Here is a 144,179-nt window from a genome sequence, read left to right on the forward strand (position 1 = left end):
TCTTACATTCATATAGAACATTTGTCACAATTAATGAACCAACATTGAGACATTATTAGCCAAAGTCCCTAGTTTATCCAGATTTCTTTAGTTTTTACCTAATGTCCTTTTTCTATTCCAGTCTTTCATTTAGTAGATCACATTACATTTAGTTGTCCCATCTCCTTAAGCTCTTCTTTGTGACAATTTCTAGACTTTCCTTGACTTTTTTGACCTTAACAATTTTGAGGAATTCTAGCCAGGCATTTTGTAGAATGCCCCTCAGTTGGGGTTTGTCTGTTTTTTCTCTTCATTAGACTGAGGTTATGGGGTTTGGAAGGAAAGTACCATAGAGATACTTTCATCATATCTAGCCCACAAACGATCAGCATGATTTATACCCTGTTCATGTTAACCTTGATCACCTAAGTGAGGTAGTGCTTGCCTTGTTTCTCCACTATACTCATTTTCCCTCTTTCCATACTGTACTCTCTAGAAGGAAGTCAGTAGCACAGCCCACATTTAAGGGGGTGGGAGTTATACTTCAGGGTAGATTATCTCAATAAATTATTCAGACTTCTTCTGCACCAGAGATTTGTCTCCTCATCCTTGTTTTATTACTTTATTCATGTCAGTATTCACATCATTAGTTTACTTACATCAATATAGACTCATGGGTATCAATTTTATACTTAAAGTTATAATCCAATAGAACTTTACTGGTTTTGTTGCTGAAGGAATGCGTATTTGTAAGACTCTGAGTAATTCACTACAAAGCTATCGCGCTAACCTAATGGTGGTACCAACTCTCACAGTTCACAATGAGGATCCATTTCCCTTTAATTTCACACACCCTTTTTAAAAGCAGGTCAGCAAACAAGGGCGAGGCCCAGGTCCCTCCCTGCCAATTCCCCGACGCCCCCGAAGACAGACTAGGCCAGCCTGAGGAGGCGTGTTCTTCCCCTAACGGGGACCTTATCCCTCACCCAGCCCACCCTTAACCACCAACACTACAGGCCCGTAACCCCTTCTCCGGGACTCCCCAAGGCCCCTCCCACCGCGGGGCGGAAGTGGGCGCGGCCACGGACAGGAAGCGTCTAGCCGGGGCGGGCCCTCTCAAGCAGCAGCCCCACCCACTCCGCTCCACCACCGCCCCACCCCTCCGGCCCAGACCGGAAATGAGGTCAGAAAGGGAAACCCCGGCGGGGAGACTCGGCCCCAAAAGCGGCGGCCATTGGAGGTGGCTGCTGCAGCTGGTGAGGGGGAGGAGTGGGTTGAGAGGGTCGGGGGCCAGGGGGCCGGCGCCAACGGGAATACCGGCTCCCAGCGGAGTCTGAGGGGCCGTGTGCGCCATGGGGCTGCGAAGGTTGGCGGGAGGGGCGAGGGTGGTTGGGCCTTGTTTTTCAGGGCCCATCGCCCCCATCCCGGGGAATAAGGTTCGGGCGTCTCCGGGGCGACACTCACCTCTTCTTTCTTCTTTCTGGCGCTTTCGGGCAGGCGACAGCTTGAGGGCTTGCTGTCCCGAGCCGTGTTCGCCCTAGTCCTCGGAGGCGGGCCGGGGGCTTGGAGGGAGAGTCCTTCGAAACCAGCTTTTTCTCACATATGTGGCCATGTTGCGACCCCTGATCACGGAGGGAGCTTAGTCACCAGGACTTGAATTTTGGCAGTTTCTGCCCGAGCGAGAAGGGCTGAACCCCTGCCCCGGTGAGCCCAAATGAGAAGTTGCTTCCTGCCTCCTGCCTTCCTCCCCCCTCCTCCCCCCAGCTCCTCGCAACCCGGTCTTTCGCTCAGACCATACGCCTGCCTCTTTTTACTTCTATCCATTTCCCGTGCTTTTCTTTGCGTGACTTAACCTTTCCTCTCCTCGAGTGCTTGCTGGACAAGGGGGTTCTCTCGGAGTATGCACCCGAGAGTGAAGGTGTGGGAAGCTCAAGGTTCTTCTGTCACCTGCTGTTGGACTTGCAGTCTTTTAGGAAAGGATTCTGCACGAACGACTGCAAGTTGTTCTGTCACTTTGTTTCACGTTAATTTGTACAGTTCTGCCTGAGTTTTTAAAGCAGTAATTCTTTATTAAGGAAGTAGGTTTAGACGTGCTGTCCTCACTTCTGTTTTGGTCTTACAGGCAATTGCCTCCGAAACCCCAGTCATGGCGTTTTAAACTATTTCGTATTGCTTAAAGGGACGTGGGCATTTTATATTGTGTGGCTTTTGACACTTTGAGACGTTTTGTTTGGTTGGTAGTTTTGGAACTAGGTGTCCCCATTACTCCCATCCATGTGGCAGATAAGCTAGACTACTGTTTTCTTCCCTTTGAAGTCGTTGGCATGGGGACAGCATGAAAATAGGTTTTAGAAAGTCCTTTGCAGAATGTAAACTGCATGAACGAAAATACCGTCTGAGAGTGGCGCCATACAGTTTTAAATTCTAATTACGGACTTGAAATACTTTGGGCTTAACAAGGGCTAGGGAAAAGTGCTAATTTAATATGTACTTAATAAGGTGTTGTACAAATTATATTAGAAATTTCCCTTTAAATTTTTTTTCAACGTTTATTTATTTTTGGGACAGAGAGAGACAGAGCATGAACAGGGGAGGGGCAGAGAGAGAGGGAGACACAGAATCGGAAACAGGCTCCAGGCTCTGAGCCATCAGCCCAGAGCCTGATGCGGGGCTCGAACTCACGGACCGCGAGATCGTGACCTGGCTGAAGCCGGACGTTTAACCGACTGCGCCACCCAGGCGCCCCAGACATTTCCCTTTAAAGGGGCATTCCAAAAATTGCTCCTACTGCTCTCATCCCTTGGAAGGTTTGCTTTTAAAGAGACTCCTGAAGTATGAGGGTTTGACAATAGGAAAGTTTAGAAAGCAGTTGGCTAGAAATCATAGAGACTCCTCCCGTGCGTTTCATTTCAACCTGTTATATCCTGCTGTCGTGTGATGGGTACTAAAGCACATAAGTAGGGTGATCACTTAATTTTTTGAAGGATGGGAGAAGAGCTTAAAAGTTGCTAGTTGGTGTGTGTGTGTGTGTGTGTATGACCTACTCAACAAATGGCCTTCCCTTCTAGCTTCCAGGTGGTAGTTGGGACCATAATGGGGGCAGACTTACTCTGTTTTCTCCATTCAGGGTACAAATGTGGGTCACTACAGTTTCTTGGATCACTAAAAGTACAAGCAGACTTCCTTAAAGTGTGTCAGTGTGTTGTCTTCTCCCTTCCACAAGCATTCTTATTAGTGACCCCAGACCATAGCACAGTTGTTTATCTATGGTTTTGAAGTTGTGTGTTGTTCTGCTCCTGTCTGGTGAGACATTGTCTAATCTTTTTGGATTTTATTATTATATAATTTAGTGATGAGTTTAATTGGGAAAAAAGGGGAAAGATTTATTTCCCTGGGTTTGTTGGTTTTTGCTAATATCCTGGTTGTGATCCCGTGAGTGTTGACTTCAGGCACTTAAGGGCCAAACACCTATTTTTAGTGGCTGAAAGGAGCATGGATGGTAGGAACAGAGTCTTAAGTGTAGCCAGATGAAAGGTGAGTTTATTTTCTGTAGATAGGGTGGGCTGTGCACTGCCATGATCTGGTTTATAAAATTATTCTAAAACAACAGATCCTGTTAAGGATTTTTCTTTTTTCTTTTTCTGGACTTTCTTTTGGCAGATGTGGCCTCATGGATGAGCTGGTACATGACTTAGCCTCAGCCTTGGAGCAGACATCTGAGCAGAATAAGCTTGGTGAGCTGTGGGAGGAGATGGCCCTGAGCCCTCGGCAGCAGAGGCGGCAGCTTCGCAAAAGGAGAGGCCGGAAGCGCCGCTCGGACTTCACTCACCTGGCCGAGCATACCTGCTGCTACAGTGAGGCCTCTGAGTCAAGTCTCGATGAGGCCATTAAGGATTGTCGAGAAATGGCCCCTGTTGCCAATTTTAGTGACTCCGATGACACGATGGTAGCCAAACGGCACCCGGCTCTCAATGCCATTGTTAAGAGTAAGCAACACTCTTGGCACGAATCTGACTCCTTTACTGAAAATGCGCCCTGTCGACCGCTCCGGCGCCGGCGGAAAGTGAAGCGAGTGACATCAGAGGTGGCTGCCAGCCTTCAGCAGAAGCTCAAGGTGTCAGATTGGAGCTACGAGAGAGGCTGCAGGTTCAAGTCTGCTAAGAAGCAGCGTCTGTCCCGCTGGAAGGAGAATACTCCCTGGACCTCATCAGGTCATGGGTTGTGTGAATCAGCAGAAAATAGGACTTTCCTAAGCAAAACAGGAAGGAAAGAAAGGATGGAGTGTGAAGCAGATGAACAAAAACAGGGCTCTGATGAGAACATGTCAGAATGGTGAGATCTCTCTTACTAAGTCAAATATTTGCCTGCTTATTTTTACCCCAGGTACAAATTTACAGTCGTGATGAGTTCAACTTTCAGAACTAGCCACTGCAATGTTGCCTTTGTAGCCCACCTTTAACCAGTCAGCTAGAGTTTATCTCTAGTTTTTTAAAGTACATTCATGATTCTATTTCCCTAGGTCAAGAAAGCTTTATGTAATGAAACACATTGTTTCTAAAAATTGTTTAAAATGTGTATCTCACATGCATAACCAAGAATTTTGTTTTAAAAACAGTTTACTGCTGTTTATACCATGTAGTTCATACATTGATATTGTTAGAACCAGGGTCTCAGCAGAGGCTGGTGTGTGTGTTTGTGTATGTGAGAAAATGCTGGTACTGGGCATGTGGAGTTTGTGTACGTTTCTGGTAAGCTTCCTTTACCCGTTAAGAGTCTCGACTTCAGATACCGGGCTATAATTCTGTTCTCTGCTACTTACGGTTTGACTCTGTTGAGTTTATTTTTTATGGCTGACATCCACGTCGTCTGAAAGACATGGTGGGGCTTTGAAAATAACAGTATTGAATCCCATTAGTTTTCAACCAAATGTCATTGAGCCATAAAAATTTGTGTCTATTGGATGCATCTTTAAAATGTCAGTGTAGATTTTGGTGACTTTGTTTTTTCCATCTCATATAGTCCTAGGAACATTGATAAGCCCCACCTCGATACTTTAATATTAATGTTTCTCAAGGAGGGTGCTCTTGGTGTTTTTTTGTTTGTTTGCTTTTAATGTTTATTTATTTTGAGAGAGAGAGAGAGAGAGAGAGAGAGAGTGAGAGTTGGGGAGGGGCAGAGAGAGAGGTTGAGGAGAGAGAGATTCCCAACCAGGCTCCACACTGTCAGCTCTGAGCCCATCTTGGGGCTCAGTCTCACGAACTGTGACATCATGACCTGAGCTGAAATCAAGAGTCAGGCTAATTTAACCTACTGAGGCATCGAGGTGGCCCTCTTGGTGTTTTGAGTGGGGGCAGTTCTTTGTGGTGAGGGACCGTCCCATGCTTCACAGGCTATTTGGCATCTCTACATTGTTCCCATCCCCTTCATTGTATCAAACCACATGCCTGTGTGGGTGCTGCCTAGTGGGTTGGTGGTCCCAGGGGAATGTTCAGGACTGCGCCGTCTGGCAGGCACTGCTATTCGTACTTTATAGAAGAAGAGATGGAGGTTAATAGCGTTTAGATAATTTGCCCATGGTCACCCAGTGGCAAAACTAGGAATCAATTCTGATTCCAGAGTTCATACTTAACCACCATGTTTTGCTGCCCTCCACTGCTCTTTCCGTCTCTTCTTACCTCTTACAACTGTAGAATATCTGGCCTTTCTTAGGACTTTGCTTCTGAGGTTTGTCTGAAAAACAAAGACACGAATCTTAGGAACTGTGTCGTGAGGCTGTGTCAGTAATCAGAAAGGCTGCGTAGGTCTTTATATAAGCCCATACCTTTTTCAGGGCGGTTTTTAGTCCAGCTTCAACAATTTTTCTCACTAACTTTATATTTGTGGGTTTGCACAACTGGTTAGGCTTACAATACGGCTTCTCTAATTTTCCTCTAATGTATATCCTAAGACCTATTTACCCAATATATATGTGTAATTTTGGGTTACAAAGGTTTTTTTTTTATCATGCTGTTTTTTTATTTTAAATATTTTTAATGTTTATTTTTGAGAGAGAGGGAGACACAGAGTGCAAGTCAGGGAGGGGCAGAGAGAGAGGGAGACACAGAATCCAAAGCAGGCTTCACGCTCTGAGCTGTCAGCTCAGAGCCTGACGTGGGGCTCAAACTCATGAAACCGTGAGATCATGACCTGAGCTGAATGAAGTCAGACACTTAACCAACTGAGGCATCCAGTTGCCCTTATCATGCTGTTTTTAATCAAACAAATGTTTAGTCAGTTTACAGCCGTACACAATATCAAAACCCTCAATTGAGGTGTTCAAGTTTGTGTCAATATCGAACATATATTCCAAATAATTTACTGTTGAAAATCACGATTTTTTTTTTAATTTGAGAGACAGAGTGAGAGCGTGTGTATGTGGAGGAGAGGAGCAGAGGGAAAGAGAATCTCAAGCAGGTTCCATGCCCAGCGTGGAGCCCGACACGGCTTGATCGCTGGGATCATGACCTGAGCCAAAATCGAAAGTTGATATCTTTACTGACTGAGCCACCCAGGTGCCTTGAGAATAGTGATTTTTAGAAATTGTTTTTTGCAGTGATAGCTTGTGTATATTTCTTCTCATGACATAATTGTTCACTCTTTCTGCTCTTAAGATAACAGCCTAAGTGTGGTTCCAGATGCAGTCTGTAATCTAGTAGCGAGGCACTTTTAGTTCCTTCCTACCTCAGACACAGCTATTGCACATATAGTCAGGTTGTGATAATAAACATTCTAGTTACCTGAGAGCCTGGATAAGTTGAAATAGGCAGAAATTCGTATGAAATTCTTATTCTTTTCGAATTTTTTTTTTTTATGTTTTTTTATTTTTGAGAGAGACAGAGACAGAATGTGAGTGGGTTAGGGGCAGAGAGAGAGGGAGACACAGAATCCGAAGCAGGCTCCAGGCTCCAGGCTCCAAGCTGTCAGCACAGAGCCCGACTCGGGGCTCGAACTCACGAGCTGTGAAACCATGACCTGAGCCGAAGTTGGATGCTCAACCGACTGAGCCACCCAGATGCCCCTATTCTTATTCTTTTCAAATTGAGAAGACCTTGTTACCCTGTTTGGGCTATCTGCCTGGTACATGACTTCAGAGTTCTTTTAACATTCTTCTTTTTTTTTTTTAATGTTTATTTTGAGAGAGAATATGAGTAGGGGAGAGGCAGGGTGAGAGGGAGAGAGAATCCCAAGCAGGCTCCTCGCTATCTGCACATAGCCCAATGTGGGACTCGATCTCATGAACCATGAGGTCATAACCTGAGCCAAAATCAAGAGTCGGATGCTTAATGGACTGAGCCACCCAGGCGTCCCATCACTCTTGAGTTCTTTTAGTAACATGGATGCCCACGTTCTTGTAGCTATGAGGGAAATTAGGGTGGAATAGTAGCAGACTTAAAATGAGAACAATTCTTCTTTAGAATCTATTTAGGGGTCTTAAATATGCCTTGACTTATATTGTTTCATCTGTAGTTACGAACAGAAGTGCCTTGTATTTTTTCCCCCTAAATCTACTCTGTGGAGAAAGAGGGGTGACTGACTTACTCTTTGACCACAAATTATGTTCAGCCTCTCACCAGTAAGATGGAACTAAAATCTTGCCTTGATTCTTAAGCATACCTTATGAATAGGACTAGCATTAGAGTATGTTTAAGTAGATTATAATTTATGATTTGGATATTATACTATTTTGGTGAATTGATTCTCTCAAAATTTCCCTACCTTTGTTCTACATTAACAAATATTTTTAAGAATCTCCTTGGTTGCTCTTTCATAAATCTGCTTGGACGTGCATCTTTGTTCTCATACAGATCAAGTGTAGAACCTTACATTTTATCAGTGATATTGAAAATTGTCAGTGTGTATGATCCAACTTGTAAAATTATTAGGATGAAGGTGATCATTAAACTTAACTTAGCCTTATCAGTGGATGGAATTCTTTTATCACCAAGCCATTTTTTTTTTTTTTATTTTTTTTTCAACGTTTTTTTATTTATTTTTGGGACAGAGAGAGAGAGACAGAGCATGAACGGGGGAGGGGCAGAGAGAGAGGGAGACACAGAATCGGAAACAGGCTCCAAGCCATCAGCCCAGAGCCTGACGCGGGGCTCAAACTCACGGACCGCGAGATCGTGACCTGGCTGAAGTCGGACGCTTAACCGACTGCGCCACTCAGGCGCCTGGAATTCTTTTAAAAAATACGTGTCAGGTGTTTTAGGTTTGAAAATGTCGGGGCGCCTGGGTGGCGCAGTCGGTTAAGCGTCCGACTTCAGCCAGGTCACGATCTCGCGGTCCGTGAGTTCGAGCCCCGCGTCAGGCTCTGGGCTGATGGCTCAGAGCCTGGAGCCTGTTTCCGATTCTGTGTCTCCCTCTCTCTGCCCCTTCCCCGTTCATGCTGTGTCTCTCTCTGTCCCAAAAATAAATAAAAGTTGAAAAAAAAAAAAAAAAATTAAAAAAAAAAAAAAAAAAAAGAAAATGTATGTCTCAGCCAGGGAGCTGTATTTCTAATTTCCTTAAATTCACTTTACTAATTAACCATGGAATAGTTTTAAGCTTAACCAATAATTCCTTTTCGTTTTATTTTTCTGTTCTTCCTTCAATTCTACGCCAACCAATCCCTCAAGAGTTTTGAGGAACTGGAAGTGGTTATGATACAATAGTTTTTTATACCTGCAAAAAGATCAGTTATTATTTTAGTAATTTTCCTGTGTATGTGTGTTCCATTCTAGAATGGAGAAATTCTTTTGTAAAATTCCTTTCTACTGTTTTTATTCATATTGTCTATATCGCAGGTATTAGGTGATTCATAGCCTAATTTTACTCTGTTCTTCACTAACTCATCCTTTGTTTGTTCCCCTTAAATATAGTTTAGCTTCTTTGGTTTTTCTAAGTGAATTGGTTTGGTGTTGGCCTGAAGTCTCAGTCAGGAGCTTTCCTAAGGTGATGTATTAGAGGCCGATCTCACAGGAAAGAAAATATTCCCTTCTCTTGGAAGGCAAGTGACAGAGATAGAGTGCTAACCCTCCCCCCTCCTTTTCCAGCCCATGCTGACCTTCTGCAGCCCCTTGGTGCCTCTTGTTTTCTTATTTTTATAGAAAATCAATATCCCTTCTGACACAAACAATAGCTCAGAAGCAAGAATAAATGGGAGAAAGCTGAGATCTCTGTCCATCACCTCTCACTTTACCTCCCCAAACTCTTTAATTATGTGCATGCTTTGCTCCAGGTGTTTGTGACAGTGAAATTGCTAAATGAGGACCATTTTAACCAAAGATTGGGTGATCAGTAACACTCTATAGCAGTACCTTGTTGGATCAATAGTATTCATTATTTCATGGTTAAGGTAAGTAGCCTCCTTTGCAAGTGGAGGTCATTAATCAGGGAATACTGGAAAGAATGTATGTGGTAGGTTGAGGTTGCCCTGTTTCCTATTCCATAACTGGAGGTGCTGACCAAGAGTATATTTACCATTGTTGCAAATGGTACTATTGCATTTGAGAGTTCTGAGTAGCTAGCATAGCGTGCGTCCATAGATTTATGCAGAGTTTTGCTAGTATATCCTTGGGAACAACGGAGAAAGACACCTTGGGAGATGGATTTGATACTACTTTATTTGAAAATCTGTCTCTTGAAAGAAGTGTGTTAGGATTATTCTGTGTGACTCCAGAGGATGGAGGTAGGGCTCATAAAAATGGAAAGCACAGAGAGTTAAGACGTTGCCTCGTTGTCAGATACAACATTCCAAAAATTCGACCTCTGTAAAAATGAAATGAATTGTTTCACTGGGTAATGAGTTCTAGGTGACTGAAGGGGTTCAAGCCTGGGCTTGGTGACCACTTACTGAGTTATTGTAGAGTTGGCGAGACTGTGCTGCGTGACCTCTAAGGTCCCTTGTAACACTGAGACTCTGGAACTCTTTCCAGTCACAGCCTCCTTCCAGTGCATCATTGTAACTTCGTAGTGTAAAAAACATTTGATAAGCAATATCAGCTGCCCATTAAAATGCTTAGGAAGACAGAAAACATTGTAAACTCACATCGCCAGGAACCAGGACTTAGAGTTGGCCTCTCGCCAAGATAGCGACAAACCACAAGGCTGATAGATGTGCAGTTGGAAGCCCACATCGGCAGTGCTGAGCCTACGCTGAAGGTATGTAGTGAGACCCTTCATCCTCTCTCTATAGTCAGGCCTTTGTTCAGAATCGCAGGTCCATTTTAGTCAGAAAATCAGGCAGCCGCAGTGTGAGCCAGAGTGTTGTTCCGTCCTCTACAGTAGTCCCCTCTTGCCCAGTTTCTTTCTGTGGTTTTAGTTAACCCTCAGTCAGATGTGGTCTGGAAGCAGGTGATGCACCTTCTGACATTCCGTCAGGAGGAGGAGGAGTAGCCTAACAGTACATCACAGTGCCTGCATGGTTCACCTCACTTCATCTCCTTTCCTAGGCATTTTATCCCCTCACATGATCATCAGAAGAAGGGTGAGTAGAAGATATTTTGAGAGAAAGACCCCACATTCACATAACTTTTATTATAGTATATTGTTATATTATTAGTTATTGCCTCTCTTTTACTGTGTCTAATTTATAAAATTAAACTTAATCATGGATACATATGTATAGGAAAAACACATGGTATATATATGGTTAGGTACTATCTACAGTTTCAGGCATCAGTGAGAGTCTTAGAACTTCTCTGCTGTGCGGAGAAGAGGGGATACTGTACTTCCCAATCTGTATCTTTGAGTTTCTGTTTGGAGGCTCTAACTCCCAGAATATACTTGGATAAGGAATTAGTGTTTTCTGTGTGTGTATTTGTGTTTGGAGTAGGAGGCAGTCACTGCAAATTCGGTCCTGGGAAATACATTCTCCAAGAATAAAGTTTACTGTTGGCATGAGGAGAGAAGAAAAAATCACTCTTAGTGGTGCATTCTAGAAATTGCAGTGTTTTATATATCTTTATATATTGTAGACTCTTGGAATGGGGTCAGAATAAGGCAGTGACAGAAGAAGATCCTGTCTTGGTCCCACATAACTATATGAGTAAAAGCCTACCAGTGACACTGGGTGTTAGGCCAGGAGCTCTACACATTGTCTTGGCCAGTTGTAGATGTGGGAAGCATGTTACCTATATCCAAGAGAATAGAGAATGGGACCAGGGGTCATTTACACACCCTTTCTGTTGGCAAGTAAAGAGATTCTAGGTAAACCAGTTTTCAGCAAGAGGCCTTTCAACAAGTTCTGTGGAATAAGGGAAAAGGAACATTATCCTGAAAGTTCAGAGGAAAAACACGTATCCAAAAATGATTGCCAGTGGAAACCAGAACATTTTAGAAAGTCTTCTTTAGGATGCGAAAAAGACATAGTCACTTTGGAATAGGAACAGTTAACTCATAAGGAAAGAAAGATGGCTATTTGAAAACCCAGTAGTATGGGAGGAAAAATGTAAGGAAATTGATGTAATTGCAGTGTTAAAACAAGACAATTCATTCTGTGGAAAATTGAGTTGATTTGGAAAACTTTGGAAGCCCTCCCAAAATGCAATGAGAGGAGGTGATAATGAGAGAGAAGTTGATAGATCTGGAGAACAGAAGATAGAGGCCCTGTCTATGAGTATGTAAATATTTCAAAGGAGGAAACTGAAGCATTGGAATAGAATAATGATTTAAAAAATAGAACTGAAGAGAAAAGGCATTCTTGGGTTGAAAAATTATAAAGATTAAAAGGGAAAATGAATGAACAGACACATACTACCTAGACCTATCCTGGCAGAAGTTTGCATTCTGCCTTGGTGCAGGGGTGGAACAGGTATAAAGAACAATTTTTTGTTTTTTTTTAATGTTTATTTTGGAGAGAGAGAGAGCGCGCATGAGCATGTGCAGGGGAGGGGCAGAGAGAGAGAGAGAGGGAGACAGAGGATCTGAATTGGGTTCTGTGCTGACAGGAGAGAGCCAGACGTGGGGCTTGAACTCATGAACTGTGAGATCATGACCTGAGCTGAAGTCAGACACTTAACCAACAGCCACCCAGGCTCCCTGGGTATAAAGAACAATTTTAAAAGGGATGAAAACAAGGCTGGTTTATTCCTACAGTACTAAGTGTGAAGGGCTGCAGTTGCCTGTAGAATTTTGGAGTGGGGGGTGGGGGGGGGAAGATTGCTCTCCTACTCCCCCCCTGAATTTTATATATAGCCAGGATAGATTTCATATGGAAAAGCAGCAGAAAGGCATTCTTAGACATTCAGGTCTCAGAATATATGTTCTTTAAAAATTTACTCTGCAAAGACATTTCTTCTAACTGAAGATGAATCACTATTAGCTCTAAGAAAAGGTAAGTCGTAGAAGGATGGGTGGGCTTCCGTAAGGCACACCCTCCTAGCTCAGTAGCAGAGTCCTGGGGAAAATCATTAAATCTTTACCCAGTATACCTGATTGCAGGGGCTGCACTAATAAGCCTGTGAAACCAGTGAGGCTGTTTCTTTTGTGGTATCCTCCGAGTGAAACCAGAAAACAAACTCCTTCATTATACATTCTTACAACTTATTAAGTTATTGTGGGAATAATTTTGCAGTTGGTGTGAGATATTTCTCTGAAAAACCTCTCCCTTGGTCATAGTTACTTTTAGATTCTGAAATCTGACTCTATACGGTTATAGATATACCACCTTGACCCAGGAAAAAAATTGAGCAAAGATGTCTTTGGGCTCTGGGTCTAGGAGTGACTTTTCCTTTCTGTTTTTCTGGATTCTAAGACGATTTAAAATTTTTGTTAAGTGCATTATTTAATAAAAAGTTAAAATGAAAACCCCTTATCTTTTAACATGATGGTGGAGGCCATTCTCTCTCTCCTGTTTGTTTCTTTTAAAATTAGATGTAAAAGGTCCATCTTATTCAAGGTACTTGGTTAATAATCCAGGTGTTAACTTACTGATACCGCTGTTTTAATTATAGGTAATAAACGAATTCCTTATTTTAGTTGAGACAGGTATAAACTACTTTTACTCAGTTCTAAATTTATAGTCCTTTGTGGTTAGGAATATGAAAGAACCAGCGAGCTGTCAGGTCAGAGGACAAAGTGTGTTTTTTCTCCCAATTATGAGAATTCAGAGATTTGTCTTATTCAAATTAGAAGCTTTTGTTAGGGCTAGAAAGTAGGGAATTATTTTCAAAAAAGAATTCACAAAAATACTGTATTATTTATTGTGTCAGGAAAAAAAAAAACTGCCCTGAAACTTAGTAGATTTAAGTAACATTTACAGTTTCTGAAGTCAAGAATCTGGGAGTAGCTTAGCTGGGTGGTTCTGGTTCCGAGTCTCATATTGTCACAGTCAAATTGTTGACTGGGGCTGTAGTTGTCTCAGGGCATAACTGTGACTGAAGGATCCACTTCCAAACTCACTCAGGGCTATTGGCAGATTTCAATTCCTTGTAGGCTGTTGGACTGTAAGTTCCTTTCCACAGGGGCCCCTCCACAGGGCTGTTCGTATTCTCAAGACATGGCACTTGACTTTCCCTAGGGGTAATGATTTGAGAGAGAGAAAGAGAGAGAGCATACCAGCCCTCACTGAGTGTCCAGGAGGGAAGCCACAGTCTTCTATAATCTAATCTCAGAAGTGACCTACCGTTACTTCTTCCTATGCCATTGGTCGTCACACAGACCAACCAGGCTGGGAAATACCAGGATGCTGGGATCATTGGGAGTCATCTGACAGTCTAGTTACCACAGATGGCTCTCCATCTTCTGGAATTTTTTCCTGACTTAGTGTGAAGCTAGATTCAGGAATGGTATTTTCAGAGTATCTGTCCCTAGAATTTGGGGGAATGTTTTTACTTTGATTTCAAAGGAAGGGCATTCAGGAACTCTAAGGACAAGCGAAGGTATAGATAACTGAGAGTATATTTTGTTGTAAGTATGTATACTGAAGGTGAATATTTATTTTTAAAATTCAAAATACGGCATTAAGATAGAGAGCTTTTTCCAAAGTGAGTCCCTAGTTTGTTTTCTTGGTGTTCAGCATGTTTGATGCATTTTTAGCTGATATAGTTAGAGTCAAAACATAGAGTTTCAGCTGTGTCTGAATGTTTTAACTAGCAAAAAGCAAAGGAACATTCTTTCCCAAGTTCAGTTAATCTGTTAGCATTTTCAGGAGAATGAAAATGAGAAGTGCTGAATTGAAAAGTAGCTCATGAAGAGAGAAACATGGAATTACTTGGTAAATGAATCTGTGCACCATCCATGTTTTGGCGGCCATTCAGCAAGCTCATGGACTTTGGAAATACACCGTACTGGCTCAGACGTTTATTTGCTGTGTAATGTTGGGCAACTTGCTTGCCCTCTCGAGGTTTCACTACTTCACTTGTAATACGAGGTTGACATAGTTACCTCGTAGAGTTTTGCAGTAGAAGAAATGTAACAATGAATGTAAAGCTCTTAGTACTTTGCCCGGCCTGTACTAGAACTCAGTAAATGATATTACTTGAATCAATAATGAATTTTGTATTAATAATTTCTATTAATGATTTGAACTATTATTATTAATAAACAACTATAAAATTATTGATTAAAATTATTAATATAGAATTGTTATCTAATACTTTTGTACTATCAATAATTTTCTTATTAATAATTCTTATTAATAATTTTCTGGAACTCCACTCAAGTACCAAACCCCTTCTTGAGACACTTCTGGTTTGGATATCTACTGAGAGCTATGTCTCCCTCTCTTGGATGAAGCCCCATATAGAGAACATATTAGATTTCATAAGCCACATTTATTTTTCCATTCAAAATGAGAACAGATTCAAGTCCCATAGAATGTTGTTTTTTCTTTACTGGAGTATAATTGAGAGTCCTATAGAATTTAGATTGCTATTTAATAAAAAGACTGTCAGGGAATTAACACTATCATCTGCTAAAATAATAATATTGGAGACATATGAGAATTAGCACCTTAGAGGTAGCTTCTGAATCTTTCATCCTTTGGTTCTGTATAAGATTCTAGAGTCTACAAAGTGGGTTCACATACCTCATATCATCACATCCTCAGAACAGCCTTGCAGGAAATAGTATTAGAGAAGTGAAGTGATACGGCATGAAGGCCATAGAAGGGGAAGCAGCAGCTGATCTGAAGGAGTTCATTCCATATGTAACATTTGCTGAATGCCTGCTGTGTGCCGGGTGCTGTGCTAGGCATTGGGGAGACTGAAATGAGCAAGATCTTTCCCAGCCTGGATCTCTCTCTCCTCTCTCTGCCTGGGCTGGGCAGGGAGGAGTGATCTGTACAACTCTTGAGTAGTTTCAGTTCTACCAGTTGGCCTGAAGGTCCAGCTACCTTCTCGTGATTCCTGGGATCCAGAGGCCTCAGGCTCTTTGAGGCCCTGGCAAGAGAATGGCATTGTTGCTACTATGGGATGTTGACCTCTGTCCTTGAAGGCCGGCTTTATCCAGCAAAAGTGCACAGCCTCCTCTCTGAAGTGGTTTTCCTTAACAAGATGCCCTGTCGGCTTCATCCTGTACTTTATCACTATAGACGAGGGTTCTCCCCTTTGGCACTACTGGCATTTTTGAGTCCAATGACTCCCTGTTGTGAGGGTTGTCCTGTGCATTGTAGGATGCAACGCTCTACCCAGTAGATGCCAGTAGGACACCAACTCCCCCTCCCCTGCTCCAAGTCCTGACAAAAATGTTTCCAGACATTGCCACATGACCCCGTGGGTGCAAGGTGGGAGTGGGGGTGAGGAGAAGGGGGTAAAATTGCTTTGAGTTGAGAGCTACTGCTGGTGTTTCTAGGTGCTGATCTGGGATTTTCACTTGATTGATTTTGCTTTCACCAACAAGCGTAAGTTTCAGATTTAGAGAACGTCGTAAGGCCAAAACATTGATCTCTTCTATAGAATAAAAGTACTGTAGTTTTTAAAACTTTGTAACTGAGAGTTTTTGCCAACTTGAAAAAATACCCTTTAGTTGCTCCTCAAAAGGGCAAACGGTTCATTTTCAGAACTTGGAAGGAAGAGCAATTCAGATGAAAGCATTTTAAAGTTCATACCAAGGTTTACAATATTGAGCTCAGAGTGTTTGCCCTGGAATCAATGATTCAAGTGGATGAGGGGTATCAATAGTGTTTTATTAGGCTTGATTCCTGTGATAATCTCCTTCTCTGAGAGTGGGTGCCAATCATCTGGTCTACCAAGAGTGTCTTGGATTACCAAGATGCCCAGCAGGGAAGGTTAGAGGGATAGATGTGTGATAAAACAGAGAAAGCAAAATGTTCATGGCAGTGTGGGGCGTGCGGTAGGTGATGTGATGGAGTGTGAGTGGTAACTGGAACTTCTTTCAACCTTTTCATATGTTTCAAAGTGTTCATAATACAATGTTGGAGGAGGGAAGCCTCTGGAACTGCAGGTTAGTGGGACTTTCTTTACACGTCTGTTTTTTCAGCTCGATGTGGTTTGGTTTCTTTTCTAACATATAATAATAATTAGGTAATACAATTGGTGGTCTAAAACCCAGGCTTTAATTTTATTTGTGTCTTATTTAAAATGGTGGCTATGCTGCTGAATTCAGTGTGGGAACATTTTTTAGGGACAACCACTGTAGAGAAGTGTGATGTATTATTACTGTTTTTACTCACATAGAAATACTTTTGAGGTGTTTTCTGATTTCTAAGATGGGGAGATTTCCTCAGTGTTACATGGTTAAATTGTAGGCTTGCACACCCCCTTATTTGCAGAGTATTATTCATTGGAAAGCATTCTTCCTTTTCACATCCTTCTCCCGTGGTTTAGACTAGGTTTCTTATAAAATGTACACCTTTATATTGTTATTGAGACGTTTCTTTGTTAGTTTTAGGACTGGGTAGAGTGGTTTCTGGTGTATGGTAAATAGTCAGTGCTTACTAAGTGAATGAGTAGAAGTTTAGGAGAAATGGGGGAGGGGGCTTTTCCTCCTTTTGCTGTGAGAAACTAATTGCCCTAATTTTTTGAATGATGTATAAATTATTTGTAGGGTTAATACATTTTTAGAAATTTTAGAAATATTCTAGGAGGATTTTATTTTTAATGCAAACTATTTATAGGTGAGAACCATGTGAGAACAGGGAGTCCAGAACAGCTCCCAAAGCAAAGACAGGAGGCATTGCTGCCTATAGGAGTGGCTGCCATTTTAGGAAAAGATGAGATTTCACACCTGCTATCTTTGTGGGTTTTGTCTAGTTTTTCTGAAGATTAACAAAGGCTGAGTTTTTGTCTTCCTGACTAAACTTCAGAGGACCACAAGTAGAGTGGACACTAAAGGTAGGATCACACTTTTTTCTTACAAAAATCAGGAGCAGAGCTTTTTCTCCTTGCCTAGTAAAAAGGCTCATGGCAAAAAAGTTATAAACAAATTTGAAGGTTTTGAGATAGGAAAAACATGTAGGATTCTGTCACCTTTTAACTTTTTGACCTTGTGAACTACAAAGGTGCTAAAAGAAACTTATGTTTATTGAAAGGTAGCTTAGTTTTAATAGACCATTAAACATTCTGTTTAGTTAGCTAAATTAACATTTTTTAAAAGCGTTTATTTTTATTTATTTTGAGAGAGAGAGAGAGAGAGAGAGCAAGTAGGGGAGGGATAGAGAGAGAGAGGGAGACAGAATCCCAAGCAGGCTCCGCACCATCAGCACAGATGTGGGGCTCGAACTCACGAACTGTGAGATCCTGACCTGAGCCGAAATGAAGAGTCGGATGCTTAACCGATTGGGCCACCCAGGCACCCCATAAATTAACATTTTGTAGTTGACTAAATCGCTATTAAATCTCACTAAGCTGATTTTTTTCGAAGCAGATCTCAGAGCCAGAAGTGAATGAAGTCTTCAGAACTGGACAACTTTGTCTTATAATTTGGAAGGGGAAATATTTGCTTCTACTTTCTAGCTAGCACTACATTTTTGCATGCTGTATCATAGTGTTTATGTGCAGATATGCCACGAAGTTCCCACTTTTGTCTTTTTTCTCATCAAATCATGCTAACAGCTTCTTACGTATGATTAGATTTCCACAGTGCAAGTTCTTCTGAAGGAATAAATAGAATTAGCAGATGCTATCCAAAGTACTAGTTACTTCCAGATACCAGTAGACTGGTGATACTTTTATGTCATAAGCATGCTGTAAGACACACTATTTTCTCTGTGAAGAAAATACTTCTCTCCCTTGATCATAGTCTTAAAATCCTGGTGATATTTCTGTAACATCATTGCCATTCCTCGAATTAACTATATACAGAAAGCTTATAGACATGTTTAATCCAGGCTCTTTCAGAAACCGTGAGTCCTCTTCAATGCTGTTGACAAAAATAGAAAAGGTACAGTGACACGAAGGCTTTAGGTTACCAGCACCTTTCTTGATCCAGCAGATTTCTTTGAGCTTACCCCCTTGGTTTAAAATTTTTTTTTTTTTTTCAACGTTTTTATTTTATTTTTGGGACAGAGAGAGACAGAGCATGAATGGGGGAGGGGCAGAGAGAGAGGGAGACACAGAACCGGAAACAGGCTCCAGGCTCCGAGCCATCAGCCCAGAGCCTGACGCGGGGCTCGAACTCACGGACTGCGAGATCGTGACCTGGCTGAAGTCGGACGCTTAACCGACTGCGCCACCCAGGCGCCCCACCCCCTTGGTTTAGAATACGAGGAGAGAACAGCATCCGTGCAAAAAAGGATCAAGGGAGCACTGTATTTTGTAGTACTTACAGGTGGCTGGAAATGAATGGGGAAAAGAATTGATAGATTTTGTAATAAAGCAAGCAGTTTAAATTTTATAATGGTAAATACTCAAGAGTAGAACTTGTACATGTAGAGTAGGGATCAGCAAACTTCCTCTGTAAAGAGCCAGATAGTAAATATTTTAGGGATTTGCTTGTGATATGTTCTATGTTGCTACCACTCAGCTTTGAAGTTGTGGTGTGAAAGCAGCCATCGATGATATGTAAATGAATAACTGTGGCTCTGTTCCAATAGAACTTTACTTATGGACACTGAAATTTGAATTTCATATCATTCCCATGTGTCACAAAATTCTTCTTTTGATTTCTTTTTTTGCTGTAAAAACCATTCTTAGCTCACAGGCTAAAATAGGTGCAGGCTGTCATGTGCTGACCCCTAAATCTCAGTTAGTGATACTGCAAACTAATAAAGTATATATAACGTGCTGATGGGATAGCGTATCTGTTCTATAGCTTAATGTGCTTTTTTTAAGGCCTGCTTACTGTGAAGAGGAGTTAAAATAATATCAAATTTGGTCTATCTTTGAGGCCAGATGAGGATAATAAAGTGGTAATATGAGAGACTGTGTAGTAGAACTCAAGGGAGTTAGACCACTGATGTTCTTAGGAATTTGCTAAAAATACAAAAGTAGCACCATTAAGTTCAGCAGGCACAGTTCCTCGAACTCAGAAGTAGGAAGGGTGCAGTGCTCAGGGAGGATGGCCTCTGGTTTTACCCGCAGAGCTCCTTGAAGATTCTAAATCCATCAGAATCCAGTAGTATAGTTTTGTGACACATTTCTTACGACAACACCCGAGAAAGTTCTCACTTATCAGTACAGAAGAAAAGAAAATGAAAGAATGTTTAAATAAATCGAGTTATGTTTTATTGGCTCTTGCTGCAGCAAATTTCTTGGATCTCTTCAGAGATAAACTTAAGCGAGGAAAGAGCACAGCTACTTAATTTAATCAGCAGTTTAAGGATTTCGTGTTGGCAAGATATTTGGACATGTTGCAAAAATACAAAATATTTTCACATTTTTGATCCAGAAATGTAGACTGGGATTTTGCCAAGCCTATTGCTTATGCAGTATGATAAGAATGTTTCTTCCTTGCTCTGGTTCCTTCCATCTTTTAGAGTAGGTGAAAAAAAATGGTGAGTTTGGAAGGAAACACTCCCAATCAAGGGAATGGCTAAAATTGTAAAGAATAGGGAAATTTTTCCTGAACCAGATCAAATTTAATGGAGATTAGGCCCAAGACATTGCAGCATCAGAAGAGGCAGAATCAATTGTTAGTAATAGCTCAGAAAATGAAGTAAATTGAACAGAAGTCTACAGAGCAAAAGTTGTATTTCATTGGCTTCAAATGGAGTTTGTTTATACCTTTTTATTTTTAACCTTCTGTTTTGAGAATGAATTTTGTTGTGTCCACTTCATATCGGGAAGACATTAAATTTAGAAAATGTAACTTTGGTCGTACTGACTTTTTTCCTGTTCATGGATTTTTGTTTGCCGCTTTGTAAATGGGAACAAAACTTGAGAGATGCTACATGTCTTAGAGTTGGACAGTTTCATTTGAAACCGAGAGTTAACAGTATTTAAAAAAAAAAAATCATTGGTAAATTTGTGTTGTTTAATACATCCAACCAAGTTGAGATTAGTTTTGTGAGCCTTAATAAATAAGTTTTTTTTTTAAGTTTGTTTATTTTGAGAGAGTGAGTGGGGGAAGGGCAGAGAAAGAGAGAGGAGAGAGAGTCCCAGGCAGGCTCCGTGCCGTCAGCACTGTCAGCACAAGGCCTGACGTGGGCTCTATCCCACGAACTGTGAGATCATGACCTGAGGCAAAATCAAGAGTTGGACATTTAACCGACCGAGCCACCCAGGTGCCCCACTAAATAACTCTCCAGTGCTAACCTAACAAGGTGACTTTTGGTATTTTTTAAGTATTTTGAAATAGAAGTATAAATTTTGGAAGTTTCCCTAGGTTTTGTTTTACAGGAAAATAAGCTTTCCTCTGTGGCTTAATTATGAAATTTAATTTCTGATTGGCTAATGAGCCGGAGTGAAATTAGGCAAACGGGATGTTCTGATTTGAAAACCTGAAGAATGGACGCTGCTTTGGTTTTGACGGGATCTGATGTGTTCTCTTGTGTTTGTCTCTTTTCAGTGAAACCAGCAGTGTGTGTAGCAGCAGTGACACAGGGCTCTTTACCAATGATGAAGGACGGCAAGGTAATCTTGATCCCAGCTTTGGGAAGTTGGTTGAGTATTTCTGGGAAGATTTGAATGATTATAGGAATACGTCCCTGAGAATATGGTGGTTGTCTGTGGCAGTGGTTCTGAAACTTTAAGGCATATAAGAGCCACCTGGTGAACTGTTAAAACTGCACATTCGGAGGTCCTACAAATCAAATAGATCTAGTTAGATTTGGCTTTTGGAATCTGAATTTTTCACAAGTACCTGCAGTGATTTTCATGCAGGTAGTTTAGACTTTGAGAATCATTGATTAGGGGGATAGCGGATTAGGGGGATAGTGTCAAGGATAGGACTTTTGGAAGTTGCTTTTAATTAGAACCAAAAAATATCCTTCTGTATTAGCTCCTTCATTGGATATTAAGACATTCTTATTTTTACATAGGAAGAGTTTATTTTTATAACCTTGCTTATAAATGATCATAGTGTTCTAGATGAATATATTCTAGAAAACATCTTCTTTCTAATGTTAAGACTTCTGAAATTCAGTATAGAACACTGTGGATAAGACTGGTATAATTTAATTACCAGTTCTTTATTTTTACAACTTAAACAGTCATTTGAGACTTTGTTTTTATCGGGTACACTTGCTTAGGACCATACTAACTATGTTCCAATAAGAGTTTCATATAGCTCCTTTGGACTGTAATTCTCTTCATCTAAGTAAGGGATTTGTAGCTCTCTAAAGTCCCTTCTAGCTCTGGGATCCAGTGATTTTTCTTCAAGGGTTAAGTGATCAAAGGACAAAAACACAATGGCTACATGTCTAGGCTGATCCAGAAGAGATCCTGGGACCGTGAGACTCCGGATCCGAGTTCTGATTTTGGAAAGAGATTGCGGGAGGTTATCTCCCCCATACCTCAGAGTTGTGGGCATGGATGGGGTTGCTGAGCTTCTTACTGTAATGGAGGTTATTGTGAATACATTTCTGTCCCTTTCGGATTCTGAGGGAGCTAGGTGTCATTAGAGGCTCTGTGTATATACTCCCAGATTGGGTGCAACTAGGGTCTTGATTCTTTTGTCTTTGCTTGAATGAGCTAGTGTATACAAATTTTGCTCTTTTTCTTTGCTTTTATACTGTTCTATGAAGTATCGTAATGTGTCTCTTAAAGATTATGATACATAATTATACAGAGGTGTAAGAAAGTGTGGACCTGTTATGACAGATTAAGTTTCAGGCCTTCAGAAAACCTTTTTACTAATAAGCATTCCTTGCTTTATCATGGAAGATTTTAGAATATTCTATAGCCCTAGCTTTCCTCTCTATCTCTGCTTCAACTTCATGCATTCTGGTGATATTTGGATACTTAGAGTTCTCAGCACAAAGCTATGTCATTTCCTGCTTCCATGTCTTTGTTTATGCTGGTGTCTCTGCCAGAAATCTCATCCCCACCTTTTCTTGACCGGTTGGTCATCCACCTAGACAGTTTTCGTTTTGCCCCTCCAGGACATATTTATGGACTGTGTCAGTGGGTTGTTTTTTTTCCCTCAGTTTCTTACTGGATTTGGCCAATAGGAGGCATTAGCAGAAGATTGGAGGGAGGAAGGTGAATGAGACTGAGTGTATTTGTTAAGTTTTTATTATGGTAATACTGTTGTTTTTTTTTTTTTTTTTTAATTTTTTTTTTTTCAACGTTTATTTATTTTTGGGACAGAGAGAGACAGAGCATGAACGGGGGAGGGGCAGAGACAGAGGGAGACATAGAATCGGAAACAGGCTCCAGGCTCTGAGCCATCAGCCCAGAGCCCGACGCGGGGCTCGAACTCACGGACCGTGAGATCGTGACCTGGCTGAAGTCGGACGCTTAACCGACTGCGCCACCCAGGCGCCCCTGGTAATACTGTTTAACAGCCCCAGAATTTCAGGGGTTTACCTCATTTATTTCTTGCTATGGGGCTGCCTGTTGGCTCAGGCTCAGCTGATCTAACCTGGGCTCAGCTGGTCTCCAGGCTTTAAGTTAGGTTTGTATCTATCTACTCCGTGTATCCTGTCCTGGGACCTCTGCTGGAAGAGCAATGACTGTTCTTGGCAGGGACTTTTCCTGGTGGAAGACGTGAATGCTAAGTGACCAAACCAGAGCTTGGCGACCAAGCCATATTTAAAAAAGCTTTTGCTTGGATCACGTCTGCTAATGTTCTACTACCCCAAGTGAGTTGTATGACAAGCCTTATGTCAGTGGGAGGAGGAAGTATGCTCTGCCTGAAGGGGAAGGCTCTGGAATTCTGTGGGTAAAGGCAGAAGGCATGGATGTGTGTTATCACAGGGAGGTAGCGAAGAGTTGGAGACAGTAATACAGTCTGCGACTTTGGATTGTAGCTTTCTCGGGCTCCCTTTCTGTTGGACTGCTGGTTGGCAGTGGTGGTGTTCCTCTGCCAAAGGCCACCACCCCTGTTGGCAGTCTTCTGTAACCTAAGCTTTCTCTCTGGTCTCTAGTAACCATTCTCTCTCCTTGCTGCTTCAGGTCTAGGAAAGGTAAAGACTTCAGGGTGCTTCACCATCCCTTATTGGTTCCTCTTAATACTATCTACTCCTCTGTAAATAGTCACCTTATTGAAGTCTCCATTACTACATTTAAGTGTGTGCACATTTCCTGGAGAGAATCTGGCTGGATGTCACAGTCCATGCAGGCATCATCTCCTAGAACCAACCCTTGCTCTTTCTTTCCCTGTACTTTTTTACCGCTTACCATAGGACATTATTCATAGATGTGTGCCTTTTCCATTGAAGCTTTCTCAAGGTACGAATTTTTTTTATTATTTGCAACTATAGTAGGTAACACATTGCCTGGCATATAGTAAGCTCTTAATAAATGGTTATTGTGAAACTCAGAAAAGGGGAAAATTCTCCTCTTTCTCCCTCAAACAGAATTATACATAGAACCTCAGATTATGAAACAGATAACCTGTTTTGTTAAAGCGTGATTCTAGAGGAGCAGGAATTCTGGAACCTGACCCATCAGCCTCTTCCTTATTCTCCGGCAGTACTCTTCTGGGGAGCTGCTGCATCATGCATCCACAGGAGCCCAGGGTAGGGGACTGCTGGTCTAAATGATTTCACAAGGTTTCCTTTGGTTCAGTGAAGCCCTTTTTGTATTGTCAAAAATCTTGAGTGAATGCTTGAGTATCAAAAAAAAAAAATGCCATTATGGGATGCCATTTGTCGTCATAAAATATTATCTTAGCTAAATATACTGTTTTAATAAATGGCTTAAGGAGTGTCTATGAATAAGAAAGGAATTAGTATATTGACATGCAGAGAAACTAATCATTGTTAATTCTAATGCCTATCTTTAATCCATCTATGCACCTGGTTTAGTAAGATGCTTTTAGAGCAGTAGTTCTCAAAATGTCCTGAAGTCAGCGCAGCATCACTAGGGAACTTGTTAGAAATGCAAGTTTTTGATCCTGCTTGGACCGGAATCAGAAACTTTGGGGATAGGACCCAGCAGTCTGTGTTCTAACAACCGTTTTTGGTAGTTCTGATGTACATTGAAGGTTGAGAGCCACTGTTCTGGAGAAACAGCCATTGATGGTATGTTTTTATAAGGGAACACTTACTTTTATAAGGGAACACTTACTGTTTTTATAAGGGAACAGTAACTTCTTTATGAGCATTTTCATTTTCCCTTTTAGAGATCTCCACAATGAGTTAAGAGTTATCATTACCATGGATGTGAGTGGCCCGTGAATCTGATACTTCATGTGCTTAACATGGCCTGAGCAGTTTCCCTAGGATCTGACACACATTAGAGAATGAAGGCATTATGAATACTTTAGATGTTCTTGTCATGAATCCCTTCATCCTTGGTATTTTGAAAGGAGTATGGGATGGCAGACATGAAGTTATCAGTCTTACTACTCTTTGTGGGTGGGAACAAGGTCTCTTGCAAACTGAGATGCTGTCATTGTAGCCAGTAGAAAGAGGTTTGAACCAAGAGTCTGGCTATATGGGTCTAGTCTTGACTTTGTCACTAATGATGAGTTTGGCTTTGGTTGAATGGTATAACTTCTTGACAGATCTTGGGAGGTTATATTGCTGGTCTCTGTGGTTAGTTTTTTCCTGGTTACTTGGATTGCTAGTGTCAAGATGATTTTCTGTTCCATTAATGTCAGGGTACCAAGGAATAAATGAGGTATGGGTATACATTTTTTGTTAACCTACTATGAGAAATGCAAATGTAATACCTCAGGAATAGCTAGTTTTGAATTAAGAAACATTTGTGGACTTTGAACTCCCAAGTTCATTTACACCACAGAATGGTACATAGGAGGCAATTTATTTTTGTGTTAAAGGCTTTGGAGTTAGTCACGCTTTGGGTTCAGATCTTGGCTTCATCATTTACTAACTTGACTTTGCCTTCTCTCACTTTAGTTGCCTTATAAGTTGGAATTCGTGTAGGGTTTAGAAGAGATAACATGCTTGCAGATTTTTAGCATGGACCCTCATAGGGTGGTAAGGGTTTAGTAAATGGTAGCTTTATTAGTTTTTTACTATCAAAAGTAGTCCAGTGTAACACAGTATTTCATTTACGTGAAACTAGTTTGGTACTCTAGTTTCCATCATAATATGGATCAAGAAGAAGGTTCAAAACAGTTTTTTTGTACTTTGACATTATTTAAAAGGTATCATCAAATCTATAGTTCTGAGAAATCATCCTTGCATTTGGTTTTCCATAGAGCATGTTACAATTCCAACTTATGATCTCTTTACTTTAGGGGATGATGAGCAAAGTGATTGGTTCTATGAGGGAGAATGTGTCCCAGGATTCACTGTCCCTAATCTTCTGCCCAAGTGGACTCCTGATCGTTGCTCTGAAGTAGAAAGAATGGATTCTGGACTGGATAAACTTTCCGATTCCACATTCCTTTTACCTTCTCGACCAGCTCAAAGAGGTAAGTTCTGAGGAGACCAAACTATACTTCACACTTTTATGGTTCTCTTTGGGGAGAATCATCCCATGGCAAGCATATTCATGCCTCTAAGCATGTATTAACTATCTGAGTTTTGGAGCTAGTCCAGGGATTTTTCTAGAAGATTCAAGGGTGAGTCTTAAAACTTGAGGTTCTCCATTCATACATAAATCCAACCCGTGGAGACTCTTGGGATATCTATTAGCAGGGCATTCCTTCAGCTTGCTATTGCCATTTGTGCCAGATTTAGGAAGCCTAGCAGCGTGTCACTGCTGCTTACCTGCTGTGAAACCGATGAGCTATGGAGTGCTCAGTGGGAGCCTGAAGTATTGCATCTTGGAAGAGAACAGATTTCAGTAAGAACATTCACAGACAAGGCATAATGACATTTTTTAATTGGATGATTTAAAAATATTTCCTTAAATTATTTTTTTATTGTGGGCTTTCACACAAATACATCCTTTCTCTTTGCTTTTCCTTTACTTCTGATGCAGCAAGGTAGAGTGGGAAGGGAGAAGGAACTGTGGTGATAATACTGTCTGGTACTGTCTTCCTAGCTTGGTTACTATGACAGAATCACTTCATTTCTTTGGGACTTCAGGGTCATTACTTAAAACACTGTGATATTGAACAGACTGTTTCAGAGGTTTCTTTTAGTTCTATAAATTTATGATTCTGAGATTCCCAGGAATCCGTTATCAGGTAATAGTTGGGCATCTGTTGGTGATCAGAATTATGCTCAGAGCTATAAACCCCTATAGCAATTTGTTAAGATGAATTTGGGTGATTGAAAGTCCTTCTCAAAATAGTGGGCTCTTGGTAAAGATTACTGCCGGGCTTAGGCACACATTTGCTACCTTAACAACTTCCATCAAACATTTCAGTGACAATTTCTGAAAGTTCTTTACGGACCACTTAAAATACACACAAAGAGGAATAGGGAGAACAACTTAAGATGGCCTGTAATTCCATACCCAGAGACAGTGTCAAGATAACATTTTGGTGTGGACTCTTCCAGTTGTGTTTTTTGGGTGTGGAACGCATGCAGTAATTAGAAAAATGAGATTTTACTATACAGGCTATTTTTACTGTTATTTTATGGCATAAAGTGTTTTTGAGATAATAACTGGCATTTAATTTATAATTAGAAATTATTGATAATGTCTTCTATTTGTGTAGTGTTTTTGGTTTATAAAGTACCTTCCATGTGCTGTTTCATGGAGTCTTCAAATGAGCTCTGTGAGACAGGATTGAGCCAGGGATTATCCCTCCTTTACAGGTGAGGATGCCTAAGTCAGAGGTAAATGACACGCCTAAGATCATACCACAAACACATGGGAATAATAAATCCTTGGAGGATAGCCTAGTGATACAAGCTTTAGGGTCAGTCTAGTAAGATCCTGGGAGGAAGGCCTGTAGTGTGCTAGAAGCACATCATTGCTAATGAATCTTCTGCATTCGGTTTCTGAGGGCTTTCTTCTGTTTTTTAGGATATCATGCTCGCTTGAATCGTTTGCCTGGAGCTGCAGCTCGATGCCTCAGAAAGGGCCGAAGAAGGCTTGTTGGGAAGGTGACAGCTCTCACTGTCTACTGGGCTCACTGGGAGGATAGTATTCCCTACAGGATTTGTGTACCCTGTTGCTAGTCAGAGGTGCTGCGGTACTCCCTGGAGTAAATTAAGCCAACTGGAATCTTTTGCAAGTTCACGAGAGAGAACCTTATGTAGGATGTGAATGGATACACACATAAGAGATGAAGCTTAATTCATACAGAAATTTTGACAGAGCAAACACTGTCATGACAGTTTGTTTATCTGTAAATCTATAGGCCTGATCTTGTCTCTTCTCCTCTTTTGATTAATCTTATATTATTATATTATGGAAGTTAAAATAGTCTTGGCTTCTTTATAACTCCTCCTGAATTCATGAATGCTTCTTCTATCCTAACTTTGGTCTTTTATTCTAGAATTCATTAAAAAAAAACCCCAAAACCTGAAAGAAAACCTGTTCTCAATTTTTAAAAGCTCCTTGGCCACAAGGAAGGGATATCTACCTTTATTCAGTTCTGCCCTTGCCAGGGACTATACTGGGCACTGGGCACCGAGAAGGTATTGCCTTCTACCTGATACTACCTAGACAGAAGTGGCAGAATAGAGAATTGAACCCAGCTGTACTTTTGTTTTCTCTTTTAAAATTCAAATTTAAAATTTTTTTTTAATTCATTTTTTTACTCTAGCTTTGAGATTGAAAGTAGGTTAAGACTGGGGCTCATACCCTGTTAGAGAAGATGGTGGTGGGCTAAGAGCGAGCAAGTGAGAGGCATTTCAGAGCATTACTGCATTCACTGCACATGCAATTAGAATGCCTACTATGTGTCAGGCTCTGTGCCAGGCCAGGTATATAGTGATCACAGCCATAGCCTGGCTACCCTTAGGGAGCTACTTTTGTAGTGGAAATAGGGAGTTGTTTTCTGAGATTTTAGCTATGTAAAAGGAATGAAGCTATTTATTTCCAGATGAACTCAGATTTTTTATCTTTAAATTTAATTTCAGATCTCTCATTAGAAAGACATTTGATTATTGGAAGAATTACACCTTCTTCTTTTGGCTCATTTATTTTACAGAAAATAAAACGCTGCTTTTGCTATCCTGGGAGCTTATTCTTACTTAATGGGCCAGCTAACAGGGTAGGAGTACATGAGGTAGAGGGAGGCAGGAGGTTAGGAGTAGGGAACAGAGAGATGGTTTTACTTTTTATTAGTTAGTCTGGAAGGGTAATGTTCTCCTTACTGTCTGCCTTATTTTGTCTCATCTCCTGTAAAATAAGAGCCTTCCTCTTTTGTGGAAGTAAATCATTTCGTCTTGAAGGCTCCCTTTAGTTTGCCTGGAAGGAAACTCTAGGGCCTGTTGGACGTGCCTCCAAGAATTTCAGATGAATAGGATAATATTTACTTGTTTCATTCATCTTCATCACCTTAAAGGGATATTTGTCATTTCTAGCAGAGGTCACTGTTCTGCCCCCCTCCCCCTCCCCCACCTCTCTTCTCTTTTTCTAAATTATAATCATAAATAATGAGTTTCATTCACCGCTCCCTGCCAGCGAGCTGCTAATTACGCAAAGTACTGCTTGTAATTTACACAGTAATAAACTGTAAATTTAAACATTACGGCACTTTAAGTTAATAATTTTTCTGCAGTAACAAATAGCTCATTTTTCACCCATCTTTTCTGTTGGCCCCACTACTATGGCTGTGTCTGTGACCAGGAGGCACGTGCCTAAGGGAGGAAAAATGTGAAGAATACACTATGTGAAACCTTTTCATTTAGCTCCACTCCCACCCAGAATCTGACCTCAAATTAATTTTTCTGGAGTCAGTTCTGCTAAAATGCGTACCCTAATATTTTAGGCTAGTCCACACAAATGAACTAGCGATCCACATAAATGAAAAGCGATCATAATGTTTTCCCAGAAACAAATGTGTTTGAATAACAGGCTTCACATTCTTGACAGTCATGCCCATGACTTATGCGTTCTCATCTTCACACTTACTCATATGTGGGTACCTCTTATTTGTGTATCATTGGTACCCTTCCCCAGGTACTGTGGTGACATTCATTGTAAATATACTCAAGTTAAATGAAGGGTGAGTGCCTTCTGCCATTTTCCAGTTTTTTGGAGATGATTAGTTTCTGAATTGCTTTTGATGTTATGGGTAAGCTTTCATATTACAGTCTTGAGAAACCTAAATTTAAGAACCAATTTATACAAACTATTTTACTTTAAGAGATGATGCTTAACAGACAAAAGGCAGGGTAGCAATTTTTGTAAGTTCTAAAATTCCTTTAACATGTATGCATTAGTCACCAGATTGTAGGTGTTACCAGTGAGGCCTGGGTAGATTTCCCATTATGAAGGCTATTGGGGCTGTAATCATACTTGCCTAGAAGCTTGGTGTGCTAGCCTATTAAAAATTGGCTGCTTGGGGCGCCTGGGTGGCGCAGTCGGTTAAGCGTCCGACTTCAGCCAGGTCACGATCTCGCGGTCCGTGAGTTCGAGCCCCGTGTCGGGCTCTGGCCTGATGGCTCAGAACCTGGAGCCTGTTTCCGATTCTGTGTCTCCCTCTCTCTCTGCCCTTCCCCCGTTCATGCTCTGTCTCTCTCTGTCCCAAAAATAAATAAACGTTGAAAAAAAAAATTAAAAAAAAAAAAATTGGCTGCTGTTGGACTTTTTTTTTTTAAGTGTTCTATTTCCATATACTTTAATAACTTGCTGTATTAAAACATATAGTAAACAAGGTTTATAATGACTTTTTTGGAACACTGGGAAAAATAAGGCTAGGATCACATGTAACACTTTTTAAGATAGATTCCCGTAAAAAGAAATAAACTTGCTGTTAGATTTTAAGATTGACATTTGACATGTGCCTTTGAGGTTGCTGGCACAGTTGTGGGAAAGTGTGAGCCTGATGACAGATCATACTTTATTTCTATGGTTAGATGACACTCTTGTCTTCCTTGCCTTTTCAGGAGACCAGCATAAGTACGTTGGGTACTGAGAGGATAGGCCACATTATTAGTGACCCTCGGCAGAAAGAGTAAGTGCTGCTTATATATTTACTTATTATCCCAGCCTGTTCCTTGGAGGAGGTAGAGGGAAGTTTTATGGAGGAACCTAGAAATTGGGCTTTAAAGCTGAACGAGAAGATCTTAAAGATTTGTGCTTTACCACGGTAACATGGCTAACACCCCAAACCCATGAGAGTGATTGTTTTCCTTCCGAGACTAGTTTTTCTTTCTTTGCTGTTTGTATGTACAGGTGCTGCATTATAAAAGTAGCCTCCAGTTAGGATGTTGTTTTTTTTAACTAATGAATGAATTAATTTACATTGAGGTAAAGTTGGTATATAGCGTTACATAAGTTTCAGGTGTACACCATCATAATTCAGTATTTGTATCTGCTACAAAGTGATCATCACCATAAATCTAGGTACCATTCATCAGCATAAAATAGAGCCCTTTCACCCACCCCTCAACCCCCTTCCCCTTGGTAACTACCAATCCATTCCCTATATCTATGAATTTGTTTTGTTTCGTTTTATTCATTCATTTTGTCTTTAGATTCCACATAAAAGTGATATCATACAGTGTTTGTCTTTCTCTGATTTACTCATTTAACCTAATCCCTCAAGGTTCGTCCATGTTGTCACAAATGGCAAGATTTCCTTCCTTTTTATGGCTGAGTAGTACTCCATTATTATGTATGTGTGTATTTATGTATACACCACATGTTCTTTATCTGTTCATCCATTGATGAACACTTAGGTTGTTTCCATACCTTGGGCTTTGTAAATAATGCTGCAGTGAACATAGAGGTGTATATATCTTTTCAAGTTAGTGTTCTCATATTCTTTGGATATATACCCAGAAGTGGAATAGCTGGATCATATGGTAGTTCTATTTTTAGTTTTTTGAGGAATCTCCATACTGTTTTCCACAGTGTCTGTGCCAGTTGACTTCCCACAAACAGTGTACAAGGATTCCCTTTTTTCTACATCCTTTCCAGCACTTGTTATTTGTTTTGTTGATAATAGCCATTCTGACAGGCGAGGTGATACCTCATTGTGGTCTTGATTTTCATTTCTTTGATAATGAGTGATATTGAGCATCTTTTCATGTGCCTATTGGCCTGTATGTCTTTGGAGAAATGTCTGTTCACATCCTCTGCCCGTTTTTTTTTTCTTCTTATTTATTTTTATTTTTTATTTAATTTTATTTATTTTGAGAAAAAGAGGGCATGCATGAGTGGGGGAGGGGCAGAGAGAGAGAGGGAGAGAGAGAAAGAGAGTATCCCAAGCAGGCTCCATGCTGTCAGTCCAGAGCCCAATGTGGAGCTTAATCCCGTGAACCGTGAGACCATGACCTGAGCCAAAACCAAGAGTTGGACACTCTCCTCTGCCCATTTTTTAATGGGATTGTTTGGGGTTTTTTTGTTGTTGAGTTATATGAGTTCTTTATATATTTTGGATATTCTTTATTGGATATATGGTTTTCAGTATCTTCTCCCATTCAGTAGGTTGTCTTTTGGTTTTATTGATGGTTTCCTTTGCTGCACAAAAGCTTTTTAGTTTGATGTCGCATTTGTTTATTTTTATTTTTGTTTTCCTTGCCTTTGGACTCAGATCCAAAAAATAAAAAAATAATAATCAGAAGAGACCCATGTCAAGGAGCTTACCACCTATGTTTACTTCTAGGAATTTTATGCTTTCAAGTCCTACATTAAATTCTTAATCCATGTTAAATTAATTTTTGTGTATTGTGTAAGATAGCGGTCTAGTTTTCTTCCTTTGTATGTCGTGGCCAGTTTTCCCAACATCGTTTATTGAGGAGACTGTCTTTTCCCCACTGTATATTCTTGCCTCCTTTGTCATAAATGAATTGACCATCTATATGTGAGTTTATTTCAGGGCTGTTTATTCTGTTCCATTAGTCTATATGTCTGTTTTTATGCCCATACCATACTATTTTGGTCATTATAGCTTTGTAGTATAGTTTGAAATGAAGAAGTGTGATGCCTCCAGTTTCGTTCTTTTTTCTTAAGATTGCTGTGGGTATTCGGGGTCTTTTGTGGTTCCATACAAACTTTGGAATTATTTGTTCTAGTTCAATGAAGTATGCCATTGGAATTTGTATGTTGCTTTAGGTAGTATGGACATTTTAAAATGTTAATCCTTCCAGTCCATGAGCACAGAGTATCTTTCCATTTAGTTGTCTTCAGTTTCTTTCCTCAGTGTCTTAGAGTTTTCAGTGTACACGGCTTTCACCTCCTTGATTAAATTTAGTCCTGGGTATTTTATTCTTTCTGATGTAATTGTAAATGAGACTGTTGGCTCATTTCTCTTTCTGATAGTTCATTATTAGTGTAGAGAAACACAACAGATTTCTGCATATTGATTTTGTATCCTGCAGCTTCTTTGGATTCATTTATTAGTTCTAACAGTTTTTTGGTGGAGTCCTTAGGGTTTTCTGTGTATGGTGTCATGTCATCTGCAAACGGTGATAGTTTTACTTCTTTCTTTCCAGGATGTTATTTTTTTTTTTTAATCTATTTTTTAAATGTTTATTTATTTAGTTTTGAGAGGGGGAGAGAAGGAGAAAGCAGGGGAGGGGCAGAGAGAGAGGGAGACCGAGAATCCCAGACTCCGTACTATCAGCATAGAGCCTGATGAGGAGCTCAAACTCATGAACGGTGAGATCATGACTTGAGCCGAAACCAAGAGTCAGACGCTCAACTAACTGAGCCACCCAAGCACCCCTCCAAGATGTTACGTTTTAAGCTCATTTTTCTGTCTCTTAAAATTCTTTTGTTCAAAATGGGTGATTGCCTGTATACTCTCCTATGCTTTTCCCATGTTTAGACCTCTGTCTAGAGAAATAGAAATCTCTTTTGTCTTAACTGCTGTGGGAAGTGCAGCTGGAAAGCCTGTGTGCAGCTATAGGAAAATGATTCCTCCCTTTCTTATGACAACCTTGTCCCCTAACGTGATTGGCTGTTTGTCTCCTACACACTTGAAAGTCAGTGTCTAGTTATGATCCTACACTCATTAGCCTGGTCGAATTCGTAATTAACAAAATAGGCAAGATATGGGTATGGTTTGCGTTCTTGTTGAATTTGGGGATCCTCTTATCACCACACAGCTGAGATTATGGTGTCACACCATAATCTTGAGTTTGTTTTTAGAGGGTCCAGGATTTCACATTTCGTTACAAGACTTTTTCCTTTGAAGAGTTATTTTTCACAAGAAGTTTGTGCACGTCTACCATGTCTTTTCTTTTCTACAGTTCCTTCTTTTCCCCAGTTCTTTCTGTGTCTTCACTTTGTTATGCCAGAGTCCTTTTTTCTTCTCCTCCTCTATAATTTCCAACCACTTCTTTTATTTTCTTTCCTGTTCTCTCCCTCTCTTTAGTTTCTGGTTACCGTCAGCTGGGAAAAGAGAACGAAACCAGGTAAGATTGCTTTTCTTTGTCATCTTTAGTTTATCATTTGATTTCCTTTTCTTTAGAAAGAATAAAGCATTGGCTTCTGATTTTCCTCACATTTCTGCTTGTGCGCATGAGGTAAGGTTCCCGTTCCCTGCGTTATTCTGATTTCTTATAGAGGACTGTTTTCTAAAATTTTCTGATATTCACTGATAAGAACTATAGCTAATTCCCCTTTTTAGGTTCAACTGTGCTTTTCAGTTTATTACTTACAATGTATATTTCATAGGAATCCTGTTTTTATTTTAGTTTTGAACTTTGCAGTAAGAAATCAGAATGAACCTCATTTGCGTATGGTTTAGTTCAGCACCAGCATCCTACGCTGAGAAGTACAATGGTGAAGCCTGAACATAGGAGACAGAAGAAGGTAGAGCTGCTGTGAGTGAAGTAGTGGGGTCAAGGCCTTAGAGCCGTGCCCTCGTAGTCACTTAGTCTTTTCCCCAGCTACCCCTGCGGAGGGCCCTTGGCAAATCTAGGCCTTTGGAAGGGTCATAATTTAAAAATTACTGCCAGTGACTATCGATGCATTCCTTTCACGTTTGAAGCTTTTGATTTTTGGGGGGAAGAGAGGTTGCTTTATCTTGATTAGTTATAAAGTAGATAAAGGCTGGTAGGTAAAAATCTCAGGCTTACTGTTGCTCAGTATTTTTTGTTTTGTGTTTTGACCACTTAGGACTTATTAAATTGCTGTGCAGTTTAGACTTGAAACCTTCCTCTTGAGGACACTCTTTCAAAATGAACCAGAGCAGGGGTAGACCTAACTGGTGTGTATTCATGAGATGGTTTTAGATGGTGTGTGGACATACAATTATTTTAAGTTATCATTTGTAATTGGAAAAAATGTCATCATCATATCAAACTTGTTCCTCAGAAACATAGTAAGGGCAGGCTGAGTAAAAATAATTGATATGAAGAAAATACTAAGTAAATAACAGTGCAGGTTGTGGGCAGAGAAAGAAGTCATTAAGGCGGTGAGAGACTGCAGCTTGGGAGATCCTGAGCCCGAGCACTGGTTGCAGGGGAGGAGCTAAAGGCAGAAGAGGACCTGTGTTGATCACCCAGTCCAGATCTGTTATTTACAAAGAAGATTTAAGTGATTTGCCCAAAGTCCTGCTTCTTTTTAAGTTCTTTTGAAATTACCATTCAGAGTTCTTCTGGTCTTAAGATATATTTAGTTTTGAAATTTGGGGGTGAGGGGCATTATTTATTCTAGGGAAAGTCCAAATAAAGCTGGAAAATGGAAAGTAAGGTACTTTTTTTATATATTATATCCAAGTTTGACCCTCACAACCACCTTTTGAGATGATTAGAAGTTTTACAGAAGAGAAACTGGAATTACCGGCTGAAAGCAATATTTCATTTATGCCCCCGGTAATCCTGTAAAATAGTTAAGACAGCAGTGCACCCCCTCGTACAAGTGAGGACAGTAAAACTCAAAAGAGAGTATGTAATTTTTAATGTATGAAAACTCAGTGATAGACTGAAATTAAGTGTTAGGTATTCTAATTCTTAATCAAGTTCTGTTTCTACTACACTGCAGCTGGTATGTGCTAACCAGTTATTTACTGGAAACATTGGCCAGGATAAAGAAAGAAAAAGGTAGTTTCATGCTAGTTTTCTTGGGAACAAGGGCCAATAATCAATAGATAAGTTCCTGTTATGTCATATAGAAAGCGCTATCTTCTGCCATTTAAGTAATTACCAGGTATTAGAGGTTTTTGAAAAATTGTTATTTACCAAGGAGTAGCCTTTTTGGGGGTATGTGGGATCAGGTATGCTAGATTTGTGGTTAAAACTTTATTGAGTGGTGTCTGTTATATGGCAAGAGAGTCGAACCATCAAAGGGGCAAAGTGATCAAACAGAAAGTCACCTTTTAGAATCAGATCTTTTTCATGTAAGCTTTGCTAAAATAATCTCATTTATCCCTGCAGTTTAATCCCCTCTCCCCTCTCTACTCCTTGGATGTTCTGGCTGATGCTTCTCACCGAAGATGTTCACCAGCGCACTGCTCTGCCAGGTAATAGTCTTCTAGCGACGATTTTCTTCCAGACAATACCATTTCCTTTTTTATAATACTTTTCATATTATAAACTATGTTTGTGTATAGTATCCAATTTGATCTTTACAAAAACCTTTAGAGGTCAGTAGATGTTTTACAGATGCAGAAACTGAGGCACAGTATTGAAGTACCTTTCCTGTGATCTCACGGCTAGTATACGATTTCTGTCTCAACTGTGACCTAAGTCTTCTGACTTGTATTTCATATTTCTTGTGCTAAAAGCCCCATCTTCAGAGAATGTTATTACCGGTCCTTGCCATGACCTGCAAAACTCTGCGTAATTTGACTTCTGCCTGCATATCCAGCTTCCTTTCATATACTCCTTTCTCCTCCCTGGGGGAGAGGTCCAGCTGTGCTAGAGAGCTCAGCTCCATTTTGTTCGTCACAAATAGCAACCCTTTTCTGCCTCTGAAGCCTCACACTTGTTCCCTTTGCCTAGACTGCCGTGTTAAGCCTCTTCTCACGGTTGACTACTTCTCATCTCAACTCTGGGAGGACCTCTCAGACCATCCTATGTAAAGGGGCCACCTCCATCACTCTCCACTCATCGATTTCTTTCTGCTAAAGCTTTATCACGGTCTATAATGATTTGCTTGTTGGGTTCCACCCCCCCCCCCCAACTTTTTCTCCTGTCTCTTTCACTACGATATAAGCTTCAAAGTGTAGGGACCTTGTTTTATCTTGTTCCCTGATAATATCCTCAGCAGCTAACACAGTGTCTGGCACTTACTAGACATTTGGTATGTTTGTCAGAATGAATCCTACGCCTCTCAGTATAAATTCTCTTGAGTTAGGTGACATGGGAAATAAATATGGTTTTAATGGTAGCATCCCCTAGCAGGGTTATTGTGCACAAAAGAGGAGCTAATTGGCTGAACCGTAGAACTTTTATTATTTCTAGTGGCACAAAGAATTCCTTTCCAAGGTTCTGATGTGTTGTTGGTTTGTTTGTTTTTCTTTTTTCTTCCTGATTTGTTCTTAATTGGCTGTGTTCATAAGATTAGGGTACAGGCACAAGAAATTATACTTTCATGGATGCAATGAGAACTTCACTATGGGCTATACTAATAAACTCCGCACCATAACCTACCACCAACCACCAGACCTTCTATTGGAGAAGTGGCGTTTCAGTGGAAAAAGTCTTTTGAAAAGAGAGAACCTCACAAACGGTGTTACTAGAAATGTGGAAAATTGTGGGACGATTAGTAAACTACTTCCATAAGGCCCTCTCTTCAGTAGCACGCTGTTTGTCCGTCGTCCATTCCTTCAGCACTTGCTGACTGCCTCCTGGGCCCCAGGCCCTTTGTGTAGGCACCACCCTCAGGAGTTTACATTCTCTTGAGAAAGTCAGGTGTGGAGATTGATAGCTACAGCGTGGAACGCCAAATGTGTAAAAGATGTGTGCCAGAATGCGAGGAAGCACAGAAGAGAGGCTTCTAAGAGGCTGAGGGGGGGTTTCTTAGAGGTGGTGATCCTCAAGCTTGAAAGACCAAGATTTCAGTCCATAGAAAAGCAGTCCTTCAGCTTTTTGTCTTCATACCAATGGAGTCATGGCTGTGTCTACTCTTTGGGAAGACTCTGACTAGCACTGTATTGTGTCCGATGCAGAAAGCGGATTCTTTGCCGTCCTCCCTCTACGTCTGTTACCTAGACCCCGTGCCATCCTGTGCTGACATCAGTATCCATGCATTTATCAGTCAGGTCTCCTGTTGCCTCTGAAGCCTCATCCTGGCTGGAGTGGGTGTCAGTTTTTTGTCTCTTTGTGTATCTCATTATCCACATCGTTGTCTTGGTTCTCTTGCTGGTGGTGCTGGTGGCCAGACTTGGAAACATAAGGCAGTCTGGGCTGTGCTTCCGGTGTAGTCTGCTGTAGAGAAATATTGCTTATTGCTTTAGACCATTGCTGAAAACAAGGTGAGAGGGTCTGGACAATGCTAGCTTATCCTTGTCCTTCTAGGTGTCATTCCCAGGACACTGGAAGTAAAGTGAGTTGCATTGTTTGGGGCAGGGGAAGCATTTTTTAAACTTACATTCACTATCTGATCCTTAAAAAAATGGTTTTTTGTTTTAAATTGTACATAGAAGAATCCAGCAGCACATAATTTTGTTTATATGTGTTACATACATAAAGAGTGTGCAAATCTTTTACTCGTGAGGGTGCCTAGTTCGTAAAGTTTGGCAACCATGGCTCTGTGGGAAATGGCTAGCACAAGTGACCTCTAAGCAATTTTTAGAAAATGTGGGTGATGAAATCCTGAGCCCTCAGGGCATCCTCTCACTCCCTTGAAGTTGGGGTGGGGAGGAGTTCCCTGCCCAGCAAGGGGTCGGTTGAGAAGGAGCCATCTAGCTCCAGTGTGGCTGAAGGATGAGATGGGATCCAGAACTGGATGGTCAGCTTTGTACAGCGTGGACACCATTTAATAAAGCCTGGAGTCTAGGAAGGAATGTTAAAAGAGTGTTGGTGGCAGGGAAGAGGCAGGTGAATGACTGTATTAAAAACTGTTTCGAATGGAAATTTTCTCTTTTTCTTGTTCCATTTTATTTGTAGTAGGAAAAGATTTCTTTCAAAGCGTCTGGGCAGCCCTGGGAATTTCACACCCATCATTAGAACGATTTGTGTGTGTGTGTGTGGTGACTATGTTATCATTAATGGTATAATTTTATTTTGCGAAGAGAGAAGTGTTTCCTGTTTTATCACAGCTTTCCCCGAGGAGGGCTGGTGTATTAATTTGCTGTATTGCCTCCTGGCTGTTCCCAGGCTGTTTTTCCTCTTCATCATGGAATTTTTAATGGCCCTGGTGCCTCTTGGGAAGCATGTGAGGAAGAGTTCCTCAGGGAGTGCTTCCCTTTTTTCACATGCCTATAATTACTCTCCTTTAAGAGCACAAAGAGTTTGATAATCATGCCTGAACTGTGAAGGTTTCCTCTTGTCGGGTTACTGAGCTGAGGCTGCTTCCTGCCTGGACATTGCCTGTTCCACTCTCCCACACACTCAACTGTGAGAGAGTGAGGACCCCTCAGTCACCCCCTCACTGCTGGCACTATTCAGCTCTGGTTCTCAGAGTGAGGCTTGGGGGCCACTGGGAGGCCATGACCTCAGGTACTCTCTTGTTTAGTATTTCATTGCTATAAACAAGGAAATCATGGGACTGTGATTTTAAGAGAACACTACTGATGTGTCATTTTAATACAGCCCAGATAGCAGGCAGGCACAGTTGTTGGGCAAGGGAGTCTTTGTGGTCTTTGTACCACCTAATAGATCTGTGGGTTATGAGGTTTTCAGAAATACCACCCTAGAAATAATTAAATTTGGTGGTTTTCAACCCTGACTGCACTTTTGAATCACCTGAGAAGCTTTAAAAAATATGTCCATGTTGAGCCCCACCCCAGAGATGCTGATTTAACAGATCTGGGGTGAGGTCCAGGCACTGGCATTATTTAAAGTTCCCAGGTGACCCTAATCCATGGCCTGAGTTACAAATTATTGCCCTACCTGCAAATGGTTTTATGACTAGTGCTTTGTAATTTGCTTAACAGGAAATCCCAGTTTGTAATTGTGATTTGGTGTTGCGTGCATGATTCCTTAGGGGAGGCAGGACGCTGGACTCGTCTTCCCTTGGAGAACTGCCGAGGTGAAGAACAGGGTGTCAGGGCCTAGCATGGTGCCCAGCACGTTGTGACTCACCGTCGGGAGGACTTGCTGGGCAGGTGCTCGGCTTGTCGGCAGGGTGCACGGAAGAAATTTGTCAACCCACTGTCTTGGATTGGTTGTTTTGGTCACTAGTATTGAGATGTTGCATTAAAGTAGTGATACTTGTTATCGGTGGTAGGGATTGCTGCAGCTCCAACAGCAGATGGTGTGATTGGTGTTCTGGTGGAGGCAGCGGTATTGCTGTCAAGGACACGGTTCTAGAATGGTAATAAGGAGCGAGTGCTGGAGGCAGCTTTTCCCAAAATGAGAGATTTATTGATCAGGAAGGATAGCTTTTCTTCCATTATTGCTGTAGAAAACCATAACTAGAACTTATCAGTTGTTAGATCTGTCAGTGTGATGCACAAGTCCTCCGTTGTAGTTTTTGAGTGTCTTGTGACAGTTCTCAGTTTTCTCCAACTGTCCTGACCTTTCCTCTGTTGGGGGTGGCGATTTGATGATGTATCACCGCTTCCATTTATCCTTCTTTTAAGTTTCTGATCTCATATTAGTGGGAGTCCTGGCAGTCCCAGGTAAGAATCTTAGCTTTACCTGGGCAAATGACTTAACCCCCCTCTCCCTCAATTTCCTCATCTTTAAAATGGAAATATCAATTTTTATGGGGCTAGTGGGGATCAAAATGAAACAATGTATTTGTTTAGCATACTGGTAGCTAATATTATTTTTGTTACATGGTTACTACTTCTCCCCTGTCTTTAGGATAATTGCAGTTTTATAAACTTTGAGTCTGCTTCCAGAGTCATTTGCTAATGAGATGTCGTACAGATCCTTGAGGTGCTTAAATGGCTTAAATGGACTATAAGAGGAGGCATTTGGACAGTGTTTGGGTAAAAAAGAGACCTTTCTGCCCATTAGAGAGTTGAAATATGATAGGCTCTGCTCATTGTAATTCATTTTATCTGTTTCACAAACGTTACGATCTGCATATCAGAGTTGTGTGCCCAGCTGGCTGTGCCACTTGACAAGGAGTTTCAAAGAGCAAGAAGAAGACTCAATTCACGCTGTTAATTTTGACCTTTGGAGCCACAGTAAACAGCCTCAGGTTTTACCTCAGGGCTTAGGGGAAAGAACCTTTTATTAGTCCTCTATCTGCTAGGGATGCTGTGACGCACAGCGGCCCTTGCCCATCTCTTTAGTGCCTGAGTTGTGGCCAGGTGTGAGGAAATGTTTCTGCTGTGATATTGTCCAGAAAGCTGCCCAGCCCTACTGGAACTTCCCGTCATAGAGTACACAACTCTTGAATCTTTTGTCCTTTACCAGATGGTCTTGTCGACAGCACCCTCAGCCGGCTGGCATCTTACTGCCTAAGTGGAGTGACGAAAAGCATTTTCCCTCTCTGGCCACTGTAACAGACCCAACTTTCCAATCGATGCACAGCTTTTCTGCTCCTGTGGATGGCATGAAACCACTCCAGGATATGCCAACCTTGGCCCAGGCCGGGGAAGGAGAGTACACGGAATTTTCAGGTGCTAGTGAGCACTTAGTTACGGACTGTCAAGGGTTAGGTTTGAGTGAAAACACTAGTGGAAATGCTGGGATCTCATCCTGTTAGAGAAGCCTCTTCTGTGCCCTCTCATTGTGAAGTGGTTTTCTGTCCCTAACTGCTGCTCGTGTCAGGCCCGGACCCTTTCCTGTGCGCAAATCTGAGAAGACGGTTCCTACTGGGTGCTTCGTCAATGTCAGTTAACCCCGAAGATGAAATCACATGTGAGGAAGGGGCTTCTTCATTTCTCTAGATTGGATCCTCTTTTCCTTCCTTTTACCCTAGCACTTTGTTCTTGGATTACAGCTCAGTGTCTGGCATCTGTTCATTCTTTACGCATCGGCCTTCCTCACTGTGTCCTGAGTGCCCGGCGGACGGGCCCTCGGCTCAGTCATCTTGTGTGTACCCTCTCCACATTCAGCAGAGTGCTTTACACAGGGTAGGCCTCCATAAATTTTTGTTAAAAATAATTGAGGGGAATAGATTAGTAATTAAGGAGAATAATTGGAATATATGATATATATGACCTTTGGTCCTTAGAAATATCAATAATTTTTTTTTCTTGATGTTACTTGTTTGTATGTGTTTAAGAAAAAAATACAGCAAATAAATACCTTTTCACGATAAATCTTATTTTTATTTCCCATATTTAAAAAGTGAACTTTTCAATGATTTTTAAATGAGTGATTTTTGAAGGTGAACTATTTCTTAAATTAACTTGCCATTGGCAGGTAGACTGTTTTCTCTCCTCAGAAGCGACTCTAAACATCTTTGTTCTAAATCTAAAGCAGCCACTTCAGTTATTTTTTGCCAACATTGGTTCTATTAAACATGCATGTATTTCTCAAAGTAATTTTTTTTTCCCCTAAAAGTACATTCCTGCCCCAGGGACATAGTGATCTGCCCAGTTTCCTAAGTAACACTGCAGCTTGAACGGCTCACCTGATCTTTCAGTTACCTGCACTAAAAAGTAAAATAGAAATGTTGTGTTTATGTGTGGATATACAGAATGCTCTTTCAATTAATTGCTAATGTTCAGCATTCACCTTCACATTTATGAAATGAATTTAGTTGCTTTTCCTGAAGTAAGGATTTTTAAAGAGTGTGTTTCTTTTCCTACTCACCACCCCCCCTCCCCCATCAGTTCTTTTTGGCAAATGCTGCTGAATGTGATGTTTTTAGGGGAAGTACTCTTGCTGTGGAAGCATCGCGCCCCAAGAATGTGGAGGCCCCGATCAGATGAAACAGAACGAGCATAGCTGGTCTTTTCTTTAGGTTAATTGCTCGTATACTGGGGGACAGCAGTTTTATTTAAATTACTATTCATTTCGTCATTCTGTTATTAAGTTAAATTTTTAGATCTCTTTTATTGACTAAGTTGACTTTGGGAATTTGGCATATATATATATATATATTTTTTTTTTTAACTCAGTAATTTTCACAGCAGATAGAAGCTTATCAGAATTGCCCGAGAAGAAATTTCAGACTAAGCATATTACGGATTCTTCTCCCACCCCAGCATGGTGGGACATGCATATTTTGTATAAATCTTCTTATGTGGTTCTGATAACCATTGCCGATCCAATGGAGAAGAAGGTTTAAATTTTAACCTGGTAGAAATTTTAGCTTAACTGATACGTATTCTTTTTGCCCCCTGCATAATTGAAAGGTCCCTCCCCTACATACAGTACACGATTTGCAACAAAGAAACACCTGTGTAGTGCTCTTGACAGAGAGTTAAAAAAAATCTAGTTAAATCTTCCACCCTTTCTACCTACAGTGGAGGGGCTCTCTTTCCCTGTCCTTTGAGAGACCTCGATTGTATATGTTGTCTCTTTTCAGTTTCTATCTTGTGAGAGTAGACAGAGAAACTGAGTAACACAAAGAAGCAACACGTTGAAAAGAAAGGGGGCCAGAAAGGAGTTAAATACTCTTAAATGAAAGTGAGTATGGGGGCGCCTGGGTGGCGCAGTCGGTTAAGCGTCCGACTTCAGCCAGGTCACGATCTTGCGGTCCGTGAGTTCGAGCCCCGCGTCGGGCTCTGGGCTGATGGCTCAGAGCCTGGAGCCTGTTTCCGATTCTGTGTCTCCCTCTCTCTCTGCCCCTCCCCCGTTCATGCTCTGTCTCTCTCTGTCCCAAAAATAAATAAACGTTGAAAAAAAAATTTTTTTAATAAAAAATAAATAAATAAATAAATAAATAAATAAATAAATAAATATTAAAAAAAAAAGGAAAGAAAGTGAGTATGGGAGGAAGTCCATTTTTTTTCTCCCCTTTCCTTGATTCTTTAGGTCTACTGTTTCTGATAAGGAATTATTTGGGATGGTTCCAAAATTGGAACTGCCTCTTCAATAGGAAGCGGTGGCTGCTCATTGCACACCTCCATGCTTGGGTCCCCAAATATAACACAGGGGCCCTCCCGGCCCCCAGCGCAGATTGCTCTCCACTCCTGAACAGGGCTGCCCTCGTGTTCGAAATGTGCTAGACAGCGTGGCAGGCTCTGTTTCCTGTCTCTCTTAAATCCTCTTGTGCCGAGCACCCAGCTTCCTCTTTGCTTTCCCCAGGCTCTGGGTTTCCAGGTTCCTGGGTCCTCTTCCCTTTTTGTCCTCCAAGGTTCCTCCCAGGCAGATGGAGCCCTCAAAGGGGAAAATAGATTTTCCCAAGCTGTAAACTCTGCCATTACTAGTGTTCAGTTAAAACCAAAGAGAAGGAAAATGTCTTACTGTCCTTTATAATAATTTGACTGTCTCCCTTCTTCCTTTCCCAGATCTTTACCAGGAAGGGACGTAAGGAGAGACATATATCCCTTCTGTACTCAGACCTAAGATGTGATGTTATTCAACTTCTGAAATAGCTCTCCAGCCTGGAAATTGTCTTTAAGAGAAATGTGTTAAGAGGGAGGGAGCATTAAACTGTGTTTTAGGCATGAACATGGCTTCTCTTTATCCCTGCCTCAGCTTCTCTGTTATCTAGTTCTGTAACTAGAAAAGCTGTGTGGCTGGAAATAGGGCCAGGCTACAAGGTCCTTTAGGGAAGAGACTGCCTCTTTTCACCACCTCAGTAAAAACAGTGAACAATAAAAGAAGCAAAAAAACCCTCCTGAATAGAAAGGAAATAGTCTGTGTAACGATACATACTTTTACAACAAAATAAGGTGATTGACTTCATCAACTTTATTACCTGGGTCCCTTAGAAAGCCTTAGGTTCTTTCCTAAGTTACCACAGAGGAATTTACAAAATTTGAAGGATTTGGAATGTTCAAGGTAATAATTAAGAATGGGAATGGGGTGATAGAAGTCGATCATTTACCACAGAGACAAGTAACAGGCTGGAGGCTTAGCAGTAAGGGGGCATTTAATGTAGGGCCAGTTGACCCTAAAGCCCTTAACCATCACTGAGCAAGGAAAGAGTGGGGGTCAGAGAACCATGGCCCAGAGGGACAGGGCCTCGTAAGGATCACCTGAGCCTGTGAGGCCACAGCAGCCCCCTAAGGACACTGCAGGATGTAGTGCAGTATAATAATCTGTATGCGTAGTAATAGGTAAGTGATACTTATTTTTATTTTACTAAAATAAGCATTTAAAAAAGCACCATATTTCTGCTTAAAATGATTAAAAGTATAAATATTTTGGTATATCAGTGATTCCATCTTTTTATTCCCAAATGTGTCAGTTCTTGAAAATGTGAGATAAATGTCACTGACTCGGTCAATAAAGGAGTGATAATATGGGCCCTTACCCATCTTACTGACATATATCAAACATGCAAAGCTGTGAAAATGATGAACGGTGTATATATAAAAGGCAGTACTTATTTAGTTCAGCCCAAGTTGATACTCTGAGAATTAATATCTTTAAACCCTTTTGAGGGGTGCCTGGGTGGCTCAGTCAGTTAAAGCGTCCAACTCTTGATCTCTGCTCAGGTCATGATCTCTTGGTTCATGAGATCGAGCCTGCGTCAGGCTCTGCACTGACAGCGTGGAGCCTGCTTGGGATCTCCTCTCCCCCTCTCCCTGACTCGTGCTCACTCTCTTTCTCTCTCAAAATAAATAAACCTTAAAAAAAAAACCAAAAACCTTTTGAGTACTTACACTTTGCATTTTGCATCTGTCTCATAAAATTCGGCACTTTGTAAACACTGACCTTGAAGAAATAATGTTTTGTGGGTTTTGTTTTATTTTGTTTGCAAAGGTTTTTAAACTAAGCTTTTTAATGAAGGATAATGAAGTCACATTGAAATAACCTGTATCCGGATCCAGACATGGAACATTACCAAAAAGAACCCCAGAAACTCCTGGTGCTTTGTCTAGTCACTATCCCTCCTCCCCTCCACTCTATAGCTCAAGGGTGACCACTGTCCTGACATCTAACAACGTAGCTTAGTTTGAAGAAAGGATGTTAACATCTAATCTAAAAAGTTTTGGAGAGTCTTTAATGAGCTTAAGGTAAAGAAGAAAACATGAATGTATACTGTTACTCTTTCTTTATGTGACTCGTCTGTCTGAAGTACTTCAGGAGAAGCTTGCTTAGATTAGAGCAAAGTGGAAAGTTTGAGTCTGGATCTGCATGTACTCAAGTACCTCATCTGTGGAAAAGATGGAAGCCATGTTCTGTACATTCCTGTATTTTGATAAAAGACAAAACTTTGTCGGGTCACTCTCTTTTCTGCCTGTGGCTTTGACTTCAAAGGGAATTCCCACCTTTCTCTGTAGATGGAAGGCCAGTCTTCCTTTGGTATTCTGCCATCTATGTTTCTTATTATTAATCAACATGCTGGTTTATTCCCAGGACTTTGGTAAGGTATGGAAAATGAATTGTTCTCTCTGCTTTACACATTTGTATTCACATTTCACTTCGGGGGCTCTTTAACTCTTCATGGGATACTTAAAAGTTAGCTCTTTTTCCATTTAGAAGAGAGTGATCGATGAAAGGTGACTTAGATGGAATATTCCAAAATACGGGCTTTATACTATAAATCTCTGCCTGTTGTAATGTTCTTTGCATTCTGAAAATCTTATGATTTCAGTTAAAGTCTTATCTTTTTTTTTGTTTATAAATTGAATTGATTCTTAAGCTTTTGCATTTAGAGAAAAGAACGTATATACTTGCATGCTTTTTAAACTGTGGAAGTTGCCAGATTAGGGGCCCTCTGAATAGGAAAATTTGTCCATTCAACAGTTGTCTGGGTACTTTGTTAACTAGGTGCTCTTAGATTTGACGGAGGTTCTAGTCTTAAGACTGATAAAGTATATAAGCCAATTTGACAATAAATTATATTCATAAAAAAAAAAAAAGACTGATAAAGCCATGAAGGATGCCTGGGTGGCTCAGTCAGTTTAGCGTCTGACTCTTGATTTCTGCTCAGATCATGATCTCCTGGTTCGTGGGATCGAGCCCTACATCAGTCTCTGACAGCATGGGGCTTGCTTGGGATATTCATTCTCTCTCTCTCTCTCTCTCTCTCTCTCTCTCTCTCTCTCTGTCTGCCCTTCCCCAGCACATGTGCACACACTCTCAAAATAAATAAATAAACATTAAAAAAAAAAAAGACTATTAAGCCATGATACTTGATCCCCAGCTGGGACTACCAATTAAGAGTTCATCTGGTATAATTTTACTAGATTCCTTTTTATATGTTATATACTCTGGCTATTTTTTAAAAATTGTGGTAAAACATACATAACAGAATTTGCAGTTTGAACCACTTTTAAGTGTACAATTGACTGGTTTCTAGAACTTTTATTCATTAGTATCAGTTCTAGTCAACAGATATTTAATGGCCATCAGCTAAGTGCCTTGTGCTGAGGTTAGTAGATCAGTGGAAAATTATGAAAGGAGTATAAATATGGTCCCTGTTCTCAAGGAGATTAAGTCTCATTAGTGAAACAAGATATATGTATACCAGTTAAATAATGATTCATGGTCAGTAAGGCCTCGAATGTTCAAGGAAAGCTTTGTGTAAAGGTGAGAATCAACTTGGTCCTTCATCGGGTAGGGTCTGTCTAGTTTGAGAGGAAGGAGGAAGTGGGCAACTAACATTGCAGGCCAGCTGTTTCAGCGTTCAGTCCATTGTCTTTCATACAATCTTTTGCTTTTTTCCAGCCGTGAAGCACTCATTGTTTTGTTTTTAAGTTAAGCTGACTATTCTGATGAAGGAATATATTATTAGCAAGAAATTAATATTTAAAAAAATCACAGAAATCAAACTTACCTAACTTGTGATACAGACACTTAAAATCCAGAATTATAGTGATAGAAGGGTTAAAATCCCTATTAAAATTCTGTGCAAATATCTGTGTTCATGCAGCATTAAACTTTTCAGTATATTACCACTTGGGAGTAGGTATTTCATTAGTGAGTTTAGAACAATTGCAGTTATAGTTTTTATGAAAAATAATTGTACAAAAATCAGCATGCAATGAAACACATTTATTGAAATTAATCTTGAGTGTCTGCTATTCTGAAATTAGGTAAAAAGTTTAGAATGGGTATAGATTGTGCATAAAAAATGAGTTATGGTTAATCCTGAATAATCTTGTACTTGACAGTTGATGACAAAGGATGGTACCTGTCTTGTTAGTGTATGTCTGTAATGGGTCAGGGATTTTATCTGGGCCGAACATAATGTCTTACAATAAGAATAACAAAGTGAAAACAGTGTTTTTTCTTTCTCACATCTGCAGACAGGCAAACATACACTTGGGACCCCCATGTTCACGTGACATCAAGAGGAAACGGAAACCTGTGGCCACAGCATCTCTGTCTAGCCCAAATGCAGGTAACTGTATGTAGTTATCATTTCTTGAGCACCGGTTGTGTGTCAGGTGCTAAATTATGTTTTATATACCTTTTCATCTAACCTTTATAATAAGGTAGGTCATTTTATTCCCATTTTGTATGGGAAAATGAGAACGTGAGAAAGTAATTTGCCCAAGGTCATGTACATGGTAAGAATTCAAACCCAGCTCTCTCTAACCTAGAAGTCTGTGCTTTTTCACTGTGTCCTGTGGCTTTCTTGAGTTTGAATCCCAGTATTCCACTGGATCAGCAATCTTTAGTCATCTGTGCTTTTGTTCTACCACAGACAAGGAAGTTAGGTCTGTGTTAATGAAAATCCAGATAGGATGGTGGTTTAGTCAGTAGTCAGGGAGCCACATGGATTTATTTACTTTCTTATTTGGTTCACAGTACAGTGCATTCTCACTGTTCTTATTTGTAGTAGAGTGCTAATACTTTACTATCCATGGAATTTCTATTTAAAAACTATTTTTAGGGGCACCTGGGTAGGTCAAGTCGGTTGAGCGTCCGGCTCTTGATTTCAGCTCAGGTCATGATCTCACGGTCGTGGAATTGAGCTCCGTGTCCAGCGCAGAGCCTGCTGGGATTCTCTGTCTCCTACCTCTCTCCCCCACTCGCATGCTCTCTCCCGCTCTAAAAAAACAGCTTTCAAGTTAAAACCTGTTCATTTTCGGGGCAAAACCAGTTGATTAGAAACTGAAATAGTGGTTCTCTTTGGTGAGCAGTAGGGACCAGGAGAGGACATGAGGAAATCTTCTAGGAAAGGCTGTATGTCATCCGCTAGGTAGGGTTACATGAATATATACATATGTAAAACTTCATTGAGCTGTACATTAATGATTTATGTACTTTATGTATGTTGTTCTTAAAAAGGGGGGGATGACTATTATTTATATCAGAGAGAATATCGGATGTTTGTAGGTATTTTTCTTTGGAGTTAAGAGATAGTAGTTAAACATAGTTGGTAATCAGGAAATTTTTGTGTTATTTCAATACAGTTTAGGATGAATTGATCTGGGTAAAAAGATCATATCTATTTGTAGGATCTGTCAGAAATACCTGCAGTTATTTTCTTGGTGATGGTGAATTCACCCTGAGGGAATTGAGTATATCATAGATTATTTTATTTTCTTCAGAAAATACTACATATTATATAGATCAGAGCAGTTGATAGCTGAGTAAAGAGCCTCAGAAAGATGGGGAACTCTGTCCTCCCCCCCCCCCTTAGTAAGTTTCAGTATACATTGAAATTGACTTTCAGCTTCTGTTTGGGGTGGCTACTGGACAATCTTATCACAGATCTGGTAATTATAGTAATTTTTTCCAGTGATTTCTACATGGCCATGCCCTGAGCTGATTACTTTCCATGCATTATTTCACTTAATCTTTGCAACAACTTATAATGTAGATGCTGTTTGTATTCCCAATTTACACATGAACAAATTGAGGCTTACAGAAGTTAAATCACTTCCCCGAGGTCACATGGGTGATAAATTGCAGTGCCAAGGTCAAACCGGTTTCCCTAGGACTCTCGACCTGCCTTCTTACACACTTCAGGTGTTCTGTGTTATATAAGGTAGAATTGGTTCCAAACAGTGACTGTATCCAAACCCACCCAGATCCTCATTCACTCTATGGTATTGAAAACATTAAAACACAATCTCCCCTTTTTATCTTTTTTTTCCTCCTTAATATCTAGCTTCTATTTTTAGGTTTTAGTTGTTCATAAGACAACAACTGTTGAGAAGAGTTTAAAATCCTTGTTCCATACTCAAATCAGGAAAGGTACTGGGAGGTATTGAATAAGACTTGGGGCATTAAACATTTCTCCTACTGAGCTCAACCCCTCCTCTCACTTGTTGACTAAGGTCTGCTTCACTGAACATTTTTTTTTTTTTCTATCCACAACCCGAGTGCCCCATGGAGGTGAAGGACATAGCCCGAGCCCGCACCATCAGTCAGTAGAACAAATGGGCTTGCTCTGCCTAACATCGGGCCATCTCGGATTCCACCTCTTTTATAGAAATGAGTGATGAAGAGAGGTGCGTTCCGCTTTGCCGCTGTATTAATACACATCAGGGGCCAGCTCCTGGCACTAAATCACGCTACTGCATACATCTGTTATCGGACTCTTCACCAGTGTGATGAACAAGACTGCAGATAGAGGCTTCCTTGTGTCATTCTTTATAGGATTTTCCTAAAAGAATAAATAGCTCAGATCTCTGCCAACACTCTCCCCTGTCACTGTGATGAATTCAGCTTCTTTCTTAAACATGCAGCCACAAATCTTTTTCCTTTTCCCCTCCCCCACTGGTAGAAAGTTTTGAGTTGAGATTGACTGAATTTAAAGGTATTAATAAGGCTAGAGAGGTGAAGAGCGGAAGGGAGTAGCTTGTCTTGTCTTTTTATATTAATACTAAGAAAAGCCAGGGGAAAAGGCCTTTCCATTAGGTCGTTAAATAGATCTTGAAAGTGTAGCACCTTTATTTTCTTCTTTTTATGTCCACTTCCCTTCTCTTTATGACTTTATAACGTACACAGGTGTCTGGCACACAGAGCCACCTTTGGAGTTTAGCGAGAAACTGTGTAAACTGGCTTCTGTTTCGATAGCACCAGAACAGGGAAGACCCAGTAAGTCTGTCCCTCGTGCTCAAGTGAATTTGCTGGATATGCTCTTAAAGAATGTAACTGGAAAAGAAAAAATGGGTTATTTTCTCTGAGGTTCAAGATCTTAAGTAGTTATAAGAAAACGTAAGGAGCACAGCTGAAAACTAGGTTTCATTTCTATGAGATGATTTTCATTAGAATGATAGAATGGAGGCTTTGGTGTACAAATCCTATTCCTTCAAAAATTAAACACCTGGCTTCGGGTAAAGGAGAGTTGGGGGGTGGTATGATGCTGTATTCAGAGCCCTGACTGTTTTAGCCATCCCCAAAGCCTCTTCTGACCTTCCTGTCTCTGGGACCAGATATGTGTCCTTAGAGCATCGGTTGGAAGGGTACTCAGCAGTTCCAAATACCAGGCCATTGATGCTAGAGACACATTTGCAAGGGCAGGAGTTTCTGTCTGGTTTGCTCGTTTCTGTACTCCTGGCATCTAAAATAATACTCTGCCCGGAGAATGATCTCACTAGATAGTTTTCATGTGAATAAGTGAGTACAATCTTAAAGTTGAAACAGAGTTATTCTGAAAATTACTCTGACCCTGTGACTGGATTCAGTAGTTCCACTGTAAGTGGAACTGGGCCTTGTCCCAGGAGTCATAGGGCAGATTCTTATCGCCCCTTTTTGTTTTTGTTTTTTTTCCTACTGCCCCTTTTTAAAGTTTCAATGGTTTTTAAAGTTAAAAATGTTTTTTAGTAAATATTGAATGGCTATGAAAGAAGATTGGTAGAAGATCTGTAAGGTGTAAAGGAAAACAATATAGCAAATATCCATGTGCCTACCATCCACTTTAAGAAAAAGACCACCACCTTTAAAGTCTTCTTCTCACTGTCCTTGGAGCTCACCATTGTCCTGATGTGGTTTTTTGTTATATTAATAAGTGTTTTTTAAAAATCATTCTTTGGGGTTTGTTTTCAAATTGCTTTAACAGACATATGCTCTCTAAGCAATATATTGTCTAGTTAGCATGTTTTAGAGGCTCGTGTTAATGGAATGTCCTCTTTTATACGTTACAAGTTTCATCCAGTTGTATTTGAGATTCGCTCATGTTTTGTCCTGCCAAAATCCTTTTTTTTTCTGCCGTATGTAGGGTATTCCGTTGTATGAATACGGTGAGTATACTACAATTAAACATTCCTAATGGACATTTGGATTATATCCCATTTTATGCTATTGTGAAAAATACTGCATTGTTCTCTGGGAGAACATGTGCCAAAGTGTCCCTGGGCCACTTCACACTCCTTAGGATGGCTGTGTCAGGGAACAGGGAACAACAAATGTTGGGAAAGATGTGAAGAAATTGGAATCTTGTGCATTAACGGAGGGTATGTAAAATAGTATAGCCACTGTGGAGCCCTGTGGTGGTTCCTCAAAATTGTAAATGTAAAACTGCCATGTGATCCAGCAATTCTGCTTCTAAGTATATACTCAAAAGAATTGAATGCATGGATTCAAACAGATAATTGGACACCCGTGTTCATAGCAACATTATGCACAGTAGTCAAAAAGTGGAAACAACCCAAATCGATAAATGTATAAATCGATAAACAACATGTGGTATATACACACAGTGGAATATTATTTGGCCTTGACAAGGAAGGAAATTCTGACATGCTACCGCATGAACGAAGACATAATGCTAGGAACGCCGGGGCGGCTCAGTCGGGTAAGCATCTGACTTTGGCTCAGGTCATAACTTCACGGTTTGTGAGTTCGAGCCCCGCACCGAGCTCTGTGCTGACAGCTCAGAGCCTGGAGCCTGCTTCGGATTCTGTGTCTCCCTCTCTCTCTCTGCCCCTCCCCCACTCGCTTGCGCGCTCTCTCTCTCTCTCTCTCTCTCTCTCTCGAAAATGAACATTAAAAACAGACATAATGCTAAGTGAAATCAGTCAGACATAAAAAGATAAATACTATATGATTTCAGTTATATGAGGTACCTAGTATGGTCAAATATGTAGAAACAAAGTAGAATCATGGTTGCCAAGGACTGGGGAAAGAGGAGAATAGGAGCTACTATGTAATAGGATAGTGTTTCCATTTGGGATAGTGAAGAAGCTCAGGAGTGGGATGGTGGTGATGGTTGTGCAGCATCGTGAACGTACCTGATGCCTCTGAACTGTACACTTGAAATTTGTTAACGTGGGAAATTTTATGTTACGTGTATTTTACCGTAATAAAAAATACAGAGCAAAAAACCAGTTTTCCTAGGATAAGAGGTGTTTTCCCACTGCGGCTGAATACCATATAGTAACGTTAGATTAAGTTTCGTGAAATTTATTTTCAGCTAAATATGAGTGAGTGAGCGTGTTTTGCGTGTGCGTGTGCATGTGTGTGTAAGAGAGACAGAGAGACAGATTGGGGTTGTGGTGTCAAACTTATTTCTTACTGCTATGGGTGAGGTTCCAAAATGTTTGAAATCTGTGTCGTAGAATAATAGCCTGCCGTGAGAAATTCATGTTTGAATATGTATGTGGGTGTGCATGTAAAGCTAAAATAAATTCTTGGGTTCACTCTGATATATATTACTCCTTTTCGTTAGAAAAAAATACCGGTCTTGGCCTACTAAATTGATTTGGTGACCCACAATTTGAAAATTACTGTTCTGGTTACATTCCTAGGAGACGAATTATTGAGTGACAAGGTAAAAACAAACATTTTCTATATTTTGCTGTATTTTAGTGTATATCCGTTCACTCTGAACAGAGTGGGTGTGATGGTGGTTTGTACCCCTCTACTCGGGCATTTGGAAATGTGAGGACACTGTTTGGTCATCACCGTGACTGAGGAGTGCTTTTGGTATTCAGTGGATGAGGTCCAGAGTGGAAGTGCCCTAAAGTATACAGGGCAGCCCTGCACAAGCAACGATTGTCGTGTCCAGAATATCTTCGGTGTCCTTGTCGAAAAACACTGGGCCTGACTGTGTAGTTTTTCTACCATTTTTCTTTTTGTGTGCTATTTATTGGTAACACTGTGTTATTGGAGGCATGGGCTGTAACAAGCCTAGGGCTTGAAGTCCGGAATCAGAGTTTGAATCTTGCTACTTAACCAGCTCTGTTGTGTCCCTGAACAATGTATCTGCCTCAGTTTTTTGATCCAGAAAATGGAGATGACAATACCTACTTCCAAGGGTTTGCCTTAGGAAATAAGATTATGGTTGTAGAGTATTTACAAGCTCATAAGTGCTCAATAAATGATTACTACATTATGAATTTGTACTGCTGTATTTATTTGTTCAGTTAAACCCGTCTTCTCAGGTAGAGACATGCTTACCTTACTTAAATCTTGCCTTTATTATTATTATTATTTTTTTTTTTTTTGGAAAGGAAAAACAGAAACCTTATGTGGCCACTTGGGTTAATAGAGTATAAAATAAAAGGACTCAGAGAAATTTGCCTTGAAGTGTCTCTTATTCTAATTTGTCTCCCCTTGATCTTTTCTTCCTTATTTTTATTGTAACCACCTTCCCAGTTCACGTGGATGTAGTGGAGCCAACCACACCAGCATCGCAGGTCCAGAAATCTCCAAACCCTGAGTGGTTGGTCAGGACCTCTGCCGCAGAGAAAGCTACTGACTCCGCTGCAGCTACGTTTTTTAAAATGCCACCAGAAAAGAGCCCTGGATACAGCTAGAGGGCAGGAGCCCACCCACCGGGAGCCGCTGGGTGTCATGCAACGCATCCTAGACGTGGTGTCGCAGAGCCTTGCATATCGCAGTTGACATTCCCAGTCCTTTTACCGCCAGGATGACCCCTCTTCAGACAAAGCAGTGGACTCTTTCTCTTAGAAAATCATGTTGTGCAAATCTGGTTTTAAAAAAAAAAAATTAGTAAAGTATTGCAGCAGCAGTTTAAAACAGAAAAAAAAAAAGTCATCCTCTGCTATTTGTTACATTGCTGTCGTTGTCCCAACAGTTACCTGCAGCCCCGTTTACAGAGCTGTTGCTTTTTGCAGGTATGTCTCTTTCCTTGAAAAACTAGTAACTGCTTTTGCATACTTTTTGTGTAGAGCTTTTAATATCATTTGAGGAAGTCCCAAATTGGTAGCCAGTTCTAGACAGATTTAAACACTGAGTTAAGACCGGTGTGTGGAATTATGTTTGCAGAGACAAGGTTTGCCTTTGAGCCTGGTCTTGATTCACTGATCGTGCCAATAAGCTAAATCCATCAAGTTCTCATTTTGGAGCCTCAGAGGAGACCCCAGCGGCCTGGACAGCGGGAACTTCTTCCAGTTTTCTAAATGGCCTAATGGGATCTCCAGCAGATGCATTTGTACTTGGCCTCGTCTCCAAAGTTGGTGTTCTCCTGCAAGAGGATGTCTGTATTCATGATGTAATGAAGAAAATGGTTTAGTTGTTCAACAAACTTAAAATAGTCAGTGGATTGTGTCTTAATACTTCATGTCACAGTGTAAGCCTTTATGTACTAAATGGGAATTTTATTGTTAGTTTATAGGTCAGTAACCTGCAGCAGAAATTCATACTCTGTTATAATAATGGCTTCTTGGGGCCGTACTTTGGGGAGAAAAATGTCTTTTTGACACGCCTTTATACTTGGCGTGTTTATGACGGCTCAGCTGCGTGTGGAGTTATGTATACAGCCATGCCTGGAGTTGGATGCCACTTTGTCAGAATGAGGAATAAGTGACTGCCTGGAACCGCTGGGGAAAAGCCACCCTTTCTAAAAAAGTATTATCAAGAGTGTCTGTCATTCAGAGGACTGGTTGACAGAGCGTTCTTTTTTGTACGAATTGAGTACATTTACTCTGAAATGTACAGAAACTGTTTTCAAAGTGCCCACTGCTCTGGAACATTCCAGAGGAACTCCCAGCCCCGCGCCTGGATATTTTCTGTGCTTGACTAGGTGCTGAGTGTCAGGACAGAGCCTCCTTTTTGCGAAACGCAGTTGTCCCTTCTCCTCACACAGAATGTGAGGGTGGGCTGCTCTATCACGTTCCCTTTAAAAATGGTAGTCCTCTCCAGTGCCAAGTCCAGGGTTTCCTTGTTGATGGGTGGGTGTGAGTCTAGTTGGAAAGGGGGACTTGAAGGTAATTTACGTAGCCCTTTTCTGTAACGGAGAACGGAGAACATGTCAGCTGTAACAAGGGCTATGGTGGAGGGAGGGGCAGGCGGAGATTGTGAGGTGAGGGAGTGGCGTGAATGCCAACCCAGCATCTCTGGGAGCCACCCCTGGTTCTCATGCAGTAGTGAGTGTACTTCCCTTCCCTGGGGTCTGTAGCCGTGGCAGTATAAGAGATAAAGTGCCTGTTGAATATGAAATGGCACTACCAAGTTGTTTTAGTGACAGAGGTTGGCTTGATTGTCCTGTGTGCATTCAAACCTAGTCCCCGTCGTGTCCTGAGACAAATCTCTAATGTAATTAGTTGGATTTAAGGGAGAAATCCATGGACGTAATTTTACTTTCTTTGCACTAAGCTCTGGCTGTTGTGGAGACGGGTCCTGTCATCATAGCCTATTCAGACTTCCACAGTTCAGGGCTAGTCTTATGGCCTAGCAGTTCTCCTTTCTACCTGTGATTACAAATAATTTACATAGACAACTTTATTTACATTTTAATAATCTGTGTGATGTAAGGGTAGGTGACTGCTGCCATTTTTCAGAGACCAGAAATAAAGTTTAGCACCTCGCCCAGAAATCACATAATCAAGCCAAAACTGAAATCCCAGATTTTTGGACTTCCTCTGCCCTGGGTTATAATCTTTTGTTTTTCATTGATAGACCTGAGTGACTCGGAGACCCATAATTTTGAAACAGTGTGTCATGAACGTTTATCATCTTTCTTGGGCATGCTTTTCTACATATTTTGAGTACATTCAACAGGGATTACCCCCAAATGCCATATCTACCTATAAGTGGGGAAGAAAATTAGTTGCCTAAAAAATAGCCATGAATACTTTGCAACACAGGGTTGTCAGCTGTGCTCCTCATTTTAGGCTGCTGCATGAGCATGCTTACAGAATTATTAACCAACTTACTTTGCTTCTTTTCTGTATGAGTCAATTCCAGAGGAGTAACCTTAGAATGGGGTGTTTTTTGAATCTTAAATTTTAAATTTCTTTTTTATATGGCCAAGTGTATGATGTCATGCACCGAGAAAAGTCTGTTACCTTTCAACAAAAGATGTAATTTTAAGATCAGGTTTTGTAGTCTGTTGAAAAAACTCTCATAGCATGACTTCCTTTGGGGATAATCATTGAGCTCACATGCATTTGATCTACTCAAAACTAGTAACTGAAGCTGAGTTGCACAGTTCTTGCTTATTTCAGGGTTCTGATTTATCCTAGCCGGCTATACAGCCTGCCTGTCTGAATCCTAACCTGTATTTTCCACGGTGGGCACAAGTCAAGACATTATCTACTTGCATGAGCATCGTTCATAAAAATTAGTTTTGCTTATGAATTTAAGGGAATTGGAGATTATTTTTCATTTTAAGGGAACAGGTTCATTTGCATCAACTCTTGTGTTACTTTTTGGTAAGAACTGTGCAGAATAGGGAATTAGCTGTTTCCGTGGTGCCAAATTTGGGAGGGGCAGGGTGTGGTCTCTATTGAGCGGTGTATGCTTAATAAATAGGGCACATTTAACCTTGAATTCTTTTGAAATCAAATGCAGTTGAAAATATCAGACGACATTGTTTTGCTGGGCTGTGAAACAGGCTGCGAACAAGGCCATTTTGGCAGTAAAGTGACCAAAAGCTGAAATAAAACTTCCTAATCTGTGATGCTTGTGGCATCCTTTGCTAAGTCAAGCTCCACACCGAGGACAGGTAATTAAACTACTTAGGAACCCCACATAGACGGCTCTGATCTGTCCCTGTATTTTGGAATCAGAGACATAGTCTAGACCCACAGCATTGGAGGTTGTCGAGCTGCAGAGGAGCAGAGTCACCACAGAGGTCACTTACAGTGGAACAGGTTACGGTGTCAGGAGGAAGGAGCTAGGCTGGCAGTGTCATTGCTGGTGTGACAGCTACTCTAAGGCTCCTGGTGATGTTTGATTTCATTTCTGGTCTTCTATTTATATGACTTCATTCCTCTGGTCAGAGCCACATGCTTTTTGTTTCCTGAGGCGAAGACTATGTAAAAATCTTAGCATTACGAGCCACATTCAGTGTTCCCTAAGTCTGGTGAAATTCAGCCGAGCTGGCGTGAGAACAGACTGGCCTACTCTAGCAGCTGTGGATACAGTCTAGCTGGGGGCAGAGTTTACAGGGTGTGTCATGATTCATGTGGTGGCCGGAGGGATAGTAAAAGCAGTTTGCCCCTGGTGTCAGCTGTTACCTTTGTTAATACTTGAGCTGTCTCACTTGTTGGTATTTGCCTGATGGTGGCGGCAGTCAGGATGGGCTCTTACCCCATCAAGCAACAGTACTGAGGGAGTTGTTGGGTTTTGCCAATGCACTAAACGCAAGGTGGCCCGGAGAGGCTTTCACCTACATTAAGATCCCAAAAGAGATGAATGTCAAATGCCCGAAAACAGCAATGTGGAATAGACACAAGGAAAATGAATGATGCTGCTGAAGCGTATGGATCTGTAAGGTTTTTAGCAAGCCCAGCAAAACAAACTTCTGGCCAAAAGAAATTTTCCCGCCACTGCACATAGGCGTGTTAAGCACTTGGGGAAATTGCCAAGTTTTCGGAACATAAGCTTTTCAAGCACAGTATTGAAGAATGAGGCAGATCCTGAAGATGTTCACCGGGGAAAACAATCTTGGCAAGGTTCAGAAGTAAGAAGGCATGACGAAGAGAAGGAGACATGCTTAGAGCAGAGGTGCTGGGGCCTGTAGACGGACAGCAGCAGCACGTCCTTGCCCCAACCACACATACTGGACCAGAAATGGAGGGTGGGTTGGGCAGTCTTACAAGCCCAACGGGGGACTCTGGTGCACGCTGACATTTGTGAACCACAGGCTTTGTATAGTTAAATGTTTTAAGATGTTGGTGTCCCTCTAAGCTGTAAGGTGCACTTACATTTCTCTCCAAAAGTATAGACGTGTTTTGTATATGATTCTTTGCAGAAATTGTTAATGTCTTTATTTCCCATACTTTTTCCCTGAAGCTCCTAAAAGATCTCCTGGAAATATTGGGAAAGGATGATGGGGAGAAAAATGTCATCAAGGCCATATTTAGATGGATGGAAACAACCTTTCACGTGGGTTAAAATATAACAGTGAATTTTCAGTCTGTGCGTGATAGTCATTTTTCACAACAGACAGCAAAACATTTGTGTAACGTACGGCCGCCTATGATTTCATGATACTTGTTCATTGCATCTTAATTTCCTGGGAAAGTGTTATGTCTTTTCCGGCATAATAATGACGAAGTCTTTAGAGTGTGGCTCACAAAAATGAAAATAATTGGCTGAAGAGACCATCCTGAGTACATAGTGTTGTGGAATAAATCCTTGTTGAGCTATTGGTGATCTTTTGCTAGAACTTAATCACACCCTATTGTCTTTGTGTTACATTTCAGTGATTCTGCAGAGGTTGGTGACCAGCAGCAACAGAATGTTGTATATTTTTGTGTTGTCTGACTCAAGGATTCGGCATTTCCGAATACGGTACTCGAGTCCTAAAGCTTTGAAATGAAATTGCGACCATTTCTTTCTTTGGGTTTTATTTGCACAAATAGGGCTAGGCTGTAATTTATTACTAAAGCCTTGCGAGCCCAAGATTTTCTCTGGGAATATGTGTGGCCAACGAGGACTTCTCTGGTATCATGTCCTCAGGTACTCACGTTGTCTTGTGCCCAGGTGTGACTTTATAAAGGTGATTAAGTGAGGGCACAGACAGGCCTGTGTCACCGAAAGAAAAGCTTAATGTTACAGTTCCCCTAGAAACAAGGCATGGCTTGCCCTGCAGGGCCACAGGAGGACAACCGGGTTTGGTCAAGAGGCAGAAGATGGGAGCAAGCAATAGGTTTAGGCCAGAGCCTCTGTTGGGGTTTCCACTATGAAGGCGGGGCAGGGCAGGGGGAACAGTTTGGAAATGGCTAGTTTGAATAATTCTGGGGCCTTTGGACCATAGTATAGACTCTGGTTGCCTGGTACCTGGCCCTGGGGTGATTGCTTCCTGGAGTGGAACAGGCCAGATGGAGGGGGTATGGCTCCACCGTACCTGCTTAGTTTGCACATCAAAAGCGTGCTGCTGGCTGATTCCTTTGCTGTCTTCCTGAGAATCAGCCAGCCCTGGGAGAGGCAGTGTTTCCCTAGCCAGAAAGGGTTTTTAATCTGTTAAAACATTGTAATATACAGAAAATTAAAAACAAACAAACAAACAAACAGGATTAGCACACATGTTTAAGCTGTTGAGTTCTCCTTTCAATTTTTTCAGTCTTTTAAAACACCATGTGATTTTCCTCTTCGATCTTGAAAACCAGTTAATACCTCTGACCAAAAATGTTGGTGTTACTAGATAGTATCAAGGTATGGGAATATAAAAAGAAGGTTTTCAAGATGTAAATTATGAGAAGTAATGTTTTCTTTCTCTGGAAGTGAGTTCTGACCCTTGCACATCCCTCATTCAAATGTTTTTAATTGAGAAAGAGGAAACATCAGAGAACTTACACATGGTCGCAGTGGCTTTGACTTAAATCAACCCCTTTCACTGTGTGTAGACCCTGCATCTTGCCCCTCCCAGTGGGCCGTGTATCCCTTCATGAACAGTTGTCATGATTGTGCGGACTCCTGCCACCCCAAAACCATGGTGACACTTAAAATTTCTCTCGATATTTATCCCACTCCTCTTGTCAGTAGCTATTGCAAACTGCGGCCATTTCAAATTCTGCTTACCCCCACCTTCTCTCAAGTTCAGCGGCCAATCTCCCCCATCCCCTAGCAGGTAACAGGCCATTAGACAGGAGTCCCCGGTCACATACCCCTTACGTACACCCTTCTTCTCTTATGTACACACCTCCTTCTTGCAAGTGCCTGTCATACCTAAGACAGATTCCTTCTCCTTTGTGCCTTGGTTCCCTCTCCTTTGATCAGACGCCTTGCTCAGTCTAACTATAGCTTCTCACTCCTGGCACGTAGAGCTTTGCATTTGAACATGTTTTAAAGATTCCTTCTTCAAACAAAAATACCTTTCTCAGCCCTTTGAACCCCTTGGCTACCAAAAATACTGCCCTCACTCACACTTCCTGTTCATTAATTCTCAGTCCACTGAAGCGGTAGTTTTTAACCCTGGCTGCACATTAAGACCACCTGGGGAGAGTTTTAAAAATCTTAATTCCCCCAACTGAACCACAGAAAAATCACATCAGAATGGGGAGGCGGGACAGGCTTCATTCTTTTTAAAGCAACGGTGCAGGTGGGGCTGAGAACCACCATACCAAAACCTGGCTGCTACACTCACCGCCATTAAAACTGTTTTTGCTGGGTTCACCAGTGATTTCCAGTTGTCAAAATTCAGTCCTTTGATTGATCATTATGATGTCATACTGTACAGTGACTTCCATTGTGGAATTGTCCCTGTTCTGACCCTGCTTTCTCCTGATTTTTCCCCTACTTCTTTGCTTTCTCAGTCTCCACAGGTGGGAGGATGGGTGGGTGGGTCAGTCCAACGCAGACCGGATGTTCCTGTCCTCCCTTCTGATATTTCAGTTAACACCCGTGGGCTCACGCGCCCCTTTGCCATACCACCTAATGCACTGACTTAAAGCACGGACATAGAGTGAAGCATTTCATTAATAATTGGTGTAGACTTACGGGAAAGTGTGCTCAAGGTCTCTGCTCCTTCCTTTGTTTCTCTTTGTCCCTACTCCAGGCCCACATAGGTAGGAAGGTTGCTAATCACATTTGTCAGGTTCTAAGATCCGTAAGACCCCTATTTACTCTTGGTGTTGCCATTCGTGAAAAGTCAGGCTTGAACTCTGGTCCCTCTTCTGCTTTCTCCTCTCCAGGGTCTTGGACCAGTAAGGAGGCCTGGGCCCACTTCTGCATACACGGAGGCTACCCCCACGTAGTGCTTTCAGTTTTTTTACTTTCTGCTTCTGGTAAGAGTTTAGTTTGGGCATGAGACAGACTCATTTCCTCACCGATGTTTGACCTTCGGTACCACGTTGGATCTTGGGGTTTCAGGCCCTAGCCCTACTCCTAGTAAAGCGGAACTCGATTTTCTACTTTATTGCCATCACTGCATGCTGCCTTGGAAACTATATGTAGGGGTTCCACCCTCACCAGAAGGGATCCTGTGTGTTCCTGGCTTCTTTGAATCACTAGTTTCTGATTCGAAATCTGGGATGAGGGATCTGATTAGTACTCATGTGCCTATCCATCCTAGCTGCAGGAAGTGAGAATGAGTTATCTGGAATGTGTAGCTTCTGTGGGGGTTGGATGAATTCCTCAAACAGGAGGGTAGTTCAGATGCTGGACAGCTGATAAGAATAACAAAGGTCTACTCTGGCCATTGTCCTGTTTACTGATTCAAAAAACATGTATTCAGCACTCAGTAAGCCAGCCTTCCTCAGGGATCTTGTGGGGAAGATGGCTGCTACAAAACAGGATAGTCCCAGGGTCCTTAGATATACTCTGCTTGAAACCAGTCTGACCCTTTCCAGAGCCCCTAATAATATGATGATGATGATGGTAATAATGACTATTTACTGAGTGATTATTATATGCCATTTGTCAACAGCATCTCAATCTTTAACAACTCTAAGGTAGGTAAATTTATGTCAGTTTTAAAGCCATGAAATAATGCATGCAGTCATAGATTAACTTGCTCAAAGTCACATAGCTAATATTCAAGCCAGCATTCACACTCCGTCTTTTTGGTGCTAGACTTTCTGTTCCCAGCAACACTCTTTGCTGCCTCTTTTCACAATATAAATGAACTATTGGTGGCCATGTATATGTGAAATAAACTATGTGCCACTGGTCCCAGGGCTGGGTGTCTCGTGACACCCTTTTATTCCATTTACCTGTTGCTCCTGGTGAGCTGTTTATCAAAGCAACCGTGAATGGGCTCCTGTGCCTACATCACTGAAAGAAGATAGGCAATTTCTGTGGCATCTTCTTAAAATGACCTATTCTTGTTTTTGGAAGCTACTACAGCAAAAGTCAATAAAATCTTGCAAACCTATGGCAGGTATTGTCCTTTGTATGCCAAAGCAAAATGGATCCCTAAGGCGTGAGGACATGTACTTTGAATTGTTAATGGTAGTGATGGACTGTTCTGAATGTTCTGCTAAACGCCTCGTAGACCTGCTAGCAATATAGCTGTCTCAACAGTTTGGGCCTTAATAAATGTCCCTTCACTCAGTAGATGTGAATAGAACACATTTTATGCCAAGCACCCTGCTTGCTGCTGAATATACAAAGAGGAAAGGCATTCCTGCTGTCATGATATTCATGGTCTTCTGAGGAAGAGACCAGGAGAGCAAATATTGTGATGTAGAATGATAAATTTTGAGATAAGAATACCAGGGTATCTTGGCAGCAAGGAGGAAGGCACCCAAACTCAAACTGAGTAGAGGGAGGATTTGAAAAATGCTGGACCACGTCCTGAAGGATGAACAGGAAGTTCAGTGAAGACGAGAGAATGAGGCCATCCTGCCTAAAGAGCATGGTTTGTATAGGGCACTGCATGTCTTGTGGTATGGCTGACAGCATAAAGGAGCAGGGAGAGGTAGGCAGGAGGCCAGTGAAGGACCCTGTGTAAACCGGCTTGCTTGTTGATTTGGAGAGCTGTTACAGTATTCCTCTGCTGGGCAGTCATGGAAAGCCTACTGCAACTGGCCCATTGTGCAAACAAAGCCGGAACTGAGATGTGACCAGGTTTCCATCTCCTCGATCACCTCCCTGGAAAATATAACCAGATCCATCTATTTGTGGGAGCTACTGACGTGCTTAGGAGTAGAGGAAGCTGAATTGGAAATAACAGTTTGCACCATGGCTGACTGAATCCTTCATGTGTTCTATCCTGATGCCAGGCTGAAGTTACTCCTCTTAAGCCACCTTATCTTGGTAGAATTTAATGCACACTGCAGTCATCTTAATTCCTAGTACTGTTCTTCAGTAGCAAAGTTGCTATTCTAAACTATGTGTTTGGAGATTTTTTTGTTTCTCAGTGGTGACCATAAATTTGTGTTGATCAACTCACACTCTATATTGGGAAACTGCAATCTTTGCAATTTCAAGGCTGCAGAAAGTATCCATAGGATAGAATGAATGCACCTGGCCCATATTAAGCATTGATTTTGGTCTCATTAATTCCATGCTATAAGTAAAGTTAGCTGAACCCTTTGAAATGGTGTAAAATGGAACCAGTTAAGTGGTTTTGGCCAACAGTGGTGATGAATGGCCCTTTTTCTGGTGTTCCACAGTAGTGTGACTTAGAGCCTCCTCTCCACATTCTTTGGAGCTCTTGATTCAAACCCTTTTTTTAAACAAAAAATCTTTTAGTTTGAAATAAGTTTAGACCTAGAGGAAAGTTGCAAAAATAGTACAGAAAGTTGCCATATGCCCTTCTCCCAGCTTCTAGTGTTAACAACTTACATAGCCGTGATACAGTTATTGAAACCAGGAAATTAACGTTGACACAATCCAGTTAACTGAACTACCTGCTTAGTTGAATGTCATCAGTTCTCCCTGTTACGTCCTTTCTCTGGTTAAGAATTCAACCCAGGATCCATTTGTATTTGGGTCTGTTTCTGGGCTTTGGGTTCTATTCACTGGTCCGCTTATCTCCTTGTACACAGTAGCACACTGTTTTCAATAATAGACACTTTATAGTATATTTTAATATCTGGTAGAGCTAGTCCCTTGTTATAATTTTTCTTTTCCAGTGTTTTCCTGGCTATTCTTACATGTTTGTTTTTCCACGTAAACTTTAGTATCAACATGTCTAACTGAGATTGCGTTACATTTATTAGCTCACTTAGAACTGACGTCTTTACAGTGTTGAGTTATCCAAATTACCCAAGAACAGGGGATGTGTTTCTACTTGTTCAAGTCTATTTTTGTGCCTTTTCAGTACTGTTTTAAAGTTTTCCTTGGATAAGTAGTACGTATATCTTATTAAGTTTATCCCCTTGTATTCAATTCTTTCTTGCTACTAATGGGGTTTTCTCTGCTATGAGGTCTTCTACTTGGTTATTGTTCTATATATGCCTTTTGATTTTTGTATATTAACTTTATATCCTACTGCCTTCCTGAATTCTTTTGATTTTGGGGTGACTTTTATCACTGATCCTCAAGGGTAAAAAAAAAAATCTTTCTAAATGTATTGAACAGTAGCAAGAAATGAATCTGTAGAAGTCGAGAGTGCTTTGAAAGCTTAACTTTGGGTGGCGAGTGAGATGAAAGCCACCTTTCACCCTGAAAGTATCTGTGGAGACCTGGTCCCTTGAGTCTCTGTCATGGTGACTGTGATAGGTGCCAGAGGTAAAGCAGGGCCTACTCAAAGCAGAGCGTTTAGCCTGAGATCTCCCACGAAACAGGGACCCTCAAAGTGCTACCCTCACAGTGTAAGCATCAACACTAAGTAAACCCACCAAGCAGAAATAACAGCAAGATAGCATGCCTTTATTGATATTGGCCTTGGGTGGAGGAAAAGTTTGTTTGTTTGTTTCTACCTTAAAATGTTTAGCAAGTTGTCCCTTATAGAGTTTATGGCCTAAGTTCATCCTACTGGTGTGGTCCAAAATACTGCAAATGGGAATTTCATTTACAATAAACCTAGGTGAGTAGTGACCTCAGAGGACTAGCAAACACAGATTCTCTCAAAAGCAATAAAACTTCAATCAGGGTATCTAAGAACTACCACAGATAAAGTTAGAAAGAATATGAGTAGCTCACAGTTAAAAACCACAAACCAAAGGAGGAATCAAGGTCCCATGAGTGAGAGGCATCAGAAACAACATACAGGAGAGTCAGACTCACAGACACATTAGATATTGTACTTACTGCCACATGATATAAACTAAATGTTTTAAATATATTTCAAGAAATAAAAGAGAGACTTCAAAACACCAGGTAACAGAGGCACGTAATTTTGAAAGGAGGTGATGAGAGTTACAGTGTCCTACTGTCTTTCAGTTGTTCAGGAGGAGTTAGAGTCTTACCAATTTGGGGCCTTAGGTAGGTAGACATTTTAAAATATTTGGAGTAACCACTCAATAAATATAGAGAATATAGCACTTAAGTTAACATGGGAAGGATGATAAAAAAGAAGCTAGAAAGGTGAGAAAAACAAAAAGCATAAAATAAGATGGTAAAAAAATTCAAATATGTCAGTTATAAGTGTTAATGAACTAAACTCTGCAGTTGAAAGATAAAGCCTGTAATACTGGATTTAAATATCTACCTATATGCTATTGATGAGAGGTACTTGGAAAACTTAGTCACAGGAAGATTGAAAATAAGAGGATGAAAAAAATATAAGAGGAAGATATCAGAGAAAGTAATCTCTACGAAATTAGAAACTTCGGCTCCATTACTGATAAATGGTTCAATTTGCCAGACCTACTGATTTTCAGCTAAGCTTGATAATAGAGCCTCAGTATATACATAAGCAAAAATTGGCAAAACTAAGTTTAAAATATCTTTTAGTAATTGATACAAGTGGACAGAAATTGTTACCTGCAAAATATACCAAAGCAAAATACAAGTGATAACAGGATAACATATTTGCAGTTTATTTCACACATTAAGGGCTAATATTCCTAATTTATGAACACCTTTTTAAGATAAATGTTTTGGGGTGCCTGGGTGGCTCAGTCAGTTAATTGTCCAACTTCAGCTCAGGTCATGATCTCATGGTTGAATTTGAGCCCCATGTCGGGCTCTGTGCTGACAGCTCAGAGCCTGAAGCCTACTTTAGATTCTGTGTGTGTCTCTCTCTCTGCCTCTCCCCTGCTCATGCTCTGGCTCTCTCTCTCAAAAATAAAATAAAATAAAAAACAATTAAAAATTAAAGTGGTTTGGGGCACCTGGGTGGCTCGGTCGGTGGAGCATGTAACTCTTGATCTCACGGTTGTGGGTTCAAGCCTCATGTTGGATATGGAGATTACTTGAAATCTTCAAAAAAATAAAAATAGAGGAGATCCTATAGAAAAATAGGGAAGAGATATGAACAGTTTATAGGAAAAAAATGCAAATATCCCTTAAGCATGTGAAAAGACAACTTAATTATTTGATTTTCACAACAACCTAATGAGGTAGATATTCTTTTTTTTTTTTTTTTTTTTTTAAGAAGCAATTTCAGTGTTTATTTGTATGACGTTCCTCCAGTTTTGTTTCTGAGTCTTTTTTTATAAACTGTTACATGTGACTGCATCATTCTTCTTTTTTTTTTTTTTATTTATATATGAAATTTATTGTCAAATTGGTTTCCATACAACACCCAGTGCTCATCCCAAAAGGTGCCCTCCTCAATACCCATCACCCACCCTCTCCTCCCTCCCACCCCCCATCAACCCTCAGTTTGCTCTCAGTTCTCAACAGTCTCTTATGCTTTGGCTCTCTCCCACTCTAACCTCTTTTTTTTTTTTTTTCCTTCCCCTCCCCCATGGGTTCCTGTTAAGTTTCTCAGGATCCACATAAGAGTGAAACCATATGGTATCTGTCTTTCTCTGTATGGCTTATTTCACTTAGCATCACACTCTCCAGTTCCATCCACGTTGCTACAAAAGGCCATATTTCATTTTTTCTCATTGCCACGTAGTATTCCATAGTGTATATAAACCACAATTTCTTTATCCATTCATCAGTTGATGGACATTTAGGCTCTTTCCATAATTTGGCTATTGTTGAGAGTGCTGCTATGAACATTGGGGTACAAGTGCCCCTATGCATCAGTACTCCTGTGTCCCTTGGATAAATTCCTAGCAGTGCTATTGCTGGGTCATAGGGTAGGTCTATTTTTAATTTTCTGAGGAACCTCCACACTGCTTTCCAGAGTGGCTGCACCAATTTGCATTAGATATTCTTATCTTCCCCATTTTTCAGAGAAGGAAACTGAGTTAAAAAGGTAAAGCATTCTACCTGAACTCAAATACTAATCAGTTATGGTTCTAGGATTTGAACGCAGTCAGGCTGGCTCCAGATCAGAGTAATTCACCATGACTAAGTGAGGCTTGTTTCAAGAACACAAGGGTCATTTAATATTAGGACTAGCTGGGTGTTTCCTTAATTCGATAAAATATATATATGTCAATCCAAAGCCAGCATCATGCTTAATTGAGAATTAGAGAAACAATTTTTTAAATTAATGTCAGAAACAAGACAAAATGTCCACTAATCATCACCATTGTTTAAAACTGTTCTTCAGGACTTAGACAAGACAATTAGACAAGAGAAAGAAATTAGAGGTAGAGAAATTAGGAAGAGAGGATAAAATTATAATTTGCAGATATGATTGGACTGTCAAGCTAGAAACTAAAAAGGAGTAACCAACTTAGAACAAACTTAGAAACGAAACAAGAATTTAATAAATTAGATGGGTACAAAAGTAATTTTTAGAATCAACAGCCTTTGTATACACAATGTCTGATTACATGCTACAAAGAAAGAAAAGACCCACTTTATAATAGCAGCAGAAAACAAAAGATATAAAATACTTAGGAATAAGCCCAAGAAGTAGAAAAGTTCAAAATGCTAATGAGGGACACAAAACAAGACTTGAACAAATGGGAAGAAATTCCATGTTCTCACACAAGAACAATGAGCCTTGTAATGACGTCATTCTCCTTAATCTATAAATTTGATGTGATATTCAATCAAAGTACCAGATTTTTAAAAAAATTTTTAATGTTTACTTTTGAGAGAGACAGAGTGCAAGTGGGAGAGGGGAAGAGAGAGAGGGAGACATAGAATCTGAAGCAGGCCCCAAGCTGTCAGCACAGAGCCCAACATGGAGCTCGAAGCCATGAACCGTGAGATCATGTCCTGAGCCGAACGCTTAACTGGCTGAGCCACCCAGATGCCCCCTTTACCAATTAGATTTCTAAAAAAGATTTACACAAACTAATTCTGAAGTTCATGTGGAAAACCAAGCAAGGATATGCAAGAAAGAAAGTGATGGTGATAGAAGGAGATTAACTCTATAGATGTTTAAAATTTATAAATCTATAGCAATTAAAACAGTGTGATAATAATTTGTGAATAGCCAGATCAATAGAAGAGTTCAGAAACAGGTCTAAATACATACGGGAATTGAGTGTATGATAAAGGTGGCTTTTCAATCAGTGAGGAAAAGACTATTGAGAGGGAGATCACTGGGTAGTGTTCTGTAAAAAAATTAAGGTGGATCCACACTTTACTCCTTATATCAGGACAACTTGCGGGCAGTTCTAAGGCGTAAGTGTAAAAAATAAAACTCTGAATGTACTCGGAAGAAAAAAGAAAATTTTCTTATGACTTGAGAATGGGAAAGGACTTTCTGAGTCTGCCACAAAACCCAACAGCCTTAGAAGAAATGATTGCTAGGTGAGACTTTGTAAAGATAAGAGAGTCTCTTCATGACAGTAGCATCATAAGCAAATGCAAATGAGAACCTGGGTGAGATATGTGTAACTCCACCAAGATAAGGGCTAATTTATCTAATTTTATAAAAGGAACCCCTCAAATCAAAAAGAAAAGATCAGCAATCTAATATAAAAATGGTCAAAAGAAATTAACAGATACTTCATAGAAGAGAAAATACAAATGACTCTTAAGCATGTGAAAATATGTGAGTTAAAGCTCACTTGTAATAAAATAGATTTTTCACCTATCAAAAACAATGAAGTTTGATAATACACTATAATGGCAAGCATTGTAAGAAATTACAGTGGACATTAGACAGTTATTTTGAACTAAATTACAAAAAAAATTTATGACATCAAAACTTGAAGAACAAAGCTAAAGCTGTACTTAAAGGGAAGTGTGTTTCTTTAAATCTGCATATAATAAAAGGAAAGAAAGGCTAAAAAACAATCTGAAGAGTAGAGTAGGAAATTTAATACTGGAAGAGGCACTTTCACACATTGCATAAATTAGTACAAACTGTGGAGGCTGACAATATCTATCAGATGACAGGTACATTACATCTTTTAACCCAACAATCCTAGGAATTTTTCCTACAGATACACTTGTATTATGTGCAAAATGACTTCTGAGCATGGCTGATCATTAGAATTCACTAGAGGTGAGTTAGTTTCACTGCACACTCGGGGGAAGACACAGAAATGCTTGAATACAGAAGGTAAGGATCATTTGGGATCGTCTTAAAGAGGCTGCTTACCACATTGATACATATTTTTAAAAACCGAACTATATGTTGCTTTCAAGGGGCACACTTTTTAAGTGTAAAGACAAAGAAAGATTGAAAGTTAAAGAATGGAAAAAGATATACCAACCAAGAGCTAACCAGAAGGAGGCTGATGTAGCTATACAAATATCAAAGTAAGTCAAGAAGCATTACTAAACATACAGAGGGACAGTTCATAAATAAAAACATAAATCCACCAGGAAGGTATAATAATATAAAAATAACGTTATACTTACAAAAATTATGTATAATATTTGGTGCATGTGTTGATGCACCTAATACTATAGTTTCAAAATATAGAGCAAAATTACAGGACTATAATAAGCTGATAGTAACAGTGAAAAAGTCATTAAGAATATGAAAGATTTCAACATAAGTAATAACTTTAACTGATGCACATACCATACTACAATCAGTATTGTCAGGATATGTGTTTTTTCCAAGTGTCCATGGAGCATTTACCAAAATTTACCATCTGTTGGTCCTTAAAGCAAATCTCAACAAATTCCAAAGAGTGAAATCATCCAAAATAGATTCTCTGACCAAAGTGGGATTAAGGTAGAAATTAATAACAAAAAGATAATTAGGGACTCCTCAAATATTTGAAAATTAAGCAATATACTTCTAAATGACCAATAATTCAAAAGAAATTATAATGGACATTAGACAGTTATTTTGAATTAAGTTACAATAAAAATAATGACATCAAAACTTGAAGAACAAAGCTAAAGCTGTACTTAAAGGGAAGTTTGTTTCTTTAAATCTACATATAATAAAAGGAAAGAAAGGCTAAAAATCAATCTAAAAAGTAGAGTAGGACATTGAATCTAATTCTAGAAGAGTAAAGAAAATAATAAAGGTAATAAATTAATGAAATAGAAAAAAGTATATAAGAAAGTCAACAAATCTAGAGCTGGGTTTTTTGAAAAGACTAATAAAATTGGTAAATTGCTAGCAAGGAAAAAAAAAAACCACTGCTAGACTAAGAAAATGAGAAAAAAGGTACAAATTAACAATGCTATTAAGTAGATATTATGAAGAACTTTATACCAATAAATCTGAAAATCTACATGAAATGAAATTTCTATGAAATTACAGTTTATCAACTGAAAAGGAAACAAAGTCTGAATGTTTTATAGCTAAGAAATTGAATCTGTACCTAAAAATTTTCAGGTGTAGATTTCTTTACTAAATTTCTAAGCATTTTAAAGGAATTAAACTGATCTTACACAGACTCTTTCAAATCAGAGAAAGAAAAAAACAATTCCCAGCTCATTTTGAGACCACCATAATTTTAATACCAAAGGATGACAAGTACATTATAAGAAGTAAAAATTATGGACCAATATCTCTCATGAACATACGTACAAATATCCTAAACAGAATCTTAGTAAGTAGAGTCCAATGATATAATTCATTTCAGTAATATAATGTTGGCTTAATATTACAAAATCAAGCAGTATTTTCAAGTGGTCCTGGGACAACTGAATATCCACATGCAAGAAGGTAAAGTTGGATTTCTTCATACTCCATATGCAAAAATTAATTCAAAATGGATCAAAAACCTAAATGTAAGAGTTAAAATATAAAACTATTAGAAGGAAATACAAGTATAAATCTTCATGATCTTTCATTCGACAGTGATTTCTTACATATGACACCAAAATCACAAGGAACCAAATAAAAATGGATAAGCTGGACTTCATTAAAAATTTAAACTTTTGTGCTTCAAAAGACAATAACACAAAGAAAATACAACCTACAGAGTAGGAGAAAATATTTGTAGCTCCTATAACTGATAAGTGTCTAGTATCCAGAATAGATGAATTTTTCTTACAACTAAATAAAAAGGCCAACAGAACAACTAAAAAAATAGGCAAAAGGATTTGAATAAACATTTTTCCAAAGAAGAGACACAGGTAGCCGATAAGCACATAAAAAAATGTTTAACATCATTACTCATTACAGAAGTGCAAATCAAAATCACAATGAGATACTACCTCACACCCGCAAGGAAGACAATAATAATTTAAAAAAAAAAAATGCAGGGATGCTTGGCTGGCTGGGTTGGTGGAGCATGTGACTCTTGATCTCAGGATTGTAAATTTGAGTCCCACACTGGGTGTAGAGATTTCTTTTTTAAAAAATCCTTTAAAAAATATAGATAATAACAAGTGATGATAAGGATGTGGAGAAATTGGAACTTTCATAAATTGCTGGTGGGAATGTAAAATGGTGTAGCCACTTTGGAAAACAGTTTGACAGTTCCTCAAAAAGTTAAGTGCAGTTTACTATATGACCCAGAAATCTTACTCCCTGTATTCATAGCAGCATTATTCATAATAGCCAAAAAGTGGAAACAACTCAAATGTCCAACTAATGAATTGGTCAACAAAATGTGTTATATCCATATGACAGTACCATTCAACCGTGAAAAGGAATGAAGTACTGATTCATGCTACATGGATGAACCTTAAGGATATTATGCTAAGTGAAAGAAGTCTGACACTAAAGCATATTATATGATATGATTCCACTTATATGATTATATGATTCCACTTATAAGTGAAATGTCCAGAATAGGCAAAATTTATGTAGACAGAAAGTGGATTCGTGGCTTCCAGAGACTGGGGGAAGAGGGTAATGGGGAATGACTGCCAATGGGTATGGAGTTTCTGGGAATGATTAAAATGTTCTGGAATTAGATACTGGTGACAGTTGCACAGCTTTATGAATATACTGAAGACCACTGAATTGCACACTTTAAAAGGATGAACATTATGGTATATGAATTATATCTCAATTTAAAATCAGCGTATTTGGGGCGCCTGGGTGGCGCAGTCGGTTAAGCGTCCGACTTCAGCCAGGTCACGATCTCGCGGTCCGGGAGTTCGAGCCCCGCGTCGGGCTCTGGGCTGATGGCTCAGAGCCTGGAGCCTGTTTCCGATTCTGTGTCTCCCTCTCTCTCTGCCCCTCCCCCGTTCATGCTCTGTCTCTCTCTATCCCAAAAATAAATAAACGTTGAAAAAAAAAATTTTAAAATCAGCGTATTTAACCAAATTAGCATCATAAAGGAGAAAAAGAATGAGATCACCTCAATAGAATGATGTAGAAAAAGCATTTAATAAAATCAAATAATTATTCATGATATATACTCAACACACTAGGACTAGAAGGAAATGTTCTTAAACTGGTAAAGATCATCTATAAAATATCATAGTTAGTAGCAAAATGTTGAAAGCTTTCTCCCTGAGATTAGGAATACCTGCTGGGGCACCTCTCTGGCTAAATTGGTGGAGCATGCAACTCTTGATCTCAGGGTCATAGATTCGAGCCCCATGTTGGATGCAGAGATTACTTAAAAATAATAAAATCTTAAAAAAAAAAAGGAATACCTTCTAATAGTACTTATATTCAATATTGTGCTGGAGATTGTAACTGTTGTAATAAGGCAAGAAAAAAGGTTATAAAGACTGAAAAGGAAGAGATAAACTGTGTATTCACAGATGATATGATTGTTTATGTAGAAAATCCTAAAGAATCTGTGGCTTAGCAGGATTACTACAAATACAGTGGTGCCTGGGTGGCTCAGTCAGTTAAGCATCTATTTTGGCTCAGGTCATGATCTCACGGTTGTGAGATCAAGCCTACATGGGGCATGGAACTTGCTTGGGATTCTCTCTCTCCCTCTCTCTGCTTCTCTCTCTCTCTCAAATAAATAAATAAACGTAAAAAAATACAAATATATCCGAGTCCCTGGATTCATGGTGTGTGTGTGTGTATCTCACTATATATGTACTATATTACTATATCCTGTAACTACTATGAACAGAATATGAGTAAACAATAAGTAGAAAGTGAAATTTTAAAACACCATTTACAATGACATTAAAGATATAAAATACCTGAGAATATATCCGATGAAAGATGTGCAAGGTCTTTACAGAGAAAACATTATTAAAAGAAAATTTAAAAGACCTACATAAATGGAGAGATTTGCTGTGTTCATGAATTGAAAATCTCAAATGTCGGTTCTTACCAAATTAGTCTATAGAAGGAATGCAGTTCCAGTAAAAACCACAGCAGTTTGGGTTTTGGGAGGAGGGTAGGGGTTGGAATTAAGTTAATTGTGAAATTTACATGAAAATAGTAAAGACGAGGGTGCCTGGCTGGCTCAGTCTGTAGAGCATGTGACTCTTGATATTGGGGTCATGAGTTCAAGTCCCACGTTGGCCATAGAGATTACTTAAAAAAGAAAAAAGAATATGTTAAAAGCCCAAGAATAGAGCAGATGTTCTTGAAGGAGTAAAGCTCCTTCAAAGACTTAACACCACTAGGTATCAAGACTTCTTATAAAGCTATAGTACTATGTGGTATTATCAGTGCACATATTGACAAATACACCAATGGCACAAAATAGACTGGAAGCAGATCCACACGCATACAGTCACTTGGCTAAAAACAAAGGTGGCTATATTGTGCAGTAAAGAATAGACGACCTTTTCAATAAATAGTGCTTACTCAGTTGGATATTCATTTGTGGTATAAATATGGATCCCTATTTTCACTACTTAAAACCAACTCCATAAAGATTACATCATAAAGGTGAAAGGGTAAAAACGACAAAACTAACAGGAAAAAAAAAAAGAAAGAAAATATCGTATCTCCAGTGCCTTGAAGTGGGGTAAGATTTCTTAAAATATAAAAAATATTACCTAGAAAGTTAAAAATTGATGCATTGGATTACATTAAAGTCAAAAGACCCCACTGAGAGTAAAAAAGCCAGCCACAGGGTAGGAGATTATATCTGCAATACAAATATCTGACAAAGGACTTGCATCCAGAACCTTTTTTAAAAAAAAAAATTATTTAAATTCAAGGTAGTTAACATACAGTGTAGTATTGGTTTTAGGAGTAGAACCTGGTGATTCATCACTTACGAATGACACCTAGCACTCATCCCAACAAGTGCCCTCCTTAATACCCATCACACATCTAGTCCTTTCCCCCACTCCCCTCCCCTCTAGCAACCCTCGGTTTGTTCTCTGTATTTAAGAGTCTCTTATGGTTTGCCTCCCTCTCTGTTTTTATCTTATTTTTCCTTCCCTTCCCCTATGGTCATTTATTTCGTTTCTTAGATTCCACATATGAATGAAATCACATATTTGTCTTTCTCTGATTGACTTATTTCTCTTAGCATAATATACTCTGGTTCCATCCATGTTGTTACAAATGGCAAGATTTCATTCTTTTTGATCACGGATAATATTCCACTCATTGTATGTATATAGAATGTAGAATATATTATACACCACATCTTCTTTATCCGTTCATCAGTCCGTGGACATTTGGACTCTTTCCATACTTTGGCTATTGATGAGAGTGCTGCTATAAACACTGGGGTGCTTATGTTTCTTTAAATCAGCATTTTTGCATCCTGTGGATAAATAGTAGTGCAATTGCTGGGTCGTAGAGTAACTCTATTTTTAAAAAAATTTTGAGGAATGTCCATACTCTTTTCCAGAGTGGCTGCACCAGTTGCATTCCCACCAGCAGTGCAAAAGGGTTCCCCTTTCTCTGCATCCTCACCAACATCTGTTGTGTCCTGAGTTACTAATTTTAGCCATTCTGGAAGGTATGAGGTGGTATCTCATTGTGGTTTTGATTTGTATTTCTCTGATGATGAGTGATGTGGAGCATCTTTTCATGTGTCTGTTATCCATGTGGATGTCTTCTTTGGAGAAGTGTCTATTCATGTCTTCTGCCCATTTCTTCACTGGATTATTTGCTTTTTGGGTGTTGAGTTTGATAAGTTCTTTATAGACTTTGGATACTGACCTTTTATCTGATGTGTCATCTGCAAATGTCTTCTCCCATATGGAGCGTTGCCTGTCAGTTTTGTTGGTTGTTTCCTTCACTGTGCAGAAGCTTTTTGTCTCGATGAGGTCCCAATAGCTCATTTTTGCTTTTGTTTCCCTTGCCTCTGGAGACATGTCTGGTAACAAGTTGCTGCAGCTGAGGTCAAAGAGGTTGTTGTCTGTTTTCTCCTGTAGGATTTTGATGGTTTCCTGTCTCACATTTAGGTCTTTCATCCATTTTGAATTTATTTTTGTGTATGGTGTAAGAAAGCAGTCCAGTTTCATTCTTCTGCATGTCGCTGTCCAGTTTCCCAGCACCATTTGCTGAAGAGACTGTATTTTTTTTCCCATTGGATATCCTTTCCTGCTTTGTTGAAGATTAGTTGGCCATACATTTGTGGGTCTATTTCTGGGTTCTCTATTCTGTTCCATTGATCTGAGTGTCTGTTCTTCTGCCAGTACCATACTGTCTTGATGATTACAGCTTTGTAATGCAGCTTGAAGTCTGGAACTGTGATGCCTCCAGCTTTGGTTTTCTTTTTCAACATTACTTCGGCTATATTCAGAGTCTTTTGTGGTTCCATACAAATTTTAGGATTGTTTGTTCTAGCTCTGTGAAGAATGGTGGTGTAATTTTGATGGGGATTGCACTGATTACTTTGGGTTAATAAAGATTTTTTAACAATATCTGTTTTTCCAATCCATGAGCATGGACTATTTCTCCATTTGTTTGTGTCTTCTTCAATTTCTTTCATAAGCTTTCTATAATTTTTAGCATACAGATCTTTTACCTCTTTGGTTAGATTTATTTCTAGGTATATTATGGTTTTGGGTGCAGTTGTAAATGGGATTGATTCCTTGATTTCTCTTTCTACTGCTTCATTGCTGATGTATAGAAATGCAGCTGATTCTGTACATTGATTTTACATCCTGCAACTTTGCTGAATTCATGGATCAAGTTCTAGCAGGTTTTCGATGGGATCTTTTGTGTTTTTCAGGTAGCAGTTTTAAAAATAGATTCTGTGGTGTTTCATGTTGATTCACATATCACAAATTAACGTGATACACCACAGAATCTATTTTTAAAGCTGCTACAAATCAGTTAAAGCAAACAGATATTCCAACTGAATAATGGGCAAATGACTTGGATAAAGCATCACAAAAGATATCTCAATGGCCAATAAATGTATGGAAATGTACTAAATATCATTAGTCATTCATGAAATGCAAATTAAAACCCCAATGCTATACCATTACACACTGAACAGAATGGCTGAAATTAAAAAGATTGACAACATTGAGTACTGGTAAGGATGTGGACCAGCAGGCACTCCCTGAAGCCTGGCAAACCGCCTTGGAAAGTTATTTAACAATATCCATTAAAGCTGAACAGATGCAAACCCAACCACCTAGCAATTTAACTTTTAGGTATATATTCAGTAGACATGTAAACATAAGTGCACCCAAATACATGCACATAGCAGCTGTATTCATAGCAACCCAAACTAAAAATACACAAACAGCCATCAACAGAATGAATTCATAAATTGTGACGTCTTCACACAATGGAATGCTATATAGAAATGAGGCTTAACAAACCACATGCAGCAACATGGATGAATCTCAGAAACATAATGTTGAGCAAATCAGCCAATGCGTGAGAACATGTTGTATCATTCCATTTATATGAGGTTAAGAACAAGCAAAATAAAATTCTCTGCTAGAAATCGGGAGTGTGCTTGCCAGGAGGTGTGAGTGATAACTGAAGGAGACAGAGGGCCTCTGGAAGTTTTGGTAATGTTCTTGCCTTTGTTGAGTGGGTGTGTTCTCTTTGTGAAGACTCACTGAGATGTACATTTGTGACTGTGCACTTCTCTGGAAGTATATTGTGTTCTATAAAAACACAAAGCAAGCAAACAAAAATATATGTGAGGGGCGCCTGGGTGGCTCAGTCGGTTGAGCGACCGACTTTGGCTCGGGTCATGATCTCACGGTTTGTGAGTTTGAGCCCTGCGTCAGGTTCTGTGCTGACAGCTCAGTGCCTGGAGCCTGCTTCGGATTCTGTGTCTCCCTCTCTCTCTGCCCCTCCCCCACTCATGCTCTGTCTCTCTCTGTCTCAGAAATAAATAAACATTAAAAAAAATTTTTAAAAATGTATGTGAGCATAGATAGGTAAGTGTTTTTGAGTAGATGAGGGGGATGTATAGAACCCATCTCCCCATCAAGCTCAGGACCTGGGCAGGAAGTACTAGACAGAGGCCCTTGCTCCTGAGCTGTCTGAGGGGTCCTCCCTCCCCGCAGTTTGGAGATCCTTGAGACCTCCGGGCATTTCCTTTCAGAATCAGCCATGGAACCCTATGTATTTTGCCATTGTTTCAAAAGGAACTTCCACAGCCATGCTGGAGTCCTGCCCCTGAGTATTCTGACCAGCATCTGTTCTGATTAGGATAATGTCTCTTCCTACAGGATATCCCTGGTTTGGGACTAAACGACAGCCTGCAGATGTCTTCAGCACCCCTCTCCACAAACTGAAAGGTCCTGAGCACTTGTCCATATGGACTAGAGCAAACAGCCCAGGCTGCACAGAAGTGATGTCGACGGAGCCCCAGAGTCTAGGGGAAAAGGACTCAGGCACAAGTGACTGTGACCAGCTGAGGGGGGTAGAACCCAAGGCATGAAGCAGATCCCCTGTGGGGAGAAGAATCCAGGGTTGTGTAGAGGAACTGCCTGAAGACTATTCTAGGATGTTCATGTACCACCGTCTGGCTGGTAGCATTGTTTACAGGTCATTTCTGAAATAAGTAACAAAATTAATCATGTCCCTGCTAGGACACAAGCTTTTATTCCAAGGTATTAAAAAAGTAGCTCATGTTTGTAACACATACAATCCTATATATATAGCAATGCATACGAAAAGCATACTGCTGTAACTCTAGTTATCCACATGGTGTAGGTATGCAAAAGATGAGCTGCTCCATTCTTGCTACAAGCAGAAAGCAGACCCTCAGTCCTGCCCCTCCAGTCTGCACCACAGGGACCCAACACGGAGTCTGAGAGCTGGAAAGCCCACTGGAGATCAGCCGGTCCGGCCTCCCTCAGGCAGAGGGCTCAGCCCACGATTCTCAGCCCCAGGGAGTAAGGTAGGTGGAAAAAAAATCTATTCACTTCTCCTGGGGTAACTCCTACGTGAAGGGGAAAAATAGCAATAGATAATCCTAGAGCTTTCCAGGGGCATCGCTCCTTTGTGGGTCTGTGGGGCTGCATGCAATACTGAGGAGGTTAAATGCTAATCAAATGCCCATTCTGGAACCAAAAGGTGAATATAGCTCTAGGTACCAGGATATTACTGGTTTGCACCCCCACTTCAAAGACAATAAAGTAGTATTGCTTTAACTTCACCCTGAGACCCCAGAGGGAACCAGAATTCTCCTTTCTGTTAGATCCGAGATCCTCAAGCATTTTGTTTCAAATGTTGGGTTCCTTCTGGGGAGGGAGGAACATAAACACTTTTGGTGTTTGATTTGTGTGTGTGTGTGTGTGTGTGTGTGTGTGTGTGTGTGTGTGTGTGTACACAAAGAAAGGTTGCTTCTTGCCTCTCACCTCCCTGCAATACAAGTCTTTGCCTCTTTCTCTGAACTTGTAACTTTCAGCATTGTGCCAGGGGGCATGCAGTTTCTAGGTTGTCGGTTTTCCAAGGTCATCCTTTGAGATTAGCTGACTGCTGGATGCATCAGTAATAAGTCAGACAAGGGTTTCTTAGACTGACTTAGTAGGCTCTTCCCCTCTGATCTGAACCTGCTAAGGAGTCTCTGTGCATCCTGTAGCCTCTTAGTGACTGTAAATTTCTGAAAGAGAATGAAAGCAGAGTTTAATAATTCCTAGCGCCTGGTCCTTCTCTCCTCTCCCTCCCTGTCCTTTGGTGAGTGTGAAAGGGTATGACAATGTCTGGGGGAGTTTGTGGAGAGAGAAACAGTGGCCTGTGGGTTGGCACTCAGAAAAAGAGGTTATCCTAGGATGAAATACAAACCATATCACATTGATTTTCCCTTTGGGGGGCCCGGATATCACATCCTTCCATTTCCCTCTAGTCCCTGCCCGCCATCGACAGGGAAGCATTAACAGGGAATAATCAATGGCGTTCTGTCCTGAAAATAAAAGGCTTGTCATGTCTCTCCATTTGGTGGAATGGATGTGGGACCAGGGGTCATGTGGCCAGCTTCCATCTGTCTCCTGACACAGGCACTGACTCAGACATGCTTTCCATCCAGAGGGCTGCAGCCCACAGCCAGGTGATTGCAGATTCTCCATGGGCATCAAGAAAAACAAGACTTCAGTGTCTTTGAACTCTTGTGTCAGGAGCTTGGCTAACTATCAACATGGCAGCTCGGGAGTGGCTATACTGAACTTTAATTTCTGGGTTACGTCATGGATTGATGTTCCCGAACGTGATGGATGCTGTGCTTGCAGGCAAAAAGACTATGTATTTACTCTTTTGCAAAAGAATCCCAGAAATCCATAATTAACAGGGACTTAAATCTGTGATCCAGTCCCTCTCCCCATCTTATGTGTCAACTTGTCACAATTTTCCCGATAAACTCAAAGGTTGTCTGAATGCTACTGCCTCCCAATATTGTTCATCCGTAGTCGGAAATCTCAACTCTTAGAAAGCATTTTCTTGTGCTAACCAAGATCTGTTTTCTGGTGCTCATGGCCATTACCCCTTGTATCTTTTCCATATGTTCACACTTCTTTCACTTAGACCCGATTTCCACTTGGTTCCCAACTACTGATTCTTTGCCATTCACAATCCTGTTAAGTCCCTTTAGATTTAACCCTTATATTTGGTTGTTCATCAAAGGCCTTGACTTGGAAGCATGCCAATGGCCTTGCTTTTCAAACTCCTTGGATAGCCTCACTGTCCCTGCCTAATTCCCCGACCCTTCACCTCAGAAGTGGGAAATATCCACTTCTATTTTTTATACTTGTGCTCACTTAGCTGAAGACTCAGTTTGCTGGCTTCAGAAGACATCCTTTGGACTCGTTTTAAAATAACACTAATTTATGGGGCGCCTGGGTGGCGCAGTCGGTTAAGCGTCCGACTTCAGCCAGGTCACGATCTCGCGGTCCGTGAGTTCGAGCCCCGCGTCGGGCTCTAGGCTGATGGCTCAGAGCCTGGACCCTGCTTCTGATTCTGTGTCTCCCTCTCTCTCTGCCCCTCCCCCTCTGTCTCTCTCTGTCTTCTGTTCATGCTCTGTCTCTCTCTGTCCCAAAAAAAATAAATAAACGTTAAAAAAAAATTAAAAAAAATAAAAAAATAAAAAAATAAAATAACACTAATTTAAAATCTCTTTGCATTTTTGATGCCTGCTATAGCTAAAGCCATATTTTTCCATACTGTACATACACGATTTGGTTTTATTTGGACCTACTTGAAGAAAAGTACAAAAACTGCTCTTACATCTAATCTCGTTAGATTAGTTTGTTGTTCCACTTTGCAAAGATCTTTTAAAATCAGATCCTGATGTTACACGCATACACCTTGATTCATAGATTTGGTGAATCTGCAGATTTGACAGGCATACCTTTTCTATGTTGGTCTCCTTCACTGGCAAAAATGAGAGGGTGAGATCTAGGGCAAAGTCCTTGAATAACCTTTAGAAACTTCTCATTAGATTAATATTCATGAGGCAATTGCATTGGGTATGGTAGTTACTGATTCCCTTAATTAAACTAGCATCTATTTAACTAATTAACTAATTAAACTAGCTGTGTTCTGAATGATGAGGATTATTTATTGAGACTTACTATGTGCCAGACAGTGTTCTGGTGCTTTATGTGCATCGTCTCAATTAATCTGCATAATAACGCAGTGGGGTAGGTACTAACATTATTCCCATTTAACAGATGAGGCACGAAGAGGTTAATTAACTTGCCTGAGACAACAGAGCTATTAAGTGGCAGAGCCCAGATTTGAACCCACGTATTCTGAGTCAGAATCCATACTGTTAACCACTTTGGTATATTTCTATCTCATCCTCCGCAGGGTAAAATTCCTTGTCAGGTGCCTGTGTATTCTGGCTCCTTCAAAAGCTGCATGCTTATGAAAGCCGACATGAGAACTGGATTAAGCCACTAGGAGCAAGAGCGTCCAACCTTGGGGCCTCTTTCCAGCCTGCCTTCCACTGGCCCCGTTTGCCATTGTTAGCTCAGTGCATCCTCTGACTTGACTGTAATTGGATATGGGATAGGTGGATAGATAGAATCATTTTCCTTCCTAGATGGCATCCAACTGAGAGACCCAGTAACCAGAGAGATGGAGACCCAGATGTCAGCTTTCCAACTAAATGGAATGCAGGGCTTTAGAGTTGCCACGTGGGTTGCCTTTCCCTTCTTGAAGGAAGCTGCCTCGAGACAGGGACAGAGAGCCCACCCCATTAAGTTACTACACATCAGAAAGCAGTGACCCCTGTGAGCACGCAGCCTTCAAAAGAGAGCCCAGAAGGGACAGGTGGACATGCTCTTTTCCTTCTCAAAATGCACCAGAGAAGTTTTTCCTCCTCCCATCCCATTAATAATAAGAGTAAGCATCTTACCATTACTGAAGCATTTTCCTATTCATTCTGTCATTCAGTCCTACCCCAACAGTTCTGTGGGAGGAGTGTTTTCTTCCTGAAGTCCCTCCACGTGTTAACGTGGGCCCCAGAAAGATTACCCCTGGGGCCCAAACATGGTTCATTCACCTTGTTTCCAGCAACAGGTCTGGTTTGGGGGGTGCAGTGGGGAGGGGTAAATCTCTCCTCCCCTTCCCAAGGGGTGGGCACGCTACTAAAGCTCAGCACCGGGACTTACCGTCCCAAACTTCCAATCTCGACTAGATTGATTATCAGGACAGCCTCCAACAACAAGAGACAACACCGCACATCCACATTCCAGGAGTGCCCTGACAAGACAGTTGTTCTAGCCAGTTAAGTCTTGCCCCTCCTCAGCCTGCCTCTCCATGCTCCCGTCAGTTCTGTGAGTTCACCGATAGTTCCCCAGGAAATTCCACTGTTTCCCGTCAATACGTGAAAAGTCTATTGCACATACTAATATAACCATAAGAGAAATAAGATACAGATTTTGGTAGTTACCAGGCTCTGACCCAGCCTACCCCGACTCAGGTTCTAGCCCCATTAACACTATTTTCCAGGTTTCCTGACTGGCACCTCTTCCGACCTGCTTCTACGATCCTTTAAGGGATAGCTCAAACTTGTGCCCGATAGGAGGTGATTAGGAAATGCTTTGTTGAATTACAGATAGACCTTATCCAAGGATCTAACAATCACAGCAAAGATGGAAGTGATGTCAGTTTGTTGCATGTGTGTGTTTTGTGAATGAATCCATACAACAGCCCAGTGTTTGCCATTTTGTTTTCTGAGTGCTTGGAGGTTATTTAGAATTTGAGATTCTTGTTTGGGGGTCAGTGATAAGCCCCTGTATTTTCAAAATGGACCAGAAGTGGGACCTTGGGCAAGCCTATTTGAACCTCGGCGCGTTTGTCTGTAAGATGGTTGGAATAATTGTGTCTATCTTATAATTTCAAACCTCTATATGGGACTTGGCAATTTAGCATTTATTCTCTCATTTGATCGAACCATATTATTTATTGGCAAAGAACAAACAAGAATGTGTGTGAAAATGCCTAGTGAAATGTAACGCACTATATCTAGGCTACTAGTTTGTTATAAAAGCTCCAACCTTCATCTTCTAGAATCTTCTACTCACCTGGTTGCCTGCAAGATCCCTGACAATAATTTAGCAATCCCATTTGCAAGGGTTATCAGCATCCTGGAAAGTAATTCATTGAGGTAAGCGACTTTAATTCATTAGAGTAGCCAGAGAACAGGTGCACTTTTTATAATCTCTTCACTCGGGGATTTAATTCTCTCTTATCAACATTTGTGTTACCCATTTCATGGTAGAAGATGTTATTTGACAGAAAAGATGGAAGCAAATTAAGGGTATAGAAGTTCTGCCTTCTTTCTGATAAAAATCACTGCCATTCATAAACTGTGGCTCGTGTCATCTTTGTTTTTCACCTGGCCCTAAACTTAACTTTAAAAAGCAGAAACCATTTTTGATGCTTTGGCTCTTTTTGCAAATTTCGACTCATTGCTGGCCTCAGCCTCCTGGCACTCTTTAAACCACAGCCCATCTTGTTTATTCGTTTTTGTTCACGTTCCACTCTGCCAAGATTTTGAAGAACAGAAGCCCGTAAGAATAGATTCATTATTTGGGGAAGTGTTTTGAGCACTCGTTCAGGTCAAGTCCCCTTTGCCTCACTCAAAGACTGAAGCCTTAGTGCTAACCTGGAAGTGATCCCAAAGGTTTACCAGGCCATATGAAGTGTTAGAGACTCACATGAACTGTTACCATGAACTTCTGTTTTATAGCACCGCCCGTCACTGTTCTCTGCACCTCCTGCTCCTTGCTCTCTAGGTCCTTGGTTCTGTTTCTTCTTTCCACCCTTTATATTTGTGCTTGTCAGAATGCCGATAGCTGCTTATATTTCCTTTTGTTTCATCTCCCTTTCCTTTCGGTGACATCTTTAGTCACATGGGTTTGAGCTTTTGAGAGTTGCCCAGTCATGAACTACCTTTCTTAAGCTACAGAATCATTGCTAATGTGGCTAAAATTTAGTAACTAAATACACACACATTTCTAATTATCAAAGTAAGTTGTGCATAGTGGCATCCTGTACACCATTTGAACAGTTTAGAGAAGTAGACATTTTTTTTTTTAATCTTAGCACCCGAAAGAGCACTCCTTGGCATTTTTGTATAATTCATCTGGACATTATTCTACGTGCCTATAGTAATAATATGCATCAAACATTTTGCATTGGGCATGTTACATAGTCTTTGCCCTATTAATATATAAATTCTTTATAATGCTGTAATTACTGCCTGCATAATACTGTGTACGTGGAATATACAGTGCTGCTATTAATTGAACTATTACTCTGTTGTTCCCAAGAATTTTTTTTCTATTTTGTAAATAACCCATGCAAAATTAGAGGAGGCACAATCCACAAGACTTCCTTCATCTCTGGCACCCAACTGCGAAGTTAGGAGCAGTTTACAAGTTGTAAGTTTGGGAGTTCCCAAGACTGCCCTGAGTTTTGATAACTCACTAGGAGGACTCACAGACCTCACTGGTAGCTATTATATTCGTGGCTATAGTCTATTACAATTAAAAGATACGGATGAAAACAGCCATGGGAAGAGATTTCAGGAAAGTTCCAGACATGGATTTGTCCTCTTCCCATGGAGTCATAGACAGCATTACTTTTCCAGCAACCCTGTGTGACAACATGCATGGAATGAGTATTGCCAACCAGGGAAGCTCACCTAAGCCTTGATGTCCAGAGTTTTTATTGGAACTCCATGGTTGACAGCCTGTGTGGCTGATCTTTAGTATCCAGCCCCTCTAGAACTAGATTTGATGCCACATGGCCCATGTGTTAGACTGTCCGTTAGCCAAGGCCCCCACGTAAACAAAGACGCTCTTACCAGGCAAAACATTCTAAAGACCTAGGGATCACTTCCCAAAGCCGAGGGCAAAGGCCAGAGTGTTCTTTGGGAAAGGTGAATTCTCTACTATATTCCTGTAGTAAATATCTTTGTGCATAAACTTTGTCCACTTTGAAAGCTATTTCTTTCAAGTTTATTTATTTTGAGAGAGAGATTGAATGAGCATGATTGGGGGAGGAGCAGAGACAGGGAGAGAGAATCCCAAGCAAGCTCCATGCTCAGTGTGAAGCTTGACACAGGGCTTGATCCCGGGACCGTGAGATCATGACCTGAGCCAATATCAAGAGTCAGATGCTTAACCAACTGAGCCACCCAGGTGCCCCAATGGCTATTTCTTTAGAGTACATTTCCAGAAATGGAATTATTGGATGAAAAGATATGAACATTTTTAAGACTCTTGATACATATTATCAAAATGCTTCCTGAAGAGTGTACCAATTTATACCCCACCCCTCCCCCATCCTTTCCCAACAATGCATCAGAATATCTGTTTTATCACACCTTTACTTGCAATGGGTAGTATCACCAAAAAAAAAAAAAAAAAAAAAAAAAAAAAATCTGCCAATTTGATAGACACAAAGTGGTGTCACATGGTTTTCATCTGCATTTCTATGATTACTATTAAGAGTATATACCGATACGTTTATTTTTTAAAGCTTTTGTTATGCAGGATTTTGAGCACCCACAAAAGTTGACAGAATAGCTTCATGAGCTCCCATATGCCCATCATCCCAGCCCCATAACCACCAACCCCTGGAAATTCTGCTTCATCCATATCTCCACCTTCTCTCACACCCATAGGTTTTTCAAGAAAATCTCTTAGACATACATCATTTTAACTTTACTATTTCAGTAAGAAATTCCAAAAAACTAAGGACTCTATTAAAAGAGACAACAAATACAATCACCATACATTTAAAACTAACAATAATTTCTTAATGTCATCAAATATCCAGTTGAGATTCACATTTCTAATTGTTTCTTAATTATCAGAGATTTTTTTTTTACATTAAAAAAATCAGAATCCAAATGAGGTCCAGAGATTGAAATTTGTAGATACATCTTTTAATCTGGCATATGATCTTTAATTTACAAATAGATCCCGCTCCTTCCTCCTTCCCCCATCCCTCACCACTTCCCTCTTAAGATACGACTTACTGTTCATTGCTGTAACCCTCCCGGGTGCCTATAACAGAGTCTGGCTCATAATAGATGTAGTGGGCAGGCTCTAAAATGTTCCCGTGACCCCTGCCTCCTCGTCTACCATCTTTGTACAGTCCCCTTCTCTTGGTTGTGACTTCCTTCTAACCCATGGAATATGGCAAAGGCAATGAGACATCACATCCATGATTGCGTTATCCAAGACTACGTTGCTAGCAGCCTCTCTCTCCCTCCCCCTCTCCCTCCGCCTCTCTCTTTTGCTGGCTTTGAAGAAGCAGAGTTTCATGAAGTGAGTGACCCTATTGGAGAAGTTCATGTGGCAAGGAACCGTGAGTGAGCGCTCTCTAATAGTTGAGGGTAGACTCCAGCAAGAAACTGAAACGCTCAGTCTGGCAGCTACAGGGAAAATCTGTGGGAGCTTGAAAGCAGATCTCTTCTCAGTTGACCCTCTGAGGAGACTGCAGCCCCAGCCAACACCCAGATTGCAGCCTGATGAGACCCCGAAACAGAGAACTCAGCCAAGCTGTGTGCAGACTTCTAACCGACAGAAACTACAGATTATAAACACACTGCTGAGTTTGTGGTAAGTAACTAAGTGGCATAATAACTGAATGCAGCAAGTGTGCGCTATTTCTAGGTCGAACTGATTAAGTGAATACGTAAGAAGTTTAGTTAGGCACCGGTCAGAATACTCTGCTTTTAGGTGAGTAGGTCTTCCAGCCACTGACCACATGGTCAAATTCCGCCACCACCCCACTGCCTCTTCAGATGGTTTGTGGCCCCCATCTTCATTGCTTGAGTTGATCAGTCCCTCCTTCTAGCCAGGCCAATTATGGTATACTCTAACATCGCCTCAGGCCATTCCTGAACCTTCCCTCATCATCTCCTCTCAGACTGCTTACACTGACCTCAGGGTGAGTTCCCAGAGGGTAAACCTCCTCACGAGAGCCCTCCTAAAGGCTTGTATCTTCTCAGTGGACCTAATAGTTCCTTCTGTAATGTGGACGACATTGAGCAGATGGTCTTTGGGTATCCATCTGCACTTTATTTGCCCCACAACTGTTTCTCCCTTTGATAAAATTTCCCTTCTCTAGACTCAGCTTCCCCAGTCTGACACTGGATGGTTGTAAATTGCTGCAAACAGCTTTAGAGTGGGACATAACCGTGCAGCCTTTTGCTGTCTCTGTGTGGTCACTATGCCGACAGGCCATCCTGGGAAACTTCCTTGTCCTTCCACCCAGCAGCGGCCATTCTCCTCTATCTCCACAGCCCAGGGCTCCATAAACTCTCTGTTCTCCTCACGTTATTCCAGCCTGTGTTTTTAAAAGCAATCATTGTCAGAATATTCCATTTAATATGTTTTCATTTTTTACCGTAAAAAGAGGAAGCAAGGGCTAGTGGTAAGATTGCAGCCGAATAATGAAAGAATTTCTCACAGCTGTTCGGGGATATATATTTTTCCTGCAGTGGAGCGAGACGGATTCCCATCACAGCCCAGAGACTTGTTCCATGAAATCCCTCATCTGTCATGTTCTGAGGGGAAGGGGAAGGTGGAGACGTGTCATTATGGATGTCACTGGGCTCAGAAGTGACTGGTCAAGGTTGACACTGTAGTCCTGACGGAGCTGTTGATGGGAAGTTTCCCGGGAAACCCTGCTGGCTGGTGGGGTGGGCAGCTCCAAACAGCCCCTGCTATGTGGCTGATTCCCGATTCCTTTCCCATCAGCCTGCCTTGAAGCTGACATGAGGTCCTCCAAGGTAGCTACCTAAGAAAAATACCCCTTGATCTGTTCCAAACTAGATAGACAGCAGATCACAACAGTAAGCATTCTCTGAGTTTGGCAATGAGCCTGCACCAGATGCCCGTAATTGTCTCTCCTTTCCTGTCCCCAAACTGCTGGCCTGTCTCCCTGGGACCCTGAGCAGAGTGGAATCAGCGTGGTTTCTGTCTGTAGCCTGTGCATTGCACTTAAAGGGAGAGCCGCCTGGCTTCTGGGTGGCCTGCATCAGGTTTGCCAATCCAGTGTGGATGCTGCTTTAATCTTAAAATGAGAAAACTAAGGAAGACAGAAATAGGTCCATCTTGTAAGACAGAGAAGCCAGACCTCAGTATCCTCTCCCCACCCCCTTTCCTAACCTCAGGAAACAACTTGTACAAAGAGCTTTTCTGCCACGAACAGCTCTTCCCCTCTCTTCCCGAAGCTGGCGGTGCCCACCCCGCCGCTGCTGCAGTGGATCAGGGAGGGAAGGCTGTGTTGTGCTGGACCGATGGCTGTGGCTCTGCCTCTCCCCTCAGGTTTTCAGTTTGCTTGGAGAAAGAAACTACGCGCCCCCACCCCGATCCTTTACATTTATTTTCCCATTGCCGGCCTCATTCCTAAAAGGATTTGAAATGTCTGACAAAAATATGAATGGTACAGCAAGGTAGAGAGTAAGAAAGAACACCAGGCAGAGGAAATAAAGGCAGGGAAAATAAGACATTCCGGTGAGGCTCTTATGCTGAAGGCCAATTGATGTCCATTTGCTAAGTTGGCTCCGAGTTTTCTGGAAGAAGGAGGCGTAGTCAACAACTCCCTTCACAGTGTGTACAAGGTAAAAAGCAAACCACAGATATCCCTCAACTTACAGTGGGGTTACGTCCCAATAAACCCATCCTAAATTCAAAATATGGTCAATTGAAAATGCATTTAATCCACTCGACCTCCTAAACGTTGTAGTTCAGCCTAGCCTACCTTGAAGGTGATCTGAACAATTATAGTAGTCTACAGTTGGGCAAAATCATATAACACAAAGCGTATTTTATAACAAGGTGTTGAATAGGTCACGTGATTTATCAAGCACTGTGGTGCAAGTGAAAAACAGAATGATTGTGTGGTTATAGAATATTGTTAAGTACGTTGGTTGTAACGCCGATGCTCCTGTGGCTGACGGGGAGCCATGGCTTGCTGCCACTGTGTTGCTGGCCCAGGAAAAAATCAAAATTCAAAATTTGAAGTAGGGTTTCTATTGAACGTGCATCACTTTCTCACCATTGTCAAAAAATTGTAAGTTGAGCCATCATTAGTTGGGTACCATCTATCTGTAGTTTGGGAGAAAGTTTTGAAGCACCAGACACATCTCTGCTGGATGTTTATTCTTTTAAATATCCGAACAACGCCAATTAATAATGCTGAGTTTTATGGGGCATAAACTTATTTAAAATGCTTAACTTTCTGAGGTCGCTGTGAAGAGCACTGGAGTTTGCATTCTGTGATGGTCTGTAGAAAGAATTGATATCTTATGGACTCAAGTTTAAAAATACACATTTTTCCCCCTCCTTCCCCTCTTCCTCTCCCTTCTCTGTCACCCTTCTTATTCTTCTTGAAAGGACTCTAGACATTTTCTACTTTCTGGAGCCAGGGAGCCCGGGCTCTGTAGCCGACTCAGGAGTTATCTGCATCATTGTGCTGTGTGTGTTCTGATCCCTCTGTGCGTGTTTCTGAGATTGTTTGTTTGTGCATGAACAAGAATAAATGTAAGTATCCAGCCCAGCTACTTTACCAACGTCAACCTTAAATCAAACAAAGAGTAATTTAATTAAACAGAGATGAGTTTATTTGGGAATAGGGGAATTGCAATTCAGGACAAGAAAACTATGGCGAACCATAGACATGTCCAAAGAGGCAAAAGGGAAGCTAGCTTTTCTTTAGGTTCTAGAAGGAGACTGGGAAGGGCTGTTTTGAACATAAGTTCGCTGGAGGAGAATGAGTTTGAGGTGGTGGTGGTTTCTGTCAGCTGCAAGTGATGGGCAGGTGGCTGTTACTGAGGAATGCGGAAACTTCCTTGAGCGGTGTGTGCATGACCCCTCTCCCTTCGTGGCCTCCCGACTCCATTTTAAATCAGGTTTTCTTTATTCGTTTTCGTACCAAGTTGTTATTAAATTAAATGCAGTGAGTTGGGCCTAGGATTTTTCTAAGCGGTTATTTTCAAACTTGAGCATGCATGAGAATCTCCTAAAAGCCTTGTTAAAACAGCTGGACCCCACCTCCAGGGTTTCTGACTCAGCAGGTTCAGGGTGGGTCTGAGAATCTGTGTTTCTTACAGGTTTCTAGGTGGCGTGCTGCTGTTTGTCCAGGAAGCACATTTTGAAAATCACTGTTTTAAAGAAACTTCCTCTCTTCTCTCCTCTCCTCTCCTCTCCTCCCCTCCCCTCCCCTCCCCCCCCCTCCCCCCCCCTCCCCTCCCCTCCCCTCTCCCCTAAAGAGTCCTAGGTTGAGTAATCAGTGGTGGTCCATGTGGGAGTTCCCAGTCTGATTTTTCATCTCAAGCCAGGAAAATATAGCCTTTGTCTTTTGGGTAGTAATCTGAATAATCTGAACCCAAAGTAGAAATCTGGCTGGGCAGGGTTCACAGCAACTCATACTGGAGTCAGAACGAAGCAAAAGTTTAGACTGTGAGCATACATATTCTTTCTATTCTATTCTGTTCTGTTCCGTTCCGTTCCATTCTGTTCCATTCCATTCCATTTCATTCCATTCCATTCCATCCTATCCTATTCCATCCCATCCCATCCCATCCCATCCCATCCCATCCCATCCCATCCCATTCTGTATCACACTATAACATTCTATACTAAACTATACTGTACCATACCATGCTGTACCATTCTATACTATACTAAACTATACTAGTTATACTATGTTATACCACACCATACCATCTATACTGTACTAAGCTGTGTAAACTATACTATACCGTATCGTACCACACTATACTATTCTATGCTATACTAAACTATACTATAGTAAATTATACTATACTACACCATACCATACCATATCACTCTATTCTAAACTATACTATACTACACTATACCACACTATTCTATACTGACTACTGACTATTGAGCTTTTCCACAGTTCTCATTTGGGCAAAGTACCACGTAGTGCCACTCAGATGCTTGAGAATATCCTGAAAATTTAGAGAGAGAACATTATTCATGTGTGTCAAATATAAGTACTATATATCAAGACAGGTGGCAGACTAAAAAATCTGTTTTGGTGGGTAAAGATTCAGGTTCCTTTCCCAGCACTGTCATCTGAAACTGAAATCACTTGCTAGTCAGAGTCCATTTTGGCCAGAGTCTGCCCACTGTCACCAACCAAATAGGGTTTCGGGAGGACAAAGAACAAGCAGGGATAAAATTTCTTAACCTCATAACACCTTGCATTCTTTGGACTACTTGGCCATCTTTGCTGATACATCTTCCAGGGTTCTGCTGCTGGTGCCAGTCAAGTCAAGAGCAAGGAATCAATACCTCCCTGTGCCGGTTCTACAATATGTCCACTAAATTCTCTGATACTCCTCCCTTCAGAAAGTGAAGCTTAATTTCCCATTCTTTGGCTGTAGGCTCTAGTTAGTGACTTTCTTATAATGAGCAGAATATGGCAGAAGTAATATTTTACCTGAAACTTGATCACTATTGAAGGTAGGTCATAAAAGCATTGCAGCGTCCTTCCTCCTTCCCCACCTCCTAGGATAGTTCAGTCCCGAGGGAGCCAGCTGCCATGTTGTGAGGACCCTCCAGCAGCCCTGCAGAAAGGCCCACGTGGCAAGGAGCTCAAGCCTCCTGCCAACAGCCCACGAATGAGTCACCGTGGAAATGGGCCCTTCAGCCCCAGTCAGACCTTCAAGTGACTGCAATTCTGAAAAACGTTTTGGCTGCAACCTCATGAGAGACCAGGAGACACCACTGCCCAGGTAAGCCATTCCCAGATTATTGACCCACAGAAACCGTGATATAATAAAAGTTTGTGAATATCTTCCCCCCCCTTTAGTCGATTGCCTTTCATTTTGTTGATGGTTTCCTTTGCTGTGCAAACGCTTTTTATTTTGGTGTAGTCCCATAGTTTATTTTTGCTTTGGTTTCCCTTGCCCAAAGAGACATACCTAGAAAAATGTTACTAAGGCCAATGTCTGAGAAATTACTGCCTATGTTTTCTTTTTCTTTTCTTTTTTAAAGTTTGTTTTAATGTATTTATTTTTGAGAGAGAGAAGTGCACGAGCAAGGGCACATGAGTGGGGAGGGGCAGAGAGAGAGAGAGGGAATTGGAAGCAGGCTCTGCACTGTCAGCATAGAGCCTGACACGGGACTTGAACGCGCAAGCTCTACGATCATGACCTGGGCCAAAATCAGGAGTCGGACGCTTAACCACCTGAGTCACCCAGGTGCCCCTGCCTATGTTTTCTTCTAGGAGTTTTATGACTTCCTGTCTCAGTTTAGGCCTCTAATCCATTTTGAGTTCATTTTTGTGTGTGGTGTAAGAAAGCGGTCCAGTTTCATTCTTTTTCACTGTTCAGTTTTCCCAACACTATTTATTGAAGATACTGCCTTTTCCCCATTGTGTATTCTTGCCTCTTTCGTCACAGATTAATTGGCCATATAAGCGTGGGTTTGTTTCTGGGCTGTCTGTTCTGTTCCATTGATCTGTGTGTCTATTTTTATGCCGGTACCACACTGTTTTGACCACAACAGCTTTGCAGTAGATCTTGAAATCAGGGCTTGTGATACTTCCAGTTTGTCCTTCTTTCTCAAGGTTGCTTTGGCTATTTGGAGTCTTTTGTGGTTCCGTACAAATTTTAGCATTATCTGTTCTCGTTCTGTGAAAAATGCTGTTGGTATTTTGATATTGGCATTTTGTATTGAATCTATAGATTGCTTTGGGTAGTATGGAAAAGTTTGTTATTTTAAGGCACTAAGATATGGGATAATTTGTTACACAATAATGTAAAGCTAATCCATTACAATAAGACAGACCTTTAAAACACCACTGCTGAAATTCTGATCCTGTCACATTCTTTCAAAGAAACTTTCAGTGACTCTTCACTACCTCACATTACATTCCCACTGCTCAGATAGGCGAGCAAGACCCTCTCCATTATCTCCCACAACTTTCCTACACAGATTCAACTGAACTATTCGGTGTGCCCCAGATACCCCTCAGACTTTCATACCTTTGCCGAGTAGTCTGAAATTATTTCCCAGCTCTCATCTCCACCTTATGTATGTTAACTAACTTGAATTTTAATTAATTAATTAATTGACTGATTTTTAGAAATCCTTGTTATCCTCCAGGTCCTATCCCTAAATCCGCCTTCTTCTTGAAACTATTTCTTAGTCTCTCAACCAGGTATTTCTCTCTTTGTCCAACCCCCCCCTTGTATTTTGTGCCTCTGTCTGCTGCCTACCCAGCAGCCTTTCCTCTTGACTCATGCCGGCAGAGCCCTGGTTTAATTTGGGTGATCATTCCTCATTTTGACTAGGGGCAAATTTTGATTAGTTGAAGCCACCCATAGTGGTCCCAGTGCCCTTTGCAGTGATTGGTGCAGGAATGGTCATGTGATACAGTTCTGGCCAATGAATTATGAGGAAATGTCTGCATTCTGATAGAGGCTTTTTCAAGTAAAGATTAAAATAAATATTTTTAAATAAAAAGATATCATGGGCGAAACAGTTCTGCTGAATATTATCTGCATGGGGGTGATTTCTAGAATCATGGCAACCATCTTATGAAGGGAGTTAGCCCAAGGATGGATGAACACAAGATAGGAAGAACCTGGGTTCTTTATGATTTTGTCAGACCATGAATTAGCCAATCATGTTATTGCTCTACCTCTGGGCTTCCTCCTATGTGAAGTCCTTTTTTAGAAATTCTATATTAAGCCAATTAGTTTGGTTTGTTGTTACTTGCAGCTGAAAATGTCCTTATTAGCACAAAAACCCGATGATGGTACTTTTTAAGATTTAAAATTACCACCATACTCGTTTTTCCTTATATTCTGTTATATCTGGAGGGCAGGGAGTTTACTTTTATTGAGGTAAGACATACATACAGAAAAAGATAAATAGCCTCTTGGTAGTCACAGAGAAAATACCTATAGAAGTTACAGAAAAGAAAAAGGGAAAAGAATTGAAAACTATCAATAATAATAATAATAATAATAATAAAGATTTTGTTTTAAAAGGAAGGCAGCATGAGAGAAAGAGGGACAGAAGAACTATAAGACAAACAAAAAACCTGTTTTAAAAATAGCAATGGTAGGATGTGAGGGAGATCTGGCTACGACATCTGTCACCCCATTGATCACCAGTGTTGATTCGGCTGATCTGGCAGGCTAGGCAGGTGTCTCCTTCCTCCCTTACCACTCCATGTGCATCCCTCCCAAAGCTGCGAGCTTGGTTGGAGAGGACGACCTTCCCTGATAGAGGAGGACCATTCTTCAGTCAAGGGTGCGTGAGCAACTGCACTCCCCTGCTAGAACCTCCAAACAAACTATCAAGGTCCATTTGTGGAGAATATAGGGTAGTCAAGCTTCCAAAGCTCCAGACACATCCAAAGGAGGCGCTGAATGTGGCAGTCTGCCTTTCTTTAATAAATAAATAAATAAATAAATAAATAAATAAATAAATAAATAAATAAAATAAAAATAGCAATAGTAAATCCTTCCCTAATTACTTTAAATGGAAATGGACTAAACTCCTCAATAAAAAGATACAGATGTTTGAATAGATAAAAAAAACCCAATATCCAACTGTATGCTGTTTATAAGAAACTTCACTTTAGATCTAAAGACCCACATAAACTGAAAGTGAAGGAATATACAGGATATTGCAAGCAATGTAACCAAAACAAGCAGGAGTGGCTATATTTATATCAGACAAAGTATAGTTTAAGTCAAAAATTGTCTCTAGGGGCGCCTGGGTGGCGCAGTCGGTTAAGCGTCCGACTTCAGCCAGGTCACGATCTCGCGGTTCGGGAGTTCGCGCCCCGCGTCAGGCTCTGGGCTGATGGCTCGGAGCCTAGAGCCTGTTTCCGATTCTGTGTCTCCCTCTCTCTCTGCCCCTCCCCCGTTCATGCTCTGTCTCTCTCTGTCCCAAAAATAAATAAACGTTGAAAAAAAAATTGTCTCTAAAGACAAAGAAAGTCATTACATAATGATTAAGGGATCAATTCAGGAAGATATAAGAATTGTAATGTATACACACACACACACACACACACATATACACACACATACACACACCCAACATCAGAGCACCTAAGTGTATAAAACAAATACTGACAGATCTGGAAAGGGAAATTGACAGCAGTACAATAATACTGAGACTTTAATACCCCCCTTTTAGTAATGCATAGAATATCAAGATAGAAAATAAAGAATGAAACAGTGGACTTGAACAACACTGTAGACCAAGTGGACCCAATAGACATATACAGAACTTTTCTCCCAGTAGCAGAATACACATTCCTGCCCCCAACAAAGAAAAGCCCAGGGCCAGATGGCTTCATGGCTGAATTCTACCAAACATTCAAGTAAGAATTAATACTAATCCTTCTTAAACTCTTCCAAAAAATAGGAGTAGAGATAATACTTCCAAACTTATATTGTGAGGCCAGCATCACTCTAATACCAAAGCCAGACAAAGACACCACAAGAAAAGAGCACAATAGACCACTATCTCTGATGAATAGAGACGCAAAGTCCTCAATAAAATACTAGCAAATGAAATTTAACAACACATCAAAAATATTATACACATGAACAAATGAGGTTTATCCCTGGGATGCAAGATTTGTTTAACATCAAGCAATGTGATATACCACATTAACAGAATGAAAGATAAATCCACGTGGTCATCTCAATAGATAAAAAGCATTTGGCAAAAGTCAACATCCATTTGTGATAAAACTCTCAACAAAATAGATATAGAAGGAAATTTCCTCCACATAAAAAAGGCCACTTATGAAAAGCCCACAGCTAACATTATAAGCAATGGGGAAAACTGAAATCTTTTCCTCTAAGTTCCAGTATAAGGCAAGGATGCCCACTCTTACCATTTTTACTCAACATAACACTGGAAGTATTACCACGTGCCAATCAAACAAGAAAGAAATAAAAGTCATCTAGATCAGAAAGAAAAAAGTAAAGCTGCCTTTATTTGCAGACAACATGACTCTATATATAAAAAACTCTAAAAAGCCCATAACATACTGCTAGAACTAAAACATAAATTCAGTAAAAATTACAGAATACAACATCAACATACAAAAATCAGTTGTGTTTATTTACACCAATAATGATCTATCCCAAAGGGAAATCAAGAAAATAATCCCATTTATGATAATATCAAGAGTAAAACAAGAGTAAAATACTTAGTAACAAATTTAACCAAGGTAGTAGAAGATCTGTACACTGAAAACTATAAAACATCGATGAAAGAAATGGAAAGCTATCCTGGGTTCATAGAATGGAAGAATTATTTTTGTTAAAATACCCATGCTACTGAAAGCGATATAAAGATTCAATGCAATCTGTATCAAAATTTTTCACGGAAATAGGAAAACAATTCTAGAATTTGTATAAAATCACAAAAGGCCCTGAATAGCTGAAACAATCTTAAGACAGAAGAACTAAATTGGAGGAATCACACTTCCTGATTTCAAATTATACTACAAGATATAGTAATCCAGACAATATGTTATCGGCATAACACCAGACATGTAGACTGATGGAACAGACTAGAGAGCCCAGAAATAAACCCAAGTTTTATGGTCAACTAATTTTTGACCAGGACACAACAGGGAAAGGATAGTTTCTTCAACAAATGGTGTTGGGAAGACTGGATACCCACATGCTAAAGGATGAAATTGGACCCTCATCTTACACCATACACAAAAATAAACTCAAAATAGATTAAGGACTTAAATGTAAGACCTGAAACCGTAATACTCCTAGAAGAAAATACAGGGGAAATTTTCCTTGACATTGGCCTTGGTAATGATTTTTGGATATGACACATAAAGCTCAGGTAACACAGGCAACAATAAACAAGTGGGACTATATCACACTAAAAAGTATCTGCACAGCAAAGGAAACAATCAACAAAATGAAAAGGCAAGCTATAAGTGAAAGAAAATATTTGCAAATCGTATATATAATAAGGGGTTAATATCTCAAATTTATAAAGAATTCCTACAACTCAATAGCAAAAAAATCAACTTGATTAGAAAATGAGCAAAGGACTTTAATAGACACTTTTCCAAAGAAGACATGCAAATGGTCAGCAGATACATGAAAAGGTTCTCAGCATCACTAATCATCAGGGAAATGCAAATAAAAACCACAATGAAATATCACCTCACATCTGTTAGGAAGGCTGTTAGGAAAAAAAAAGATAAAGTACTGGTGAAGATGTGGAGAAAACTAAATGCTTATACACTGTTGGTACGCATGTAAATTGGTAGAGCCATTATGGAAAACAGTATGGAGAGTCCTCAAAAATTTAAAAATAGATCTATGATATGATCAGCAATTCCTCTTCAGAGCATCTACCAAAAGGAAATGAAATCAATACCTTGAAGAGATATCTGCACCCCCGTGTTTATTGCATTATTCACAATAGTCAAGATATGGAAGCAACATAAGTGTCTCTCAACAGATGAGTGGATAAAGAAATTGTGGCATGTATATGTATGTGTATACATACACACACACACACACACACACACACACACAATGGAATATTATTTAGCCTTAAAAAGAAGATTTTTTTTTACAACATTTGCAACAACATGTATGAAACCAGAGGACATTATGCTAATTGAAATAAGCCAGACACAGAAAGACAAATGCCTTATGATCTCACTTCTAAGTGGAATCTTTTGATTCAAATATATTGAAGCAGAGAGTAGAACCATGGTTATTGGGAGTGGGAAGATCGGGGAAATGGGGAGACGTCGATCAAAGGATACAAAGTTTCAGTTATAAAAGATGAATAGGTTTAGAGATCTAAGGTACAGCATGATGACTATACTTAATAATACTGTATTGTATATTGGAGATTTCAGGTACTTTTACTACACATTAAAAAATAGTAACTACGTGAGGAGATGGGTACGTGAATGAGCTTGACTAATAATCATTGACTAATAATCATACATATGTATATGTATATCAAACATCATGTTGTACATCTTAGGTATATAGAATATTTATTTTAAGCAGTAAGAAAATAAAGGTTTTAAAAGAGAAAAATACAGAAAATCCAAGTTCTAACTTGATAAATGTTCACAAAGTAACACATCTAAATAACCAGCATCCAGATCAAGAAACAGTATGTTATCAGTGCCCCAGAAGCCATTCTTGTACCTGCTTCAATTTAATCACCCATCCCTTCCTCCCAAGGGTAACCACTGTCATTATTTCTAACAACAATGAACAGTTTTGCCTGTTTTTAAACTTGGCATAAATGGAAACATATAGCATGTACTCCTTGAGTCTGGCTTCTTTTGCTTGTTATGTCCGTGAGATTCATCCAATTTGTTGTATGTATTGGCTGTTCATTCTTACGGAGATACATATTCCATTGAATAAATATCCCACAATGTATATATCATTATACTGTGATGGACACCTAGGTTGTATTCAGCTTGTGGCTATTACAAATAGTATAGCTATGAATATTCTTGTATATTTCTTTTTTTAGTGAATATATGTACACATATCTAGGGGCTGATTAACGGGTCACAGAGTAGGTGTGTACTCAGTTTTGATGTATATATTGCCAAATGACTTTTCAGCTATTGTCCTTTAAATTCATCTTTGTATCCCCACTCTTTTTTTTTTTTTTTTTTTTTTTTTGAGAGAGAGAGAGGGGCGGGGGCACAAGTGAGCAAGGGGCAGAGAGAGAGAGAGAGAGAGAGAGAGAGAATCCCATGAGGGGCAGAGAGAGAGGGAGAAGAGAGAAGCAGGGTTCACCTGAAGTGGGGCTCGTGTTTTACCCGAAGTGGGGCTCATGCTCAAGCTCACCCAGAGTGGGCTCGTGTCACCCAATGCAGGGCCCGTGCTCACCCAATGGGGACTTGAACTCACGAACCGCAAATCATGACCTGAGCCAAAGTCAGATGCTTAACAACTGAGCCACCCAGGCGCCCCATATCCCCACTCTTATGCTCACATTCTCTTGTATACTCTCTTGTCCCTGTCCTCTCAGACAACATACTGTGCACATAATGGGTACTTAACAAATAATCATTATATAATTATATGTGTATACATACACATATACACTTTTGTGTACGTACATATTTATCTCCATACTTTATATAATAGAATTAAATATAGCAAGCCTACCCTAGCCAGCCAACTGTCAAGCATGCAAGGCTGGGGTCATGAAGGATATGAGGTCAGTTGGAGGTAGCTGGAGATCCCCACTCCCATTTGGAATTTGAATCAGCAATGGATTCATCCATAGGTGTAGTTCAGTTGCCCTTGGTCTGAATTCTGGAAGTTGCTACAACTTCTTTCTTGTGGTAGTTGACAAAATGGAAGTAGGTCTTTGTAAGGAAGAGTCCTTAATAAAGAAAGGTGTTTCTTTTTCCATAGTGCTGGAATGGAAGAAGATGAGCCAGGTTAGGATGCTTGGAGAAGAAAAACAAGATTGTTGGTGTGAGAACAGTCCAGTAAAAGCTGCCAGGCCAAGGCTCTTAGATGTAGTATTGATTTTCTTAGAATCATTTTTGTTGTCAACAAACTACCTTTCCCTCAATGATTTTTCTCATTCAATCTTTAGAAAGAACTTGGTTTGCAAAGTGATATTAATGCTGCTCTTCTGTGAACTGTCTCCCCAAACTAGGAACAAGTTTCAAAATTTCTATAAAGGCAAATATTACACTGTTGGGAAATTTATTTTGTTTGGTTGTTTGTTTTTTCAGTTTCAAATTATTTATTTATTTGTTTATTTTATTTTATTTTTTTGTTTGTTTGTTTATTTTAAGCTAGGTTCCATACCCACTGTGGTACTTAAACTCAAGAGATCGAGAGTCCTGTGTTCCACCAACTGAGGCAGCCAGCTGCCCCAGGGGAGGGGTTTTGTTTTTTTTTTAAATCACAGGAGTACACACTAGTGTGTGTATTGCAGTTTGTTTCCATCTTGGTTTGTCCTAAGATGGTTACTAAGAGTTACTGAAATTTCATATTCGTAAGGTTCCATTGGCGTATTCCCAGGGTTCACTGGGACTTCTAGTCCAGGGTCTGCTAAGCCATCTGGAATCTGCACAGTCCTTGGTCACATTGCAGAGTAACCCTGGACATATATACATAGAGTCAAGATTCCCACAGCTTTTGAAAAGGACAATTTATGATCAGTGTGCCATTAGTCATCAGTGTTATCTTGAGTCGGTCAGCATTTTTAATACTGGTCGTATGAAAAAAATTCTTTGTAGTTACTCATCATTTGCCCTGAAGGACCAAGAAAGGACTCCTGCTAGCTAGTTCTTGGCCCAACGATCCCACACAGCCCAACAGTGGGACTATAGTTGCTAAGAAGCAGAGTCCTACACTACTAGAGTAAATAAGAGTGGAAGCCCTAATCCTCTTTGTGCAGATATTTAAATCTTCCTGCAGGCCTTGTGTTACATGGTAAGAGGTAAAGACATGCCCTGAAGGAGCAACCATTGAGCACAGTGCTAGCCATGGCTGTGCAGAACTGGGAGTATGAGTAGTGGAGTGAGTTTGGTTGAGACTATCAAGTACCAAGTATGTTGTGGTGGCGGCTAGGTGTGGGTGTTGGAGGTGGCCAAAGTTGGAAAAAGCCCAGGTCAAACCATTGTTTTGTTATTTCTCATCTTCTCTTTTACTACAGAAAGATTTTCAATCACCTTGTACAGCTTATATATATACACACTTGTCAGATAATTTCCTTAAAAAGTAATCAGTAAGCCAGGAATTGATTTATAGCTGAAGTCAGTTTCTATGAATGTTGCTTGGTTCCAAATATATATTTCAAAGCTCTGTGTGATATTATAGAACCATACAGAGATCAGAAAACATACAAAGATCAGATCTTGTCATTTGTGAATTTGGTGAATTATGCCATTTGAGTCACTACTTGAAAGTATGTTGTCCTACAAATCTTATGCATTTCTCAAAATAAAGGCAGTCTTCAGATAACCCAAGTATCCAGTTGCCTCTTCGTTTTAACTACTTAATATATTTTGTATTATTCTCTACCTTGCCTTTCTTAGTCCTCAATAGCTAAGCATTACTCTAACCAGGGTCCCAGTTGATTATTTTTTAAACAAGTGTGCTTGTGAAGGTTGCTTATAAAGGTAGTTACACATCCTGAACTCCTGCAGGGCATCAAAAGACAGAATTAGACATGAGCCTCCCCTTCTGTGCTCACCATGAAAATATTAAATAGGATAGAGGCACGAGGAAGGCGCAGGAACACACACCTTTGTAGTTGGGTTTTTCCACTGGAACCTGCAGATCAGTCTTCATTTTGCGGAATATTTTTACAAATGTGTTTACTGACTGAGTTTTAGAAAGGTAGGTATACCTGTGGTTTATCCTATGGTAGCTACCAGTAGGTTTAGGATTTCCTGCCTAATGTGTTAACTAGGGGTCATGAGCCTGCCATGCCCAGTAAGCAATAAAAGGCCACCAGAACCTGAGGAAATACCTAATGCATAGATCATAATTGACATATCTAGTTTGGTCTTGGATCAAAAGTAGACAAATTTAGAAAGTCCACTTTACTTCTGTGGTTGGTATTCTTTAAACTGCTAAAGAATATTCTACCAAACACAATTTTTATCATTCCAGCCTGTGGTAGAGGCATCAGAGATTGCCAAATACCACACAAGCATTCTTTCTACTCCTATGAATAGAACTTTTAAACAGAGCCACTTTCTATACTGTCAGGGGGAAATGTGAACTTGACTATAATTACTGCTCTAATATCTTCTACCCTCCTAACTATTTGAGGTCACCCAAAGCTTGATTGAAAGATACACTTGGTGAATGTGAGAGTCTACTGGGAATGACAGGTGGGAATGAGAATGTTTGGAGTTGGAAAAGGAAGACAGAGAATTGAGTAGAGGATATAGCTGTCTCAGTGTTGGAGTCAGGTCCTCAGAAAACTGGAGAAAGACTGTAGCTCAGACGAGCAACAATGAACTGAGACATCTTGGGGCAGGGAGGATGCTGGGACTAAAGCCCTTGGTAAAAGCCTTCCCCTTGCATACGTAATTTCACATACCTAATGGCCAGGGTGCCTTTGTGGTGTAAGGAAAGGAGAGATCATCGGGTAAGCAAGCAGAGTCATTGTCTCCTCTTCCAAAGGGACATTCGTACCAGAAGGAAGATAGCCTTTATGGTTCTTAGAGCTCACTGCTCACAGTTGATTATGGTTGGGAAAGAGGAAGGGAGAGAGTGTCACTGTTTCTATATTCACCCCAAATGTCCTAATACCATCTCTGTTCCCGTCATCTGAGTGACTCCTTTTGTTTTTGTAAAGTGTGTTTGTTTCACGGAAGGTCTTTATCTTCATGCCCCTTGCAGATAGAGCTTTCTACTTGTTTCTAACCACACTTTAGTGGCAAAGAATCCAAGAAAGATGATGAATTAATTAGTGTTATTGACTTCCTAAAAGGATGAGCAGTTCATCTTAGAGTCCAGTAATTTTCTAAAGTGAGAGGAAAGGGTTTATGCACATAGAGATGTGCATATATAATGAACTTTCAGATGTATAGAATGTAACACACACTGGAATCATTCTTAAAAAATTAAACAGATTCTCATTTAGTTTTGTCATATATCCAGTCAAGCCTGGAAAATGGCTGATGTGACTGGTCATTTAGGCAAGCACTAGTCCTGGTTCCAGGGCCAATGTTATGGTGGGCTTCTAGTGTATGTGAGACAAACACACAAACAATCCAGCAACACACATCATTTTAGCTAACACACTGAACCTTTTCTTCTCCCGCCAACCTCCCTAGCCCAGGCAACCTCTCCCAGCTCTTTAATTCAAGGCACTAACAGTAACATTAACACATTTTGGCCTCATTTCCTCTCTCTTTTTCTATCCATTCTTAAATGGATATTCTGGGGAGTAGGCAAACGGTCAAAAACAAAAATATTGTGGGTGATTTTTTGGAGAGAAAAAGATCCTTGGAAGTGTATAAACAGAGTGGGAGTGCCTTTTATATTGGAATTAGTTACATGTACTTAGGAAATATGGGGCCAATCTCTCACCTCCCTCCTTCTCCTTTCTCCCCTAAATCCAATTCCACTCTCTCAACCCCATTCCCAGACTTATTCACTGTTGGTCATCTTAAAGTAGAAATTATGAGTGGGGAGGAGAGAGCGCACCTGCACACATAACTAGTTTTGACCTTGTTTGCTTATGGTGTATGTGTTAGTGTGTGTGCACCTGTACGTGCGTATTTCTTTATTCTCTTTGCATGTACCTCTAATTGATCTTGAAAAGAAGGGACAGTTAAAGAAGACGTTAAGGTGGAATGAAGCCATAGCTGCAGCTGGAGACTTTTATTAAGTGTGGCAAAGTTCCCTGGGCTGCGCTGAAATTGTTTATTGATTTTGGTATGGCTGGGTGCTCGGGAGTAATCGCCCAGAATGCCGCTAGAGAGAGCGTCTTGTTAGCTCACGCTCGGCATCTCCTCAGCACAACGTTCACTCTGGAGCTTGCCTCTTTAACCTGTAAATAAATACCCTAGTTAACTCCTGAGATGCCTCTGCCTGAGACCAGAGCCACTTCTGACCTGAACGTGTGCACCCCCAGCAGCATTTAAAGACCAATGTGGTTTAGTTTTTTCTACTGAAAAGTGTTGTCTTGTTGAGCAGGGAAAACAGGATTAGGTTTGATGTTGAAGACACATATCATTTTCCATTTTTATTGTGTATTTGGTTTGTTTCTTCTCATTTGACTTTTAGTATTAAGGTGGGAAATTTGAAGAAACAAAGGAAATTGAGATTTTTCAGCAGTGGCTTCACTGTCCCATCCCCGTGTCTTTCCTTTTGTATTTGTCAGTTTCATGGGCGTTGGGCCATGGCTGGGCCTCCTTGTTTTCCCATCAGTAAAACTAAACTTTGCCCGGGGTCTCAATAGGGTAAGCGTGGAAGGACTGTTCTCCAAGCAAGCAGTCCTATGTAGGGCAGCTGTGTGGCAAGAGCAGGTGTGCACAAGGTCCCATGGTCCATGCCCTCAAGCTAGCGAGGAGGTAGGAAGAGAAGCCTGGTTCCAGGATCATCCAAGGGAGGGATCAAATTGTGGGAGAAGATCAAGGATGTCTGGGAGAGCTGAGAGAGGGCTGGCCTGCCCTGAGGACATCCTGACTCTGAAGATAGGTAAGGTTAGTGTCTTTTGGGGTCCCCAGGTTGACTCTGAACAGAGTCACATTCCCGAAGGTATTTTGCTGCAGAATTAGGGTTGGTGCTGATGGGGAGTTGCATTGGTGGATATTATTCCACATTATCCAATTAAAATACCCCCATAGCTATTCTCTCCTGGCCTTTGCGATCCTTCTGCAATTCCCAGGCACTGTTTTTTACAAGCTCCCATCACCATGCTACTTGCAGCATGTACAAATGGCTCCAAAAATAACAGAGCCTACAGAGCACCTGGGACCAGAGACTTATGGTGGAATTCTTTGGAACTAGTAGCTATTCAAAAATTACATGCTGTGGATCGCTCCTTTTCTAGTTATCCTTAAGCACTCTCTCTCAAGATGCTGATGTAATGTCATCTCCTTTGTGGTTCCCTCTGTGTTTATCTGCCTCCCCAACCCTGACTTAGTAATTATTTTTTCCTGAAATCAAAGAGTAGCATATTTCCTCATTCTCTGCTGACCACAATGAGTTTTTTCTTCCCTCTGAGTTATCAGTTACCTGTTCTTAGCAATTATCCTATCTATTTCTGTCAGTTATCTGAGAGAACCAGAGGTTCTTTGGAAAGTACCACCTTCTGAATATTTCTAGTTTCCTACCTTCCTCATCCTGAGTATCATGTAATCTGTGCTCTGCTTACAGGGGATGACTCTGCTTATAAGGAAGGGAGTGAGATGAAACACAAAGCATAGAAGACATGGGTTCTACCCTTCAACCACTACTGGTTATGCTTATCACTGCTTTTTCATGCCTCTACCAAGCCCCCTGTAAGAGAGGGTTCGTATTTGTTCCCCATCCAAATTGTCAGTGTTGGTCAAGACAAAGGAGGGAGTTGGAGGTTTGAAAATGTTATGGACCAAGCACGAACTCAATGACAAGGGCCATCACCCAAAATCTCGGTACAATCCCCAGGTTTCTAAACCTAAGATGATATCATCCTTAACATCAACAACGACTCCACTGATGACATTCTAGTGATGCAGTGGGGGGTTGAACAATCCTTGGGCCATATTTGACCTGCATAGGTATATGACTTAATTAGATATTTGACTTGCACTGATGGCGTTATTCAGAATGAACACAGTATCTTCTTCTCCTAGCACATATCTAGGGGAAGATTTTGTGCATCAAGCAGACTTGTATTTAAATCCCAGCACCATTTTTTAAATCTAATCATAAGCAAGTTGTTTAACCCTCAAGAATTAGAATTTACTTATGTAAAATGGAGATGTGAGAATTAACTACGATCCTAGGCCAGATAGTAAGTATAGCTTTGCAGGCCATACAGTCACTGACTCAACCACTGTAGCAAAACAGCTATAGACAATACCTAAGTGAGCAGGTATGACTGTGTTCCAGTAAAACTTTATTTACAAAAACAGCCAGTGGTTGGATTTGGTCATAGTTCACTGACCCCTGCTATAGATGAAGTGTTCGGCAGATGATCTGGTGTTCACAAATATGAAATGCCTTCCCTTTCACTGATTGTAGAATATTTGGCTATTACTTAGATTGTAATCAGCAAACGAGTCTGTCCAGTATGAAAAACTAATTTTTAAAAATCTTCTACAAGTTGTACTGAGTGTCTATCATTTGTTGTAATACATTTTATCTTCCTAGTTAATTGTTTCTTTTCTCACTAAGCTTGTATGTCACAGACCTCATCCGACCCTCCTTCCCCAAAGTCTCCAATTTGGCATTGGGCTACCTTGGTCTTCCGTTACTTCCCTGGCCCACACCTTTTAGAAAGTTTAGAATTCCTGTTAGAATTCCTCAGTCTGTTGCCTCCATTGGAAAGAGTTATTTTTGACCTACCCTGACCCTGTCTTGAACAACAATAAAATGGGGATTGGGAGGAACGTGACACAAATCAATAGGTTATCCCAACAGACGTGATCTTTGAAGCTGTTTTTTCTCGGACACTTGCAGCAGTAACAAAGATAAATAGCGACTCCCTCACATTGCCATCTGAGCAGTAGGTGGCTCAGCGGATCACGACATGACCTCTAATCTGGGTGAGCAGCAGGTTTGAGCAGGATGAGGGATGGAGAGAACAAAGATGCTGGCCACAAGGAGAGAAGGGGAGACGGCCAAAGGACAGCTGGTACCTCAGTTTCTAGTCACAGTTGTTGGTGCCCATGGTTGCCCCCCCCCCCACTTTTCAGTTTGCTCTACTTACCCATTTCTCATTTATCCTCATTTCCTTATTTCATAGCCATTTGATACATATTTATTGAGCACCTACTGTGTATAGGACACTGACATGATAACTTGGGTACCATAGTAGCTCTAGTGTTTCTTTGCCTGATTCTGAGCAAAATGAGCTTGAGAATTGATTGCTATGGCTGGTTCCAAGATGCTGTGGGGAAAGAGAGGGGAGAGTAACCCAATGCCTTCCTCTTTCACCTTCCTGGGTACACTAGCTGGCTGGAGAGTGGTCATGAGCAGGCAGAAGAGACACAGGAAACTACTGCCTTTAGTGTGGGTTGTGTGCCCCCACTTGAGCTCCTGTGGTACCAGCAGAGGTGCTACTAGCAGTGATGGTAAGAAGTGACAAAAATAGTGATCATTGGCTACATACGAGGTATAGTCTAGCCTTATTACCTCTATTTTCTCATCCAATTCTCACAGCAACCCCATAGGCAAGTATGGTTATCATTCCCATTTTCTACAAGAGGAAAAGGCTGACAGAGTTGAAGGCACTTGCCGTCACATAACTAGGCAGTGGCAGCACTGGGAGGGGAAGCCAGGCAGTCTGGCTTGCCATCACATTTATTTCACTGGGTCATAAGCACCTGTTTGTTTCTGCTTCCCCAATGTGACCGTGAATCTGTTGGTGGTGTGAGCATTAACCTTTAAAAATGTTTTTAAGTTTATTTATTTATTTCGAGATAGAGAGCATGAGCAGGGGAGGGGCAGAGAGTAAGGGGGGGAGAGAGAGAGAGAGAGAGAGAGAGAGAGAGAGAGAATCCCAAGCAGGCTCTGCGCCATCAGCACAGAACCCAACGTGGGGCTTGAACCCATAAACCATGAGATCATGACCTGAGCTGAAACCAAGATTCGGACACTTAACCAACTGAGCCACCCAGGTACCCCTAAACTTTTTGTCTCTAATTTATATTGTAAAATGAAGTACATATACAGAAAATTGCACAGAACATAAAGTGTAAAGCTCAGTAACTATCTGTGAAACACCCATCTGTGTATTCACTGTCCACACATGATCAGCACCGCAAAAACATCCCAGTACCCCTCTTGATCATGACCCCTCCACTTCCCCGCCAAGTAGCAGCTTCCCTGCTCTCTGTCAGCACAGTTAATGTCTGTTTCTGAACTAGAGCTACATGGGACCGTAATGCAGATTCTGTTTTGTGTCTGGCCTCTTTTGCTCAACTTGATGTTGTCATATGTAGCTGTAATTTGTTTTCATTTTGGTGTAGTACTCCATTGTAGGAACATATCACAGTTGATTTGCTGAGTGCATTGTTGAGGGACATTGGGGTGGTTTCTAGCTTTAGGGTATTATGAAACACCATGTCTTTTGGTGTTCCTGTACACATATTTCTCTTGGATGTTGACCTAAAAGTGGACTTTCTGGGTCAAAGTGTATCCCAATGTTCACTGTGGTTTTTACAAATTTCTCTCCCTCAGGATCCACGTAAGAGTGAAAACATATGGTATCTGTCTTTCTCTGTATGACTTATTTCACTTAGTATAACACTCTCCATTTCCATCCATGTTGCTACAAAAGGCCATATTTCATTCTTTCTCACTGCCAAGTAGTATTCCATTGTGCATATAAACCACAATTTCTTTATCCGTTCATCAGTTGATGGACATTTAGTCTCTTTCCATAATTTGGCTATTGTTGAAAGTGCTGCTATAAACATTGGGGTACAAGACCATGGGGGAGGGGAGGGAAAAAAAAGTTAGAGGCGGAGGGAGCCAAACCATAGGAGACTCTTAAAAACTGAGAATAAACTGAGGGTTGGTGGGAGGTGGGAGGTGGGAGGGAGGGGAAAGTGGATGATGGGCATTGATGAGGGCACCTATTGGGATGAGCACTGGGTGTTGTATGGAAACCAATCTGACAACAAATTTCAGAAGAAAAAAAACCAAATTTCTCTCAGCTGCACATGAGAGTCCCTATTGCTTCACACCTCGTTAGCACTAAGGATGTCAGATTTTTAAAGTAGATAGTGGTAACTCATTGTGACCTTAATTCACATCTTCCTGATTTGTAATGAGATGGATATTTCCATATGTTTATTGGCTCTTTTGACTCCTCTTTTTGAATTGCCTGTTCAAGCCTCTTACCCATTTTTCTTTTTCATGTTTGCTTTTTTTTAAAAAAAAAACTGATTTGGGGGTGTTATATATTCTGAATACAAATCTTATGCTGGTTATATGTTTGGCACATAATCTTCTCTTAATCCATTGCTTGCTTTTCACTCTCTTGATGGCGTCTTTTGATGGACTGAGGTTCTTAATTTTAGTGAAGTTAAATATATCGATCTCTTCCTTTGTGGGTAGTGCTTTTTGTCTTGTTATCCTCTACAAGTTTTATTGTCTATTTTCTTTATAGAGCTATAGTCTATTTGGAATTGATTTTTGTGTATGGTATGAGAAAGGGGTTGTCTTTCTTTCTTTTTCTTTTCTTTATTGTTATTGAATTGACCCAGCACCATTTATTCAAATAACCTTCTTTCCCCTGCTGCTCTTCGGTGTCACTTTTGTTGTAAATAAAGTGACCCTATATATGTGGGTCTGTTTCTGGGCTCTATTTTGTTCCAAGGGTCCATTTTCCTATCCTTGTACCATACTATCTTAATTACTGTAGCTTCATACCGAGTCTTATATTCAGCAGAGGAACCTCCACCTAGATCTTACCTGAATTGTATCTTTGTGTCCCCAGGGCCAGCCACAGTGCTTGGCACATTGTAGATGCTCAATAAATCCTCATTGGATGATGGGGCGCCTGGGTGGCGCAGTCGGTTAAGCGTCCGACTTCAGCCAGGTCACGATCTCGCGCTCCGTGAGTTCGAGCCCCGCGTCGGGCTCTGGGCTGACGGCTCAGAGCCTGGAGCCTGTTTCCGATTCTGTGTCTCCCTCTCTCTCTGCCCCTCCCCCGTTCATGCTCTGTCTCTCTCTGTCCCAAAAAAATAAATAAACGTTAAAAAAAAAATTTAAAAAGAAAATCCTCATTGGATGAAAAAGCCTCTGGTGCCAATTTCTGTGGATTTATCCTTGTGGAAGGCTGTGGGAGGAGGATGGCTTCACTGTTCTCCCAGGATGGAGGTTGAATTTGGAGGGTCCTTTGGACCCATGGGTGTTTTTTGGGAGTATCAAGACCTCAGTGTCTACATTAGGCATGTTCAAAGAGGCCATGGGGGTTAACAGAGCTGGGAAGCTCTGACAGAGATTGACATTAGGGATGGGGCAGAAATGGTGAGATGGGTTAGCTGGATACCCTTGGTGGTGACAATGGCATCCACCTATGTTCTTGGGGGGAGGCAGAGGCTTATGTGGGAAATGCAGGGAGCATTAGCAAACTGAAACTTCCACCAAATCTAACCCCAAAGCTTTCCTTCAGCTTCCCTCCCACCCAGTGAGACTGCTCCTTTGACTGGAACTTGACCTTGTCTCAAGCAAATAGATGGGTTGCCTCCTCCTCTCTTCATCTCCCAGTGGGATTCTGGCAGGGGTCCATATTTCAGAAATGGTTTTTCTGGCTCTGTTCTCTCTCTGTTACCATAGACAGCTAAGCTTCCACAAACACCACCTTCAAGCTGTCACCTCTCTATCCCAAGACCAACAATGAACTCTGTCATTTGCCACATACATTTCAAACTCCTCAGTTTGGGCTTTAAGACCCTCCATAATCTAACCCCAAATACTCAGTCTTCCTTTTCTCTCCCCACCACTCCCTGGTTATTTTACTTGCCTTTATTTCCCATAAATAAAATGCTCATTCCCGGCTGAGTCGTTCCTTCTACTTAAATGCGTTTATCTTTTCTTCTATTTTCTTCTAGTGATTCTTTAAAATCCAACCCAGGTTTTATCTTTTCCCTCCTCAAGTTCTTTTCTGACTTTTAGCACCCTATTCTCTCCCATCTCTGAAACTCTTGGTGTATTCATATTCGCTATTGAAAGATTGCTATTTATGGTTCCCTTCATAGATTGCAAGAAAGGAAAGCTGTAGTCAAGATTCTTCTGGTAGCTGTATTAGTTTGGTAGGGCTACTGTATTAATCAGGGTTGTCCAGAGAAACAGAATCAATAGAATAGAATAGAATAGAATAGAATAGAATAGAATAGAATAGAAAGATAGATAGATAGATAGATAGATAGATAGATAGATAAAGAGATCTATTATAGGAATTGGTTCACATAGGGAAGCCAAGAAGTCCCACAGTCTGCCATCTGCAAGCCGTAGAACCAGGAAAGCTGGTGGTAACTCAGTCTAGGTCCACAGGCCTGAGAACCAGGGGAGCTAATGGTGTAACCCCCAGTCCCAAGATACCTAAAGCCCTGGTATCTGAAGTCCTGAAAACCAGGAGCTCTGCTGTCTGAGGGCATAAAATGATGGACGTCCCAGCTCAAGAAGACAGAATTTACCTTCTTTTGCCTTTTTGTTTCATTCAGGCCCCCAAAAGATTTGAATGTGCTGCCCACATTGGTGAGGGCAGATCTCTTTACTCAGTACACTGAATCAAATACTAATCTCTTCCAGAAACACCCTTCCAGACATGCCCAGAAATTATGTTTCACCAACTATCTGAGTGTCCTGTAGGCCAGTCAAGTCAACACATAAAATTAACTATCACAGCTGCCATAAAAAAATACCACAGACTGGTGGCTTAAACAACAGAAATTTATTTTCTTATAGTTCTGGCAGCTAGAAGTCTAAGGTCAAGGTGTCAGCAGATTTGGTTCTTCTGAAGCCTTTGTCCTTGACTTGCAGATGATCACCTTCGCTCTGTGTTCTCACATGGCCTTTCCTTTGCACATGCCTGTGGCATCTCTCCCTATGTCCAATTTTCTCTTATGAGGATATCAATCATGTTGGATTAGGGCCTATCCTAATGGCTCCATCTTAACTTTATTACCTCTTTAAAAGTCCTTATCTCTAAATCCAGTCATATTCAGAGGAATTGGGAGTTAGGGGTTCAACATATGAATTTAGGAGGGACACATTTCTGTCCATAACGGTGGCCAACTCACAGTGGATAAAGCCAAAGAGAGAATTTATCATCTTCAGTATCTGAAAAGTTGAGGTTGACCAAATCATTAGAGCTGGATCCGGGTACCCCATGTTGTCTAGGACCTTGTGCTCTCTCTCACTCATCTCCATTTTCTTCTGTGTTGAAATCGTTCTCAAACAGGCTTTCTTTCAGTTGTGGCAAGATGGCTGCCATAGCTCTTGGCTGGTTATTATACCAACTCATCAACTCTAGGAAAAAGAAAGCTTCTATTGCAATGATACCAGGAAAAATTCTGGGGCCAATTCTCATTGACCAAGACTCAGTCATGTGCCCATCACTGAACTGATCACTGAAATTCTAATTAGCTGGACCTTGGCCTATAACGCCCCCCACCTCACTGCCCACTCCAGACAAAAGGTAGAGTCAGCTTGATCAACCACATAGACTGAGTGGGGACAGTGGTTCCTTATAGAAAAATCAAGGTATTGTTATAGAAGAAGGGGGACAGGATGCAGAGCAAGGAAAATGCCCATTCCAGGTGCTTCCCTGTTCATCTTATTTTGATGCATGTGTTAACCTGTGAGGTAGGTTTTGTTATTTTCATTTCATAATAAAGAAATGGAGGCTCAGAGAGGGTAAATCCATCAAATAGCTAGATTGAGAGCTAGATTTCTTTTTAAATTTTTATTTATTTTTGAGAGAGAGAGAGAGAGAGAGACAGACGGAACACGAGCAGGGAAGGGGCAGAGAGAGAGGGAGACACAGAACCCGAAGCAGGCTCCAGGCTCTGAGCTGTCAGCACACAGCCCGATGAGGGCTCAAACTCACAAACGGCAAGGTCATGACCTGAGTGGAAGTCAGACACTCAACCAACTGAGCCACACAGACGCCCCGAGAGCTGGATTTAAGTACTGGTCTATCTATTTGACTCCAAAACCCACATCCTTTCCTCTACTGTAGTATCTCCTTCAACTACTTCTAGGCAGGGATTTAACTTCCAGCTTCACCAACGACTGGCTCAGCTGTAAGAAATCATAGGAGCTCAAAAGACGATAGAGGCCAGAGGTTGATTATAGTTGGTTGCATACTGGACATGCTGCAAAGTATGTTAAGCCTCAGGGGCTGAGGTGGGGGCAGATAGGGCTCAGGGCTGGGTATAGAGGGTGTGTAAACAAGAAACTCTGGAATGAAACAGTAGGAGGAATGGGGAAGAGAGAACTGGGAAGGACATATAGATAGCAAGTCGGTGGATGGAGCAGGTACAGTTTACTTCCTACAGTTTTGCCTGTTCTGGGAGACTCCCCTTCTATGTCCCCTTTCTCCCTTCTAAGACTTGAGTTTAGCTGCATCAGTGAGGGTGGGTCTTACCGGGCTCCTTCAGACCTTTCCCTTTGTTCTTTTTCTTTGCAGACACCTTTCCGGAATTCCAAACACAAGAACATTAAATTCAGAGATTGCTCAGTTCATTACAGTGGCATGGAGTAAGAGACCAGCCTGGAGGTGGTCTGCCTGGCTCTGCCACTTAGGTGTTGTGTGACCTTGAGCAAGTTGTTGAACAAGTTATTTAACTCTCTGGGCTTCAGTTTCTGTATGTGTAAAGATAGGGATAGGAAGAGAGTGGCCTTTTAAGGCAGAGGTGATCTACCAAAATTTCTCAGGACCGTGTCCCACTCACTATTATATGCCCAGAACTAAAAATGTCAGGCATTACTGACTCAAGTCTGAGAAGCCTTGGCAGACGGCGGCTGCTCGGCCCAGAGCAAAGACCCTGAGCAGAGGTGAGCTGGCTCCTTGTTCAGCATGTTACCGCAAACTCAACTCAGAGTTACAGCATCTTTGGGGAGAGAGCTCATAGGCAGGCAGGCAGGGTTACATCTGAGTTTGCTTTCCTTGAAGAAGGCTTAGAATAGACTTCTCAGAAGAAGTGAGTCATAGGAAATGATTTTAAGAAAGGGGAGGTGCTGATGAATGGAGGGGCATGAAACTTCAAAAGCTGACCTCCATAAAAATGTAGCCAGTACAAACAGAGCAATTTTACACCCCCCATATTAATTGAGGGCCCCTTTGCCATGGAAATCTATATCCACTGATAATCCCAAATGCACCTTGGATTTCAGAATACATTGATATATATTTTTGGCAGTAGATCTACTTCCTAATCATGTTTATAGCTTGAATTAGTATGGAAATTAACCCTGAAACCCCAGCCCATTTCAAAGCAGACCTTGAACTACTTTAAAATAAATGTTGAACATGTGAACTGCATAAAAAATAAAAGCTGATAGTATTAATTTAATTTCATCTCCATTAAAGATATCACAAATGATTTATTGAGCTTTTAAAAGTAAAAAAGGCATATGCTGTGTTATGGGCACGTGCCACTTGAGATGCAGGTTGTTTAAGTGAAAAATAATGCTTTTGCCAGATGCTAGTTTGTGGCTGGATCCCAAGTAGAAATAAGGTTCTGTAGGTCTCACTGTAATGATAATGTGTAAGAACACATGTCTTTGTGGAGAAACATCTCATATCTTTGGCAATATATAGCTGCATACCAGGTTTTATCACATTCCTGGTTCTGGGGAGAATAAGTTACAAACCATCTTGTGATTATGAATTTGTTCATTCTCAAATGTGGATCGAGCACTCACTATGTGCCCTGGACTATGTTATGTGTTTACTGAAAAAAGTGGGTACAGAGAGCAGGTGTGGTCTCTGCCTTCATGGAACTAGCAGCCTGGGGACCAGGGAGCCATGAGATAAATGAGCCCAAATGAAAATATGTTAATAGTTTGGGATAAGCATGCTTGAGATCAAATATGGGAGGGACATTTTATTTAGTTTGTGAGGTCTGGGAAAGCCTGACGTTTAGCCTGAGATGCAAAGGCGAGGACTCTGCCGTTCACACATCACACAGGCCCCATCTACACATGTATGTTGCTAGATGTCTGTGGAAACACAGCAGGAGGTTTGGAAGGACGCTCAGCATTCTGTGTGTTAGCTCAGGGTGAGGCTGGGTAGGGACTTCACAGGTAGGAGTCTAAGTGGGCATCATCCCCAGTTCAGAGAGGCTGTCACCTGATCCCAGCCACATTCCTGGGAGGTGGCACAGCTGGCATCTGAACTCATGTCTCTGTCTCAAAACGCGTGTTCTTTTTCTCACAAGACAAGGCCTCTCAGGAGAAAGGAGTCCCTCCCCTTCCCCATAAATTCCAAATGCTTCATCGAGTGCTTCCCTGCGGGCAGGCGGTTGGAATTTCAGCTGCCTTCTTCAGTTTAGATGGAGACAAATGTGTCTCCCCCCCCCCCCCCCCCGGAGGGCTGCCCTGGACCAGAAGACCCGAGCTGTGGTTTCACCCTCTGAGGCAGCGTCTGTCCTTGCGGTCCGGACAGACGGGCAGCCTACACGGAAAAAATTGTCACCAAAGCCAAGGAGCTCCTTTGGATGTTGAGAGGTTTCTATAGTCCTGCTCTTCCCAGTTAGAAGCCTGTGGAGATAATGAGACCAGTCAGGGTGATAAGACTGGAGCCTCAGGAGAACTGGACTTGCCCAAAGGCAGAGAGCAGGCCTGGGGAGCCCCAAGTGTCACCTGTAAGTTGGCCACACCTGTGGGCGAGGGGAAACACGTGACATTCTTAGCCCAAGAGAAGAGCGGCTTCTGGACTTCTTTTTCTTTTCTTTTTAAACTGACATGTGCAAAAAAATAATCAGTTATAATATATTCATAATACGCTGCACAGATCAGGTCAGTTCCAAGATGATAACAATACACATGTGAAATCGCCACCCCAGACAAGGTATAGAATATTTCCATCACCCCAGAAAGGTCTCTTGTCCCCCTTTCCAGTCAGTCTCCAGCTTCTCCCTACCATACAGAACCAGTATTCAGACTTCTATGGTCTGGTCTCGAATCTCACGCAGAATTATACACGACGTAGTCTTTGGTGGCTGGCTGCTGTTGCTCCCCTGATGGTTCTGGGATTCTGCCACCTTGTTGCCCGTATCAGTAGCTTGTCCTTTTTTATTGCCAAGTAAAATTCCATGGTATTGGTATACCATCATTTGTTTATCCAATTTTGATTGCTGGATATTTGGATTGTTTCTGGTTTGGGGTTGTTATGAGTAAAACTGCCAGGGCACCTGGGTGGCTGACAGCTCGGAAGCTGGAACCTGCTTTGGATCCTGTGTCTCCCTGTCTCTCCACCCCTCCCCTGCTTGTGCTCTCTCTCCCTCTCTCTCTCAAAAATAAACATTTACAAAAATTTAGGGGCACCTGGGTGGCTCAGTCGGTTAAGCGTCCGACTTCAGCTCAGGTCATGATCTCGCAGTTTGTGAGTTCAAGCCCCACCTCAAGCCTGGAGCCTGCTTCGGATTTTGTGTCTCCCTCTCTCTCTGCCCCTCCCCTGCTCACGCTCTGTCTCTGTCTCTCTCAAAAATAAATCAACATTAAAATTAATTAATTAATTTACAAAAACTGCTATGAACATTTGTGTTGAAATCTTTGTAGAGACATATATTTTTAGTTCTTATGGGTAATCTAGGAGCGGAGTTGCTGGGTCATATGGAAGTTGTATTTTATGTGCCTTTACTCTAGCTTACATCGGAAAGAGAAGCAGCAGGAAGATGGGTCTCTTGTGCTCATGGCTTTGCTGTCTTATCTATGGGCACAGCGTATTTATGTCCACCTCCCGCTCGGATGCTGATCAGACAGCCCTGAACAAAAGCCTGTGGACGCTGGTCAGCAGGTGCCGCTGAGCGGAAGGGCTGGCTCTCGCCCTAAACTCGTCTTTCCTTGCCTTAGCTCTCTGTCCACTCTTGGTTCTCTAACCCCAACAGCGAGGCCCACGTCCATGTGCCTGCTCGTCTTGCTCCAGGAAGGCAATGCTGTATCCCTGGAAAGCTTTGGAGTCAGGTGGATTTGGTCTGTCTCCTGGCTCTGCTACTTGCTGGCTGAGTGAAATGAGTAAGTTACTTAATGTCTCTGGGCCTTGGTTTCCTAGAAATTGTGGAGAACAACTGCTCTGAAGAGTAGTTCTAGGAATTGCATCAAGGCTTCCAGTATGATTATGCAGGTTGCTTTTGCCCAAAGGACCCACCACACGCTCTGCTGCTGAGCCCTGTGCCTGTATACATGGCTGTGTCAGCATACAGGAAGGGGCATCTTTTATAATTTATCTGCCAGAGGGTAAACCTTTTTCATATTTTTCCGCCCAGATGGGATGTCTTGTTGTAATTTATACAAAGGCAGCTGTGGTCCTGCCACGAGATGTACAATGTGCCACATTCAGAAAGTACTGAATAAACAGTAGCCATTATAATGCGAATTGTATCAAGCAGGATTCTTAGTTGCAAGCAATAGACATTGGCTCTGGCTCTCTTACAGATAGAAGAGAATTTTCTAAAGGGATATTGAAAGCTCACAAACTTGTTGGGAGAAAGGAGAGCCAGGCTTGGGAATGTCAGGAACCAGGGGCAGGAGGCTGTTTTGAGAGTTGAGCAGCAGGAACTTCAGCCAGAGCCAAGTAAGCAGGAGCTGGCTGGTCTGTGCCCTGCAGTGTTTGCTGAGATAAATATGGCCTCCAACTGTCCACATCTTTGTCTTACTTGCTGTGGGGAGAGAGTGTCTGATTGGCCAATTCGGACTCCCAGTCTTGCCCAGTGTTGGGGATGGGCTGGAAGAATCAGGATTGGACTCCAGCTTCCTTAATAACAGACAAACCTTTTGTTTCACTACCTTTTGTTTCCCATCACCCCATGGGAAATCCCCATAGGTGCTCCCTACCCTCCAAGGTGTCACCCCATGGGGGATTCTCCATAATGGTGTACAGGCTCTCTCTTTCCCAAGTTGTCACCCCATGGAGGAGTCTGCCTTGTGACGGGTGGGAGCTCTCTTTCCCAAGAAGGCACCCCATGGGGGATTCCCTGTAAATGATAGGAAGATGCTGTGAAGAAGGCACCCAAGGAGGACTTTCCACATTGGGATGGTAATAGGTAGGGGATTATATGCTGGTCAGCTAACAAAATGATGAATCCACCACTTAGGTACATTTTGAGGAATGGAAGATGTTCTGATTTATTGCCAGGAGTTGTCATCACTCGGTAAACCAAGCCTTAAAAATGCAGGCTCTCATTAAGCCAAGTCTTCTCCTAAGCTGATGGAAGGACAATGACCCTCAGACAGAACAGGGCACAATGCCTCAGCCTTTCCACTTTCATTTTTGGAAAACATACTCATTCATTGTTATTAAAAAAAAAAAAAAGGCAGAATCACCTGAAGAGATACCATTTGAGTTCTGGGAGAGATGCCTGCTGACTTCCAGAAGATTTATACCTCACATTAATGACTGTTAGCATAGCAGAGTGAGATGTGCCTGGGAAGCTGTGAAAATAGTAATGATCATGGTGGTGATCAAGGCTGATCAGCGAATGCTCTTGGGGAGAGTTGAAACTTTGATTTATAGCTTCAGCATCAAGGAGTCACAAGTATCACACTGGCACCTGATACTAACCATAGGGCAGGGGGGTGCGGTTCTTGCATCCAGAAGGCTGCAAGATGACGAAGTTTTTGGAAGGGCACAGATGCCAAGGATAACGTATTATACATTCTATGGTGGGGCGACAGTATAGTGGGGTAAGAGGATAAGGGTAGGGTGAGCTTCGTGGTCTCAGTTCCTAGAAAAAGAAAGCCAGCTTTGTGGAGCAGGGGAGGAGAAAGTGCTGGTAATAGTTGGCCATTGTGCCTCACACTTCACCCATGTCAGCTCATTTAATCCTTGCAACAACTGGGTATAGTAGGTATTATTATTCCCATTACACATATGAGGAAACTGAAGCTCAGAGAGGCCATGTAAGTTGCAGAATGGTCTGATTCACATGGAGTAGTATGTGGCTAGAAGTTCTAGAAGAAGTCTTAGAACACTGCCACATGATTTAGATCTGGAATCAGTGGGAGGAAAGGGTATTCTAAACTGCCACATCAGCCAGAAGTAAGACACCCTCATCACCTCTGCATTTTGATGACTGTTCATGGTCATTAACATGCCCCAGTGGCCCTCAGCACACAGGTTCTCAGGGCAGATCTCCCTCCATGGCAGGAGAGGGCGTAGAGCCTCCTCCCCACCACTGATGGCTGCTTCTACACGGATGGTCCAGCTGCTGCTTGTTAAGGAGAGGCGGAAGACGGAGGAGGGAGGAAAGGTGAGAGCTAATAGGTACTCAGGCCACCGAGGCTCTTTTCTCTAAGCAAACAGCCCCAGCAGAGCCACAGAGAGGCTTGGATTTCAGCGGTGCCCAAGGCTGCACTCCTACTTTCATCATAGGTGCTGTGAACTGAAGTGGCTGATCCTTCCACCCCACGCTTCTCATGTCAGAACGTGTGTTCTGAAGAGACACCCCATCCCAATGCTAGGACACCCCCAATAGCTGGAGAGTGGCCATGATTATTGGGTTAATAACTGCCTCCACTGTTGAACTTCTTGGAACTCGCTTTTGTGGAAACTGTCCAAATAATCATTCATTCCCTCACCCATTCCTTCTTCCCACAAATACTTACTAAGCACCTGCTACATGCCAGATACTGTGCAGCCCCATGAGTATGGCAAGCAGTCCTTGCTCTCAAGAAACTTACAGCCCAGTGGGGAAGACAAACCATTCTCTTCTGGAGCCTCCCCCACCTATCATCCATGCTGTTCTCTCCCACATACCTCCATGCTTACAGCTCCTGGGTCGCAGGTTAGGCAACAAGATGACAAACTCTGGGCTGCTCATCAAAGACTCTATTGAGAGCTGGTCACCGCATGGAGAAAGCGGCAGTGTTAGTCCTGAACCTGAGCCGGGGAGCACAGCTATTGTCAGTATTGTTTTGACAGCCCTTGACAGCAGGTGTCTGTCAGCACTCTATTCCTCCCTCCACCCCCACCCACCCCGCAGGCTCAAAGTGTCACTTCCATTTGGAAGGCATGGAAGAAGCAAGGTGGAGAGAGGAACTGGTCATCACTCTGCCCACTGACCGGGGACGGAGGTCAGGTGTGGCCAGAGGACAAAGGCAGCTGTGCTGAAACATCCCAGGCGTGTGATACAGCCCTCCACCCTTGAGGATGAAGGCAGCTGGGATCACAGCTGGGGTCAGCCACAGCTCTTTTCTCCGCCTATGCTTTTGAAGAGGGGGTTTTCTTCCATGCGGCTATCATCAGAGTACACCTTCTCTGGGTCTTACCCAGTGGAAATCATATTTCTCTGCATAGGAGAAGGGTGATAAGTGGAAGGGAATGTCCTGGCTAAGGGTTTGAGCTGCCAGAGACTGATTTTAAGGGAAGGGGAACAAAATGAGCATAGGATAGTAAGTTAAAGCTTTGGGTTCAGACAAACTTAGACTCAAGTCCAAAATATGATCCAGCATTTCCACTCTTAGTTTTCTGTCTACCCAAAAGAAATGAAACCATTTGTCCATACAAGAACATGTATGCAAGTATGGATAGCTGCATTATTCACAATAGCCAAAGAGTGGAAATGGTCCAAATGCCCATCAACTGATGAATGGACGCATACAGTCTTATACATACATACAGTGGACTATACGATTCAACCACAAACAGTCATGAAGTGCTGACATGCTATAACACGGGTGAGCCTTTCTGCTAAGCAGAAGAAGCCAGGTGCAAAAGTTCATATGCTGTATGATTCTCTTTCTGTCAAAGGTCCAGAAAAGGCAAATCTCAAGATATAGAAAGGACATGAGTGGCTGCCGGGGGCTGGGGATAGGGGATAGAGGGCGGGCAGGAAGTGACTACAAATGGACACAAAGGTGATCTTTTTGGGGAGGATGGAAGTGTTCTAAAACTAGGTGGGGAGGGTTGCACAACTTGGTAAACTTACTAGAAATCACCGATTTGTATACTTAAAATGGGTAAATCTTCTGGTATGTAAATTATACTTCAAAATCAGCTTTTAAAATCCTAATTATGCCAAGTTACATAACTACCAAGTGTCCCCACCTGTAAAATGATAATGATATTTACTTCCCAGGTCCATTGTGAAAGTTAAGGGGCCTGATTCATGGTGCTCAATAAATGATAGCAGCTATTGCTACAACTTCTGTGTTTTTTTAAAGAAAAAGAGAAAAGGAGATATTTATAAAAAGAGAAAGAGAGATACCAAGACTCATGGGTAGTAGTGAAATTATATTACAGGGTTTAAGGGCTTGCAAGATGTGACCTCCTCTCCTTGTACTAGGTAGATTTTTTTAAAGGTCTGCCTCCATGTGCATTTCTGAATGTTTCTCTGAATGCTGAGGAGTCTGTTTAAAACTGAAGACAAAACCAAACTCATCCCAGCCAGAAGCATAATGGAGATATAGATCTGATATCAATATTGTCAGCAAGGGAAGTGAATTATGCTGAAGGGACAGAGAAGGCAATCTTTGCGGTTCAAGTGGTATCGGTGCTCCTTTTTATTCCAGCTTTTCATTTTTATTTATGAATCCAGAAATGTATTTGGAGTTTACTATAAGCCACAGGTGGGCTGAAAGAACTTTCTGGATCAAGACCCTTCTCACTGGAAATGCAGAAACACAACCCAGACTGGCCAAGGCATGCATGCATAAATAAATAAATAAATAAATAAATAAATAAATAAATAAATAAATAAATAAGGAGAGAAAGGAAGGAAGGAAAGGGAAGGAAGGGAGGGAAGGAAAGAAGTGAACAAAGGAAGGAAGGGAAGGAAGGAAAGAAAGGAGAGAAAGAAATAAGACAGACAGAAAGACAGAAAGGAAAGGAAAGAAATAAGGAAGGAAAGAAAGAAGAAAAGGAGGAAGGAAGGGAGGAAGGGAGGGAAGGAAGGAAAGAAGGGAAAGAAAGGAAAGGAAGGAAGGAGGGAAGGAAGGAAGGAAGAAATGTAGCCCCTAGATCTAGAAAGAAAGGACTTCAAGTTTGAATCTAGGGTCTCAAATGCGGTTGATTCTGGCCCCTCCATCTCTTGGCCCTGCTTTCCTCTGGGTTAAGTTTCATTCCCAGAAAACTGCTCCGCTAGTGGTGACAACAGGGTTTTCAGCAACCCCAGGCTCATGTTCATTCAGCCTAACAACCTCAGGGAGATGAGTTTTTTTCTTAATAGTTTCAGCAAAAATCCCCAGGGTGTACTCATCCTTAAGTGTACCAAGATCTCTCACTTGTTCTGAATCAATCATGGTGGCCTAGAGAACCCGCCATGCTGACTGGCCAGACCTGGGTCACATGTCCATGGGTAGCCGGGGTCAGTCCCCCATAACCCACATTGATAGAAAGAGGAGGGGAGGTCCTCAAAGGAAACTTGAGAGTCTTGCCAGAGGAAGAAGGAATAGTCAATGGGCAGATAAAACATAGATGTCCTCCGTGACCATCCAGTGGAGCTTCCACCTTCCTGTGTAGGTTTTGGAGAAATACTAGAACTGTCGTTTGAGCCAACACATTGGCTCTGTTTGATGGGTTCCCTTCGTCTGCTGTTTTCCAGAAGCCCCAAAGCTGCCCTTCTGTTCACGCGTGAGTACTAGTTTAACAACTTTATTTTCATAAAAGAATGTTAATCCCATCTCCCATCTGGCTCATTTTCAAAGCGTGTGTTTCAGTGCTTAACTAGAAACACAATATCTCCATGACACGTTCTTGATAAGCAATATAATGTCAAAGATTTTTTTTTTTTTGAAGATTTTAAGTAATCTCTGCACCCAACATGGGGCTCGAATTCACAACCCCAAGATCAAGAGTCACATGCTCCACTGACTGAGCCAGCCAGCTTGCCCCTATAACCTCAAAGATTTAACTGGCCAACAGTTATAAAATTTTTTATTTCAAAATGTAAATCTCATGGAGAACTATCTGGAACATCTACAGTCCAGTAGTTTCTCCAAGTATTCCAAACTGTATCCCTGGGTCAGGCCAGAACTTCCTGAGAACTGTGTACTTTGAATGGCCTCGTACTACCCCCTCCCTGCCCCCCACCCCCATACAGCCATCTCTTGTGAATGTGCTCTTGTCTTTCACTGCAGAATGCTATAAAAAAGAACAGCCGTATTAGGATATCCCAGTCCATGATGCAACAACAAGTAACCCTAAATTCTTAGGAATTTAACACAGTAAAGCTTAACTTTGTGTTCCCCTCACAGTCTGCTGTGGGTCAGGTGGTTCTCCTCCAAAACAGACTCAGGGATCCAGGCTGCTTCCACCTGGCTCCTCAGCCATCTCTGACTTGTTTTATTCTTGAAGGTGAAGGGGGCTGGGGGGAAGGGAACAAGTGAGCAGAATTCATTGACCTTGCATTCCCATTCCGGAGAACTCAGCTACATGATCCCAAACTACCAGGCAGGCTGCGAAGTCTAGTCTCTTTGTGTGCCCAAGAAGAGAAAACAGGCTGGTGAAGGCACAGCACTGTCTGCCATCTTAGTTTTAGGAAAACACAAGCAAACTTATTATAAGAAGGCTGTCGAGACCCAGGAGTGAGTATAGCAAACTGAAACACATACATTTATTACCAGTCCTTCCCCAAACCTAGCTAGATGTGTGGTAAATGGATTTACAAGAGGCATGGATCCATAAGGATAAAGAGAATGAGGAGGACATGATAGCAATTAAATATTAGAAGCTGGAAAACAAGTGCACAGTGGATACCGACCACTTCGGGGGAGCCTGAAGCCTAAGTCAAGAGTGATGGTTGAGGTAGAGGTTCGAGAGAGGAGCCCAGAGGCAGGTTAGGCAGAGACCCAGAAAAGCTTAAGTATTAGAGGCACCAGGTATTTTGAAAATGGCCCAGAAAAACTTAAGTATTAGAGGCACCAGGTATTTTGAAAATGAGAACAGAGATGATACTAAAAACAGAAGACAGCTTTAAATGTGGAAGAGTAATCTTTAGACCACCCATCTGGATGGGCAGGACAACAGATTACTCTCCCCACACCGGAAAAAGAAGAGAGGACTATTTTCTAGGGAAACTGAGCCAGAAAGGCCCTGAAACTCTCATGTATGGAGCAGGGCCTCCATGTGAACGACAGGAGCGTCACATGCAGATCTGCACACTGAAAGTTAATCCCCATGCCCCTTCCCCATTGGGCTCCCAGGACTCCAGCCGTCAGATCTTACACAAGTCAAGCTGAGAGTAGAAGAGTTCCCTTGGAGGGAACCCATGAAACCAAGGGAAAAGACCCACACGAGCATGATATTTCCTTTACTGCTTGGTGCCCTCGTGGTGGACCTCAGGAGAAATTTCTCTCAAATCCTAGTGGTGCTTCTATTGAACAGCTGAGGAACACCATCTTAGGAACATGGTGAATTTTGTAATGAAGGAGCTTTCCTTCTTCACTTTGTCTCTAGGAAGCTTAACTCCAAATTTTCTACCCAGCTCAAACAGTTGCATATGACATTCTGGTATAGATTTCTGGGCACTAAATTTATTCCAGACTTTACTCTGCCACCAGATCTTAGTTTCATCCTGATTTCCATCCACTGATCCACTGACTCACTCATTCAACAAACATGGGTGAACTGAATGCATTTTGTGTACCTGACAATAGGCTCGGTGTTGGGGTCTGTGGACTTGCTCTCAAGGACCTTATACACTGGCATTGTATGCATTTGGTAAGTGTTCTCAAATCCATCTTGGAAGTATGTGTGGGTATATAACCATTATAAACAAGTACATATGTGAAGAATAGAGAATCATTTCTCCATGATTATGTGCCTCCTGGCAGGGGCAAAATTCTGCTGGTGTCTTAACATATCTGCTGCCATGATGTTTAGGCCTGGAGGGGGCATGGTGTAGAAGGGAAGGTTCTGGGACTAGTATGCCTTCCCATACCTCGAGGAATCTAATAAGAGAGAAACAAAGGAGTGCCCTCTTATTCTTACCTCTTGGGGATACCTGCCAAGAGTCTTCACTCTGGATTTATGCCCCTAGATGCCTGAGTAACCCTGCAAGACCACAACATTGCAGAACATCCCTAGCCAGTTTTAGGAACACCACCTTGGGTCCAGTTACTGCTTCTCTCCATGTTTTGTTTTTTGGGTTTTTTTTTTTTGTTTGTTTGTTTTTTGTTTTTTTAGAGAGAAAGAGGCTGTAAGAAAGGGAGGGGCAGAGGGAGAGGAAGAGACAGAATCTCAAGCAGGCTCCACACCCAGTGCAGAGCTCGACACGGGGCTTGACCCTATGTCCACGAGAGCATGACCTGAGCTGAAATCAAGACTCAGATGTTAACTGACTGAGCCACCTAGGCACCCCTCTCCATGTTGATCTCTGCTATGAATGGGGGTCTCACTGCCCAGATCTCCCCCTGCCCCACCACCCTTTTTTGGCTGTGTGAGGCCAGGGTGTGCAGAACCCAGGTGACCTGCCTCCAGGATGCACGTGCTCTGGTCCACACAAGTCTGAAGATCTGTCTCACTTCAGGGCAGTGTTAGCAGGACAGCCCCCCGTGCATGTGCACGCACGCACATGCTCACATGTGTGCACACCCTATAGGGAGGTTAATAGAGATCTACAGCCCTTGTTACCATTTGCTTTCATAAATAAATATATTAAATAGGTAAGCCAAATTTATTTCCGGCAACAGCTTGCTGGCTGCACCTCCCCCTCTTATTCACAGTTCCCGCAGTGACTCCAGCCTCTTCCTCCCCACCCCCAGGCGTGACTTTCTCTCTTAAAATTTTATTTTTAATTTGTTGTGATGAATGAGTGACACCTCTGACAGCCGATTCGCGGAGATTAATAGAAACGACACAATATTTACGTCGGCGCTACGAACAATTATCCCGCCATCTATCTCTGAGATTATCTTCCTGATTGAAAACTACTCATCCGTGTAATCGGAATTATTTGGAATTAGAAGGGAATTTATAGCCCCCCTGGAGCACACTCTCTCCCCTCCTGTCTATACCGAGGTCTCCATCATTCTCTTGTCCCTCCTCTGGGCCTTTGGCCTTCTCTTCCATCTTGGTGATGGGGCAGAGAAAATTCTCCTCTCCTCCAGGAGGGCCGCTTGTCAGGGACCCACCATCCCTTTGGTGTGGTGTGGGGGTTCATGATACGGGGGCTAGACTTAGTGGTCAGTGGGAGGGAGGATCTCAGTGATGTTCGAAGGATGGGGGGTCAGCAGGGCCAGCTCATGAGCTCAAGATAGATGAATATAATCTCAAGAAGGAGGTTTAATGAAGAGGGTGGAGAAAAAAGGTGACTTTGGGAAGCATGTGGAGTCAGATTGTGCCCACTGCGAGAAATCTAAAGGAGCAGAATAAGGTTTTTGGAGCGATGTTGAGATTGCTATTAAGATAGGTGGTGTGAGGGGCTAAGGGGGCTGAGACAGGTCGTACGGATCCCGACCCTAGTAAAGGCCACATTTGGATTGCAGGAGTGGAACAGGGGAGATGGGTAAGGGCGTGTGCAGGTCCAGAGAGGCCACAGAATCTGCTTGTCACACTGAGGAGGCCAGGCCACGGGATTCAAAGCCTGAGGGAATGGAGATGCTGTGAATGCGTTCTCTGTGCTCTGCTGGCCCCTGCCTATTCGCCCGGTGGAAACAAGCTTTGAGTCAGACAGACCTCAGTTTGAGCCCTCATTATGCAACTTCAGAGCTGTGTGACCCCGGGCAAGTTTTTAACCCATCTGAGCTTCAGTTTGCAATCTCTAAATCCCCAGTTTACGATCCTCCCCCAGAGGAGTTGCACCATCTGTACACTGAGGGTAGTAAGAGCCCTACTTGACAGGGATGTTGTGAAAATTAAATGAGATAATGCATGCGGGGCACTTTGCACCGTTCTTAGGACCCAGGGACGGCTCAAACTACGTAGATCCCACAGGGGAGGTAAACCTGAACACTGGGCCCATTTAGGAGGCAAAGACCTGGGCTCCAGCAGTAGCCCAAGCTTGCCAGGGTCCTCCTCCCCCTCCGCCCCCCATCCTCATCCTGATGACCTATCAACCTGCAGCCCCCCCTCCCCTCCCACTCTGTGCTACCGGAATGCCATCTGCAGCAGCAGCAGAGCAGGTAGGAACCTAGTCTGATGGGTGCACACTAGGATCTCAAGCCCACTTTCTGTTACTTCTCCTGTCCTCTGATACTTGCAGTTGCTGGCAGGTGTTGAGCACATACTCTGCCCAGGCACTGTTCTCCGTTCCTTACCTGCATTCATATACTTAATCCATACACTATCCCTAGAGGCTACGTACTATTAATTCTCAACCTTCCCATTTTACAGCTGGAGAGACTGAGGCACTGAGCAGTTGGATAATTTGCTCAAGTCAAATGACTAGTTGAGTAGGCAGCCTCTGAGATGCCCTCACTGATCTCCACCTCTGGTATTCACGCCTTGGGTGTGGGCTGGGTCTAGTGACTTCTGATGAACAGAATGTGACAAAAGTGATGGGATGTCACTTTAGAAATTAGGTCACAGAAGACTGTGACCTTTGTCATGCTCACTCCTTCCACTTCTCTCTTCCCAGCTCTTCTTGGGTCACTTGCTCTGACAAAGCAAGCTGCCATATTGTGAGCTGCCCAATGGAGAAGCCTCAGGGACTTAGGGTGGCCTCTGGCCAACAGCCCACAATGAACGGAAACCTGCTGACAACCATGTGAGCGAGTTGGGAGGTGAATCACCCTCAGCGGAGACCTGACATGACCGCTACAGCTGGTTGGACACCTCACCCGCAGGCTTTTGAGTGATGCCGAACCAGAGGACCCAGCTAGGTGGGTCCCAGATCCACGGAACTAAGAGATAGTGTTGTTTGAAGCTGCTGAGTGTGGGGATAGTCGGTCATGCTGCAACAGATAACCCATGCAGCAAGTAGTAGCTGAGCCGGGATTTGGACCTAGGCGGTTAGACTCTGGAGCCTGTGCCCTTGACCTCTTTGCTAATGGCACCTCAGGGGTGAGCCACTCAAGTTCTTAGTTCATCAAATGAGCTCCCATGGCTTTATCATGTTGTCACCTCAGACAGAGATTCAGACTGAAATTAAAGTTAACATCTTGGTGAAAAGAGATTCGCAAACACCACCTGGAAAATGTCTCTTCCCCCTTAGGAGGAATTTAGCCCTGACCAAGAGAACAATGAGAACTGTATGTTGTTTAGGTCTAGAGGAGCTTTATTCTTTAGGTAGCTGGTACGCAAGGAAAGCAGTGTCATCAAGGGAGTCATGGGTCCTGAGCAGGTGAGAATAGTCTCTGAAGGTGTCCTCAGGAAATGCTTCCAAGTCAGGGAAGCCTCACGTGGCCCTGCCTCAAGGACAGGAAAATGATCCAGATTTTACCTCACTAGCACTGGAAATAAGTGGAACCAATCTGGATTTATTAGCAAGCTCTTTAAATAGTGGAATTCTTAAGGGGCACCTGGGTGGCTCAGTCAGTTGAATGTTTATCTCTTGATTTCAGCTTGGGTCATGATCCCAGGGTTGTGGGGCTGAGCCCTGCACTGGGCTCTGCTCTGAGCATGAAGCCTGCTTAAGATTCTCTCCCTCTCCCTCTGCTCCTCTATCCTGTGCACGCGTGCGTGCACGCACGCGCGCGCGCTCTCTCTCTCTCTTTCTCTCTCTCTCTCCAAAAAAAAAAAAAAATAGTGAAATTCTGCCGTTTCTCTCCTGGAAGTAGGGATAACATAAATTTGTCGTTAGGAAATTGTTCCTCCCTTTTAATGAATCCTTCCTCCAGCTCTGAAAGAATTGGCAAAGTCTCCCAGAGGGAGACCGTGGAACCTTTAGAATTTAGTAGAGTCCAGAGCTCATCCTTGAGAACAATGAAAACCAACATTAAGCCCAGTGTGGTGCATTTGTTTTATAGGTGGGACCCAGATAGAGTAAAAAAAAAAAGAAGACAAATCCTACATTCAAATACTAGAAAACACCATTGGAGGGAAGGGCAAGATACCATGATAAATGAGAAGACATTACTATTTTCAAGTTGGGTTTAGATTGTGTTATCCCCCGAATTAATAACTTTTGGGGAGCTATATATGTGTCTACTTTAATGGGCCAGTAGATGAATCAGCTGCCTTCCCTGCAGCTTACGCTGATTTACCTGCTTAAGAGGGGCTCCATCCAGAAGGACCTGCATCCACCACAGGGCCCAGAGTCCCTTTGTCCTCCCAGTTTGGGTGGATTGCACTTGGGTGGATTCAAGTCCCTCCTGACCATCTTGTCAGTGGTCAACCACTCCAGAATGATAGGCTCAGATGGGGGGGGGGGGGCCACTGCACAGGGGCAGGAAGGATGGAGCCAGAGAGAGAGAGAGGGAACCCCTCCTGTGTGGGCTGTGGTTTCCAAGGGAGGTGGAGAAAATTTCTGAGAAATAGTCTGGGAAGGAAGAGACTCAGGGACATGATAATGGAAGGAGAATGTTAAACTCTAGCCTCCTATTTCATCATTTCCTTCTAAAACTTCTCAATCTCTGAATAAAGAGTATCCCCACCAACCTGGTCTTAGGAGATAAGAGGGGGAGAGGAGGGTTAGACTATGCAGGCCATCTAATCCTCATGTCCATCATTGTCTGGTTGCAAACAATAGAAATTGAACAAACTCAAGCAAAACTGGAATGTACTGGAAAGATGGGTTGCTCATGGGAAGGGCCAAACCTCAGGCCAAAGGCTAGGGCAGCCAAAGATCTGCATGGTTAGCTGTTTTCAGTCTTTGGGGCACCTGGTCCAAGACTCAGCACCATGGAGAGAGCATCCTGTTGGCTTTAGGTGGCTTAAGTCACGTTACTGACAGTACCAAGGCTGCAACTAATAGGCGTGAGACAGTTCTCCAATGCAACATGGGAGTGCAGTTACCAGAAAAGGGTATGTTGGGCAAGCAAAAACAATAGGTCATTTGCTGCATTACAACACACTCATGTGAAATCTTCATGTTTGTCTAATAAGTTAATACTGGGCAAAGACAGCTTTCTTTCCATTTATCCCAGGCTCATCGAACAGAAAGGAATTCATCACCACCTTGTTGTGGATGACCCTTCTTTCCTTCACAGACACCCATCAACACAAAGTCCCCCTTTCTGCTGCCCTTGTCCAGTGTGCATACTGGGGTCATAAGCAGACAGGGCAGAAGCTACTAGGAAGAAAACACGTGTGAAATAATGTGGATGGTTGCCCCTTTCTTAGGAACCTCTTTGGATGCAAATAGACAATTCTTCAGAGGACCGGGGCAGGGCCTAGGGACAGAAGCTGAACCTTATTTAAAACGACAGTGAGATGTCTGTATTTGTTTGGGAGTGTGGATTGCGGGGGCAGGGGGCACTGCAGTGAGGTGTGTGCTATTCTGATGGGACCTGGGAGCAGAACACACAGGGCCATTGGTGTCTCATCCAGCCTGAGCTGAGGGGCATGAACTCGCCTATCCTTGGGCAGCTCCTGGTGCTGGAGGAAAATCAACCCAAAGCAAGTCTTCTGAGAGCAGCCTTTTCATGAGAAGGGCCACCAGGGGCATGTGGAAAAGTCATCAGGGTAACCAGCCTTAATAAAGGTAGAAGATGAGATGCGAGAGGGGTGGGTTGGAGCACGGGGAGTCAGGGGAAGGAAATGATTGCAGGGAAACAGATGCAATTGAACAAGACTCGTGGAGATGGATTTCCCTGCCTTGGTCCAAACTCAAATCCCTGTGCTCAGATTAATTAGCAAGGAAATATTTTCCTGTCTGCAGAAAAAGGCTGCTGGATTGCCAGTGGGACATGAGGGTGGGCAGTCTATCAAATAACTACTAATTAGGTTACTTCCCACTGCTGTTGACATGCTGGGGACACGTTCCTGGGCCAAAATAAAGCAGGGAGGAGGGGAGAGGAACAGAGATGGAGATAGAGGTACAGGCCAGGATCCTTCCTGCTCATCACAGAAAATTGTTGGCTGGAATTAGGAAGGAGGCCTGGGTCCAAAGTCCAAGGGGAAAGGACACAAGAGAAGAAACGTGCTGATTAGCAGACAGTCCATGAACAGTGCTCTGAAACATGTATAGTGTGGCCAGTCATGGGTAAGCCCTGGGTGGGACAGAGGTCAGTGGGTAGGAATTTGAGTGGTGGTAATAATGACAAGGAGCACTTTTTGAGTGTTTACCACCTGTCAATAGCACTTCACTCACTGATTCATTCATTCACTCCACAAGTGTGAGACAGAGACAAGGAGATTAACACACATTTGCCTTATTGATTCTTATAACTTTGGGAAAGGTATTTTAGCCCCCCTTTTTTTTATGGATAAGGAGATTGGGGCCCAGAGAGGTTTAATAACTTGCCCATAGTCACACAGCAAGTAAAAAGTGGTAAAGCTAAGTTTTGAACCCAAGGTTGGCCTGATTCCAGCTCTGCCTGTCCTTAACCACTGTTAAATGGATAATGCACATTGGACAATATATATTGTCTTCTTGTGTGTTCCTTTGCCTAAGTTCCCTAATTCTGCCCTAAGATTCTCAAGGCATATTCTTCAGTATGTCACATGCAGGAGCTTTAACTATTCTGCAGGAAGGGCACCACCATTTTTCCCGAGATCTGAGACTTTGAGGCTGTCATCTCATTTCCTACCTTAGAGACCCCACAAAGGAAGGTTGGGCAACCCATTCCCCTGGCGACACCGCTAAGCCATCCACATTGTGCTTGTGTGGAGTTTGCCCACTTCCTTAGGTCTGTCTTCATTAGAGACAGGGCAGTCAATCAGCGGCTGCATGCAGGGGCTCACGGCCATGCCTCCTCCTGGGCAGACCCACCCACCTCCCTCCACCTTCTCCTGGTAAGCAGAGTTGGACCGCAGGGTGCTCCCTTGCTCTGTGGGAGCCTCCTGCCTGCTGAGGCCTGTTCTTCACTGTTGTTTCTTTCCTCAAAGCTCTTTGTTGTTGCTCTTCCTGCTGTTAAAGTAGTGATTTGTAGCCTGTGTACTAGCTTGTGAGTTTCTTGAGGCCAAGGACCATGACTTCCTTATCTTTGTGTCCCCTGCACTTAATAGGGTACCAGGGACCTACTGATGAGTGTTCTATGAATATATGCTGAATGAGGAAATGTATACCCAAACAACTCTCTTTGGCTGGCATCCAGCCTGCCTCTAAATGTTTCTCTAATTTTTAATAGTGCACCAGACACCCCACTAGAGTACTGGGGTATCTAAGTATTCCGTGCTAAGTATGGCAGAAGAATGGCAGTGCCCTCAAGGTGCCATTTTACCCTGCATGTATCCAGGTTCCTTTTTGACATTAAGCAAGTGGAGACTACAGAAGGTGTTACTTCTGCTCCAGATGCAGATTGGAGGTCAGGTGTTGCTGCTTTCCATCTCACACGCCTTTGAAAGCTGGACAGAGACCTGAAGGCCTGGGCGTGGGGATACCAAGGGGTGATATGGGGACATATACCAGAGTGGCTGAGAAGGAAAGAGTGTCCGGGAAGCCTGCTTCCTCCCAGCAAGTCCTGTGCAAGCAGAAGGAATCTATCCACAGAGGGGTGAGATAGCAGAGCAAGTGGGTTACCTAAAAATAGCAGTGCTGATTTCCCACGTTTAGAGATGGGTCCTCTGTGATTCGTCTTGGCTGGTTTGTGCAAGTTTGCTTATTTGTTGAGAGTCAGAGAAAAGGATCAAATCATTTACCCTAAGATGGAAATCTGCAACCCGTTCGTCAGTGAGCAAGCAGACAGGTGAGCTGAGTGAGAAGCTCCTGAAACCCTGGAGGCCTGGGGCTGGTTGTGAGGGAGGTAGGTGTGCCTAGCAGCTCGCCCTCAGCTGGTCTCTGCCTTCACGGTACAGTGGATGGTGGACAGAACCTCACCCTGGTCATGGGCGACTTCTGTGGAAAAGGCATGTATTTACATGCAGCTGCACATAGATATTACGAACGTGTATCTCTCTGAGGGAGTAGATGAGGTGCATAAATCACCTAGCCCAACACCAGGCACACATAGTAGGTGCTCAATAAATGTTAATTAGGGACTCAATTAGGTGGGAGTTGAAGTAAAGAGATAAGGAGGAGCTTTTGGGGATGACAGAATTGTGGTGGTGGCTGGAGTCCAGCAAACTTTTCTATAAAGGTTCAGAAAAGAAATGTTTTATGATTTGAGGACCTCATAGTCTCTGTTACAACTACTCAATTTTATCACTATAACATGAAAACAGACATAAATTATATGTACGCAAATGGATGTGGCTGGATTTGGCTCAAGTGCCATAGTTTCCTGACCCCGGTCTAGACTCATCAAACTATACTCTTAAAATGGATGCATTTTATTATACATGAATTTTATCTTAATAATGTTGATAAAAATAACACAAAAATAATATGTAGCTAATTTTGAAGTTGATTTTTTTGAAAGCTATATACAGAAAATGTACAAGGCATATGTATAGAGCTTGATGAATTTTAATTTTAGTCATTCTGTTAGGTGCGGAATAGTATCTCCATTGTGCTTAATTTGTATTTCCTGATGACAACTGATATTAAGCACTTTTTCTACAATGCCATTATATATTCTGGATGTAAGTCCCTGTTGGATATGGGTATTGAAAATATGTTCTTCATTGACTTTACACTCTCTTAATGGTGTCTTTTGATGAACAGAAGCCCTTAACTTTAATGCAGTCTAATTTATCAATATTTTTCTTTATGGTTAGTTCTATGATGTGTTTAAGAAATATTTGCCTACTCCAAGGTTATAAAAATATTCCCCTGTTTTCTTGGAAAATATTTATTATTTTACCTCTCACATTTAGTTATTCAAGCTGGAAATGCTTTCTGTGAATGGATATCCAATTGACCCAATCCTATATACTGGAAAGGCAACTGTCTCCTACTTCGTGAAAGTTACATCATCATAAATCAAGTAACCCCATGTGTGTGGGTCTGTTTCTCTGTACTGTTCCATTGCTCATAGTTTTCTGTCCTTGTACCAATACCATACTGTGTTTTCTTGTAATGTCTTTGTCTGATTTTGATATTAGTGTAATGCTGACTTCATAGAATGAATTAGGATGTATTCCCTCTGCTTCTGTCTTCTGAAAGAAATTTTAGAGAACTGATATTATTTCTTCCTTAAATGTTTGGTAAAATTCACCAGTGAACTCATCTGGACCTGGTGTTTTCTGTTTTGGAGAGTTATTAATTATCGATTAGTTTTCCTTAATAGATATAGGCCTATTTGGATTGTCTACTTTTTATTGTGTGAGCTCTGGCAGATTGTGTTTTTTCTAGGAATTGGTGCATGGAGTTAGTTGTTCATAGTATTCCTTGATTATTCTTTTAATGTCCATAGGACCTGTAGTAATGTATCGTTTTTCATTTCCGATATTAGTAATTTGTGTCCTCTCTCTCTCTTTTTTCTTAGTTAGCTTGGCTTATTGATTTTGTTGATCTTGCCCAAGAACCAGCTTTTGGTTTTATTGATGTTCTCTTGATTTTCTGTTTCCAATGTCATTTATTTCTGCTCTAACTTTTATTATTTCTTTTCTTCTGCTTACTTTGGATTTGATTTGCACTTCTTTGTCTAGCTTCCTAATGTGAAAACTTAGATTATTGATTTTAGATGTTTCTTTTTTTTCTAATATGTGCATTCAATGCTATAAATATCCCTCTGAGCACTGCTTTCATTGCATCCCACAAATTATGATAAGCTGTGTCTTCATTTTCATTTCATTCAACACAGTTTAAAATTTCTTTTGAGATTTCTTCTTTGACCCATGTGTTATTTGTTTTCTTTTTTTTTTAAATTTTTTTTTTAACGTTTATTCATTTTTGAGACAGAGAGAGACAGAGCATGAATGGGGGAAGGTCAGAGAGAGAGGGAGACACAGAGTCTGAAACAGGCTCCAGGCTCTGAGCTGTCAGCACAGAGCCCGACGGGGGGTTCGAACTCACGGACCGCGAGATCATGACCTGAGCCGAAGTCGGACGCCCAACTGGCTGAGCCACCCAGGCGCCCCAACCCATGTGTTATTTGGAAGTGTACTTGCTCTCTGGGGCACCTGAGTGACTCAGTCCATTAAGCATCTGACTCTTGATTTTGGCTCAGGGCATGATCTCACAGTTTGTGGGATTGAACCCCACTTTGGGCTCTGCACTGACAGCATGGGGCCTGCTTGGGATTCTCTTTCTCCCTCTCTTTCTGCCCCTCCCCCACTCACATGCATGCACTTTCAAACATTTTTTTAAAAAAGAAGTGTGTATACAGTCTTAATTACTTGAAATTTATGAAAACTCTTGACACCTGCTTATAAGTCCTCAAGTTTGGTTTTTCTACTTCAGTATTGTTTGGCTTTTATTGAGCCTTTGCATTTCCATATAAATTTTAATTTTTTTTTTCAACGTTTATTTATTTTTGGGACAGAGAGAGACAGAGCATGAACAGGGGAGGGGCAGAGAGAGAGGGAGACACAGAATCGGAAACAGGCTCCAGGCTCTGAGCCATCAGCCCAGAGCCCGACGCGGGGCTCGAACTCACGGACCGCGAGATCGTGACCTGGCTGAAGTCGGACGCTTAACTGACTGCGCCACCCAGGCGCCCCTCCATATAAATTTTAGAATCAGCTTGTCAATTTCTTTAAAAACCTGCTGGGTATCTGACTGGAATGACACTGAAAATATAGACCACTTCATGAATAATCGACCTCTTTACAATATTGACTCTTATAATTTATATACATTGTATATCCCTCCATTTATTTGGATTTTATTTTCTCTCAATAACTTTGTGTAATTTTCTATGTAAAGATTTTTTGCACATCTTTTGCTATGTTTAGTTTTAGGAATGTAATTTTTTTTTTAACATTTATTAATTTTTTGATAGAGACAGAGCGTGAGGTGGGGAGGGGCAGAGAGAGAGGGAGACACAGAATCCGAAGCAAGCTCCAGGCTCTGCACTGACAGCACAGAGCCCAACACAGGGCTCAAACTCACGGACTGTGAGATTATGACCTGAGCTGAAGTCAGATGCTCAACTGACTGAGCCACCCAGGTGCCCCAGGAATGTGATTTTTTAAATGCTATTATAAATGATATCTTTTTGAAAAGTACATTTTCTAATTGTTTGGTTCTAATGTAAGAGAGGTACAATTGGTTTATATATTGGCTTTATATCCAGAGATCTTACTAAATTCACTTATTAGTTCTAATAGTTTATTTGTGTGTATATTTTGTATTTTCTACTTAGAAAGTCATGTTTCCTGCCAATAGTGGCAATTTTATTTCACTTTTAATTCTTACATTTTCTATTTCTTTTCCATGCCTTACTACTCTGACCAGTACCCCAGTACCCAGTGTAGTTCTGGGTTCGATTGGCTAGTATTTTATTTAAGATTTTTTTGTACATGTATTTGTGAGAGATATGGGCCTGTATTTTTATTTTTTATAATTTCCTTATTATATTTTGTATCTGAAATTGTAACTAAAAAGTTGGGCAGTGTTTCCTCTTTTTCTATTCCCTGGGAGAGTTTAGGTAAGATTGGTATTTTTATTTCTTCCTTAAATCTTTGATAGCATTCAACAACGAAGCCATTTAGGCCTGGAAATTACAGATTTAAATTCCTTAATATATAAAGAGAATTATTCAGATTTTCCATTTTTGTTGAACTTAAAAATTTTATTTTTAAAGAATTTGTTCATTTCATTTAAATTTTCTATATGAGCACAAAGTTATTATAATCTCTCATCTTTTTAAAATCTGTAGGATCTATAATGGTGTTCCTCATTTTATACATGAAATTCATTTTATTCATGAAATATATACAAATGTATATACAAATATATATATACAAATCTTGTATATATATATTTGTGTGTGTGTATATGTATACGTATATGTGTGTGTGTATATATATATATATATATATATATATATAGCTAAAATTTATTAGTCTGTTTTGAGAACCAATTTTTAGCTTTGTTGATTTTCTCTTATCCACATTTATTTCCTATTTAAAGAATTTCTAGGGGCGCCTGGGTGGCTCAGTCGGTTAAGCGTCCGACTTCGGCTCAGGTCACGATCTCGCGGTCCGTGAGTTCGAGCCCCGCGTCGGGCTCTGGGCTGATGGCTCAGAGCCTGGAGCCTGCTTCCGATTCTGTGTCTCCCTCTCTCTCTGCCCCTCCCCCGTTCATACTCTGTCTCAAAAATAAATAAACGTTAAAAAAAAATTAAAAAAAAAAAAAGAATTTCTACTCTAATCTCCATTATTTCATTCCTCTACTTTCTTAGGACTTAATTTACACTTGATTTTTAAAATCTTGAGATGAATTCTTAGATCATTTGCTTTCAGTCTTTTTTATTTTATAATACATACAATCAAGGATACAAATTTTCCTCTAAACACCTTATAATTTTTGATTTACCCCATTTTTATCATTTAATTATCAATATTTTCTAATTTCTATTGCAGTTTCTTCTTTCACTTATTGGTTGTTTATAGTGTTTTACTTAATGTACTTCATTTCTAAACATGTGGGGGTTATCTAGTTATCTTTGTGTTATTGATTTCTGGCTTACAATGTGATCAGAGAAAAGATTCTGATTTATTTTAATCTTTAGAATTTTTTGTGAGTTGCTTTTATAGCTTAGCCTATGGTAATTTTGTAGACATTTCATGGTATTTTAGAAAATGGTATATTCTGAAGTCATTGGATGAAATGTCCAATATATGTCAATTAGTTCAAGTTTGTTCATCATGATGGCAGAGCTTCCATATTCTTATTGATTTTTTTTGTCTGCTTGTTCTATCATAACTGTTGTTTTTTATATTCAAGTTTTTTAGATTTATCCACCTTTTCCATTTCTAATATTTCTTTCCTTCGTTTCCTTCTTCCTGAGAAGAGCTGCCTTAAGTATTTTACTGTGGGTCTGATTGCAGTGAAATACTTATTTTCCTAAAAATATCTTTATTTTTCCTTCACCTTGAAGCATATTTTCAAGGAGTATCCTATGTTGGTTGTTATATTCTTTAAGCACTTTAAAGATGGCATTCCTTGTCTTCTTCCTTCCATCATTTATGTTAAGAAGTCAGCTGTCAGACTTATTGGTGGTCTTTTAAGTATAATGTCTCTTTTTTTTTACTATGGCTGCTTTTAAGATGTTCTCTTTGTTTTTAACTTTCAGATGTTTGAGTAGAATGTGGTTGGGTGTTATTTCATTTGTATTTATATTGCTTGGGGTTTGTAGTGCTGCTTGAATATTTGGTGTGATATTCACCAATTTTGAAAATTCTAGGCCTTTATTTTTTCAAATAATCCTTCCACTAATTCCCTCTATTCTCAACTTCTGGGACTACAAACCTACACATTTTAGAACTTTTCACCGTACTCATGACCCTTTGCCTTTTTTTTTTTTTTCCTACTTTGCATCTCCACTTTGGCCTATATTCCAGTAAAATAACCCTCTCCTCACTTTCATCCATTATGCTGTTTATTTGACATTATTTTTTCAGTGGTAGAATCTTCAATGTTAGTAATACATTCAAATTCTCTAATGAAATTCTCCATCTTGACAATTATTTTCTTGAACATTTTATCACGTTTATTTTAAAATCCATGTCGGGGCGCCTGGGTGGCGCAGTCGGTTAAGCGTCCGACTTCAGCCAGGTCACGATCTCGCGGTCTGTGAGTTCGAGCCCCGCGTCGGGCTCTGGGCTGATGGCTCAGAGCCTGGAGCCTGCTTCCGATTCTGTGTCTCCCTCTCTCTCTGCCCCTTCCCCGTTCATGCTCTGTCTCTCTCTGTCCCAAAAATAAATAAACGTTGAAAAAAAAAATTTAAAAAAAAAAAATAAAAAAAAAAATAAAATCCATGTCTAATAATGCTAATATCTGGCTCATCCGTGGATTTCTTTCTGTTATCTTTGTCCTCTTCCTTTGTGTGCTAGGAAATTTTATTCTGTACCAGATCTGTGTAAGAACAATTACAGAGGCTCTGGACAAAGTTATCTTCCTGCAGAAAGGTTTTAGTCTATTCTTTGGAAGGCAGTGAGAGCAGGGCAGATCACCTCAATCCAGTTAGGGACTGAGATGACTCAAAGGTAGCTTGAGACTTTTTAAGTCTTGATCTACCCCTAATGTTCTTACTCTTAGGGTATAGACCCCCAAAAGTTCTAACTAGGAGGTCAAGGTGTTTTCAAGACATCCTCTCAATGTCTGGCTATTTTTGAAGCTCTCCAATGCCCTCAACCAGAATATTATATTTTATCTAGATTTTCTTTTTGGTCTTGTGGGTACACAGATCTGATACAAGCCACTTCATTGAAGGGAGAGGCAGAATGTAGCATATATATATATAATATGTATATATGTGTGTAGCATATATATATGTGTATATATATACATATATGTATATATATGTATAATGTAGCATATATAATGCAGCATATATATGTGTGTATATATATGTATATATATATACACACACATATATATATACATATTTTAATAATTTCTAGAACTGTCATTTAGGCTCTGATCTAGAACTATAATGTATACATTTTCTGAAAAATATTTATTAAGGATCCACTAATAATTTGAGGCACTTTCTTGGCACTAGAGATATAGCAGTAAACAAAGAGCAAAAATCACTGTATGTGTGGTGCTTATATCTTAGTGGGAAAGATAGAAAATTGGCAAAATGACTAAGTAAAACATATTATGTGTTTAATAATGAAAAATGTTAGAGAACGTACATGAAGAAAGAGGAATAGAGACTCTTTAGGGGAGAGAGTTATAATTTTATATAAGATATCCAGCTAAAGTCTCAAAGGGAAAGTGACATATGCATAAAGACATGAAGGAGGTGAGAGAGCAAGTCGTACAGATATCCAGAGGAAGAGCATTCTAGGTGAATGGAACAGTAAATGCAAAGCCATGAGGCAGAGACACACCCAGTACGTTTAAGGAAGAGGAAGGAGGCCAGTGCAGCTAGAGCAGATGAGTGATGGGAGAATAGTAGAAGATGAGGTCAGAGAGGAAATTGGGGGCAGTTTATGAAGGACTTTGGAGGTCATTGTAAGGACTTTAGCTTTTACTCTGAATAAGATGGGAAGCCATAGGAGGGTTTAAACAATAAGAGTGACATGACTGACTTATGATTTACCAGGTTCCCTCTAGTTACTATGTAGTAGATAGATAGAAGAAGGCAATGGAAGAAGCAAAGAGACTTGTTAGAAGACAAGGATCCCACTAGGAAAGGCTCAGCATGTAAAAGAGGAAGTGCTAAGACAGAGCCCAAAGGATCAGACATGGGGTGATAAAGAAGGTCAAGGATACTCAAAGGTTTTTGTCCTGAGCAACTGGAAGAATGGGAAACCCATTTACTAAGATAAGAAGAGCAGGTTTGTAGAGGCAGGAAAGGAGGTTGTAGTAGCTCACTTTGAACATGATAATTGGCAATGTTTAGTAGATACTCAAGTGGAATCAGATGGTTGGATACAAAAATATGAAATTCAAGGGAGAAGGCTTGGCTAGAAATGTAAATTTAGGAGGCATGAGCACACTGAAAGTATTTAAAGCTTTGAGGCCTGAGGATCTTCAGGGGAGATACAGGTAGAAAAGAGGTGAGTACTGGGACTGATCCCCAGGATTCTCCAACATTTAGAGGTCCAGGAAATAAGGGAAAACCAGCAAAGGAGACTAGGAAGAAACATCCAGAGATAGCAGGAAAATGAGAAGTGAGTGATGTCCAGGAAAGAATGAGTAATTATGTCAGGTGTGTTGCAGAGAGGCCCAATTATACAATGAGGGGCAACTGACCAAGGGATTTAGTGATGTAGAGACCCTCAGTGATTCTGCTAAGGGTCTTGGGTGTCATGGTAGGAATGAAAGTCTATTATATTTGGGTTCAAGAGAGATGGGCAGAAAAGAAATTACATACAGTAAATATGGGCAACTCTTTCAAGGAACATTGCAATAAAGCAGAATAAAAAAGAGGGGCAGAAGCTGCGTTGAGAAGAACAGAGAATATTTTCGAGTTGGAAAAACACTAGCATGTTTGCTGTGATGGTTGAGATAGTCCAGTGGAGGGCAAAAATTGATGATGCGGGAGAAAGAGGTATAGAATTACAGGTGCGATGTCTTTGAATGGGTGAGAAGGACTAGGATCCAGTGCACACACTGGGGCTGCCTCATAGTTGCACCAAGAGTTCAACAATAGTTATGCGGTTGGCATGAGCCAAAGACTGCTTTAAGCCACAGATGTCTAAGAAAAGGCTAAGCTTTCTGACCTGTTCACCCTATGACTTCTATATTTTACATGCACTTCAATACTAGAGAGTTGATTCCTCCAACAAAGCTTCAGCAAAAGGGGGAAAGCAGAAGAAGTAGGTTTTTTCCCTCCTACCCATGCCCTTTGGTTCAGGCTATTTCCTAGAAACTGCAGGGCAGCCTGAGCGCAGACCGAAGTCTGTGGTTAGGACCCAGCCCTGAAGGTCAGGCTTTCACTTTGGCCTCACCACAGGAGGGGACACACCATCTCTTCCGTGATTCAGGTTGTCGTCATCCAGGAGGGTCCTGGGCCAGAACTTTCACAGCTACCTTGCCTCTTCTCTGGCTCTCACTTCCACCAACTGGCCAATGATTAAATCTTGTAGTTGCTATTTTAGAAATGTTTTCCCCAAACCCCCACTCCTCTCCATTTGCTTGGCACTGCCTAAATTGACACCCACATGCTCTTCCTCTTGGCCTGTCTCAAGGCCTTCTACCGGTACCCCAGCCTCCTAGTCCTTCCTCTTCCATCGTTGTATGACCATGAGAGTTATTATCTTACAACACAAAGCTGTATTTGTCACATATGTGTTCAAAAGCCTTTTCTGGCTTGCACATGGCTACAAGCAGGAATTTTGAACCTGTGGCCTATACATTCCCTGAAATCACGGGTATAATTTTATGTGTATCACTATGTGTGCATATTTTCTGCGGAAGGCAGTGGCTCATAGCTTTGTTCAGATTCTCAGACATGTCCATGACCTCAACAACCTAATTATAGGCTCAAAAGGTAATGTGCAAACTCTCTGCTTGAGAGAGTGCAAGGCTCCCCATTATATGTCCTCAGCTGTACCTGCTGTCACTCTTCACCATTTAATAGAACATTTGTTGAGCCAGGCATTGTTGTACTAAGTGCTGGGTATTGTTGTGTGTGCTGGAGAAGACAGAGACTAACAAGATATGGAGCTTACCTTTCATTAAGGGATGGGATTAGAGAGGATATGGAGGTAGATAATTAAAAAGAATATTTTTTAATGTTTATTTATTTTTGAGAGAGAGACACACACACAGAATCTGAATCAGGCTCCAGGCTCTGAACTATCCACACAGAGCCCGATGAGGGGCTCAAACCCGTGAACCGTGAGATCGTGACCTGAGCCAAAGTCGGACGCTTAACCAACTGAGCCACCCAACTGCCCCAATAAAAAGAATATAAAAAAAACCCAATAAGTCCCGTTTGGAAAATTAAAGTAGGATTATACGAATGCTTTTGGAAGGTTACCCTAAGTGGTGTTGTAAACTGGATTAGCCAGTTTGGTCAACGACAACTCTTAGGTTCTTTCTAATTGACTACTCCCCATGATTTCACAACAATGTCATAAGAGAGGCAGTTGCAGGCCAAATTTTGCCCTCACGGAGATATTCATCAAGTAAACTTCTCCAAGAGGCAAGCACAAAACCAATTCATACACCTATTCTGTAGGCTCAAGGAAATCCCAGCTCTCTGGCCTTTCAAGTGCTCCAACAAACACCAAGATTCCAGAGGTAGGATTCTTACTACCCTGATAGCCCACCAGCAACCAGAATCTTCTAGAATTTACAGCTGGCTGATAGCACTACTTGGGAATTGGCTTAGAGCATCACCCCAATTGGGTAAAGCCTACGGACTCTACTGGTTTCTTATACTCTGCACACAAAGGCAGGTGAATGTTTTCAGTGCATTTTAGGGGGCCAATCTATTGTCTTACCTAGGGGCCCCCCATAAGCAGACCCCGAGACAAGAGCATGAGTATAACTATGTTATTTCATGGATGAGTTCAGGAAGTATAAGTGAGGGAGTAGGGAAAATGAAACAAGAAAGAAAAAAGACAGCAAAGGGAGACATCAAAAGGTTTGCTAAGGAGAGTTATTGCTGTGAGTGGCTGCACCTTAACCCATCTGCAGACCCTCCGAGACACCATGTGAGGCAAACTGCAGAATCTTCCCACCAAAGGACTGGGAGTCCGGGGTATTTATCCAATGACTCCCACCTCCTATCAGTTGAAGATCGACCCTGGGGGCGTTAGCTCTCCTCATTGGACCTGCTTTAAGCAGAGCCAGTTACAGTGGTGGCAGAGAAAAGAGACAGAAAAAAGAAAAGACAAGGATGTTTGAGGTGGGAAGTGGCCACACTGTTGGATACTGAGCATCTCAGAAGCAGCTGAACCCCAATGGGCAGAGGGATTTGAGGTTGGGGCGGGCACCGTCTCATGTAGATCTTGAAAATTTCGCAGACCTCGTGTCTAATTTAACAGTTAAAAGCCACTTCTGACATTTTCTAGGCTACTTAGCCAAATGTTGCTCACTGATCTAGACACAAATACCAGACGCTCCAGACACAGGCCTCGTGGCTAATTACCAGCCTTCACCCTGAACTGTGCATTCTTGATTGAAATGCTAGCCGCCCCTGGGTTATAGCTTAACCTAAGCCACACACACATAATACCACACTGTTACAGGCTGGGGTCTCTTAAAGTAAGGTACAGACACTCTGACCAATGGGTGGCTACGGAAGGCCTCTCAGAGGAGGTGACCATGGAAGCTCAGGTCTGAACGACGAGAAGGAGCCTGCCAGGCAATGTTGAACATTCTAGGCACAGAAACTAGCTCCTGCCACTCCCTCCCTCTTCCCTCTCCTTCTCCAGGCTTGCCTTTTATGCTTTTTGTTTGTCTACCTGGAACACAACTCTCACCTGCTTCTATGCCTGCATCCTCCTCTTCAGGCTTCAAAGCCTAGCTCAAATATCTCCTCATAAACTCTCTTCCCACAACCTCACCGGAGTTCTCTGAGCACCCAAGGCACTCGATCCTACCTCTGCTGTGTTGTATTGTATTTTTGCTTTCTGTATTTGCCTTCTTAGGAAGGGTTGTTTATTTCTATATCCCTGGTCCTTAGCCCAATGCCTGGCTTATAGTAGCTGCTCAATAAACATTTGCTCAACAAATGGTATCGGTGTGCTTGGCAGGGAGAGGGGCAGTTAGGATGATGAGCCAGGGTTGGCTCCTCTACCTAAGTCACTTGCTACCAAGTCCTCACATCCCTGCCCAAAGGCTCATCCCCAG

General features: G+C 41.4%; 1 protein-coding gene across 7 annotated transcripts; it reads left to right on the plus strand.

The window, feature by feature from the left end:
- The first annotated feature begins 1,133 nt into the window (after window positions 1-1,133).
- GPATCH2L (G-patch domain containing 2 like) lies at window positions 1,134-79,301 on the plus strand. Of its 7 annotated transcripts, XM_040477784.1 has the most exons (11): window positions 1,177-1,235; window positions 1,477-1,683; window positions 3,640-4,311; window positions 20,908-20,972; window positions 25,711-25,887; window positions 27,396-27,475; window positions 30,431-30,498; window positions 33,964-34,018; window positions 35,873-35,958; window positions 47,878-47,972; window positions 78,248-79,301. In XM_040477784.1, the coding sequence occupies exons 3-11, from the start codon at window positions 3,650-3,652 to the stop codon at window positions 78,457-78,459; spliced, it is 1,500 nt and encodes a 499-aa protein (XP_040333718.1). In that variant the 5' UTR covers window positions 1,177-1,235; window positions 1,477-1,683; window positions 3,640-3,649; the 3' UTR covers window positions 78,460-79,301. The 7 variants fall into 7 exon arrangements, with proteins under 7 accessions (XP_040333717.1, XP_040333718.1, XP_040333720.1 ...); XM_040477783.1 differs by lacking the exon at window positions 1,477-1,683 and having other exon boundaries at window positions 1,134-1,235; XM_040477786.1 differs by lacking the exon at window positions 1,177-1,235 and having other exon boundaries at window positions 1,323-1,683.
- The last annotated feature ends 64,878 nt before the right edge of the window (window positions 79,302-144,179 follow it).

This window comes from Herpailurus yagouaroundi, unplaced genomic scaffold, assembly GCF_014898765.1.
Source record: "Herpailurus yagouaroundi ecotype Mexico unplaced genomic scaffold, PumYag 141, whole genome shotgun sequence".
NCBI lineage: Eukaryota > Metazoa > Chordata > Mammalia > Carnivora > Felidae > Herpailurus > Herpailurus yagouaroundi.

Excerpts from the sequence above, each read along its gene's own strand:
- GPATCH2L (XM_040477783.1), top strand. The coding sequence starts at position 3,650 with ATGGATGAGCTGGTACATGACTTAGCCTCAGCCTTGGAGCAGACATCT. Across the intron at positions 34,019-35,872 it reads TTTCTGCTTGTGCGCATGAG|TTTAATCCCCTCTCCCCTCT; the intron begins GTAAGGTTCCCG and ends TTATCCCTGCAG. Across the intron at positions 47,973-78,247 it reads TCTGTCTAGCCCAAATGCAG|GATATCCCTGGTTTGGGACT; the intron begins GTAACTGTATGT and ends CTCTTCCTACAG.